Source organism: Lonchura striata, chromosome 12, assembly GCF_050655825.1.
Source record: "Lonchura striata isolate lonStrDom1 chromosome 12, ASM5065582v1, whole genome shotgun sequence".
Lineage (NCBI taxonomy): Eukaryota > Metazoa > Chordata > Aves > Passeriformes > Estrildidae > Lonchura > Lonchura striata.
Window position 1 is genome coordinate 5,061,815 of NC_140714.1, and position 107,034 is coordinate 5,168,848.

General features: G+C 42.7%; 1 protein-coding gene across 6 annotated transcripts; it reads left to right on the forward strand.

Annotated features, from left to right (window-relative positions):
* The first annotated feature begins 1,540 nt into the window (after window positions 1–1,540).
* TAFA4 (TAFA chemokine like family member 4) lies at window positions 1,541–72,726 on the forward strand. Of its 6 annotated transcripts, none has more exons than XM_085590319.1 (6): window positions 1,541–1,884; window positions 27,481–27,615; window positions 30,551–30,666; window positions 64,676–64,831; window positions 67,940–68,064; window positions 70,904–72,723. In XM_085590319.1, exons 2-6 carry the CDS (start codon window positions 27,536–27,538, stop codon window positions 70,913–70,915), a joined length of 489 nt encoding a protein of 162 aa, XP_085446445.1. In that variant the 5' UTR covers window positions 1,541–1,884; window positions 27,481–27,535; the 3' UTR covers window positions 70,916–72,723. The 6 variants fall into 6 exon arrangements, with proteins under 6 accessions (XP_085446445.1, XP_085446444.1, XP_085446443.1 ...); XM_085590318.1 differs by lacking the exon at window positions 1,541–1,884 and adding an exon at window positions 2,084–2,383 and having other exon boundaries at window positions 70,904–72,726; XM_085590317.1 differs by lacking the exon at window positions 1,541–1,884 and adding an exon at window positions 2,246–2,383 and having other exon boundaries at window positions 67,940–68,023; window positions 70,904–71,121.
* The last annotated feature ends 34,308 nt before the right edge of the window (window positions 72,727–107,034 follow it).

The window sequence follows — 107,034 nt, forward strand, 5'->3', positions numbered from 1 at the left end:
GAGAGGGAGGGGATGGAAGCTCGACTTGCCAGAGGGAATAGCTTTCTAGAGGGTAGTCATTTATTACTAATTGGGTAGTAATTAATAATCAGGTGTGGAGGCTCTGCATGCATGAAGCTTGTTCTGTATCACCAGCAAAATGTGGCTTTGGGTGGGATCAGACACTGTGGGACAAAACCTGGGAACCTGAGCTGTGGCAAGGTCAGGGGGACCCTCAGAACAAAACATAAAAGGGATGGACTAAAGCCTCTGTCCCTCTGCCTGGCTTCCTCCTATGCAAAACAGGAATTGATCAGGGATATGTTGAGGATTTAGAGATATCTGGGGGCCGCTTTGGAGACATTAAAACTAGTGAGCATAATATCTGCATTTCAAAGTACTCTTTAGACCTCTTAATTCGTTTTGACAGCAGCCCAGTGCTGGAAATGGGGCTGTCTCTGCTGTCTGGATGGGAAAACTGAGGCTAAGAGATGGGGAGGAATTATGAGCACAGGACAGCACCAGGCCAGAGAGAGCTTGAACTGCTGTCTCCTGTGGCTCAGCAGCCCAGTAAAAGCACCCACAGCTGGTAAACTGCTCCATCCACATATCAGGGGATTGTTGATCCTGCATAATCCCTGTCTGATTTCCTGACCAGCCTACTTTCAACAAACCCCAGACAGCAAGACGAGACCTTTCTTCCTGCTAATTTGTGTCTCCTGTCCTCTAAATCTTTCCATTTCCCATCAGTACATCCAGTTCCCTCCCTTTTACCCACATCTGCATCTCACATTTCTTTATGCAACCTTGGAGCACTTTCCTTCTGGCTTTTCTCTCTCCCCTTTTCTAGGCTCACTAGAGGTCTGGAGGGGTGTTAAGTGTCAGGAACAGTAGGCAAGAAGGTGACAGGTAAAGAAGCTCCTCAGGTAAGGAATGAGATGGAGAGATGTGGTCTCATGCTGTGGGCTTGTTCCCTCCAATTTTGACTATATTGCAAGTCCTGCTGATTAAAAGAGCATAGCTGAATTGTGCTAACATGAGATGAGGGAGAGCTAAGGCTGGGGATTTGGACCCTTTCTTTCAGGCTAAGTGAATTTTTCCAGGATATGAGAGTCTGCTTCTGGATTATTAATTTTCTGTGAACGGTGGTGTGGAAACTGCTGGGATTTTTACTGCTTTTCACACGTGGACTAGAGAACTTGCACAAAGACAACTCTAAAGGCAATTTTCCATTCCGCAACAGTAGCCAACAAGGGTTTTCCTGTGATAAAAGTAGCTTGTTCTGCTCCACAAGGCATTTTTTCAGTGATTCTTCCAATTAAAGGAATGTTTGTCCAGGAAGATGACGATTTGCATCACAACAGGATTTAGGTAATATAGCTGACATCAACCTACTGTTGCACTGAGCCCTGTGGTTACCTACGGTGAGACACTGCCCTCTCTCACAGAAATGAGACTCCATTCTGCACATATTTAAATGCCTGACAGCCCCCGAAGCATTTATTTGGACGTCACTGTTTAGGTGAGCAGCAGAGCTACTGAGAATCGAGGGCATAAAGTGGAGGGATAAAGGTTGCAGAGAGTCAGCGGCAGAGCAAGGAGCAGACTTCGTTTCGCCGTGGCTGCTGGAAAGGCAAAGTGACCCCGACTTTGTAGCCAGGGAAACACCAGCTTTCATTTTGAACAATTTAAGCCAAATTTGTGACGATGATGATTTATTGATTACCCGCAGGACTGTGGACATGCGGTGAGAGGAGTGGGGAGGTTACGGCCTGAGCCCCCGCTCCCTTCTCGAGTTGCAGGTGTTTCCGAAAGATGCTGCGAACTCCGGCCCAGCTGCGAGCTAGGAAACATCTCCTGCCTCTTCCCTCGGCTGAGCAGCGACCACTCGGATGCTGAGATAAGGTCAGGACTCCGTCAGGCCATTAAAAACCCGGGCTGAGCGAAGGCTCTGTCTCCGGAAGGCAGCGCGATCTTCCCCGGCGGCGGCAGCCCGGCTGCCCGGAGCGGAGGGAGGGAAGGAGGGAAGGAAGGAAGGAGGGAGGAGAGGAAAGGAAAGGAGGGAGGAGAGGGAAGGAGGGAGGAGAGGGCAGCTCGCCCGAGCATCTCTGGCTCTGCGCTCCCGGTGCGCGGTGGGGTCAGGGACCGCGGAGAGCCAAGGGAGGATGCTCCGCGGAGATGGGAGAGACGCCGAAGCCGTAACACCGTGCTTCCTCCCCGGGCTCTGAGGAGGAGGAGGAGGAGTGGGAGGGGAGTTCCAAAGCCACTTCGGGCGCTGCGCCGCTACGTGCGGGAGTCTGTGCGGAGCATCCTCCTGGCAGCCTGAACGCCGAGCGCTGTCCTCGCTCCCCCGTGGGTGATTCCCCTTCCCCGCACGCCGCTCCTGCCTCCGAGGCGCGGCCAGGTGAGCGGGAGCGGGGCTGGGGCACCGCGGGGCCGGGCTGGGCTCCCTCCGGCTGCCCGGGCTGGTGCGCGATGCCGGGAGGTGCCGGGCCGGGCTGGAGCTGAGGCTGCCCTCCGGGAGGTGCCGGGCCGGGCTGGAGCTGAGGCTGCCCTCCGGGAGGTGCCGGGCCGGGCTGGAGCTGGGCTTCCCCCCGGTTGCGCGTCCCAGGCGGGGGATGCGCGATGCGCGCCGGGGGGAGGCAGCTGGGAGAGAAGCATCGCTCCAGCTGCGAGGTAACTTGTGTTTCGGAGCGCAATCACCGCCCGTGCGGGGCTAACAGTGATGTTTCTGTTCCCCACGAGGCCCCGGGGCTGGCCGGCCGGGGGCAGAGGGATGCTCACAGCGGTACCCCCGTGCCGGCGGTGCCTGCGGTGTTTGTGCTCCCCAGAGCGTCTGCAGCGAGCGCCGGGGCTGGGCAGGCTGGGGAGAGCGGCTGCGAGAGCGGCAGCCCGGAGCACTCCGAGGATTGGTCCTGGAGTTCCATCTGTCTGCACTGGGGTGTGTGCGCGAAATTCATTTACTGCCCCCGTTCCTCCAGGGATGAGGGTCTAGCAAAGGGTCAGCCTTGCGCTTTAAATGTCACTCCTTTTTCCCCACTTCTTTTTCTTTTAAAAAGTGTTTATAATTTCAGCTACCGATTTTATAGCTCCTGAGATACTTTCATTTCCCAGAGCAGTTGGTTTCCCACCACTGGCACTTCCACATTTTTGAGTGGGAGGATTTACTTTCTTTAAAACAGAGCTCTAACAATACTCACTCCTTTCAGCGAGGCACGTGTCATCTCCTGACCCCAGCAACTTCACTCTGACAAAAGAAAAGCTGGAAATAATCACTTAAGAGATGCGACTTTGCCTGTTTCAACAAGTTGCTTTGTTCTCTGCTCGAGTAATTTCCTCCAAGGCGCGTGGTCATTGTCGTTAGCAGGGATGGGGTGATACGTGTGGTGTTAAAGCTGCAGTCACCGGGGATTAATGCACGGCCATGACATCACCGACAGCCAATGAGGGGATGGGTTTGGACACTCACTGACCCAAACTGGCTTCCAAACTGGTGATCCTGCCGTGCTCCTGGGGAATAACCCCAGTCTGTGCGAGGTTTCCTGGTGCCACTGTGTTTCTCAGCCTTATGTCCTCCTCTGAGATAATCAACAATTCAGTGAGCAGCCACACGTGTGTGGTTAGTCTGGTTGATTAAAGGTTTTACTTCTTGGGCAGAGATTATTGAAAATGGGCATATCAGTGCCCTGGTACAGAGAGAGCTGGTGTGGCTGAGGTGGCAGAGTGGAAACAGCCAAAGAGTTCCCAGCCCCTGTGGCAGGAGCGCTGCCTGGGCAGCGTGTTTGAGCACACGGTGCTTTCACCTCTAGTGAATTGCTTTCCTTTGCCTGATTGCTCGGAGAAGAGCAGCTCCCGGGGAGGTGGGCACAGACTCCGTGGGAGTGAGGAGGGACACCGTGCAGCCAGGGGGATGCTGCCGGGGCTGGTGAGGCAGGAAAGATGCTTGCCCTGCTGTGCCAGTGGCTCCTGCTGTGCTCTCACCCTCTCCTTGGTGCCTCACTGCTGCCAAGGTCCAGCAGGTCTGGAGCCCTTGGCCTGAGTTCCTGTCCCTTTGCCTTGGGGTTACTCAAAAACTCGGGGTAGCTTTTGGAGAATCACAACAGATGTTGCCTGGCATGGTCTGGCTCCTGAAATGCTCATTTTGGAGTTCAGGCTGTCTCTTCTGTCTAATGTTTCCTTAACCTTCATCATTTGCTGCAGACTCATCCAATTCCCCTGCAGGTCAGGCAGGGGCTTCCCCACAGGCTGTGCAAGACCCTTTTGTGACTATCACAAATATTTGCACTCAAATCACTTCTATTTCTGTTTGCTAGAATTCTCAATGCTAAACCATAAATTTTTGGGTCCAGACTTCACCCCTGAAGTCTTTTAATATTTTTGGTTGTGATTTGTATGTAGCTACACACACAGAGTCCCTTATCAGTGCCATTGCATCGATAGCCCTTTGCATTGAGGGACCCACACAGAATATTAGCAATATGACTGACATGCCTCAGAGCTCTGTGTAAGATCCTTATGCCTTCATTGCCAATAAGACGTGACAGGATACATCTAATGAATTACCTTTAAATTAGAAAGCAGTAAACAAGCCATTATTGGATTAGAGGAATATTAAAATTAGAAGAACGTAACTGTCTTTTGATATCCTGTGGCACATTTTTACCAGCTAGGAAATGACATGGGGAGCTGCAGAGAGAGAGAGGGTCTCTAGAGAGCTGTAATGATTTTCATCTGTGTGAAATAGATTTTTTAAAAATGCTATTACTTAGTGTCTTATGTTTAGATGATGGTGTAGCAGACTTTTTTCTTTTTTCCATTCTAGTTTCATATCGATGTTTGATATATTTGTCTGAGTGACTTCAGTGCTTGTGGAAGGTACAGGTTTGACATACTCTGATAACTAAAATCTCCCAATTATCGAAGAAAAACACAGGCAAAAGGAAACAAGAGTCTTGGTGATAGATTTTAGTCCAACACTAAAGAGCTTTCTGCCTTTCCAGGGTGCAGAGCTTGTCTGGGTTCCTGCCATTTATTCCATGGCCCTTTTCTTCAGCTGTTTAGAAGGCTGCTCTGGTGATTGGGGAATATTATTTAAATTGCATAAAAAAAATTCACCTTGACTTCTTTGAGTTTAATATAAATTGCATAAGAATCCATCAGTTTTGCTGGTCTCACAGCTCAGGTGCAGGTGTTAGCTGGTGCTGCCTTCCAGATGTGATGGCTCTGGATTGGGTCTGAATTGGAAACTGGTTGGTGGTACTTGGGAGCAGCCCCTGATCTCCCCATGCCAATCTTTTATTAATTGAAGGCCAGCACCTGCTGTTCTTTCACAGGGAAAGCTTCCCAATGAAGGACTGGGCTGCTTCACAGAGAGTGAAAAGGGCAGAATTTGGCCAGTACTACTCCAGTGTTAGGAAAAATTGTACATGGAGAAGTAAATACTTAATGGAAAGGAATTAGTTCTCAGCCTTGTGTAAAATAAAGTTTCTTATGACATCTTGAAATTATTGCAGTTTTGTAATTCTACCTACCTTGGTTGGCCATTGAAAAAACGAGATCTAAATCTAGAGCTAAACTTGAATTTGTGAGTGCAAAAATTTTTCTTTGGACTACCAATATTTTATATCTCTTTAAGACCAATCTTTTATTCTTTTAAAAGAATAAAAATATCAGTATGAATACGGAACAGCAAGATACCTTTGAGTCCTAGGCCTCATTCCAGTCTCTGGAGGAAAATCTCGAGCACAATGTTTTGTCCTGGATTTTGGAAGCACACTCAGAATAAAGATCCATCCTATACAAATACTTTTCATCCGAGGTATTGGATTTTCCTTGTCTCTCTCTCTCTCTCAGAGTTTATGGCCCTGGGACTCCTTTTCTCAAGGTCTAGTAGGACTCCTTCAGCATCTCTTTTCCCCTTTGAAGGTGTGATAAGCATCAGGCAGGCGCAGCTTTGAAGGCGGTGCCAGCCCTGCGGGTCGGAGATCACAGCGCGCTCCCGCCCGGGCTCCGCAGCATCCCCGGCGCTCCCAGGGACCGGCTCCTGCCACGCTCTGCCACCGAGGCCTCTTTGCTATTCTGAAGAGGCTTCTGAGGAGGAACAAAGGGCTGCAGGTTTCACCCCTTTTGCTGTACTTTATATCTGGACTTTCCTTTTGGAAAGGCTGTGAGCTGAAAGGCTGATTTGCTCAGACTTGGTATAACTGTGCCAGAGTAAAGCTCAAATGAGGGAAAGTAGCACCGGGTATCTCCGTGACTCCAAAGGTGACCCATTGTTTTTATTCCCTTTTCTGTGCTGTTTCAATTTCAGTTACACTTCACAGGGAACATCTGTGAATAAAAACCCTGGTGGGGTCAGGCCTTTCTCCTAAAAGGATATTTTTCTCCCTCCTTGCACAGCAGTTGTGCTAGATGTGCTGTGAGGTATAACAAGGGTAAATACATTAAGAGGCAGCAATCCCACCCTTGGTGTTACAGGATGGTAAAAGGTGGTTAAAGAATTTACTCCCCAACCCTCAGTGCAGAGCTTTTGCCCTTTTTTTTGTTCTCCAGCCTCTTGCCAAGCATGACTCAGTGATGTGCTACATCCTTTAAGCTGAGAACATGGAATCAGCTTGGACTTTCTGGTTCTGGAAGCAACAAACCTCTTCCTTATAGAGGAGAGAGCAGAACTCAGTGCTTTAGCTCTTAAAGCATTTGTAGGCTGTTTTTCTGAGCATGCAAGAGGCTGCTAACTGCTAAACCAGAATCATCTGAGTAATGCCTAGACATGGATAAACCAATTAAGAGGAGTTCTTTCAGCTTTTAAAAAAAATTTGCAAATTTCAGGTTCATATTTGCATAATTCAGGTTATTAATTCATGTGTTTGCATTTCCTAAACTGTGTGCCAAATTCCCATTTGGTACAAGTTTCAGAGTGTTGATCTCAGTGTAAAGGGGAAAAGGTGGAAATTGAGTTGTTGTAGGAAGCACTGCATGATTTTTCTTTTTAACAAAATTAAGTGAGCTTCTTTTTTTTTGCCATGTCAATTCCCTGTCACCTTAAGTATTCAGTGAGAAATCCTGAAATTCTTAATTGATAGGGTACCCAACCTCTCCTTTGTGCATCTCTGGGATTTATATATAATGTAAGCTAATAAAGCTTCCAGCATCCATTCTGTGCACATGTAATTGAGGAGTGAGAGTACCTCGATGTCCTTTGCTGTGTTATGTGGATTCCAGGGGGGAGGACAATGGTATTTTATGCTGTTGAGCACAAGCAGGAGCACCCCTGCATGAGGGAATCTGTTTGAAGGGCCAGGCTGTGGCTGCTTTAGTCTGGAGAGCAGTTACCCTCAGATTTTCCTGCTGCTTCCATTATTCACTGAGAGTTATGTGTGTTTATGATAGTCTGATCAGCAAACACAAGTGTGTTGCAGATGCAGATATATTGGGAAGTACAGTGGTTTACATTAATGGGAAGGATTTATCTTGTTGCAGTGTTGGATTTATGATGCCAAGCTGTGATATTTCCCTGTTTCAAAAATGTTATATTGCAGCAGGCTGATATCAGGGTGATAAAATAAATGTTTCTTTTTTAATTCAAGCCACTGTAAGATGCTAATAATGTTGGAGACAGGAAGAGAAATGCCACCTTTCAGAATTTAATGTAATGAATCCATATTAGAATTTCCTAGCAAAATTAACTTAGCTTGGAGTCCTAAATGAAACTTCTGGTTATGTTTAAACTATCAAATAGGTGTGGTTGAGTTCTTTAATGGAAGTATGGTTCTTTGACAGAAGTAAGGGGGTGAATGTGCCCTGCTTAAATTAGTCCTTGGAACTCTGTTCCCTGTAATTTACAAGGGCTTGTAGTGACAGGGAAAGGGGGATTGGCTTTAAAATGAAAGAGAACAGGTTTAGTTTGAATATTGAGAAGAAATTCTTCACAGTAAGTATAGTGAAGCCCTGGCACAGGGTGCCCAGAGAAGCTGTGGCTGTCCCATCCCTGGAAGTGTCCAAGACCAGGCTGGACAGGGCTTGGAGCACCCTGGGATAGTGGAAGGTGTCCCTGGCCATGCTGGGATGGGCTTTGGAACTCTAAGGTCCCTTTCAGCCCATACCATCCCATGATTCCAGGACAATTCTGAAAAGAAAATAGAGAAGCTCTGGTTGCTGGTGATGGTCTCTTCACTGGGCATTCAGGAGCCCATGTTCCTTGCTGGTTTCCTTCCCATTTCTTGGCAAATGCTCAGCAGACAGGGTTGCTAGGGAGGAAGGAGAGATCATCTCCTCCTCTTTGCTGTTATCTTCTCCTCTGGCCAGTGCCAGGATTTGTGATTGCCACAGACCCTGGCACTGGCCAGAGGAGAAAAAACAGAAAAGAGGAGAATATAAAAGGAAAGAGGAGGAAGAGTACAGCCAGGGCTGTACTCAGGATACCAATTTGCTTTACTCCTAGAAAAAGTAGCAGAGTGTGAAGGAAATCTTCATAGTCTTAATGACAGAAGTGTTGTGGCTGCCTTGCTCTGGGGCACTGCTTCCTCCCCAGGGAAAACTGGGATGCAGCAGGAATTGGCTCAGCTTGGATCCAGGCGGGTGCCAAAGCCTGGTCCTGGCTGCCTGGTGCTTGTGCTGAGCACTGCCAGGTCAGTGGCTCTGAAGCACCATGGGGAGAAGTCAAGTGCAATGAAAATTTCCCCAAACACAGACCTACAAAGAGGACCTGCACATAAACCAGGCCACTGAGTCTCAAAAAGGAAGAGTTATTTTGTGGAATACGGAGAGATTGTCGTGTGTGTGTGTATTCCTGTTACACTTCCCATTTAAACAGTGCCTCTGAACCCCTGAGTTAATCTCCATTGTTTGGAAGCACATCACAGAGTAATTGAAATTGGGTTATTTAACTGCAAAGTACTACTGGAATAAGTAGTACTTTGCCAGTCATGTGGTATATGGGCTTAACTGGGGCTGAAGGAGGAAAAAGCAAAATAATTGTTTTAGTATTGAACTGTCCCAGTATTTTTGGTGTGCTGCTGAAATTATTAATTCTATTTTTGTTTATTAATAGGTCTGTTTCTGTTCAGGGACTGAACTGAAACAACAAAACTTTGTTAGATCAAATATCTTTAAAAAACCTGCTGATTATATTAATTTAAGAGAGTAGCAGGTAAAAGGGACTATTCTTCCTTTTCTACACCAAGGTGGGACAACTTCTGGTAGAATGAGTGTGACCTTCCACCTGAGAAATGACACTTGGTTAAGTGTTAGAAATTAATTGGTATAGTGAGCTTATCCACACTCTTAAGAGCAGTTCCCTCCAGAACATTTCCTCCTTGCAAAGTTTCTAATGTATTTTTGTGACATGTATTTCAGTTTAAGGACAGAAGAATAGTTACAGAATCTGTAAACATTAAGAATAATTACTGTTTATAACTCTGAAAAAGGGGAAGCCAGTTTAATACAATTAGTGCAGCCAATTTAAATACAATTACTCACCCTCCAGTGTGGATCATTCACCTGTGAAATGCTCCAGGTGAGGTTTCACCCCAGGCTGAGGTGGGTGGGGGTTTTGGGTGGATGAACAGGGAGCTGCTCCCTCCCAATGTCTTTGCAGACAGCTCTAGGAATGAGAAGGGAATCAGATAATTCAAGCAAAACTCCTGGGTTTTGCATGGGTTAAACATCCTTTTTCTTGAACAAGTTCTTCAGCAATGGATGAACTATTGCTGCTAAATCTTGTTTGGAAATGCAGTGGAGACAGCTCTTTGCAATTAGCATATTTGGAATATACATAATTGTATTATGGTTAAAGATCTGATCTACCTTCTGTGCTTTCCTCATGTAAGAGGAAAAATAAAGCATGAATAAAGCCAAATTAGTCTTATTTTAAATGCTTTTTCCCCCCAACAGAAGAAACATCTTCTGTTATAGTTAATGAGCACTGTTGTCTTTTGTTTAAAGTCTTTGTTACAGAGGCTTAGAGCAAAAGGGCTTTAATAATAAAAAGGCCTTCTTCTCTGGAATATCTGTCTGATAATAGCCTGTATGATTTAAGAATAATGCTGTAAAATAATTGGCTTTCAAACGAATAATTTTCTATAACTAATTGGAGGGCAAGTGGAAAATCTGCATCCTCCAAATAAATGTATTGTGTCTCTTTAAATACCCAAACAATTTTTCCTCCTATTTTTCCACCCTCAAGACAAAAATAACTTCAAATCCCATTCAGGTTGTACTTAAATATGACCAAACTGATAATTACATTATTACAGAGAAGGGCAGGATAGCTGGAGGATATGTACAAGGTGCATTAGTACTGCAAATAGAAGCTGATTTACTTATTGATAGTAGAGACACGTTTTAGTCACTTTATAGAATTAACAATTGATCAGCTTGTTAGGTTCTAGTTCTTCATAAGCACAGCATGTTTATTCATTATTGTCATTACATGGTGCAGGCAGCCGAGGTCATGATTAGCAAGGCAAAATCTAAAAAAATTTAAACTTCATTAAATATAACTTCTGCAATGGGCAGTTTCTGAGCAATGCACCAATTCTCACTTCTCTGACATAAATATAACTTACACCTGCCCGGCTAATTTGCATGTCATTAACATTTTTCAGATCCATCTATTTGTTTTGCCAAATGCCAGCGATTCAGGCTTGTAAAATTGTAATAAGATGGGCAACATAAAAGCATTACTTTCAAATTGCCTTGGTCACTGTAAATATCCCCCAATCTGCAGCACTGGGACTGATAAACGAAGCTCGCTGCTGGAGGAGAATGGGAAGATGTTATTCCAATAAATATATCCATGATTGTTTGTTACTAAGGGTAAGTTATGTTTTGTAAATCAGCATTGACTTAGGCTTGAGAAAACCTGATAGCAAAAATTCCCACAGAGGCTTCTCCTGCTATATATGACTAATATATTAAAGAAGATAAATAGTCATTTTTAAAACTTGTTACACCGTAGCATTGAGCACAAGAGGAAACAATTTCACAAATCTGAAACTTAAGGTCACCTTGAAAAGAAAAGGACACTCTAGATGACTAGAAAAGGTCTGTTTCCTCCAGAAATTGAGATTCAAAGTTTACTCTTTTCAGTGTCTTTTATAAAGCTTTAGAATCCCAAGTATAAAACCAGAGTCTGTTTTGATGTGCAAATATTTCAAAACTGTGTAGTGGATAGGCACTTAGACATTCACATCTAACAAGTGCTACAGATGAGCTTCCAGTCTGAGTAATAAAGAAAATGCAGAATAATAATTGATAAATAATAGAAACCAAGAATATAAAGCTTTTTTGCTAGTGGTTTTTATAATACAATCCAGAACTAAGGCTGAGCTTTCTAAAACGTTTTGTTAGACTGTTTCAATAATTTTGTACCTTTTCCTTTTTAATTTATAAGCATTTTAAAAAAATCATGATGCCTTCTTTAGTCATACTGAACACTATTAAGCTTTTGGTTCATAAATCAGACTTTTAGGAGTATGAAAATGTGCTCAATAGCATTTTCTTAGGGTTTCCTAATAAAGTTAATGAATTTTTTTTTCTATTAGTCAGTCCTAGCAGAGATAATACTGCTCCCTTGTTTGAGCTGTAGCAAATCAGGACAACATTGATTTTCTTTAAGAGATGAATAATGAAAGACCTACATTCTTAAATATGTAGATAAAGATAAGTAACTTAATTAAAAAATTATCAGTGGAAGGTAGTAAGATGAATTAGCTGTTTTAATTTGTTGTATATGTCAATAAGCTGTACCATAACCCAGAGTTTTACATAAAATCCATTTATGATATCTTTCTCTCCAATTTTCAGTGTAATTTCATAGTGTCTTCGGCTGCTAATTCTTTTGGAAATCGCTCATGTCTCAGAAGGTTAAATTTTTGGAGCTATCTGCTCTAACTTCAGCTGTGTAGGTGTTGACTCTGCAGATGTTTCATGTCCAGAGCAGTGCAGCCTGATGGAAATAGCTCTGCCCTGATCAATAGTGATGTTTACAGCCTCAGTGCTCGGCGGTGAACTCGGCTTACGGAGCCTGATTGTTTTCCCAGTGACTGGCAAATTCTGCTCTTTGATCACATGTGCTATGAATATCCCAGCTGGCGAAATTCCAGGCTAGATTGCTTGCTATTTTTTGGCTAGCTTTACAAATTACACATGATGAGAAAAGGGACGGCTCGGGACCTCCGTCTCTCATCCAACGCTGCTTTTGATATCGAGGAGGCATCATCAGGGTGCCAGGGCAGAGGAGGAGCTGGGAGGAGGAGCTGCTCCATTAAGATGTGTAGCTGGTGTTATTAAAGGAGGAGACAAACATCCTGGTGCTGGAAGGGCTCCCCTGTGTCTCACACTCAGGGCTTTTTCCAGTCTCCTGTTAATGGATCAGGCACCCACACCAATCCCACCAGTGATTCTCTGGTGGAGTAATGCTGTGCATGGCTCTGCACCTGCAATAAAGCTTTCATAGCCCTCATGCTTCCATTCTAAGGGACTCATGAGTCCTGCTGGTTTTCAAGCCTGGCTCTCAAATCTCAGTGCAGCTACAAATGCAATATTTGACAAGCATGGCTGAGCTTCTGCCTCAGGCCCTTGGGTCACTGCCTTTCTGTGGCAAATGCATTGTCCAATGGCTGGGCTGGAGTTCAGTTATTCCTGTCTTTTTTAGACATCTCTGTTTGGTTTTTAGGGCAGGACAGAGATGCTGCACAAAGATCTGCAGATTTTGCCTTCTGCTAACTCAGGGCTGTCCTGTGTGAAGAGACTCAGCTGGGTGCTGAGAAAAAGGAGCAGCTTGCAGGTGGGCCATACCTGTAAAGGAAGGGGCTGGGGAGGCTTTGTAAGATCTCTGGGTAAAGAATTGCTTGGCAGACAGGGCATGATTTGAGCAGGATGCCTCTGTACAGCTCCCACAGGATGGTTTGACAGTAAAGTGCAATTAGGACAGCAAATTTTACTCTTTCTGTTCTACCCAGCAATGCCACACTAAAGTGCAAAGTGCTGGGGATGCTCTGGTGCTTCAGGCTTTACTTTGTTTTACCTTGTTTTATTAATTTAATCTCACTTCAGCTCTTGGTTAAGCATAATATTTGTGTCTCTGGGATGAGTAACAAACACTGTGGGTCTTGCTCTGTTAGGAGTAATGGATGGGAGTCAGTGTTTCTTGTCCAGAACAAGACTTTCAGAATCAAAGATGTAAATATGAGCCAAAGAAAATCAATAGTCTATATTCTTATTACAAGGCAGATCTTTCTTAGAGATAATTTAAAAATCCTAATAATATAAAAAATGTAAAAGTCATAAAAATTATTATTTTTTTTTTTAATTTACCCACTCACAGCACAGATTCCTGGTCCTATGTGCCAGGGGAGCAACCTCTGGATTTTCCCTTTTATTCATGGTTTTTGCTCAACACTGTTCAACACACAGCCAGGACCTGGCTGTGGCTCTGTGTTTTGGGACATGCACCTCAGGACGTGAGTGGCCAGGGGTTTCTGGTAGGTGAGATCTCCAGGGCATCCCAGATAACCTCCAGCTGTTTCCAGCTGTTGGAATGGAGCTTAAGCTGGGCTTGAGCTCAGAGACCTCTGCTGACTTCTCCTGAGAGAACAGGAGACTTCAGAAACCAACACTTTCCACTTAGGGTGACCGTCACAGGAACTTTCCATTATTGAATTAGAAATTTTTCATGTTCTTGAAGACTAAATGCTGAGACCTTCAGGTTAAAAAGTCAATAGATTATTTATGCTATGCTGCTTTTCTCAGGTGATAAATTGGATGGTGCTATTGCAAGCAGCGAAATAATTAAGAATTCTGGTACAATTGAGAAGTCAAATTAGAAAGGATAAAATCATGGCTTAAGAAACCAACTGTCTTTGGCTGGAGAGTGAAAATAATTTAAAATGATAAACCATACTCTCCACTGGCCATTTATTCTGGTTTATGCAGCAATATCTGCGTTCCAAGTGGGTTCTTCCGTCTTTCTGACACACAGCTGCTACAAGACACTTTATACTCACAAGTACTCCTCAAAATCATACAATCTGAATGAAGCTGAACAAATAAACACCCAAGTAGCTATTTTATTTGCCCAAAGCCATCAGCTTAGAAAAACAAAAAGGACCAGTAAGGTAAAAAAGGGTGGTTGCACTATCTGGAAAATGTCCTTTGGGTTTGGCTCACCAAACAATTTCTGTAAGCAGAAAAGTGAGTTTTTGCCATTGTCTGTCAATTTTAAGGGAGGATAGAGGTGGACAGGACTTCATCCATAGTTTGAAAATTATATATTAGACTAAATTGGCAGTACACAATTATGTGAGAACATGTGGGGTTTGCTTAGTGTAAGGCACATCTCTAAATTAAAAATATATATCTTCCTTTTTGGGTGTGGTGGTACCCTCTGCCCAGTGAAGGTTTGGCTGCCTGCAGCCTCTCTTGCTAATCTTAGCCAAAAAAATTTGTCATTTGCAAGGAGGGGTTTCAGTTGGTGAGGGGAAAATATAAATCCAGTAAGTACATTTTTCCATACTTTTCTTTAAATTAGTGTTGCTGTTTCTTATCTAATTAATGACCAGTACTGAAGCAGAAGACTTAAAGTCCTGCTCTGGTCCTGACATGTAGCACATTTTTAACTAAGCAGATTTTACTGTAAACCAGTCCTGTGACTGCCTTTGCTGCCTTGCCTGTAGCCAGGCCAGGGAAGTTCTGTGTGCAATAACCCTGGAATTTGAACCAATGGTGCAAACTCTCCATGGGCCTCTAAAAATGTATCCCACAGGGCAGGAAACTCAGGTGGGAACAGTTAAACTGAGAGAGCTCCACTTTTGTGTTCCAGTTCATCAATCTTTAAAGAGACACTAGTAGGTCAAGTGGGTACAACACTGATCAATGGACAAGAAGAATCCCTTTTTAAACTAATCACAATTCATCTCCAATGGGCAATAGAGAAAGTAAAATAAAAAGACACAGCCACTGGGGTCCTGGTGGGGGAGAACTTAATTAGCTGAGCACTCACACACTCTTTAGAGAGCTCTCCCTTAAAGTCCATAAGGGATTTGCAGTTCATTACATTTTTGGAGGGCAGGTTCCCTGCAATGTGACAGTGACAAAACCTGTCTGTCCCCCTTACTAAAGGCTCCTTGTTGTGTAACTGCCCCCCAGGAACACTGAGAATTGCCTGGCCATCACCTGAAAGGCAAATACCTGCTGGCCAGGAGAGCAGCAGCTGTCTCAGGACCCTGCAAAATGCTCTTGCTTGATTTTATTTGAGATACATTTGAGTTACAAGCAGTGTACTATTAAAACTCTGTGTGGTAGTAGTAAATGAGGCACATTGAGGGGACATTTTAATGGCATTTTTGGTAGGGAAAGCTTTTGGAAAGTTGTACACGAGCTGAAATGTCTATCCAGTTGCCCATCTGAAATCACAAAAAGTGGTATCTGAGATGTTTCATACTTGTTGCTAATTCCAATATAATTGAAATGTGGAGGTTGCTCTCTTTATTGTAGTTAAGTTTGAGTACTCTTTCCCCCAGGACAGAAATTCACAGACTATTTGCTCAAAAATGGAAAAAATGTGTGCTGTGGGAATCTGAAAGCCAGGGTTCTGTGAACAGTCAGAAATCAGAGAAATGGAAGACTCATGCAATCCATTTCCTTAAACAAAAATGTTCAGCAGAAATATCTGAGTGTCTGCCCAAGGTGACTGAAAATACTGCTTCTTATTCAGGTGCCAATATCCATAACCTCATACAAACTCAGGAAGCACAATCCAACTTCTGGCAAACAATATCTCATTGCTAAAAGAGAATTTAATGTACCACTATGTTAACCTTTTTTTTTTTTTTAATGTGAGTCTTGAGGTGTGGTTCCCCCCCCCCCCCCATAAAATCTCAGTTTCCTGGATGATAATAATTGGAGATTTTTCTTTTCTGTTTTCTAATTATTTTTAAGAGAGGTAATAGCTCTCTAGCAGTGAGTAGAAGCTGATTAAAAGCTGATTGTTGTCTACCCTGAAAATAAACAATCAACGATTTGTTACTTTCAACAGATCTCACATCTTTAAGGCAATCATAATTGCCTTCAAGAGAGGCAGGGGAAGCAAGGGGAATCTCATACTTCATTTCCAACCCTGAGCATTTCAAAGCATAATCAAAATTATACTACTTGCCCTTCCCCTTGCCCTTCCCGTCATGCACATGGTTACATGATCATGAAGAGGCTTTTCCAAGAATGAAGAAAAGAAAAATCCATTGCAGGCAGATTGGGAGCTGCAAGTCTGAAGTTCAGGCTTCTCTGAGCTTTGTGAAAAGGATTGTTATTAAAAAAAAAAAAAAGAAAAAAAAGAAAAAAAAAAGAAAAAAAGAGAGAGAGAAAAACCCCATGTAAAGAAGAAAGTTTCCAGCCTCAGCCATGAAGAGGACAGGGTGTTGCTCATTCAAAGCCTGGCTGGGGTCATCCTTCAGCAGAGGCACTGGCTGAGCATCGTGCAGGGTAACACATTTCCTCAGCTGAGCCAGGAGAGCTCTGACAATCCAGGTATCTGAGAAGGAAACACCATGTTAACACCTCTCACTGTTTCTGAAGAGCAAGTTTTAGCTTTTTGTGGCTGCTGCTCTCCTCTCCTGGCAGTGCAGCCACAGGAAGGTGTCTGGGAATTTTAGAGGTTTGTTCCTTTTCCACTGCAGCAGCACCCAGAGCTCTGTGTATCTTCCTCGAGCCTGTGAAGGGATGAAAACAGCATCCAGCAGATGATTAACCTGCCATGGGAGATCTTTTTCATCAATAGGTACCTCAGGGGGGTCTCTTCCCCTGCTTCCCAGCCCTTTTTTTGGGGATTCACACACGGGCTGCTGCCAAGCAGGAGAACTTCCTAGAGGAGGCAGGGAGAGGGGCTGTGAAACAAGAAGCACAGAGGGCTGAGATTCACAGGGAAGGAGGCATAAAGCACTGGGCAGGAAGAAGAAAGGATGGAGGAAATTCCCTCTGGAAGTGAGGAGCAAAATTTATGAAATTTTCTTGCATAAGGGAATGCAGTTCCTGGTGTTTCTTGAAATAAAATAGCTGGGGGTGTTGCTTTATGCACTCATATTGGGATTTTTCTGGTTACCAGCAGAAAGGCAGCAGCTGCTGGAGGGATGTAGAACCCATGCACAGTGTAGGTGCACTGGGTGTGATGGGCAGGTCTCCCATCCAGCATGAGTTACAAAACCATAGAAAAGCAAATACAGCTCTGAGGTAGGTTCTAAGTATGCTTTTGCTCAGTTAATGAGAACCCAGACTGAACAAGACTGGGTTCTCTTTTAAATGCAACTGTTTATTGACCCAAGTCCAAGTCTCCACACAATTGCCTCATTTTTGTCAGTCTGTGATGTGGCACTTTTTATTTCCCAAACTGGTGTGTCTGGAATTCTTCTGCTCACTAGAGCAATGTTTTTCCAGAGTAACTTGAGGAAGTTATTGATAAGCAAAAAATGTGTTCTAACACTGAGTAAGAAGCTGATCCAGATCAAGAATCTGGGTTAGAGCTGCCTGGTCTGTGCTTCCCTCACCTGTGCAGGTTTTATGCTTCATTATTGAGATTCTGTATGTTAGGGGCAGAATTTTAAACCACCCCAAGATGACTGTGTTGTTTTTGTTACCAAAATGGGAATACCAAAAATGCTCCCTTTCAATTTCCTAGCAGTTTTCCTGTGCTGCCCCACGCCTGCCAGGGAGCAGGGACAGCACAGCACAAGGTACTTTGCTCTTGGCTTGTGTAGTGGATAACACAGGTGCTAAAAAAATGTGTGTTCAGCCTGTAATTACACTTCTGGAAATTTAGTGCTGTATTTATGAAATGCTTTTCCTTAGAATCTTTAAATAATTAGCTAATGAGTCCCAAGTGAAACAATTATCCCATATACCCAGACAGTGGGGATTCTTCATCAGCCTGTGTTCATCCAGAGCTCATAAAACATGCTTGTGTTCTAAAAGCAAAGGTGGCTGTTCTGTGCTTTCCTCTTGGAGCATTTTGGGAATTGAAACAAAAGCAGGGACAGGTTACATTGGTGACACAGAAATGGACAGGGCCTGACACAGCTTAGGGAAGCACGAGTGGACATGCTGTGAGTGAGGTGTTTTTGGGAATAACAAGACAATAAAATATTCTAATGCAGTAGAACCAGAAAGAACCAAATTTGTTTGCATGAGGGCCCTAAGAACCACCAGAAAGATCTCTAAATACAACCCACCCTGACTCTGCCTGCATGAAAACCCAACATGTGCAGGAGGCATTTTGACTTTGTTTCTGCCAGGATTTTCCTCAGTAACCTCTGACTTGATTCAGGGTATAGAGGGGACACTGAACAGTGACTGACTACCTCACATTTATATCCCACTGGTTTTTTTTGCTCCAGGGCATAAAGGATATGTTGTCCTGTCACATACCCTGAGCAAACGTAATCCAACCCTGTGGATGGAGAGGGGAGCCTTCACCATCCCACAGGTGTTCATCCAATTTAAAGAAATCTCCAGCAACCAGGCTCCATGACATTTTGAGCAGTTTGTACCACTAGTTTCCCCCACTTAGATACAGAAAGTTCCTCTTCATGCACACAATTAATCCTTGCAGGACACTGAATTTATTTTAATGCTATTTGCAGTAGCTACAGAGAATCACTTTAAATCCTGCCCTTCTTTAAAGAAAGCCTCTTCAAGGGGAGAGTTGACATGTCTCCAGCAAACTCTTCTTTCTTGACTAAACAAACAGTTATTTTCACCTTTTCTTACCACTTACATTTGCTGCCTCTCTTAATTTTCATGTTATTTCCCTTGGGTTGCCTCTTGTTCTTAATTTGAACAGCCACCCTTAGGAATTACCTGCTTCTTGCATGTGAGCCACCACACACCCAGAGTAGGTCTGGGGCCTCCCAGAGGCACAAATTGACACGAGTTTTCCTCCTCCATCCCTTCCATCCGTTCCTCCCTCCTCTGAGTGACCAAAACAACCACCAGCTCACCTGGGTCCCTGGTGGGAGGAAAGGAATGTGAGTGACCTGCTTGACAGCAGGTCAGTTATCTTTGCCTTCCATGGGAGAAATTAAATTCCTCCATCAGCTCAGGGTATAGAAAACAGTGTTTTAAGTCTCAAGATACCCTGTGTAACAACTTTAATGCTTTGCTACCTGGCAGGCAAAGTTTACAGTAGGAGAAAATGTGTTTTTGCTGTGTCTGAAACATTCTGCTGGAGAGATTTCCTTCAAAGATATTTCTCTCCACTTTTTTTTTGGTGTGCAGCCTGCTTTAGATGGGAGCTGCTCTGCTTCTGGGAGGGCAGCTGGGAGTGGAGCAGGGCACTCTCTGCTCTGTGTCCTCTTTGAACATGGTTGGAGTAATTTCTGCTCTCCCTTGAACAGAGTGCCTGAAGCCTGCACACCTCTTAAGCAGGGCTTGCAAAGGGGGGTGGAGAAGATTTTGAGCTGCAGTGAGGAACTGAAAGAACCTGGATAATCACAAGGAAAAATTCTTTCTGATAAGGGTAATTGAAAGAGTTGAAATTCTGTGCTGTAATGAGACCTCCTGTGTTGGCTGTCCACATGTGCAACCTTTAAAATGAAACCTTGATGGTGATACCTCCCTTTTCTGGAGTTTGGCAGAATGGTCCTTAGTGGGGTGGTGATGAATAATAAATAATGCTGTATGGAGCAAAGGGTCTATTCTGTACACTTGACAGTCTGCACTTTGCTCTCTGAGCAGTCCTCTTGGTTTTGCTGGACTTTATCCTGGAGGAAAGATGAGAACTCTGTGTTGAGAGAGCAGAGGAAGCAACAGCTTTGATTTTAAACTCTTCCTTACTCTACCTGGACTTTGGGTTTTCTGGCAGTCAGCCCTCTGCTTCTTGCTCTCAGTCGTTTGCTTGAATTTATTTCCTGATCCTGTGCACTGCTCTTTCTGCTTCTCTGTGACCTGAGCTCTGCTGGCTCAAATTTGGAGGCCACAGACTCACATAAAATGAGTCCAGCTGAAAACCTTTCCTATAGATGATCCACCCAAGTCATTACTATGACTTTGGCACTATTAACTAATGAAATCTGTGGTGTCTGGGCTAGAAAATTCAGGCGATTTAGGCTTGCTTTGCAGGATATCCTCCCAGGGCATGCCCACAACAGACAAAAGGTTTGTTCTCATGTTTAAAGGAAGTGGTGAGGACAGATTTACCCTGGAGAAGTCCAAGTGCTGCTGAAGACAGACTTGGTCCCTCCAAACCCATGGCACAGAGGATGTCTGTGTGTGTGTGCATGGTCTGGCTGCTGGTGTGGTCGATGCCTCCTGTTATGTGGATATAACAGCAGCTCAGCTCTCCCTCCTCCAGAGGATGTGGGGTTTATTCCCTCTAGCTCTCATTGGCATTATTTTCTTTTCCTCCCCACCACCCCCAGTTCCTGCTAAGTGAGATTTTGAAATATTTCTGTGGAAAGGCCTGACTAGGGGTGACAGACTGAGCTGCTTCCAGCAGAGACTGATGTTGTAAATGAGATGTAATGGCATAAAAAAACAGTTCAAAAAATGCCCATGAACTGTGCAGGGAGTTTGCTGGGGTCTGAGAGTGCTGGGCACTGCTGCAGTGACCCTGTGGTTTTTGGATACCTGCTTGGATGATTTTTGTGTGGTTCAACTTCACTTTGCTCGATGTGGCCAGACTTGCATCCCTCAGAGATTCCTGTAGGGAAGCAGAAGAGCCGATGTCAGCTCTGGGAGTAAGGGGAAGAGGGAATAGGTCCAACAAAAGTTTTATTTTCTTGCACTGTGAGCTTAGTCTTCTGCTACCTTCTAGTCAGTACCTGAAGGGAGCCTACAGGAAAACTGGAGAGGGACTTTTTACAAGTTCATGAAGTGACAGGATGGCGGGGAATGAATTCAAACTAATAGAGAGTAGGTTTAGATTGGATAATAGGAAAAAATCCTTTACTGTGAGGGTGATGAGGCCCTGGCACAGGGTGCCCAGAGAAGCTGTGGCTGCCCCATCCCTGGAAGTGCTCAAGACCAGGTTGGATAGGGCTTGGAGCAACCTGGGATAGTGGAAGGTGTCCCTGGCCATGGCAGGGGGTGGAATAGGATGGGCTTTAAGGTCCCATCCAATGCAGAAAGGTCTGTGATTCTGTGATCCTGTGATCCTGTGACTGTTCTACTTGGGTAACTTTAAGTCCTCTCTCCGTTTGCCCAGTGCCTTCCTACCTGGTGTAACCCTTACTTGCTGTGAGTAAGGGTTGGCAGAGTCCAGGCCTCTGAAGGTCTGACACATCCCTGTGGGATGTGCCAGCTGAGAAAACAATGAGAACGTATCGGGAAGTATAAGCTGGAAGGTGCAGTGCTTAAGGTGAGGTTAATTAACTGTTGGAATAACTCGGCCGAGGTGGATTTACTGGCCCTCAAAGCCTTCAGATCAAGCCGCGGGTACGTGAGCCGATGTAGTGATTTCTGTTTGAGGGTTAGGGGACCGAATCCAGAATGTGGGACGCGTTATCTCCCGATGGGCGCCGGGAGGACACGGCGGTGCCCGTCAGGTGGCGGCCAGCGCGTCCTGCGCTGCCCACGCTGCGAGGGCAGCCCGCGCCTGCCACAGCGACGCCTCCGTGCGGTTAATGAGCCGCGCTAATTGCCCCGGACAGCTGCAGAGGAGGCGGCACGGAGAGCCGGGATCCCCCGGGCCGGGGCTCGGCCGGGCCAGGGAGCGGGGCTGGGGTACCGGGAGAGGGGATGGGGGTGCGGGGAGAGGGGATGGGGGTGCAGGGAGAGGGGATGGAGGTACCGGGAGAGGGGATGGGGGTGCGGGGAGAGGGGATGGGGGTGCGGGGAGAGGGGCTGGGGTACCGGGAGAGGGGATGGGGGTGCAGGGAAGGGGATGGCGGTGCAGGGAGAGGGGATGGGGTACCGGGAGAGGGGATGGGGTACCGGGAGAGGGGATGGGGGTGCGGGGAGAGGGGATGGGGTACCGGGAGAGGGGATGGGGGTGCGGGGAGCGGGGCTGGAATACCGGGAGAGGGGATGGGGGTGCGGGGAGAGGGGATGGGGGTGCAGGGAGAGGGGATGGGGTACCGGGAGAGGGGATGGGGGTGCAGGGAGAGGGGATGGGGTACCGGGAGAGGGGATGGGGGTGCAGGGAGAGGGGATGGGATACCGGGAGAGGGGATGGGGGTGCGGGGAGAGGGGATGGGGGTGCGGGGAGAGGGGATGGGGTACCGGGAGAGGGGATGGGGGTGCGGGGAGAGGAGATGGGGTACCGGGAGAGGGGATGGGGGTGCGGGGAGAGGGGATGGGGTACCGGGAGAGGGGATGGGGGTGCGGGGAGAGGGGATGGGGTACCGGGAGAGGGGATGGGGGTGCAGGGAGAGGGGATGGGATACCGGGAGAGGGGATGGGGGTGCAGGGAGAGGGGATGGGGGTGCAGGGAGCGGGGCTGCGGTACCGGGAAGGGAGCTGGGGTACCGGGAAGGGAGCTGGGGGTACGGGGAGAGGGGCTGGGGGTGCGGGGAGAGAGGGACTGGGAGTGAGGGGAGCGGGGCTGGGGGTACCGGGAGAGGGGATGGGGGTGCAGGGAGCGGGGCTGGGGTACCGGGAGAAGGGATGGGGGTGCGGGGAGAGGGGATGGGGTACCGGGAGCGGGGCTGGGGTACCGGGAGAGGGGATGGGGGTACCGGGAGCGGAGCTGGGGTACCGGGAGAGGGGATGGGGGTGCGGGGAGAGGGGATGGGGTACCGGGAGCGGGGCTGGGGGTGCAGGGAGCAGGGCTGAGGGTGCAGGGAGCGGGGCTGGGGTACCGGGAAGGGAGCTGGGGTACCGGGAAGGGAGCTGGGGGTACGGGGAGAGGGGCTGGGGGTGCGGGGAGAGGGGCTGGGGGTGCAGGGAGCGGGGCTGGGGGTGCGGGGAGAGAGGGACTGGGGGTGAGGGGAGCGGGGCTGGGGGTACCGGGAAGGGAGCTGGGGGTGCAGGGAGAGGGGCTGGGGGTGCGGGGAGCGGGGATGGGGGTGCAGGGAGCGGGATTGGGGGTGCAGGGAGCGGGGATGGGGGTGCACGGAGCGGGGCTGGGGGTGCAGGGAGCGGGGATGGGGGTGCACGGAGCGGGGCTGGGGGTGCAGGGAGCGGGGCTGGGGGAGATTCCCGAGTGCTGCCAGGAGCTGGGAATGGGCAGGAGCCGCACGGAGAGAGGCGCGGGGCCGCCAGGGGGCAGCACCGCCCCGATGGATCCTCGGGAAGCGCCGGGAGCGGCCCCGGCACCGGGACAGCGGCGACCTGTGTCGTGACAGGGACCGTGACCTGTGTCGTGACAGGGACAGCGACCTGTGTCGTGACAGGGACAGCAGTGACCTGTGTCGTGACAGGGACAGCGACCTGTGTCCTGATAGGGACAGTGACCTGTGTCCTGACAGGGACAGCGGCGACCTGTGTGCTGATAGGGACAGCAGTGACCTGTGTCGTGACAGTGACAGCGACCTGTGTCGTGACAGGGACAGCAGTGACCTGTGTCGTGACAGGGACAGCGACCTGTGTCGTGACAGGGACATCAGTGACCTGTGTGCTGATAGGGACAGCGACCTGTGTCCTGACAGGGACAGCAGTGACCTGTGTCCTGACAGGGACAGCGACCTGTGTCGTGACAGGGACAGCAGCGACCTGTGATCCAACAGATCATCTCCACCTGTATCATGACAGGGACAGTGACCTGTGTCCCGACAGAGACAGTGTCCTGCACCCCAACAAGATGCAGTTCATCACCAATCCCTGTCAAGATGCAAGACATCAGTGACCTGCATCTCGACAAGGACATCACTACCTGTATCGTGACAGGGACATCACCTGCACCCCTACAGGGCCATCAGCCACCTGTGTCGTGACAGGGACAGTGACCTGTGTCCTGACAGGAACAGTCACCTGTGGCCCCTGCACCCCAACAGGGACATCACTCACCTGCAGCCCTGGAACTGCACCCGGCCATGGGGCAGCATCAGCACACAACGAGGGATGGTCAGGGTTGGAAGGGGCCTTAAAACCCATCCCATTCCACCCCCTGTCATGGTCAGGGACACCTTCCACTATCCCAGGTTACTCCAAGTCCCATCCAACCTGGCCTTGGACACTTCCAGGGATGGGGCAGCCACAGCTTCCCTGGGCAGCTTTTCTAGGGTCTCTCCACCTCACAGGAAAAACTTTTATATAACATCTAATATAAATCTCTCTTTTCATTAAAAAATGTTCCTCCTTGTCCTTACAATACCTGCTTGTGTAAAATTTGCTCTTCCTCTTTTTTATATGCCCCCTCCAAGTACTGTCACTGAATACTTACCCTTTGTATAGTGATTTAGCCCCAAAATGGGTTCTGGGTTGGTCAGCCAGTGTGTAGGTGTTTGCTTTAACTCTCTCTTTGTCTCTAGCTCTCCTTAAATAGCAGCAGTTTTCAAATACACACAGTGACCAGATCTTTCCCTCCTCTTCTAAGAAATGTCACCTCTGTTTTCCCTTTGTCCTTTATTCTGTATGAGATAAGAGTTTGGCCAGGCTGACATTGGGGTTAAAGCCAGGCTGACAAATCCCCATGGCCCCCAAATTTCTTTCCTTCTCACCCCTTGCTTTACAGAAGAGGAGACTTTAAGAGATGCACAGTTGTATTTTAAGTGAGGAATTATTCAGAATGGAGAAATTAAGGCCTTTTAAATATTTAATGAAAGGAGGTTTTCTAAATTATTTAATAGCTTATTATAAAAGATGGCACAAAATGGTTTAGTAATTTATTCTTTGCAGAAAGTAGCCATAAAAAGCATTTTACAACATGTAAATATTGGTAGGAAATGTACCTAATTTAAAGTGTTATCTTATTCCATCTGTCAATGGAATTATACAGTGCCTACACAGTTTTCAAATAACGTTAGACTTTTATTGTTTCTGTTCTTGAAGCTCTTCCCTGGCACAGGGAAATGCTGTTTATACCGATTTTACTCAAGAGCAGGGGCACAGAGAGCCACAAAGACACGGATTGTGCTGGGACCAAGGCACAGCAGACCTGACCATTGCAATTCCCTCCAGATCCCAGAACCCACAAACTTCGTTTGCCCTAAATACTGAGCCAGGGAAGTGCTGTAGCCACTGGGGAACTCTGTGCAAAGCAGGAGTTGCTCGTGGCCAGTCCATGCATAAATGCTGAAAATGGGGCCCTTCCCCTCTCCCATTCCCCCTTTTCTGTATCCTTGCTGCAGATGGAGCTGGGGTTCAGCTGCTCACTGGCCAGAGCTTTGTATAAAAACAAACAGGCAGCTCTGTTTCCCAAAGTAATGTGTCACCCTGAGACAAGACAGGGGCCAGCAGCTAAACCCACAAAACACACACAAAGCATGCTTTTGCTATGAAAAGCCTGGAATTCCTTTTACAGTTATTAACCAGGTGAGCCTCTTGCTTCTGTTCTGATCTGTCTCCTCTATTGACATAAACCAGCTGAAGCTGGTTTCAGGAGTTTGCCTTAATCTCCCCTAATACAACTCTATTTTTAAAAGAAATATCACTGCCTGGAAGGCATCAGAAAGCCTGGAGATATGCAGGTGGACGTATCGTCTGTCACTTTCACTGCATCTACTTAATTAGAATGAGTTGGACTAATCAATACTCCCTTTGCCTTTTACCAGTGTTTAACATGTGTTTACACAACAGGTTACACTGATATTTGTATTTACCTGCAGACGCATCTGCACAGGGTTTTATTTTCCTCTCTAATAAAAATTATGGAACAGATAAGCACTAAAACCCAAGTTAGTGTATCGCAGTATTGATTTCTACAAGAGCGCTGTAAGAATGTATTTATCTACCTGTCCTATTATGAAATGGGTAAAAATGTACCACATAACCATTTCAGTCAGTCAATGCTATATTGAAAATCCTGTTTGTTTGCTTCTTCTTAATAGGTCTTTTGAGGCACACTGCTGTTTTATTTTTATTTTTTATTTTTATGTATATTTATGGAAGAAAGGATTAATGCAGGATGGTAGTGCTTTTTCTTAAGACAACTCTTTGCCTGCATTTTGTTTTGATAGCCACTGCTGATTTGATAGAAATGCTGATTTTGGCTCACCCTGGAATTCCACCTTGGAAAGCAAAGAGAGTAAAATGTGATTAATTACAGATTGCTGGCCTGGCCCCTCCTTAAGTCCAGCAATTACTGTATTTTCTCATGGCATTCTGAACAAAAAGGAGCTGTTAAGGCCAGGTTGGATGGGGCTTTGAGCAGCCTCATCCAGTGGAAGGTGTCCTTGCCCATGGTTTGGAACAAGATGGGCTTTAAGGTCCCTTCCAGCTTGTGATTGGAAGGTTCTGGGATTCTGTGAGTGTGTTGAGCCAGGAGTTTTCCTCTCCTGAGCTACTGAAAAGTGTCTGCCTCTGTGCTTTTATAACCCCAGACGTGCTCTGCCCTCCAGTGTGGTGCTGTAATTTTGTGTTTCTTAAAAGCAAATTTCTGATTGAGCAAAGGAGGAGAGCAATGAAAAGAGTGGTGGGTAAGATGAGAAAAGGTTGTTGTGATTGCTGTCTAGGTGAAGACCACATTATTATTACTCTCACAAATTGCTCTGTGCCATGTTTTCAGTAGCAGAAGGTCAAGTTGTGCCCAGGGATGGAAGTGAGAGAACAAATATAAACAGCAAAAGCAAAGAGGCCGGAGTGTCTATAAAATGGAGTGTTTGAGCTCCTTATTCTGCAGAGCATGTGTCAGAGCTGCTGTAAAAGTGTTTCCATGTGGAGATTTCAAAGTGTAACTCCTGGGTTACAGCACGAGCTGTAACCTGTGTGTTTCTCACAGAGAGACCAAGAAAACTAAGGTTAAATTCAGCTCTCCCCTGAAGAAAAAAAAAAAAAAAGAAAGAGAAAAAAAGAAAAAAGAAAAATAAGAGGTTCAGTCACCTGGGAAAGATTTGGACGACAAAAATCTGAAATGGTACACTGATTTTAGAATTTACCAGTGGGTGTAGGTGTAGGGGGCTGGGTGTGAGAGCTGATGCTGGAAGGGAGGAGAGGCAGCAGGGTCAGAGGGAGCAATAATGCAATAATGCATAATCCCAGACACACTGCTGTGGATCTGACCCTCTGCTGAAGCAGGCTCCAGGGCCTGGCCAAATCTTTATGAAGACAGTGACAGATTTTTCTCACTATCTTCAATAATCTCTGCTTCAAACCGTTGGAGGCTTCATGGAACCAGGTGGAAATGTGTTTGCACTGTGCTGCAGCCTCACAGCTTTCCCAGCAGCTGGTGGACAGAGGGAGGTGATGGTGAGACCCCAGTGAGCTGCAAACTCTGTCTTTGGTTAATGTAGGGATGCCTCAGAGCTGCCTCACCACAGCTCCTCTGTGCTCTCAGAGAGAAAAGAGAAATGCAGCTGCTGCCTTTTGCCCCGGATTGCACTGTAGATGGCACTGTGAAACTAAGATTTTGGTAACAAAGATGTGTTTTACAGCACCTTTGCAGACATTAATTGCAGTGTAATGTGGCTTTCTTTCTAGGTCCCCGAAGTGAAGGAAAATTCTGAGATGCAGAGAGGCTTATTTGCTGCTGCAAATGGGAATCTGGAATAACTATGAAAAACACACTGAAATAATTGTGTTTGACTGGAACAAAATTCTTGCAAAGTCCCCAAGGTAAGAGCACTTTTTATCTTTCAAATGACACTGAAGATTCTCTGTTCTGGTTAGCAACAATATCCACTTGAATCCAATAGAGAATGAAGGCTTGACATTTCTGAAAGCAGCAGCTCACTGGCGCTGAAGGGCTCGGCACCCCTTGCTGCATCTGTCTGCCAAATTTCATTTTTTTCTCTGCCTTTTCAAAGATCCTCTTGTATTTCTTTACATTAGCAGGCTGAAAACTTGTGTCCTGTCTACCTGCAAGGCAGACTAAAGTCTGCAGATGTGTCATTTGGATGGTACTGGATGCTTTTAGCAGCCTTTCAGTTTGGATATGATGGAGTGGATGCTTTGTAGTGATACACTTATTCCTGGAATTCAATGTTCTTACATAGAGGTGAGGTTATCCTGTTAACCTGCTGAGCCCTGGTTGCACATTCCTTGTTTAATGGCTCAAAAGAGTCAAACTGGGGAAAACTTTTGAAAAGAGGCCAGTACAAGACCATTTCCACTGAGACCAGTTTTGCTACTGCACTGGGAACGGTGGGAACACCTGGGTCCACTAAAGTGCTGAAGCAGCAGCTGATGAGCATATGATGCATAATTTGGGACCTGTCCATCATCACACCTGCCCCTTCCACCAGAAATGGCATGTTCAGAATGCCTGAGCTGGGGTCTTTAATTCCACAGGAAATCTGGAGGAAGGTCTCTGTGGTGATATGTCAGAGAGAGCTGGGGGTATCCACTGATACTTGGACCAGATCTGAGTGTTTGCATTTAGAGCAACAGAAGGATGGGATTGGAAGCTGAGTGGATGATGACATTCTATTCATGAGCTGTAACTTGTGTGTTTCTCATGGACAGGCCAAGAAAACAAAGGTTAAATTCTGCTCACTCCTAAAAAAAAACAACAAACAAACAAAAAAAAAACAGTCACCCAGGAAGGATTTGGATGACCAAAATCTGAAATGGCACACACTGATTTTAGAACTTACCAGATAGTTTTCTTAGGATAATACTGGGCCAACAGCAATAGTAACATTTATGCTGCTTTCACAGTGACTCAATCCCATTAGCTGCAGTGACATTATGTGGTTCAGCTGCATGCAAGAGGTGAATTTGGTTCAGCTGCTCTGAATTAGCCTGGGAGAGCTGCAGAAGAGGGGACTTACAGGTGGGTGAGGAGCAGTGATGTCTTTATCTTCTGGGCTTGGTTCACACACATGGAAGTCTCCCATACACAGCTGTAAAAGGCCATGAGGATGTTTGTTCCTGTATTCAGCATGGAAACATATTGGGGTCAGAACAGAGCATCTTCTTAAAGCCAGAAAAGGTACCCTCTTGCCAAATCAGTGCTTAAAGTGTGGCTTCTTTACATATAATTTTCATTCTCTGAAATATGGGAGTTGTTTTTTGTTTTTTTTTTTTTTGCAATATTAATGTAATTTAAAAAAAAAATTGTAGGCTGAAAGTGCTGGGGTTTGCACCACTGTATTTCTTTCTACAGTGTAAACCAGAATTTGTTGCCAAAATATATTCACATGCAGCAGGCTTCTGGTCTCTTAACTTTTGTTATTAATAAGTATATTTTTTATATGTTTGGGCTTTATCAGCATTTGCAATTAGAGAAAAAATGCTGTTCTGCAAAGTGTGAAAAGGGAAATTGTGTGAGCAATTTTAACTGAGCAAACATGGCCTCTGTTTTGGTTCATTGGTAGATTATCAAATTTAAGCAGCATCCAAGTGTGTCACCTGGTTGTGGCAGCCCTTGTGTTGCTTGAGATTTCTTTTTTTAAATTTGTCTCTTCAGCACTTGAATGTTGGATTAGCTGAATAGTCTTAATTTTTTTTAAGATATACAGATAAACTTTTTTAGAAAATACTTGCAAGACTCAGAACTGGAATCTGCAGGGGAAAAGCAGTTCCCGAAGGACATTTTGGTGCAAATAAAGTTGTGATAAACTTGCCCAAATCCCACCGTGCTGATTAACTGCAGACTAACATCACTGCCATGAAAACAGTATTTGGTTCAATTTATGCAAATCTATAAATTGCCTTTAATTAATTTGATGTATTCCTGCTTGCAGAATTTGCTGAAATTGTGGAACACAGTATCTAAGGGTTCAAGTACATAACGCCCATTTATGTATCATGCAAGCAATAAATCACCATAACTCAGTTTAAAAAGATGATTAGATTCCCTTTCTGTATGATGAATGGCATAACATAAGCTATTGAGGGATTTAATTGTAGATATTTGCAGAAAAATTATGGAAGATTTGGGATCTTAGTTCTAAGAATAACATGAATAAGAATAACAACACCTTCTTTAGAGCAAATGTTTTCTGAAATGCAGTTTCCAACACCCTGGCAGAGAAGTGAGTCCTTGCATGTTTGACTGAGATGCTGCTCCATGAGTGTTTTACCTTCAGTAAATTAACTGATCTCCAGGAAATCTCCCAAATATTGTGTATTTGGGAGACCCAACCAAGTCCTGTACATGGCTACAGGGGAGTTGGTAGTTTAGTAAATATGTCCTGAGAAGTGTTAAGTAAAAATGCCTCTTTTTCTTCAATCACTGGGGGAGATGCAGTTCCAAAAGCATAGTAGAAATCATAAATATGTATGTTTAAATTTGAATGTGGGTGGATCTTAATAAAAGACAAAAAAAACCCCATCCCTTAGATTCATAGAACTGTATTACACTCATAATGTGTTATTATAAACATGTATTTGTGGGCAATGTGATGTGTGCTAGACATTGCTTCTAATTATAAAATGTCCTTAACAAAGAATTGATCTCAACCAAGTAATAAATATGATTTTGTGAGTGTTTGCCTTGCAATAAGCCACATCAGTTATTCTTCAGCTTTTCCTTCCCCACATCGTTTTTATGTTATTCCCTGCTCGCATTGTTCTTTCACTCAACTGCTTCCTTTTCTGCCTCCAGGATGAGATTCTGTGCCAAATCAATGCTTCTGTCTGACTGGCTCTTTCTGGTCTATGTGTTAATGGTCTGCTGTAAATTGTTGTCCGCCTCTAGTCACCATCCCCGGGGGCACACAGGTAGGAGCTTTTAAACTCATTATGTGCTACTGAGACCAATTAATACCACTTGCAGCATGTTAGAGCCCACTTTCTAGCAATGGATAATTGATGAGGCTGTTGACAGCATGTTATAATCAGTGCAATAGGTTAAAAATACACCACCAACAAGGAAAAGAGTTATTGTAAATTTTCATGGCTTCTCTAGTTATTTGTGTACTGAAGCTTGCCAGGGGGTTTTTGGAGTGACTTGATGACTGCTAGGACTTTGGCATTTGTTTGTGTCATATTGCTTTATCCTTATCCAAAAACATGCTGAGATGTATCTTTATCTTCACCCTTTTAATCCTGTTGTTATCAACTGACTTTACAGCAGTATCATTTGCTCTGGTGGGCAATAAATCGAAGCCCTCAGACTCATGTTAGCCACTTCTTTCACTGACTGACACAAATTCTGACCTGTGCTGAGATCAGCCTCTGATATTCTCCTTTTCCTAACTGACATTTAAGAGGATGCACAATTGTAGTAGGGAAATACCTACCAGCCATGATGTGTTATCATATTATAAATGCCAGAAAAAGCTCAGAACAAGCTGGATTGAATTCCAGACTGGATTTTTGTAGCAACATCTCTGGTAGGATCATGTAGGCATCAGCTTGAAAGCAGCAAAAGATGTGCCAGTGCTAATGCCAAGGTATCTGTGCAAGTCCCAAATAGAATGGGATAGCTGTGCTAAGACTGTGCCACCTTTGATCCCACTAGAGAGAGAGATAAGGTGACAAAATACCCCCTGTCAGTGCTGCTTTTCAGGAGAGGCCAAAATCTGGCTGCAAACCCCACAATGGGTCTGTTCTCAGCATCATAGCTTCATGCTGGCCTGGGGATTTCTGTGAGTGCTACTCTCTGTGATGTGACCCTGTTCTTAAATCAGGTGTTACTCCCCAGATCCATATGCAATGTTCTTAGCTCTGAGCCAGACTCTTGTGGGTTCAGGTCAGGGCTGGGAAGTGAGGATGCATTTGGTAGAGGCTCCATCCTCCGGAAGAGACAAACTATTGATCTCTTTCCTGGCTGCTTCCAGTGGTTGTCTAGGCAGGAGCTGAAGGCTCCTCCTGTGCTCACCAAAATATCTTCAGACCTGGCAAGCAGGACTGACTGACCTGCACATAGCTGCTGTGTCTCTGAGAGCTACAAAACCTCCCCCTTGCCTTCCCCCATCACCTGCTCTGCTTCCCCTGGCTGTGCAGCACTCATGTTTGCTGTAAAATACAGCCAAGCTTATGGAGAGTAACTCCACAAACTCCACAACTGCACTGTGAGGCAAAAGCCTGAGGAGTGGCCCCAGTGAATGCAGTGGTGGAGGATGACCCCTATTGCTGCTTTGTTCTGGGAATTTGTTGTATCCCTTCCATGAGGAAGGGAGTCTGTGCACAATCACAAGTTAATAGCAGAACATTTCAGGGCTGATTTTACAGAAAAACCTGGACAAGAGCCTTCTGCAGCTTTTATTATTTGAGGAGTGGTCTTGTCAGAAGAAATGTTATTTTTGTCCTTTCAAGATGCACTTTGCCTGAGTACCTAAGGTAATACCTGTAGTAAGGCAGCAGTGACCTTGTGTTGTATGATGAGCACAGTGTATTCTGTAAATCATGACCATGTTTTTACATAGAATTTCAGAATGCTTAAGAGCATACCATAAATTGTCACCAGGAATTCTTTCCGCCCTACCAAAGAGGTACCACAAACACAGTCAACCTGCTTGACTTTAAGCCTTTTTGTGTGCTCTGATTTCTCTGATGAGCTAAAAGACAGTTCTGCTTCTCATCAATAGCTTGGTCCAACTGTGGAGATGTTTTTTTTAAATGGACACCCTTGAAGCTGGAGCCTTTATGTACATTTTATAGACTGTGGTTTTCTGTTCTGCCCCAAATGTGATTTTCCCTCTTTTGTACACTAAAGTGACCCCCATCCCACTTTGATTCCATGTGGTAGATGAAGCAGTGATCCCATTTTTGATTCTCCAGCTCTGTCCTCAAGGAGTCTGTTTCCCAGCCTCATCTTATCTTTGCTGCCTTACACGACACATAGATTTACCTTCTAATGGATAATCAAATCTCTGATGGAATCTATTATGTGAGCAAGGTGCTGCCTTGTTCATCAGGAAAACAAATAATTCAGGGCTTTTAGCAGAGCCTGTTTTGTGGAAAGCAAATAATTAGCCTCATTTATTTCATACAAATTAACATGTTCTTGGTAGCAATGGAGATAAAATTTTTGCAGTCAATAGGCAGCATTCCCATTTTTCAAAGTAAAACATCCTGAAGCACATTAGAGGATTGAATCCAAGCCTTGGGTTCAGCAAAAGCTTTGTCCCTTAGGTCCAGAGGAGCTGGTTTTTAAGAGCAGGTTGTGTCTGCTCCTGACAATCAGTGTGCTTCACGTGACGTACTTGGCATCATCACCACCTTTAAATAAATGTGTACTCACCACAGCTAAAAATCTTTATTAACTAAGAGCAGACAAGAGAATTTAAGATGAAAAGTGGGAAGCAACTTCTGCTTTTCAAAATACTGCCGTTTTAAAGGAGCCTAATCTGGGAAAAGACAATTATTGACCTAGGTCATGCTAGATGGTGCCTGAAAAAAATGTCATTTCTCAGCTGTCTGCCCTATTCAGGCAGGCACAGAGACTGGATCTTATGGACCCAACAGCCAATGCTGTTCCTGAAAAGTGGGAGAGAATGGCATTGAGAATTCCCTTTCACAATGGAGGCCTCTCCCCTGTAATGAAGTGTAAGACAGGCCTGGTTCTTTCTTTTGCTCTGTGAAATATTAATCACAAATATCCCCTGAAATACCTGTCAGAGGAGAGGTCAATCCTGCCTTGCTTTGGAGCAGTTTGGATCTTGAATCCAGCTTGGAGGCTGCAGCCTGTTTTTCATTGGAACAGTAATTGCCCTGACTGATAGAGGCAAAAGGCAGAGTTGGAATTTTCCTTCTCCTCACCATTAGATCATTGAAGATGCTGCTTGTGCAGGTTATTTTAGCAGCTTCCTTGTAGATCTGTGTGGAGAAGAAACATGAGAATATTAATCTGACTTTCTTGCTGTGAATGTCCTTTGAAGAGTTTTTCTGCCCTGACAATAACTAAGGGAAGTATAAGCACCAATTTTAATATATTTTTTTTTTTTTAATGGGCAGTATTTCAGGCTCTTGAGTACCTAATACCAATATAATGATCAATTCCATGCTGTGCTGGATGAAAGAACATACATTTAGCACCAGAAAGGGTTTGTTTCCACCTCACTGCTCAAAGTCACAAATGAAGAAGCATTGAAAAGACATTTTGTCAGGTCAGCTCATGTGAGGGCTGGCCCTGCAGACCCTGAGCTGGCACAGCCAGCTGAGCAGTCTCTGCTATGAATTACTGGTGCAGCCTGGCTTTTTTGAGACTCTTTTATATGATGATGCTCACCTGCAATGCTTCCAGCTTTGCTGAAGGGTCTAAATTTCTGGGCAGAATGTTCCACATTAACTGCAGTTTTCAACAACTTTAAGGACTTATTTTCTCTACTTTCAGGGCTTTATGGACAGATTCTGTTCCCACTGGAGTCAGAGGAAAACTTCTTTACTCACACAGGCCCCAGGATTTAATCTCCTTAAAGGAGAGCTGAAAAATGCAGCTTTATATTAGAAATATTGCTGCTTTCAAGAAAATAGGGAAAATCCATGCTGCTTGTTCTCCCTTTATTTTGGGGTTGGAGCATCATTTTTCCTGGCGGTGCTGTTGGGCAGCCGTGAGATGGATTCCTGTTTCCACCAGAGGGCCCTGCAAGGCTGTGGATGGGGCTCCAGCACTGCCTTCCTCCTGATTTAAATCCCAACTCTGCATTTTGCTAACTAGAATTATGAGTCCTTTGTATTTCCACGGGTCAGACATGGTTACTGCACAATAAGCTTTAGCCCTTTGTTCTATTTAACTCCTTTTATGTCTTAATGTTTTATTCAGTGTGCTATTTATGTGGTTTATTACCCAGCTTCTAAATATAGGGTAGCTACAATATACAACCCTGACTGTAATCTCTTCAAGTAATAAGGTAGGGAAGGCAATTCACTTGAGAAATAGGTTCCCTTTAAGACAAAAAGGAGCAGAATTCTCTGTGTGAAGTTTACTGGTGTACTTATTTTTGAGGAGAAAAAAGCATAAGAAATAATTATTTTCCTTTAATTTTTTTTTCCTTAAATAACAATGAGAGCTTTTGATATATATTACAGACTTTGACAATGACTTCAAATTAGATGCATAGCTATGTTACCAGTAAGTAACAATTCAGTGTTGATTTTTTTTTTTTTTAATAGGGTAAAATGTAGTTTCTGGTGTCGTTTTTCAAGAATGTATACTTTAATTGTGTGGAATGTGACTGCACATGAAAAGATTTGTGTATTTGTGGGAGCTGAGGGTTGGGAAGGGCAGAATTACAAACTAGTAAATGTGCAGGTTGATGTCTCAAACGTCATTGTTTTAAAAGGGGGTGTGGAAATTCTGTAACAAAAAGGAGAGAGTCTCATTTAACACATATGGTCAAGCACAGTTTGTCAAACTGTTGAGCAGGAGGCTGATGCCAAGCTCTTTCCTGCAGTGAAAACCACCAAAGTGACCTTATTTTAAAGCCATAGGGGAAAGCTTGTGAAAATATTGTCTTTATTTTATTCATTTTTCATTGACACCATATTTTTTTTTTTTACATGGCTGCCACCTGCTGTAAATGATAATCTTCATATTCCATTGACCAAAATTCTAACCAGGAAAGCTTTCTTTTCACTGTGTCTTTTCTTTTAAATCCACTTCTCCCAAACTTAGATCTGATAACAGAAAAAAAATATTACATTGCAAATGGATTGTCTTATGCCAGTGTGAGACAGAAACGGTTAGATAAGTGTAAATCCACAAATAGAATGGAAAAGATCTTGTCCATGGTGTTCACTTAGTGAAGTGATGCAACAAAAAGCTCTGTTCTGGGTTTCCATGGAGGTCAGCATGCTGAGTCCTTGGGAGGATGGATGCCAGAGTGATGAAGGCAAGAGATTGAGATGTAAAGGACTTGCATCGAGTTCCTTGCTCTGAAATGATTAAAAGACCTGCCTAAGATGAAGCCCTGACCCCACTGAAGTGGGAGTTTGATTCTTCTGTCATTTAGTTTCCAGCCCACTCCGGATGTGTCTCAGCAGAAAAGTTAAACTGCATAGTTATGATTTTATTAAAGCTTAGGCCAGTCACTCACAGAATTCACCACTGGCAAATCACTGCCATTTTGAAGGATGGAAACTGTTTTAGGGCTTGTTTTTCTATCGATCCCCATGTCTGTGCTCACTGGCTGGGCTGCATTGCCACAGCCTCCATGTCCATCGGTTGTGACAGCCCTGCAGAGCCTGCCCCGAACACAAAGTCCCATTTCAATCCATTTGTAAGGCCTTTCATCCCAAATGGGTGGCTGCACAGGCTTGAATAAATGTCAATGGAAATGGCTTGCAGTTTCTGGTGATTTAGACTGTTTGTTTTTGTCTGTGCTACCTGATGAAGGGTGGTTCAGAGGCTGCCTAGGGCGGGCTGACTCCCCATGGTGGCTTTCATTTGCCCACCTGGCTGTGGGTGGGTACAAAACATTCACCTTTGATTTAAGAGCAGGAAATCTGTTGGCATCCTCGGCTGTAGCATCCAACATGCCCCACCTGTGCCTGACCCACTCAGACTCCACAGAGCTGCCCCTCGACTTTATCCTTGAAAGTTTGTGGTGTTGATGTTCCTGCTTTCAAGGACATCTTTGAGCAAGCACTTCTTCTTGGAAACCAGAAAATGTTTAATTAACAATGGAAGAACCTGGAGATGGATTTTTTTTTTTTTTAAACTAACATTTAAGTGTTTTGTTGGCAGAGCACCTCGGGATTGCTGCTGGTAGCCCTTTGCTGCGGCTGTTTTTCAGTGTTTGGCAGCATTCTTGCATTCCTTCAGGAGAGTGACAACTGATAGCAGACAATGGATTCTAAATCAGGAGATTAAAGATGTCTTGTAGGCTTCAGCAGAGTAATCTCTCCTCATCACACTGGAGATGGAAGCTACACCTGACATTCATTATCTTCCAGGGTGGCAATCTTTAATAATACCTCCAGAAATGCCAGAAGTTATGAGTGAAAAATTATAGGATCAACAGTCCTGTTGCTTACTGATTGGCCTGCCTTTATTTATTTATTTCCTTTCTTTCCACCTATTTTTTTCTCCTTATGGATATCATACATACACCTTGCAGTCCATGAATGGTCACTAGTCTTCTGATTTATGTTGTTATTTTGAGAAATAATGACCAGGTAAGCGTGAGGCAAGATTTCTCTTAGCTTTATTTCCTGCTTGCATCCTCCTGATACCAGTTCTGTTTTATACCTGTGTTTCCTTTAAGTAGCATCTTAAGATGCAGTGAATATTTTGGAATAAGCAGATTACTTTTGATGTCTTTTTTTTTTTTTTTTTTTTTTTTTTTTTGCACAAACAGCCACAAATTAGCTGGGGTGGAATGGCAGCCTCTGTGTTTAGCAGACCTGGAGTGTGTTAACAGCTGTTTGTAGGGTGCTGCATCACATTGGCTGGTTTTGCCTGATGGCAAAAACAAAACTGTGATTGTAAAGCAAAAATCAAAATGTACCAAAGTAGTCTTTTGGGTTCATTTCATTTTCAGATTGGGTGTAAAACCTTAAAGTATCTTTTGTGCTGTGTATATCCCGTCTTCTACAGCTTCCTTTCTTTTCTCAGGACATTTCCTCCTCCATAAGAGGAAATAAGGCTGATGGAGACACTGAACTTCCTTGTTTGTGGTATCCCTGGATTATCTCTGAAAGGGACACAAAATCTCTCCTGACTTGCCATGTTGAGGATCTGCCCTTTTCAGAGGGCATCAAACAGGAAGATCTTAAGACTGTGTGTCAGCAGTGCCACTTGTTACTAAGTTCTCTCAGATTTGTCTTTAGAAAACATAATTGATTGAAAATATTAAAATCAAGTCAGAATATAACTTGAGAAAAGAGCATAGGGTGTCAGCTGGCTTAACTCACCCCAGCAACACGAGTGGCTGGCATGAATTGTGGCTGTGCTAATGATTTCTGTCCAGTGAGTCCTTTCAGCAGATGCTGGTGTTCTTCCAGATGGAAAAAATAATGCAAAACAAAACAAAAAAAAACCAACCTGAACTAAAACTAAGTCAACTGGAATTTCTCATCTGAAAGAGAGTTTGAATGGAGAAAGAGTTCCTTGCTGTTCTCTACGTGCGCTCTATTAGAGTTAGTACTGTTGTGTCACTGAGGAAAAAAATGTAGCTGATAATTTTATTTTCTGTGTTTCTAAATGCATATTGTCAAAAGAAAGTCTGCTCTGCAAGGATTGTCACTTTCTTGGTTGGGTGTCCAACTCTGTTGTCTGTTTTTAGGAATGGCTGCTGACAATAGAGTTTAATAATTTACTAGCATAGAGTTAATATTTCAGGCTCTGTTCCTCTTCCAAGGCTTCAGAAATATGAAGACAATATAATGGGTTTTATTATCAGACCTGTGTTCAATGTTGTTTGAATTATATAGAAAAAAGCAATAGTTTGATATTTCATTTAGAAATACTGTGACAGATGGGCTATTTTTCTCCCCTCACCACACAGTATTTTTAATATTTTATTTGGAAATACAAAAGACCCCACAACTTTGTGTTGACATTCTTTAGAAATTGAGTAAAATTGCTGCCCTCAGCAAAATGCAATTTACTGCAAGGGATGCCACAGTCCCCAAATGAGGAGCCAAGATAATTAGTGTGCAACTGACAAATAAGTCTGCTATGCTAATGTAATGAAACGTCCTTTTATCAGGCTGCATCACATGATATTTTGTGCCAAGCCAGAGAGAAAAGAGAGTTTACTCTGAAAACATGTCCTCTTCTGGGGCAACAAATCTAATCCAGCAGTGACTTGAAAGAATTTCCCTGACCCTTCCCTGGTATCAAGGGATTTGGATTGACTGAATTCTGGATCAAACCCAAAACCTGAGTAGGTTTTTTTGCAAAATCATTTCCATTTTCCTTTTAGCTGTAGCCAGAACAGCATCAAAGCAGCATTAAAAAGAACTATGGCTGCAGAAGGACCAGTTATTCAGGGAATAAAGGTGATTCAGCATTTTTTCTATTGTCTCTCCAAAAGCCAGAAGGGCTCTTGCCCCAAATTCTGCTGCCTAAATAAACAGTGATCTCTCCTCTGGCAGCCAAATCAAAGCAATATAAGGTGTTGGTCAGCAACGTGACCTGCTGTACAAAGGAAGTGTGATTATTCTCATTTAAGAGATGGGGGATGAAAGCCTTGTGTGCATGGTGAGCACTTCCATGCCTTGGGAGCCAACAGGTCTCAGGTGCAGAACTGAGCCAGGGGTCAGGTTTAGCTTATCCTGCCTGGGATTTGGTGGCTGGGCTGTGATTTTATGTGAACAATACACTTAAATACCATCACTGCAACCACCTGTCAGAGCTGGCAAGTGACTGGGGAGATCCTTCTCAAACTTATTTCCAGCATTTCTCAGTCCAGAGTCTGTCAGCTGAGCTGGTCAAAAGGCACTGCAAAGCAAGGACATTTATCCTTATTTACTAGGTTTTGCTCACTATATATTTTTGGTGGAATATGACATGACCTTTCAGTCTGAGATCTGTTAGATGATAAATATTATCAGCAGGGTCACTCCTTGACCAAGGGAAAACTGCCTGTTGTGCAATGATGAATTCAGTCTGAGGACAAGCAGAGGAAAGATGTCTGGTTAGTGGTAGCCTCAGCAGATGGTTGTACTGAGAGGAAATTGCTAATTGCCACTGCTCTTATATCAGCATGGTGATTAGGGACTGGTTTGCTGTGGGGATGGGGAGAGAAGAAATGGGGTCCTTGTGTCTCAGGTGAGTGGGTGAGATGTAAAGGACACAGGTTGTGTACCCACTGGCTGACCCTTGTTTCATGCAGAGTGAAGCACAGGTGACACCAAGGTTCCAGGAGCTCAGGGGCAACATGTACTGGCCTCCAGCAGAGAAGGGATCAGTGATGTTATAACACACTGTAAATAAAGCATTAAACAAAGTAATTCTGAATAGAAAAAGGAATCAGTATGAAAATCACAAGGATAAACACCGTGCTTCAGTAAGAGTGTGTAAAAATGGCATTCAATTGCAATGTGCTCTCTGGGGCAATGATAGTTATTTAGTCTTTTTTGTATAAATTTGATGACTTAAGCTATCTGCTTTGTGAATGGACTGCATGGTAGAGTGAACAGGATGTGAGTCTTCCATGGAGAAGAAAGGCAGAAATCCTTTTCAGTGGAAACAGGATCTCATGATGTCATTGAGCACTTGATAGGCCAATTGAAATTCAAAAATCACATTTAAATTTCTGAATGATGAAATGAGAGGGAGATTAATTGGTCTGCACGAATGATTACATGACCTCTTGGCTAGAATCAAATAACATATTTTGAGTTAAGCCTATGGTCCTGTATCCAAACAAGTGCTAAAATTCAAAATGTATTTGAGAAGGAACATGGTAGAAATGTGCAAAGCTGAGTTTATTCTCCATGTTAGATGCTGTGCAAGTCTTGTTTATAGGGATGTGTGAATTACCAGGGCTTTAATGCCCCAGTTAACTTTTTTAACAGGTAGATGGATTTATTGTGTTTTGGTATAGAGGTAAATCAAGGATATCTCTTTACTGACAGAACACAACTATCCTAAATGAGTCCTCCTGAAGTTATTTACTGGGAATGTCCTGGGCTGGGTGTGTCATTCAAAGCTGAATTGAACATATGACAGCAAATCAAAGCAGATACCCTTGCAGATTCTCTGTAAAAGCTGACTTGGTGCCTGGTGCAATGTACAGCCTGTAATCACAGGGCAGCCCTGGCTTTTGCCTGAGGCTCCAGTAGAGTGTTTTTTATAGCATTCAGGACTTTCTGGAGAGTGGAGGAGTTCTGGTTGTGCCCCTGCTTTTCAGGGAGGTTGACTGTACAGGGAGGACAACATGTCAGGCTTTCAAAGTGTTACAAAAACCCCAAAATAATCAAACCAGATGAAATGTGGATTATAATTCTCCCACTCTGCCAGTGGTGTAGTTGAATATCAGGTACTGCTAAGTGTTTATCAGTCACAGTTCACCTGTTTTCCCTCATACACCATAAAGCATCATCCCCTTCTTTGTTGACTGCTACACCACTGCTGCTCTTTGGGAGAATTCTGTGTAGTGGGATTTAAAGAGGATTTAAACTAAAAGTGATCACTTTATGTTTCTTGGAGCAAGTTGACAGGAAATATGAAGGTATGAAAAATACGGAGACTGACACTTGTTTCTCTCTCTCTCTCAGCAGCATTTCAGAGTCTCACAGAGCAGAGTACAGCTCAACTGCTGAGGAAAGCTTTGTCTTTTCCTTTCCTGGTCCCAAGTCAGCCAACCTTCCCCCCGCTTCCTTCTCTTTCTCCTAGGTTTGGAGGAGTTTGTGCCATTGATGTCTTGTTGTAGTCTCCTGTTAGCATCAGAAATTTATCTTCTTCATAAATTGCCCTGTAGACGGTACCCTAATAATTTGTGTTGGCTTTCAATTGTTGTCACTCTCTTTGCTTCATCATCCACAAGTAATGATGTTGATAATGAAAATGTTATGCTATCATTTACAAATTCTTAGCCTGTTATCTTTGAGGAGATGATAAGTAGATAGCAGAATATCAGAATCTCATTTTGCTCTACACATGTTCTCAGCTCCCAAGTACTGAAACGAGGCAGATACAAACTGTTAAAGTTGGATTCAACGAGATATTTAGATACCCATCACAGCAGATTAACAGCCAGTAGGATTTTTCAAGAGAGTTTATACAAGGTATGTGCTGAACCTCCATTTGAAATTCAATGAAATTCTAGACCTGAAGACTTGGAATTTGTGCTGGTGTAAGATAGATAAGACCCTGCACGTTACAAAGCTGTGCCACCATTCCTCTCTCAGCTCCAGCATCTTAAACCAGCTGAAGAGCTGCAGGGTCGAAGTGGATCGAGTCCATGGGGTGATTTCTCAGGCAGCACCAGGAGCAGTCTGGGCAGGAGGTGCCTCTTTTGTGCTCATGCAGAAGGAGCAGATGTGGCAGGCACATTCTTCTCTCTTGCAGGATTTTTCATAGAGGAGCACAGAGGAAAGAAAGAGAAAACTATTTCTATTTGTGCTCCTTGTTTTTCCTATGTGGAATGTGTTTGGGGAATGGTTTACCTGGGGTAATGGCTTGGTTGGATTCTGGTGAGGATTGTTTGAGCTGGTGGCCAATCCAACCCCCCTGGGGCTGGACTCTGGAGAAAGGGTCATGAGTTGTGCGTTAGATATGGTAGTTAGAAAAAAGTAGGTAATTAATATACTATTTAAAGGAGATATTAAAACTACATTTAATATTTCCTTTAAATAGTATATTAATGTATTATAGTATAATTATAATAAAGAAATCATTCAGCCTTCTGAACTGCAGTCAGACATCATCTCTTCCCATCAGGCTTGCCTGCATTTACAATAAGCCGACTCTTACAAAGGCTTCTTCTTCACGCCTGCCTTTATTTTACTTTCCCTGCAAACCTTAGCCTGGCTGGGCGTTGCCACGAGGTGCAGAAGGAGCATCCCTGTGCCCGTGGCTCGTTCTCCATCCTCTGCGGGGTCCCTGTGCCGAGCCCCGCTGGATGGCAGCAGCGCGACAGCCACAGGCTCTGCCCGAGCAGCGCCGCGCTCCCGCTGGGAACGTATCCTCCCAGATTCCCACGGGATTTTCTCCCTGCTTAATCTTTCATTTGCCCCTGTGTGTCCAGGAGAGGCACAGCTCTGTTTTCCGTTTGCTCAGTGGCCAAGCCCATGTGTTGCTATTCCAGGTTTTGCCAAACCAGGGGCAGGTGAGGCAGCGAGAAGGGGACACGTCCCTGGCGTGGCCACTCTGCAGCCAGGACCAGCCCAGCCCGCTGCTGCTCGAGCAGATCTGGACCTGAGAAGGGAAATTAAATTAAACCCGAGTGTTTTCTTTCCAAGTTTTATTACGCTGTATCAACAGCAATTAAAACAGGCAGGTATTTACTGCCTGATAGCTCTGACAAATAATTTAATTTTGCACTGCTTAAAAAATGATCCTCATCTTAGCAGGCTTTGTAATTAGGTTTGACCTTAAGCAGCCCCACGTTCCTCATGTTAGTATCCTCACGTTAGCAGCAGTATCTGAATTTTGGAGTCTATTTAAAATGTAAATTACGTTTCTTAAAATTTGTAACAGCATCTCGTATAGCATCAAGATGTTTAGCATTTATGTTATAAAGGTACATAATAACTAAATGTTTCATAACCAGCTGTCATGATTTTATGCTGAGTGCTCGGACCTGCAGTACTTTATATGTGTGCTAGTATTTAAATGAGATCCAGCTCAGCTCCAAGGCTAACAGTCTATTAGGATGAAATTGTGGCCAGTTCACCTCAGTGTCACTGCTGTATTTTTTAGCTATTCACATGTGGACTCTGTCCTGTGAGAGAAAATATCTTGCTGTCAGCTGCTATATTTACTAATTAGCCAAGAACAATTTAAAGCAATGCATTGACTCTCCACATTTAGTTTCAGGAGACCAGATGTTAAAAACTAAAAAGCTTTGTTTTGTTGATTGAAGTTCAGGCTCTACCTACATACCCAAAATATGACTATCATTTGAATTTTAATTTTTGTGGGGCTTTCTCATGTTGAAGAGAGACCCTTGATTGTACAAATCTCTATTTTAGATCACACCTACTTTCTTTGGAGGTGGTTTTAAGTTTAAGAGAAAATACTTGTGTTTACTAGGGTGTGAATATAGCATTAAGTGGTTGCAATAAGGATAGTGCTCTTTGTTGCAAGCAGGAAATATGAGATCAGAACAGACTATTTCCCTAGAATAGCAGTGCTATAAATGCTGAATTATTAACAGTAAATCCACAGTATTTCCTTTTGGATATGTAGAAGAGACAATCCCAGCCACAGGCCTTTATGGTGGTTTTAGGCAAGAATATGGAAACAATGAAGTGAAGAAAATTGCTATTTGGAAAAAAAAAAATGCAGGCTTGGAGCTGGTACAGACATGACCTCTGTTATAGCCCTTCATCTTGGAATGAAATAAGATTTTGGCAACTTGTTCACCTCCTTCTGAACTTGCTTGCAGATACAGTGACACAAAACTGTTTCAAACTTATCAACACCAGCACTGCCTGAATGCATTATCTGATGCTGCACTATGGAAATTGGGGCTGTTTGATTTACATGACTCTCCCAGCCGTTGGATTTATCTGGTTGGCTTAAAAGCCGAAAGGAAAAATTGCTTTGAAGGAGAATTTTTTAAAAGTAAAGAGATCCCTTAGTTTGGGTTAATTGTGCCATTCAGGGAAGATATTTCATTAGCATTATTAATCTAGGTCTGTGCCTGGCCCTGTGGGAGAGTACTGTGCATGCTCCAGGTGACAGAAGATGGAATATCCATGGAGAGGACAGAACAGCTCTAGCTGGCAGACACATAAAATAATCCATATGAAACTGGGAAGTTTTAGGGAACTTTGGAAATTGTAAGGGCACAGCTTAGAATTGCACTGGGATTTGGTCCTGTACATTCATCATGAAATGATACAGTTTAATCAAGAGATGGTTTATGCTCTTGTAATAGTGGTATAGACAGGCTGCTATGAACAGGTTAAGTTCATCCTGATGTTGGTATCTTGTTCCAAGTGTAGGGATTGGCTGCAGGTGATAAGAACAATACCTTGTTTCTGCTCCTAAGCAAGTGATTTCTTCTCTTTAGTTCCTTACATTTCAATTTGTTCTTATGATATTTGTCAATCCAACAATCCAGCATGTTCTGAATTAATTATGAAATGCTTCAGAGTAAATGGAACTGGGACTGCTGCAGAGGAGTTTTCTGTGGTTTGCTGAGTTTAGTGAGACTCTGCATTTCACTATGCCTTCCTAAAGGGGAACCATGTGCTCATCTTGAATTTCAAACACTTCTTAGCCCCGAAGGACTGAAAGTTCTAAAGGAGCAGGAGAGATGATATTTTGCAGTGCCTCCACCTGTCAGTGAGTCCCCAATAATTTTTGAGAGTGCTGGGCCAGCAGAGGTTGTGCAGTGCAGACTGTGACCCAAACACTGGGTCCATCCCTGCCAGCACAGCCTGTGCTGTTCTCAGGTGTGAGTGTCCAGCTCAAACTGGGTTTCTGTGCCATTAGACTTTGATTATTAGATACCATCCCTCCAAGATATCATGCATTAGATATCATCAGCAAATGCTGAACAGGAAAGGTCGTTGTTTTCAGTGTTCCCTTAAGACTCTTCTGAAAAATCCCATCTGAAAAGTCTCTTATTAGTCACATTTATTACATGAACAATGTCATTCCTCATCCTCAAGTGACAGGGAAGCACCAATAGTAGCTCACCTTTACTTTCTTTAATGTTGTTTTGTGTTAATGACAAAGTTATAAAATATGTTTAGTAGGATCCCATAGAAAACTGCAAGCTGAGAACAGAATAATGGAAAGCAGCTAGTTAGTCAGATCATATTACTGCAATGCTTTATGCTGCCAGGAAGGGCTTACACCAGGTTGCTTGCAGAGTTGCTGTTTTGAACCTTCTTGAAACCTGGAAGGTGTGTAATTTGAGAACTTTCATGGATTTCTTTATATAATAGTTCTAAGAAGCCTTGCCCCCAGTGACCTAATTATGTCACCTGCATACTGCACAACTTTGTACTCAAGCAAGACTGCCACGGGCATGTGAGCTTTTCACTGAAATTTTTAAAAAATTGGACTTCATCTTTTCTTCCCCCCTCTTCCAGTCCAAGCTGCTTGACTTTAACATTTTACCTTAGGTTGGATGCTCCACTGTTTTTTTTTTTTTTTTTTTTTTTTTTTTTTTCTCCTAGGGCTTTTGCTTATGTTTTTGTTGTGTGTGTTTTTGGGCTCCCCCTCCCTTTTTTTTTTTTCCCCAAAAGGCCATGAATGCGGCGATAGAACTAATTTGTATTTTTAATCTGTACCTTGTAATTAGAGCTAGAGTGGCTGGAGGGAGATGCCAAATGAGTAAGAACTTTTCCTTTAAAATCTCTCCAGGCACATAACCAAGTTTTGGGAGAGCTTTAAAGGAAAGCACTAATGAAATTCCTGCAGAAAAGGAAAAATAAGCCAACAAAATTAAGACTTAAGCGTGCTATTTTTATTCAGGACTGGGGTTAAAAAAGACTCTGGTACCCCCTGGGCTCACTCTCAGATATAACATTTGAATCACTAATTATTATATTCTTTTTGTGTGGATGAGTTTCTGCCCCATTGATTTCCCCAGTACTGAGATTTTTAGGTGATTGAAGATGATTTTGATGCTACTTGGAGGTTTTGCATCATTTTACCTCAGCTTTGTATGAAAACCAGGCTGTTTTTACTGTGAGATCAATAATCTCCATGAAGTTATGAAGTTTTGTTTTTCTAGAGGGCAAAGCTCCAAAGCACAACCCCCAACTTATTTAAATCTTGGAAACTGAATAGCTGTGGAATTGTGAAGGTTTAAAAATACAACACCTTTCACTCAAGAAGAGAAATGAATTAGAAACAAAACACAGTCATGGTTATAACCCCCAGGAAGGTGCTGGTGGTCAGAAGGGGTGGAGGTGGCAGAGCAGGTCTCTTGTGAAGCTGGAAGAGGTGGTTGCCATCCTTTTGGGCAGGATTCTGCCAGGAGCTCTCCCATGGCAGAGCAGCACAGGGCGTCGTGCATGGATCTGCTGATAGGATTGCTCTAGCACAGAGGATTCTTTGTTTCTAGGAAACACATATGCAAAATTTTCATTCTATATTCTCTGCTGAGGGCACGTGGCTCCATTAGCACAGAGAACTCCAATGCCTTCCTTCTGCCAGCTGATCCTCTAAGGGTCCCCTGACTTCTGCTCTCAGTGGCTTTTCTCCTTAGTCTGTAACAACCTTTACTGGAAAATACCAGTTTATAGAATCACAGTGAACATTTCTCTGAAGCAGAGACATTGCAGAGCTGAGCCATGTTGTTCACTGGCACGTTGTGCTGTGCATGGGATGGATGATTTTGCATTCCATGTGCAAGAAGGAACACAAGCCTTAGCTTGTGCTGGCATTCCCAAGGACAAATGAAAACAAACATCAAACAAGATTTCTTTTGATAAAGAAGAGACCCAGTTAAAATGAAACTCAGACCTTTTACTTATGCATGACTAGCTTTTAGTCTTTCTATAGAGGATATATCCAGGTGAATATGCTGGGTCTTAGCTGGCATTGTTTAAAACTGGATTATTCCCCCTCTTCCCTGGTGGGGGCCATGAATAGTTAAATTTCCCTCATCTCCTTCTTTTTGTATGCAAAGCTGGCTTCCTCTCCATAATATTTAGTAGCTATCCTCTATCACTTGAGTTTTCTAGGGTGGTTTGAGTTATTGATTTTCTGTAGCTTAGTGAAGGCAGCTTTCTCTCCTGTTGTAGCTGGAGGACCAGGCTGAAGATCCAAGTGAAGTATCATCCATAGTCTGAAGAAAGGACCACTAGCTATCAGGATGTGTGAACTGAAGAGTAAATGATGGGGATTTTTATATTTCTAAAACTGAATTTTGGAAATGAGCAATATCCCCTTTCATCCAGGGCGTTCTCAGCTATACCTCTAACTTAAGTATATTAGTTTTCCAAGTGATGTAAATAAAATTAATGGGCCTGACTTTGATTATGGGCTGTGTCTCCGTGCAGGCACAGCCCTGGTGCAAACACTCCCATCCTGGTGTTAGCAGGCAGCTGTAAACCTCTATTCCTTATGGCTCCCTTGTAGCTCTGTGCTCTGATGCAGCTCAGCATGCAGATTTTTGAGTAAGGAGAGGCAATAGTTTTCAACATAAACAAGTCCACTGGGTCACATTAACCTCCTTCAGTCTCTGTGTTAAATAATTAAAATAAACTAGGTAATGTTTAACTATACCTATTTAGAGGCTTTTCTGGAGGAGCTTATTAGTTCAATATTCTAACACAGTGTCTTAAACCTTCTTGAGCTCCAGGATCCCTTATTAAATATTTAGTGCATATTGCTGAAAAAGTCAAGATTTGCTTTATTTCTTTAGAAGAAATGTCTATTCTAAAAACTCACTCAGCCTTTAAAACACTGGCCATCTATAAATACCACTTTTCTCAAGTTGTCATTTTTGCCAGCATGGAGTATTTTTCATTTGTACCAATCTTAACAGCACCCCAAGAATTAATACTCGCAGGAGGCTCTGCAGTGCATCCTTGCTGTATTCTATAGAATCACCTCAAAGAGTTTTTAAGCAATTCATTTGACAGCAGCTCCTTTGGATAGAAAGAAGATGTGTGTCAGCTGCTGACTGTGCTTCGGAGATATCAATATTTCTCCTCTTCTGCTTCTAAAACTGTCAAAATGAAATTAGTTAATTGGTGGGTACTTGAGTGTAGTTGCTGTGGGATAGTAATTACTGGTGACAAGAGCTGCTGGATGTGCACTAATACAGTACAGCAAAACCTAAAATTTGGAAATGTAAGGCATTATCCTGCACTGCTATTATGACTAGTCATTTTGCCACAGTCTGACTTGCTAGAGATTCAAACCTTCAAGTTCAAGGACTTCTTGCCAGGAGAGAGAAGATTTTGCTTTGTGGAGAGCAGAGTTTTATAAGAATTGCCACATAGCTAAGCAACAGCAGCTTAGTGGATTAAAATAGAATCAGTGATATCTCCAGTCTCTGGGGTAATGAGTTCTAAGCAAGGCAAAGACCTCCAGGAAGGGATTTTGTTTCTGTGGAGTCTCTATCAGATGTTAGTGAATAATAAACAAATAACAAATTGTTTCACTGAGTCCATTCTCATTTTGGCTAATTGCCTGTCTTGGTTCAGTACTTCTGAAGACAAGAAAAAACCACATTGAATTTCCCTTTACACCCAGGCCTGATTGCTTACTGAAAGCAGCACAGATCCTGTTTTTTCTCTCTGCCTCTAGCTAGAAATGGTCACTCCCTGCTCCAGGATTGTGTCTCAGTACTTTAATTCATCACTTTCCAAGTTGTTGTGTGGTCTGAGGTGTCAGCTGAGAGAAAAGGGTCCCTGCTCAGCCCCCATGCAAGCAGCACCTTCCAGTGTGAAGGTATCTGAGGAAACCATGTAGAGATTCCTGCAAAAAAAAGCTCTTTTCCACTTCTAACAGACTCCCCATAAATGGTCTGTGTGCCATAAAACATAAACTACCAAATAATCCAGCCCTATAGAGATGCTTAAAATTGCTCAGAAGCTGACAAAGGCTGATGTGTTGGACTGGCAGCATGCTGGATCTCTGACACAGAATCTATTCATCCTGGAAATTCCCATCCACCTCTCCTATGGAACTCACCTGTGCTTCAAGCTGTGAATCATGATCAGTCACAGCTCTGCTCTCATAATGCTAGGAGGGAGAAGTGAGAGGTGGGAAACTCTTTTAAAGAGGGTAGTCCCAATTTTGACAAGGTGTTTCATGCACAAATATGTCTGTTGCTTCACTTGCAGTATTTTCAGGTTTAATGAAGTCTAGATTAACAAATTTTTCTTCTCTACTGACTGGAATTTTTTCTGAAATTTGATGGACATGTAAAAAGTTAACTAAAAAAATATCCTTATTGTTTGAACTGATAGGAATATTAGAAGAAATAGAAATCTGTTCTCTCTTACCTAACTTCAGTGCTTTTTGAATAACAATATATTGCTGAAGTTCCTGATGAAATGTCAATTATTTTAAATAAATAAAAGGAGAAATGAGTTATGATTTTCAAAAGACTGTACCTTGTAATCTTAGAGAGCAAAATGCATTCCTGAAGGAGAAATAATGCTGTTTTTTTTCTAGACCATTGCAAATAGATGTCAGGTTTGTTGCCAAATAACATGTCTGATTTCATGTCTAATAGTTAGTGGAATTTAATGAGTACAAACTGAAAAGTGGAATGGTTCTCAGTAGGAAGGGAGCTCAGTTCTTCTTTTGACACACCCTGCTGTTCAGTTGCTTGTAAAAGATACCCACAGGTGGCAATTCTGTGCTCTCAGTGCCTTGTCTGTGTGAAAGAATAAATGTGAAGCCAGGGCACACTGGGAACAAATCTACCCTGGCTCACAGGCTCAATAGGTTTCAAGAGGAGTGAAAAAGGGCAGCCTTTTAACTAAAGGAGAGTGTTGGTGTTCTGAGATTTTACTATTGATATTTCAGGTACTTGATATTTAAGGTAATTATACCTAAAACTTATGTAAGGAGTGAAATTTATACTAAGTTCAGTGGTTCAGGCCTTCAGGTGCCCCACTGCTGCAGTCAGTTTGGAAACTTGAAAACTTCTCCAAGTTCTTTTCTGGAAATCGTTTTCCAGCTGGCTCCAGCAGAGTGCTGTACTGTGTTTCTGTGGAAAGACAGCAGAGAAATCCTTGTGAGGACTGAAGGGGCTGTGAGAGAGATGGAGAGAGGCTGATTTACAAGGGCCCGTAGTGACAAGGGGGCATGGCTTCAAACTGAAAGAGAGCAGCTTTAGGTGGGATATTGGGAAGAAATTCTTGACTCTGGGGTGGCTGCCCACAGCAGCTGTGGCTGCCCCATCCCTGCAAGTGTCCAAGGCCAGACTGGATGGGGCTTGGAGCAACCTGGTCTAGAGAAAGGAGTCCCTGCCCATGGCAGGCAGGTTGGAACTGATTTTCCAGGTCCCTTCTAATCCAAGCCTATCTGTGATTTGATGATTTTATGATTATCACACTTTTCTTCACTGTCCCGTCCACCACCAGTGCAGAATGTTTGGCTCAGGAACTCTCTTGTGGATGTTCCCTTCCTTGGGGTTGTCCTGGTACCTGGGAGAATCACATCTTGCTGTGGTTCAGTTGTCCAGCTCCTGCCCCTAGGGTGTGTGAGAGTTAAGAGCCTCTGAGGAAGAGGTGATGCTGAAATGTGCAGTTTACTCACCCCATGTGAAACTGGGTATGCTGGTAGATGTGGTTTCTGGGGCTTCCCTGCTTTTTTAGGAAACTTGCATGGCAAATTTCCTTCAGGTAAAAGCAGGACACTCTAAGTGAAGTGTCATATCTTTTTAATATCTGAAGGTCTAATTCTGTCTGGTGCTGAGCCATGTAAACCAGTGCTTTGTATAACTTGGAGTTAGGATCACTCTACACATGGCCAGGTCAAATTATGAGCATGTTTAGTGTCAGCTCACCGATATGGCTTGCTGTGTAGTTTTGAATTGTGCTTAAAGATAAATCATCATTTTGCAGCCTCACAGAACATAGAGTGCTTGGAACAGGACAGTGAGAAACCTGTTCTCTTGTTTGTCAGTGAGCTCTTCTGGGGTTTTGCTGCTGAAGCTGGATCCCTTCTCAGCTAAGGCTACTTCCAAAGTGTACATATTTATGATAACCTCAGGCCATCCAGCACTGATTTCAGAATGAGTTAAAATATTCAGTCTAGATATATCCTGCCTTATCACAGCCACTGATTCACAGTGGAATGTGTCTTTTGCTGTATTTTCTTGTTTTAAACCCAATAAGCTTTTTATACTCATTTTAGAATCTTTTGAGTCTTCCATGTTTTTGTCTCTCTCTTAACCTTTGCCCAAAAATAAAGGGGAAATTTTACCTTAGATTCTGTACTGCCATTTTTGCATTCTCAGAAGCAATTTGTTTGAGACTGCAATTAAAATTATTACATGTTTCACCTGTAGTTCAGGACTAAAAAGTAAATGACTTTGTTAGAAGTATTTAAACAGAAATCTTGCAGGCACTTAATCACATATGAAATAACAAAAGACTTTTGAAAAGCTATTTCTATTTCTTTATTGTCATGTTGAATACCACCATGCCTGTTCCCTAACAATAATTTTTAAAAATATTTGTTAAGCAAAACTCATATTTTTATTAAATACAGAAATGCAGACATTTTTACATTACAGGACTCAGACTATTTCATTAAAGAAAAGTCATGGCTGTTCAAGTGGGTGAGTTATTTTCCTAGAAAGTTCTGTTTGCCAAGGTAGAATTAAACTGGGCTAGCCAACACTATCAGTGTGCTGACAATTGAGTTCTCTCCAGGTAAGTGGCAGTGCAGGAACCAACCTGTTAATTATATTGCTTAATCTCAGCTGGTCAGGTTTGCATGCTCTGAAGGTGGACAGTCGCTACAAAGAAAACCTTGTAATTTCTTGTGCTCGAAAGAGGCACTTGCATTTAAATAATTACGAGATGCAATCACATGAGATCAGGAAGCCTTGATGGATTGGTAATGAGATGCAGAGCCTTTCACCTCCAGGTTGTTCCTAAGGCAGATCTGCCTGCTGCTGCTGTTGGGAATGCCCTCAGCCAGGTGCCTGGTTTGCAGTGAGCTGGAGCTCTCAGGGCTGTCGATAAGTACAAATTCGCTGAGGAAAAATCTCCGTGCCTGTGGTTTTCTCTCTGACTGTCTCCTTCCCTCTTATCCGGATAGGAGACAGAATTTCTGCAGTTTTCTTGGATTGTGCTGGCTGAGGGAGATGAATGTGATTCTGGGCAGGCTCCTGCTGCTGGAGCTGCCTGCTGGGCAGTGATGATGCTGCTGGACACGAGGGCTCTGGCGTGGGCACTGCAAGGAGCCCAGCAGCAGGAGGCAGGACAGCAGCTCGTGTTTAAAGCAGAGCCTGCTAGAAGTTCACGTTTAAAGGCTCAAAGAACAGTGTGAGGGAGGCAGTCCAACCCCACACAGCATCCTGAGAAGCTTTGAAAATAACAGGAGTTGAGCAAGTGTGAATGGAAGGGAAGTCTTTTTCCATGGGCTATGCAGCAAGAGTGCTGTGCAGGGCTGTGTGGCACTAATGCAGCTCTCACTGCTGCTGGGATTCATTACAGATTAAACTGACCTTTTCTTGGCTTCTCAGGACCTTCAAGCAAGAGAAATGTGCCTTTATGGAGCTGCTGCTGCTCTGTGGGAACAGCCATTGCAAACAATGGCTGCTTCCCACCCTGTCCCTGCTGAGGCACTGAGCTGAAGGAAGTATCAAAAGGACACTGAATATAATCTCACAATGTGCATGGATTTTTCAAAGCTATCTGCTATTCTGACAATTTATATTGCAGGGCAATGTGTGTTTTGAGATCAAGAAAAACCAACCACCCTGGCAGAAACTGTTTTCTAGTGAGTTAAAGTCAACACAATTTTTAAGGGTAGAAAACCACCCCATAAACTGTGGGTTGAATTTTTTTTTTGAGAATACGATCAGAAGAAACCTGGTAATAGTTTCCCCTTTTTCATATGCTGACTTCAAGAGGAAAACCCAACTGCTTTATTTAGAGTACCATCCTTGTGGAAAGAGTGAAACTGATGATAACTGTGCCAGGTCACCTCTAAATTCCTCAGACAGGAGATGCTGCAGCATTGCTGTTAAAGTCAATGGCTCTTGGGGGAGCCTCACCAGCACTGCAGAAGGTAATGGCATGTCCTCCTGCCACCTATGGCTGCTCCATTATCCTTGAAAGCAGCCATGAAATTTGCACAGCTTTAACAGGAACATCTGCTTCTCTCCCTTGGTTGTTTCCTCCACATCTGCAGTGGTGGTGACAGGGCACGTGCTCTTCTTTATTCACCCTCGTTGCTCTGACCTTTCCTGTGGCTCATTGTTTATGCTCTGCCTCCTTAATGACTATTCTAATTCATCTCTGCATTTGCTGATAGTCTTATTAGGGCCAAGGGAAAATTCCCCAGGTGAGGAAGCCTGTTGTTTTCTGGTAAGAATGCAACTTTGTCAAATCTGACAAGCTGGCTGGGATACTTTCAAGGGACAATTTCACTACACTGTTTCTGCAATTTGCCCAGTTGTGACAAGTGTTCCTGCTAAAAAGAGTAATCCCTCTTTTCTGTAGTAAATGAAGAAAATCTTCTTTTCAGACTTAACTGCATAATTTGCTTTTTTCTCGCCAACATCTAGAAAAATATCCATGTGTCTTCCTGCTATTTAAACATCTAATTACTGTTATTTCAAATAGATTTCATTGCCAACATAAGAATGGGACATTTAAAAGCCCTTGGGAATTTGAGACCTCCCTTCAATTCTAACTCCTCTGAGTTTCTAATCCAAATCTGCTCTGTCAAGTGTCCTGGAGCTAAGCCAGTGTCTGTCTGGTTTCGTACAGGCGCAAGGAAATTCTATTATTGCATCTGCTGCATCACAAAAGAAATGTGCTCAGTTATTGGGGGCAAATTTCCATCTCATGGTCAAAAACCCTCTTCCTAATCCCATAATCTGCAAGAGTCAAGAGCTCTCTTAGTCTTTTGAGGGATGGTAGTGAGGATTGGATTTGATTCAAGAATCAAACTCTCAGATTTCTCAGAGTTGTGATCTCTTTCTGTTGAAGCTGTGACATGGTGTTGGGGAGGCTTTTGATGCTACTCTCCATTTGTTCCTGTGGTACATATTGCAGGATATAGTGACTTCTGTACCATTATAAAGTTACGTTTTAACTTTTCACTTCAAGCTCAATGGCTTAATTAAAATGGAAAATATACCTAATTGTTGTCAAGAACTGTCAATTTTAATAAGAATGGAAGAAGAGCTGAATTCATGGGTACTTGGAATAGGATGCATGGAACAAAAAAAATAATGTTTTAACTGATAGTTCTTTACTTTCTGAGAAGGGTCTGTTAACACTCTGTCTTTACTGATTTGAGCAGCCTTTTTGTAGTAATTCACATATTAAGCCTGGGTGAAATCTTTCTTGTTGCTAGTTGCCAAATGAAAAAAGCTAAATTTATGTTGAACTAGCTGTACACTCAATTCAAAATTAACTTTTTTTGCTGCATAAAATAATGGGGTTAATAGTATAAATGGCATGGAGGAAATAAGGTGAGAGATCAGGACAGTTTGTGTTGTGGCAGCACCCACTTGTGCATGCCTAGTTACTGAGCAGAGATCTCCATATTTGGCTCTTTGAACTGCACCCTTCTGGGGTTTTCTTGGGTTACAGCTTGCATTTGGAATGTTAAAATTTTAGTCTTACACCTTTATTCTTAGGTAAAGGAGATTAAAAAGTGAAAGTTGAGAGGCTCAAGACAGCTGCAGAATCTTGAAAAGCAAAAGTTTAATGGTGATGCTTTGACAGAGAGTCATCAGTATAAAATAGGAAATGTACAGAACCTGACAACTTCTGAATTCTGACCTTTAAATTATTTTTCTGTTATTAGCAGTGTAAAGGAGGATCAGGAGTTTAAATGTGGGCCTATGAGAAGCAGTTACCAGGTTAATTCTCACTTTATTTCATTGTGATTCTATTTTACTGTGTGTCTGTCACAGTGCAACATGAAGTGGTGGGCAGCCTGTAGTGGCTTTTTTTTTGCAATAAAACCCCCCATTGTTCAACAGTGCTGACTAAAAAAAATGTCTGTTGACATTCTGGAAACCTCACTTCTGGTTTGCACTTCTGGACCTAGCAGTTAAAACAACTTCAATTAACTGTTCAGCCAGGCTGGATAGAGTCTGTACATGCTGAAACCACTTAGAAATCCTCATGCCACTCAGACTTAAAAATGCATTTGTTCAATTTAGTTTTATGACCTGTTATTGCTTAACTGGCATCTGGATCTTATATTTGGCCTGCTGTGATGCTTTCCTTGTCTATTCCATCGGATAAACCCAAGGTAATCATTACAGATGTATAAAACCTGATATAAAATGAGACAAACTTTGAAAATAATTAATCAGTGGTGATCAAGACAGAGGGCTTTTCCCAGGGATTAAAGAGCAGCTGAGGAGCTAGTGGCCTGGTGCCCAGTGCATTAACTGGTCTGATTGCTTGTAACATTCCTCAGAACTCCATTTGCCCAATTTGCCTGTCACATGAAAACTTCATCCCACTTCTGCAGTGAAATCCATCATTCAAATTCAGTCTTATCTGCTGGTTCTGGTTTTTGCAGAAAACAGTTCTTCCACTGGCAACAAATGCTGCTCTATGATTTTAAGAAACACAGAGCAATTAGTGGAAAGAGGGATTCACAGCCTATCTTTTAAATTAAGAATGTCTAACAGGACAACCAGAAGTGTTTCATAAACCACACCATTTAGTGATAACAGTTATGTTTAGCTCTTCTGGAACAGTTTGCCAAATGAGGGTTAATTAATTAATAATTATTTATTTGCCTACCTCTAGCTAGTCCCATCAAAGTAATTTAAGGAGGGAAATGTACCTTTGATGTACCTTTGCATTATAAAAATAAACCCCAGAAAAGCAGAAGTTCTTTATGCCTTGTGAGATATGAGCTCTTTTGAGCAGTGAAATGGAGTACAGTACATGTTTCCTTGGTTGCTCTCCCCAGTTTTACTGATTCTATTTGGACATGAGAATGAAGATTCAATTTTCACTTGAAATAAAGAGAATGCTTTTTCCCCAAACATCTACTTTGTTTTCTGGCAGCTTCCATTTACTTAATCTGCAGAGCCTAATGACTTAGATGACAATTAGTGTTTCATATTCTCTAAACAAATATCATTCTTTTCTGATGAACGACCTTGAACTGGGTTAAAAATACCTCTGGTATTTAGAAGATTACAAATGTTTGTTTTACACAAGTAAGCCTGAAATGATCATTAGCTATTTCAGGTGCTGGAGGAATGCTCAGAAAGGCACAGGGCTTAATCCTCAAAATATATTTTGTTGCATGCCTGAGACAGACTTAAAAGGATTTTATTTTTTGTTTTTTCTTCCTTTTTTTAATTTCTTAAAAATTATGATACTGTTAAATGAACTTCTGTCATGCCATAGATGAGCAGCAATAAGCTGCTCTGAGACAACAAACACAGCCCTGAGACTGTGTGTGGAGAGCAACTGCAAATGGCAGAGAGCTCCTGGTGCCTGCAAGGGCTGTGTTAGTGACACCTTGGGCAGGATGGCTTCATTTTTGGTGTGGATGGGACTGCCTTTCTCAGTTTATGGTCCCAAATATGCAATTTTTGCTTTCCTATGGCAAGAACAACCCTTTTGTAAGAGGAAATCAGTTCCCACTTGAGGCAGAGAATTAAATTTTTGCTTACAAAGTGGTGAGTAACCATAAGCCTGGCCTGTATGGATGTGTGTGTACCTGCTTTCTTCAGGCAAGCAGAAACCTCTCCAGGGAACTGGTTTCATTCTCTTTCCCTTCTCTCATGATAAATTTGTGAAGAAAGGAACAAATGAGAGAAAAAGAGTGGTCTGTGTGTAATAGTGAGAGTGAATGTTAATGGGACACCTGGGAAATTCTTCTACATTAGAGAGCACAATGTTGCTCATTTGCTACAAGTTATGATTGAAAACCAAATCTTTCCTTTGCATTCTCTCCTCTGCCTCACCTAAAATAGCCCCACAGCAGGAAGCTGCTCATAGGAAATGATTAACACTGCTTTACTCCAAGATGCCTTATGAGGTTTTAAGTCTTGGATTTTATCTGTACAAGTGAAGTGTGTGCTTGAAGCAGATGAGTACTGGTGCCCAGCTGAAAGGCAGCAGTCCTCATTGACTTCAGAGAGCCCCCTGGCAGATAGAGACACTCATTTTTTAATTTGTTTTTGCTTCCAGGTCACCCTTCATCCACCTTCCCATTTGCAGCAGTTTTCCCTTCCTCCCCCCTGCATTTCCAGCACCTTCTCAGCTGTTTTGATTTATTGACCACTCAGATTTAATGCTTCATTCCTTGGAGAAGTCTCCGTGCTTTTGTCTGATCTAAGGTCACCTGTGCTACTTATTCCAGGGGACTTTAATCTCCATATGGATGTGACCTCTGACACTCAACACACTGTGTTACAAGATTCTCTCCAGCTGTGTCAGCAGCTTCCTCCACCTGCTCTGAAGGGTTATGATTTCATTAACTCTTTGGGTCTCATTACCAGGGTTTGAGGTCACTCACCTGTTTTCAGATATAGAGGTACACCCACTGTACCCCTGGTGTTTCTTTCTACTTAGTTGCTTGTTTTGAGAGTTCTTTGGATTTTTTTACCCCATGTGTTACTTCTCACCTGAAACAAGTTAAAGTGGTTCAGGGCTGCTTCCATGATTCCCTGAATCAAGATTAAAATCTTGATTGTGATTTTGCACGCACCACACTGCTGGTTTCCACAAGAGAAAAAGCACAAATGTCTTGATGAGACAAATCTGTAACTATATAAAAACTCTTTGGTTTGAAACCTGCACATTGTGGAAGCTCCATCCTCTATTCGTACATCTGTAAAATAGCTGTACCTTTGCTTGCTTTTTCCTTACAGATGTTAGCACTAGGAATCACAATCCTGCAGTGTGTTTGAGGATTCTGAGAGTAATGGTTAGCAAACAGGATTCTTTTTTCCCTTTTTTTTTTTGTTTGATTTTTTGGTGTGTTACATCTTTTCCTGCTATCATGAGCAGGTGATTATGGGAGAACATTTCTTGTCTATTTATTCCTAGAACAACTGAACTGGGCTTTTGGGGCAGTTCTGGACTATCTCTGAGCACTCCCTTACTGCCAATAAGTGAAAAGGTTGAACTTTCGAAGTGAAACTGGACTGATTTGTGTATTCAGAGACAATTTCTGAGAAAGTGTGTGCGTATATATTTATCTATACTGTATACCCTTGAAGGAGGAGAGCATCTATGATAGAACCTTGTGACAGGAGTGTGAAATTATTAAAAATTACAGTAACTGATGAAATGGTAGTAAAGAAAAAGCTCTGCTGATATTCTCAGCCTCTAACATGGTATTTAAATTTTACTTTCCAAGTGACTTTTAACTTCTTTTCTTGAGAAGAGTTGTCATCTTTATAAACAGTCCTTTTCCACTTTTACCCCTCAAAAAACCCCTCCCTGTGAGCCGGATTGATTCTTTTAAGTATGTTTGGCAAATAATATGAAAAATAGCAAGTGTTATGTCCTCTCATATTTGTCTTTTTCTAACAATATTTGCCTTCTGGTGTGTGTTTCCTGTGCTCATGTATTTGTAAGCAAAAGCCTGCATGAGATGAAGGCAGATGATAAACTGGCTCCATGCTTCTTAAAGTGCTTTCCTCTTCCAAACAGCATCAGTGCTGACTTCTAAACTCATTTGTTTCTCTTAATGTTGTCTGCAATATTTAGTTCCATAGCTGTTTATCCTCCTATTGACATCCATCCTCTTACCCTTTAAATAAATGATGCAATTGGTTTTGTGCAGACCAAGCTTGCTGCTTTTGAGGCTTTCTGAGGAATGTGCTGAGCTGGGCTCATCCTACTCCAGATTTGCTGCTCTCCACAGCATTGTAGCTCCTCTTCATCAGAGGTGGCAGATTATGAAACAGAGATGAAAACTCCCTTTAAATTTGTCTTTTCCTTATGTTTCTTAGCCAAGAAATTAGAAGAAAGAGGCGTTTGTTCAGGATTTCTGGTAGAGGGGTGCTGCCTGCATGTATATTGCATTGAGACAGCACTCCCTGGGAGTGATCAGAATTAGTCACAGAGCTGAAATGCATGTGGACAGAATTGGTTAGCAACCTTCTGAAAGCCTGCTTCTTTCTTTGATATGTTCCCTATGGTTTTGAAGTGCATCACTACCATGTTTGATATTTTATTAACAATAATTGTATTTCCCTCTTTTCTTTTGAGCATTTCGAAGTTTTAGAAGCATTAATTGGTATCTGCCCTCTGACTTCTATGGGGAAAATGAAAATAAAGTCTTGTCAAATATGTTTGTTGAAAAAAACATATTAAGAATAATACCGAGAGTATTAAGAATACCACTGAGAATAAACAGTTCAGTAGTGATTATTGAGTCATCTCTACTGACAACACTTGTGTTGGCTTGTAATGTCAAGTCCAATAACTTCCTGGTTTGTACTTTCTTGTTCTTCAGAGAAGTCTGTGTTCTTTGAAATCCTGGGGTGCTGCCTTGCAGCCCTACACAGAACATTCTTCTGGGATAAAAACCCTACAGATGACAAATAAATGGTCACAGAACCTTCATGTGGCCACTTCTTGAGGTCATTAAGAAGCATTCTAGATCTGGGCACCTGGGGGCTGCTGTTATCTGTAGGTATCTCATTATGGAAGGCAGCAAAATTCACAGCAGGGAGAATCCTGGGGGTTGCTTCCATCAGGGAGCCCTGTCCCATTGTGTCTGTGCCCTGTACTGGGAGACAGAGAAGGTGTCCCTAGTGAACCAAACAGCACTGGTGTTTCTGGGGAAGAAAAGCTGTAAAGAAGCTAAGATGTGGATAGCAACACACATGTTAAACTGCTGATAAGAGGGAACTCAGAGCTGTGTGGTTTTCAACACCCATCCCCTGTCCTGCCCCATGCCTGGCTGGCCCATGCTCTCCCTTCAGTTTGCAGAGGGTGCTCTGTGACAGAGACCTTGCTGTGGTGGTGCTGCTGATAAAATGTTTCTCCCTCTGGAGAGTTTTCTTATTTAAAAGGGAAGATGAAACCGAAATTCAACCCAAAATACCAACAACCCTGAAGTCACAGATCTGAATAAGTTCACAGGTGATGAGCTATGAATGTATGGGCTTTGCTCTCCACAGCTTTTCTCCCTCCCTCTCACTGCATTTCTCTCTGAAATGGCTTTCTTGATGTGTCCAGCATAGAACTCATTTACTGTGATCGTCACATTTTGAAAACTCTTCACTCCCTGCTCTTCTAATGACTTGGCTTCCAGAGAATCCATCAATTATATTTTAAAGCATTTCTTGAGCGTTTCTGTCGGTATAATGTCAGCTGCATGTTAAGTGTACTTTAAACCTGAGATGAAGGTTTATTTAGTGCAAGATGAATATTCAAACATGCAGGAGAGAATTCTTATATTCTTTCTTTTTTGCTGCTGTTGGGCCCCTGAATGCAGATACAACAGGTTTCAGTAGATCTAGGGAGGAATAGATTGAGTTAGGGTTGGTTAAGATTTTCTGTGAATTTTCTTAAATGTGAAAGTGTGTTTATCCTCTAGATTTCTGAACACTGGCAAAAACAGCACTGAAAGGCACCACTTTAACCCTCAGCATTTGTTCAGCACCTGCTCACAGATGTGTCTGAATATTAAGGAGAAATTCATATGGTGCTCAGCAGCATAAAAAGTGTCAGGATGTGTGTGAACAAGCAGGAGGAAATATCGATGTGAGCATGTAGGAGGGGAAAGACTATTACAAGGGCAATCCAATTAATGTAAATGATGCATGCAGATGTCTGTGGCTTTTTAGTGCCTCCACTGCTGTACTCCACGAGAGCTGTGCATTAGGGGTGAGGGAGGGGAGTGCTGCCTTCCCTTGTGTGGCAGTGGTGTTTTCAAACCTGGGATCCCACTCCTGCCAGGAGATGAAGAGGAGACACCTTCCCTCACCTGCTTGTGGAGCTGCCAGGCAGGAATGTGACAATAAAACAGCTCCTCAACCAAGGGCTGCTTTCATGAGGTATCTTAACCTCAGCTGCTGCAAACTGCACTGTGTCTGTTGACTCCTGGCACTTCAGGGCACCACTGTCACTGCTTTAAAAGTCAAACAAGATAATTGAAAGAGAGCCCCAGGTTTTTGGGGCTGTATGCTCAGGGCCAGCGTGTTTGTTTTCCTTTGGTATTGGCTTAACAGGACTGTTCACCTAAAGGAAGAAGGATTTGAGGTGGAAAACAGACATCCTTGCAGCTACATATTGATCCTTGGAGCTGGATCTTGGGCATCCTTACGATGTGCCTTCTGGAAAAAAAGGTTTCTTCTCTTATCCCAGAGTCTGGTGAATAGTGACTTTGCTTAAGGGCAAGGCCTGGCCACTTGGTTTTCAGATAAGATACATGACAAACACAAATATGTGGCCTGAGCAGCCCAAAATTTTTGCTTCTATTGCTTGCTTTATAAAATCTCATTCTCAAGAGACCAAGCATACTCTGACCTTGCTCTCCTGAAGAGAATAGAAACTTTGCTGTTGATTCCAGTGAATGCAAGACCACCACAGTGGGTACTGTAGGAAACCAATGTAAATTTTCTCCTGTTTACTTCAAAGAGTTTTGATTCAGGCTATAGCACTAAAAAAACAGATAATGAAATAAATTTTAAATTTATTTAATAAATAAATTAACAACCTCTCTTAAATAGTGATCTCATTTTAAAAAATCTTTTCTGTCAGAACTTGTGCCACTTGTGCTTTTCTCCAAACATTGTCATGTCAGATATTTTGAGGAACAATACTTTGGGATGAAGTAGCAAATTTGCTTTCTCTTTTGTGTGTTTGTTTTCCATATTGACTTACAGAGAAGCTGCTGTCCTTCTGACTAGTAGGTGTTTTCAATTTTTTTCCATGTTTATTATTATATGACTATTAGGTACTTGCATGAAAAGTCAGAGTCTGACAATAAAATTATTACAGTGTTTCTGTAAGATACTTTTATGTTATCTTCAGCATTTTTCCAATTTTCTGTAAAATACCTTATTTCTCTACTGTAGCACATTTTGCTTAAGTAGTGTAGCTCTGTCCTCAGGGGAAAAAAAAGGGAAAAAAAAACCAAAAATCTGTGTATATATTATTTCTTAAAAAGTTGAGTGCTCAAGTAGAACACCATATTTCCACTCAAAGATTGAATATGCATAGTTTCTTGTCCATTGAGGTTGTTATGAATACAAATTTGGCAACAAAATTCAGGCAGCCAAGTGTTTTCACAAGTATTTCAGCTGTGCTTGTAATACTTGTGAAACCAAAACATACACAGCAAGGAATAATGCCAAGCCAACTTTTTAAAAAAGTTATATGTATGTATTTAATACTTTTTGAAAAAAAAAGAACCCCTACCGAAACCTAAATTGCATTGCTAACTCTTTTTGAAAGTTAAGATTTCACACCTAATCAAGTAATAACATTTTCTGCACAAAAATTACAGTGATCTTTATCCCTCAGGAAAATTTCATTTGTAAAGGTGTGCCCAATGTTAGCTAGCAGAAGATATTGTAAAAAACCAAACCAACCCAAAATATCAAAAAAAACCCATCCAAACAGGGCAAACACGGAGTGGGAGGAAGGAGGATAATTCTCAGGTTTGTCACTTGGAGGATTGGCTGTTTGTGGAGAGTTCTCTGCCTTCCCCCTGCATTTTTTTATTCTCTGTGCCTTTGATATCAGCCACACCTACACCAATATCTGCCTGTCTCTATTCTCATACCTTGTGCTGCTTTGATGGTGACTGTTCTTGTTATTCTCAGAGTTGTCTCTCTGTCTGGCTCTCTTGTGAAATAACTCACCCTGCTCTGTAGTGCTGTTAATTTACAAGGTGCTTTACAAACACAGATAAGAGCCATCCAAGGCTCTACTCTAAATAAGACAAGACAAATGCAAGCTGAAGCACTTGAAGGTTGTTCAGGAAAGTGAGGACATGGAAATGACTTATGCAAGGAGCTGAGGGGCTGGTGAAGTGGAGTTTCTGAGAGAAGGTTTTGGCAGGATGGAGAGGAAGTTTGGCAGTGGAGGAAAATGATCAGCTGCAAGGAGCAGTGAGGTGAGGTGAGACACGAAGGCAAGAATAAAGAAGAGAAAGGGAGGGGAAAAATCAGCTTTTTTTTTTCTTTTTGGATAAAACTTGACTATCTATAACAGCTTTACAGCCTACCTTGTTCTCAGCCTGTCTGTGATGACAAACATAGCAAGCAGCGCTTACATGTTGATGTGTTAAAAAGTTTCCCGACTATTTAAGATGTCTCTCTTGTTTTAAATATTATCCTATCCACTGTGTCCATTTATGAAAGAAAATAATTAAATAAAGAATTAAATATAAAACCTGATGGATGTCAGGAAGGCAAAGGAAGATGGGTGTGCTCTGTCTTTTTGCCTTCATCATCTAACTGATTACTCCAAGCTGCTCTGGCTTTGTAAGGATGAGGGCAGATAGATTGGAAAACTGACTTACAAAAAAGTAATTTCACAAGAGAGAATAGTATATAAACTCAGGGAATGAGCCAGATCCTGTTGGAACCCTGGTTGCTGAAAATTTTAGGCTTTCTGTGCTGACAGACACTGACTCCCAAGAGAACACTGCATTTGTCCTGAGGCCGTGGAGAAGGCTTCCAAAATTGAATGATGGAACTTGGATTATGGGTGTGTGGCTTGAATAGAAGTGTGTAACATTGCATGGTAGAAAACTTAAAGCTTTAGAATATAGTAATAGATATAAAGCAAGATGGATGTTTTATGGGGGAGGATCCTTCTTCATCTTCTTCTCCATGGGTTTGGGTGGTTTTGTGTAATTGGATAAAAAGTCCACATTGAAAGCCACGGGTGGTTGGTTATTGGGTTAAAAGTAAAAATAATTTAGGTGTCATTTCTTAATTGGACAGTTTATCCTTAAAAGGCCTGTAGGTAGAGAGAGATGGGGCTCCATTTTGTAGTTTGTTAGTGAAGTGCTGTAGAACTCATGGCTCGTGAGACTGTGATAGATAAGAACTAATAAACATCTGAGTCCAAATAAGAAATACCATTTCACGATTTAAGCCTGACCTTGCAGAAAAGAAGCAAAAGAATTGGCAAGATCCTACAAGACTCTTTGCTTCCCTGCATTCCTGGGATTTAAGCTGGTACTGAGGAGATTCAGTATCTTGTAGGGCTGATGCAGTTGAGGCAGAACGGGAATGATATGACTCCACTTCAGAAGGCTGAGAGAGTAAAACTCTGATTTATTTCAAAATGCATTGCTCTTTATACAGAGCTTCATGCAGATCAACTCCATTGGTCCTGAAGTGAAAAGAATTCACACCACTGGTGCACAGTGCATGACACACAGTGGTAGAACTTAACTATGAACAATGTGAACAACAAGAGAGATAAAGAGCTTCATTTACATTCTTTTCAGCACCTTCTCAGGCTTCTGCCTGGTTAGAAACTTTCCATTTCTCTCTTTAACTGAATCTGAGACTGACATAGGGCTGCCCAACCTGGCTCCTTAAGGCACTGATGTGTTTTTCTCTCCATCCCTTCCCTCTGGAATTGTCAGGCCAGCACCAAGTGAAGCAAGGGACGTGTGAAGTGGTGGCCGTGCACCGGTGCTGCAACAAGAACCGGATCGAGGAGCGCTCCCAGACCGTGAAGTGCTCCTGCTTCCCGGGGCAGGTGGCCGGGACCACGCGGGCTCAGCCCTCGTGCGTGGAAGGTGAGAGCCTCTGCTCACTCCAGCCTCCTTAGCACTGTTTGAAAGGTTTAGTTTAGTCTCCTTGATGTCTGACTTCCCACTGCCTCAAAAAGCGTAATCCATCCTTTTTGTTAATTTCGGAAACATCTCTGCGAGTTGATGATAATGAGCCTGTGCATAAATCTTGGTGTAATTAATCCTCTTAATATATGTACTGGTCCATTTCATGCCTGTGCCAATAAAACTTCTTAATTTTTTCCACACAAGAATTGAAGCTAGTTTGAAAGCAGCATGAGCCAAAAAATTCGAGCTTATGATATTAACTCTTCCAGATGTCTTAAGACTTAGTAGCTTGGCTAAAAATTCACTGGATAATAAATGCAGCCCTAAGACTGGGCATGCAGGTGCTGGGACACCTGACATGGAGAGCTTTTCTCTAGATCAATATTTCACCATTTAATGTGCCTATTTTTTGTAAACATTGATGCTCTTGTTAAGCTAGTAAATCTACTCAAATACAGACTTTTTCTTAATCTTAAAGTTAACAAAATCCCTCATTTCATTAATTCATAAGCAAGATCCTGTTTTTATTCTTTTGCAAATGAAATTGCAACTGGTTCACTTAAACATAAAACAAAAAGCTTCAAAGTCTAATTTTAATCTAATATTCAGAAATATGTAGTGTCAGATGTAAAACTCAAAATACGTGTGAATCTGTTTTTTGATTTTTTAAAAACCTATTATGAAGCTGTCAAAACAGATATTTTAAAAAAGTAGATTTAGAAAGAAATTTAGATGCCTACTTTTTTTATGCTTTGTAATTGAGTAATACAGTAATGTTTAACAGTGCATTTTCTTAGGGAAAAAGTGTCAGAAGTCAGAAGTGTCTTCTGCATTTTTAGGTGACACATCAAATAACAGAAATATTTTACATATAACAGATAATAGAAGACAGGCCTTATTTTAAACTCACATAAAGACTGCAAAGGTAACACTGTCATTCTATGGCAGAAATATATAAACACTGCAGAAATTTGATTCAGCCAACAGTTGCTGAAGGAATTTAACAGCTTTTTTGTATTCAAGTGTAGTTGCAATTAAGTGCAGCAAAATATTATGAATGTAAGATTTTGACTTTTCAAGTGGAAGCTTTTGATTCCCCCTCACTCCTTAGGGTAATGCTTTAGCAGGCTTTACTTATTTTTGCAAGCATCTGGGACTACAGTGAGTTGCTGCAGCACAGAAACTGAAACTCTCTCCTCAGCCTCAGGATTTGATGTGTTTTCTCCCACTCTGTACATACCCTTCAGTAGACTCCTACACTGTGAAAGCAAGAAACTGCTTGAGTCTTCAATTTGCATGCTACAGAGTGATACAGATATTTAGGGTCTTTTCCCAGCACCTTTGTCCTGAATACAGGCTTGTTTAATTTGCCTATATTTTGCCCTGGGTTTAAAGAGAAGGATACACCCAAAACATAAGAAAAAAATTTTTTAAAAATTGTATATTTTATAAAGCAATTGGCTTGTAGCTGTTTTTTTTTTTTTTCATTGAATTACAGACCTTATCCAGTAGTGGTGACTGGGACAGCAATTCTCTCTGCTGTTGATCACTGCTGTGATTGGTACCTGGTTTTTTTACCTCAAATCACCCTGCCCTGTTTGCCCCAGCAGACCTGTGGCTTGCCAGTCCTCATTCCCACTCCTCCAGGAAGGATCATGGTGCCTCCATCCATCCCACACTCCCTTGTTTTGTGTTTTTCTCTGTGCCCCAGGCTCTGTTGGCTGCTGCCATCTTCTCTGGGTGATTTTCACTCCACCTTTTCTGGCCTTATCAGAAATGATCTCTCACCTCCCAGGAAGCACAGTCAGGTTTCACCCATTTTTTGTCCACCATCTGATGCCCACATCCAGTCAGTATCAATGCAAGACCCAGATGACTGGTGGAAGTTCATGCATTTATTTTGCAATGTTGTAAGACTGAAAGATTAGTTTATAAAAGCCAAAGCAGTGTTCCAGAAGTGTATTTTTTGTAACATTTTTCAGTAAAAATGTAATTGAATGAACCTTTCAGCAATATCCTGATGTCAGCTTGCCTGCTTGACACCCCAATTTAAAGGTTGCAGAAGAACAAATGTCTTGAAATTAAAAATAAAAAAAGTGCTTTACAAGAAGTAGACTCCATTATTTTTGTTCATCTCTTCTGAATGTCTTATCTTTTAAGGGATGTGATTCAATAGTTTGTGCACATAGCAGTATAATGCAGACTAGCTGAATCAACATCTTAAGCCTTATTTTATTTTGAAATCCAATATAGATTATGTAGGATTGTGTACTGATATATTTCGTAATAATTTTCTGGGTTTTGATGAGTGCCATGAACAATGCAAAACTGAGAAATGCATGCAGGTGTTTGTGCTGTTGTTAACAGCAGGTTTATAAAGTCATGACTACATTTCTAAAAATAATAGGCATGATCTTAATAGAAACTGGCTTAAGGGTAGAAAGTTAATGCATTTGCCCAGTTAAGGCGTACAACTGTAGCCTTCCAAAACATACTGCAAAAGAGGCAGTGTGACTGCAAGTGGATTTTAGTCAATATTCTAGTGCTTGCCAGAGGTTTCCATTCTTACCTGCAGTATTTGCTGACACACCTCTTGGGTTTACATCTCTGTGCAATTCTATTTTTTCACCCAGTGAAGGAAGAAACTGGCATTTCTCTGTCCAGTCTCCCATATGCATCTGTGGATTAAACAAGAAGCCAAAGCTTCATTCCCCCTTTCAGCAGGTATTTGACAAACATGCAAATGAAGGAGAGAAGTAATTTTTGTAGTCAGTGGAGATGGAAAGGCACTTCCAGAGGTCAGTTCAAATGTTGGAGTCAGTCTCTGCTGGTACTTGCCTCTTTACCATTTGGAATATGGCATTTACCCTTCTGAGGGCTGGTGAAGTGTTTAGTCACTTTTTTATCTCAAACACACTCCATGTAATTCACTGTTAAACCAGTAATTGTTGATTTTACCTTTTGGAATCAACTAATTGAACATGGCATAGAAAATCTCCCTGCAAAAAAAACCACAAGGGTGATAAAAAAATATACTGTTTCTCTTTCCTGCTTCTTTTTTTCTAGCTTCCATTGTCCTGCAGAAGTGGTGGTGTCACATGAACCCCTGTTTGGATGGAGAGGATTGTAAAGTACTACCAGACTATTCAGGTTGGTCTTGCAGCAGTGGAAATAAAGTCAAAACCACAAAGGCAAGTACAGAGATCATCTATATTTAAAGGTGCCAGTCTGCTGATTGCTCTTATTGCATTGTGTCTGGGGAGTGTGAACACCAGTCTTGGCCTTCTCAAGGTTTTGGAAAGCTGTGATTAATTCGTTGCTCTCAGATAGGAAATATTAGGTCAGAACTGCCCCTTCACTCCTGCAGTCAAACTGAAAATGGTCCTGATTCTGTCTGTAGTGAACCAAAGAAACTGTTTCATTGTGCTCAGGGATAATTATGTTCCAGAACCAATTCTTCGATTTGCAGACTGAGTACAGGGATCCAACATCTTTACCACTGTCACATAAACTTTTACCTTTTGAAAGTACCAGTCTGGCTTGGGAGTTGTTGGGAACCTGCAGTGATGACACTGTGCCACACTGAGCACCACTGGAAATTAGGCTGGTTCAGAATATTTCTAATTACAGACCACCCTGTAGCTGGACTGATATTTTTTTTTCAAACCAAACCTTTGCTATGTCATCTTATTTCTTAATTAATGGAGAGAAAATATTGTGTCCTCTGTCTGCTTGGCAATTTAAAAAGGGTTCAGTGCATTGAAGTTCAACAAGTCACAGCAAACTGCCTGTCTAAATACATCATAAACCAGGAGTCTTTAGCAGGCAGTGGCAAGGAGAGACATATGCTCAGCTTTTCCCTTTACAGCCTCTTCTAGCTGGGAAAGAATGTTGTTCATTAGGTTACAGTCTGAGTTAATAAGCAATACTGTCACCAAATGTTGTTTAGTGAAGGCTGCTCTGAGGAGTGAAAACTGCACTAATTTCTGGATGGATGAGAGGAAATTGGATGTTTTGGGCAGCTGTGGTGTGGTACTGCTGATCTATAGACATTGCACAGTGGCACAGAGGAAGTGGCATCCCTGCTCATGGCAGAGGGGCTGGAAGTAGAAGACCTTAAAGAACCTTTTCAACCCAAACCTTTCTATGATTGTATAGCCAATGAATTTATCAAGTGCCAAAGATGTAGTCGGTAGCATGCCTGGGTCCTGCTGATCTCCTGTGGTGGACACTACCCCTGGAATTTGGCCTGCAAACTCTGGAATCAATGTGGATAACTGGCACTCAGTTATTGCAAGATAAAGATTACCCTCAGCCTTTCAGTTTCTTCCCAGAGCTGATTTTTAACTACTCATTTGTAGATAAGGAGTGGCATTGTAGCATCACACTGAAGGGTGAGACTGGTGAACAGGGGCTCTAGATATTGTACAAGGCAACTTCATCTCTGGCCAAACCAGAAGAGAGATGACAGTCTATACCAAAAGGACCTCATTGGAGAAGAGTGAATCAGGTTAATTATCCTTTGAGTGAGGGTTAATTATCCTTGATGCCTTTGGCACCGCTCAAGGGGTGGGGGGCAGAACAAAGACTTTTATGTTGGCACTGATGTCTGAATTGTCAGATCCTCATTCATGCAGCTGCCTCTTCCTTTCTCTGGACAGCTGTAAGGAAACTAGAATGGAAAGGCAAGTTCCCTCATCACAGGGAAAAGGGAAGTATGGCATAACATACATTTTTATTTTGAAAATGAACCAAAGAATTGTCTTAGATCAATAAAAAAAATATTTCTTAGGTATGTTATTAAAATTTTACAAAAAGAGGACTATTTGAACTGTCAGACCCATAGCCCAGACTGTTCAGCCACCTGTGAGCCTCAGCAATGGGAAGCTCAAATCACAGCAAAACCCTTGGGAACAATTACAGAAGTGTATTCATCCATGAATTTTTTCCAATTTAATAGTTGCCTTATGTCTAAAACACAATGGTTGAGATCCATTCCATACTCATTTTTTTTCTGTGTTATGCACCAAAGGTGATCTCATTACAATTTAAATTTGTAATCAATTTTTAAAGCTTTTTAAGACCCTGGGATCAGTGCTATGTGGGACAGTGGCTTCCACAGGTTAATTATACACTGAAGGAGGAAATGTTATTTAATCAACTTTAAGTCCTCTATCTTTTCATTCCATGAAAATAAGAAAAAATAGTGTAACTAAAATATTTGAAGCAGAGGAGACTGCTGACACTACTCAGTGTTTAGATGAATAGTTAGTGTCTGAGTGGGACAGTTAAAATGTGCAAAGCTGAGGAATTTGCATCTTCCATCAGTTCCCTCAGGGAAGGAAATAAAAACTTCTCTGTGCTGAGTGTCTGTTTAGTTTTGTGACACATGTAGACACTGCAGAGCAGAGCTGACAAAGCTTTCCTCCTTCCAGCTGCCTGTTCTCATCCATTTCCAGGACAGGAAATCCAGCAGGACCCTCCTCACTGTGCAGCCAGAGCTGCTGGGTTTGTGCCCTGGGTGTGCATCAAGGCTTGAACACATCCCTGCAGCCCCTCCAGGGTCCTGGGCGAGTTCTGCTGGCTGGGGGGGATTTCTGCTGCAAGGACAATTTATTCCCCCATGTGCTGCCTGGTCCCTGATTCCCTCCCACAGGATGAACCCCTGGGAATGGGCAGCAGTTTGCATGAATGGTCCTTTGGGATGTAAATCCTACACTTGTGCTGGAGGCATCGGTGTTGGGAATGGCATGAAGCAAAGTAAAAGAGGAGATGGCCAGGAGATGTTGGAGGCAAATTTAATGGTGAACTGCCATTTCTTTCTCTGCAAATCCCACCCCATGCTATCAAATAATATGTAATTAATATTTCTATAGAGATTCTGCCTCTCTGTGTGGTTTAAAGGTGTGGCTGGGGCAAGTTTATTCATTGTCTATTTGTGTGCACAGTTCTTTTGCAGTAACAATGCACCTGATATCATCCTTTTCTTGGTCAATTCTATATTAGTAACTCTTTCCTCTTCTTTTATAGGTAACACGGTAGCAAAGGCTGAACCTGAGGGTCACTCCCAGAACTATGGCACGTGGGACTGTTCCTTGGCTGTTACACAGAGACCCATTTTTGTCATGCTATGATTGACTTCATCCTTTGAACTTGCAAAGGAGTTGGGAAAAAGGACAGCACTTCTCCTTTCAGCTGTGGCTGCAGTTCCTCAGCCTGGATTTTGCTGCTCAGTGGTACATTGTAATTTCACAAGAAAACACAAGGAGATTTGGTTCTACCTGAAATGCACCTTGGATTCCCGAGGATCTGAGACCTGTCTTGTGGAAGAACACACCTGAGCTTCTTGTGGTGCACCAAGGATAAGACTTTCCTAATGACACAAAGATATGTAAAATTGTTTTAAATGAGTTTAGGTCATGAATGTAACTTAGGGGATCATAGAAAGAAAATGCTGACATTAGAACTGGTACAGATGATCTCTAAGGTATTTTCAACCTATATGATTCTAAGGATTTGTCTGAGGTGTTTCTTGCATACAGTACAACATAAAAATACAAAGCTGATCCAAATGAACTGATGGGATCGTGTTAGTAAATTATGTCTTAGTGTATTTTCAACTGTAATTTAGTACCTATCAAGGTGGTATGAAGGTGAAAAGATGGAACTTTTATAGAATTAGTAGCAATTATTGTAGGGCAAACTTTGGTTGTAGCTGTGCAATTGGATTTATTTCCTTAGATATTTCTAGGTAGTTTAACCTTTACATTCATAAGTGATGGCAGGAAAGCATGAGGAAGAGATAAAATTTGAAAGCAGGCATAGTTTTTCTTGTCCTAAAATAAATCCATTCTCTAGGGGAATAGCAAAGTATACATATTCCTTGCCTCTTTGAATCTAGATATGGAAAAGAATTTAGCCATTAGCTAGAAATATTCATTGAGATGCCTCAGAAAAAGGAGAGCAGGCTTGTACTGCATAAGGAAGGCTTACTGGAAGGGGAGTAATTTGTTTAGATTTTCATTGCTTTGGTTATATCCTAATAGGTAACAGACTTAAAATTCATAAGCAAAATTCTAGATAAAAGTGAATTTTCAGTTTCAATTAGTTCTTGTTTAGAATGATTATAATAATTAAATGTCCAGTTCCTTGACAGACTGAATTTCCAAGTAGTTACATTTTGAGACACATAATTGTTCCCTATTATTGTAGATGCATTCATGCTCTTTTTCTTATTTGCCTGTTAGAATTTTTTGTCATCAGTCTTCATAAATAGAATAAAGGGTAGAGGTGAAGCTGTAGCCAGTCTGTTCCCCCTGACATTGCAGCAGGCTGAAGTGCAGTGGTGCAGTTGAACTCCTGCTGACCCAGAGACAAAAGTCATTCTTATGCTTTCTGTAAATATTGGAGTAGCAATGCACATCCAATTTTTATATAGACTGAAAGGTGGAAATAAAAAAGCTGTCTAGTACTAATGTAAGTCATTGTGCATAAGGTCTCTAGTGTATGGGAAAGATCCCATGAGCAGTGGGAAGCTGTTCAGGGTCATTATTATTAACTTCTGATTTGCTGGAGTGAGTGGGAGCATTCAGCCAGTTAATTCCACCAGAGTCAGGGGTCGAAATATCTGACCTTGTGTTTTTTGGTTTTGATTTCCTTGGTTTAGGTCACTCTCAATTTTGTATGTGATTACAGCTGGGATCATAGTGGTCATTGTACTCAGTGATAAGCAAACGAGATTTTCTGCTCTGTGCTTGGACAGCTGAACAGTTAATAGACTCTGCTTGCCCTAATGAGCTCTACATTCCCAATATTTTTTGATTTTCTGATTAAATTTCAAAATTACCTTTACTATTTCTATTGTTTTTCTGCATATATATTCATGGTGTCATCAGGGAAAATCCTTTTTATTTGCTATTTATACAGTGTTGACCCATAACTGGAATTTATTTATCTATTTTGTTAAGTGTTCTATGGTGACGCTTAGTTAAAACCATTGCTGAGATGTTCTAGGTGGGAAAAAAAGAGTTTTAAAGAAAAGTTTTCTATTTTTGAAGCTAAATACAAAAAAAAACCTAAGTTACTTTCCAGTGTTCATACATTGGATTTGTGGTGGAATTGAGAACAAAACCAGAACTTCACTAATTCAGTCCTACCCCAAAGGGGTGCAGGATGTCACATGCCCTGAAATAACCCCCTGGAAGGTTCTTTTGCTGTCACTGAGGAAGGGGATAAGCTATAATGTAAATTTGGTAGCATGGGATGATGGAATATGGCCCAAATGAATGACTTGCCTTCCTAGAAGCCCAGGCCATGACAGAGATTTTATATTCCTAAGGAAGCTTTGTTCCAGAGGCTCTTGGGTTGATTTACAGCCTTTTCTGACTCGTTGCTCAGATGCTGTGATGTGTGCCTGCCTCTTTTTGGAGCATTGCTGCTGCTTCCAATGCTGTTGTCTGGCATCTGACACCAGCTCTGCCCTTCTGCTGAGGGACAGCAGAATTCAAGTCTGTGCCAGCTGCTCTGTCAGTGGAAGAGATCTGTACCTCAGATCCTTGGTGTGTTCTCTCTGGAACAGTTTGTGTTTAACTATTGAGTCTAGAAGAGCAGATTTTGTAAGCAGCAATCCTCACCATCTCTTTGCAGCCCCTGTTGAGCTTCTGGAGGCTAAATCCTGTGGGTCATCACACCCAGGGTTGTGTTTGGACAGGGACTCTCCTGTCCTGGTTCAGAGAATCATCCTCCTGCTCTAAAAGTAGAAGTGTCTTTTCATAAATTTTCAAACAGAGGTGATTGCAGACACTCACTTCTCTGATGATATATTAATATCCAAGCTGAACTGATTCATAAACCTATCTCTTATTTCTTACCTGTGTTCTTTTTGTCCCTCATCAGGATGACCCCGATGCTTTTCCTTTCATCCAGGTGACATTTGAGTAGGAATAAAACTGTGGCTTGGCCATGTCCCCTTTTCTCCCCTCTGCCTGTCTTTGTAGCCCCCTTGCAGATTTGGTGAATATTTTTGAACACAGATTGCCAGAATTACGTGCTCTATTTAGCATCTGCCTTTGCTGGTTTTTGGGAGTGTTGAACACTACCAGGACTGACTGGTGAGGAGCTCCATCCTGTCTCACTTGGAGCAGGAAGAGCCACTGTTCACTCCTCAGCCATTCCTTACCACCATCCTTGTCTTGTCCAGCTAGATAAGGAAATATCTATGGTATCAAAATAAATGCTTGAATATATTGATTAAACTAGATATATGGCCTTTTTTTATCTAGAAATTAAATTATCATAATATAACCCCCTTCAAGGTTTCTCTTGCATCCTACAACTCCGTTAAATTTATGATAGATTTTTTCCATTTTCCATTTACCTCTAAGTCTTATCTTCAAGGATTTTTGTTCAAATCTGGATCTAAAGAGAGTGGATGAATTTTTTACACTTGCTGTAAATTTTCTCAAGGGTTAGCTTATAACAAACCTACAACAATAGAAAATGGCTTTGAAGACTTACTGTTTGCTTGCAGACTGAAAAGACCCTGAGGTAAGAGAACAGTTAAGACTTCTGTCATAACAATAGTGCTTCTATAGCTATCAAGATAGAGACGATCCTGTAACAAATATTTGGGATAAATTAGTACCTCTAACCTGCAGTAATGCCATTTAAAGAACTGCTTTTTGCAGCACGGTGTCTCTCAGCAGTGCACTGGGGTAATGATTCTGGACAAACTCAGAATGGATGTGCTCACCTTGGAATTTGGAATATATTGGTTATGTTCAGGAGGGTGGTTAAGGCTGCAGGGATTCTCGCTGTCTAGAAATGAGAATCCTACACCTGAAAATATGAAGTATGTACTGTTTTTCACTTCAGTTACTTTAGAGCTTATTTGAGAAACTAGAATCTCATTTTCAAGAACAGGATTAACTAAACAATGAAAAAAACTTGGTGTTTTTCCCCAAATGATGACTTTGCCTTGATGAATAAGCAGCATATTTCTAAATAATTTGCCTTTATGTCTTTTGCTGCTAAAGTTACTTAAGAAAAACAAACAAAAAAGTGCCCAGCCAGAGTTAACAGCTTGTATTTTAGAATCTAGAATTCTGCTGTGTGAATATGTCTCAGTTACCAGATTTTTCTAATTTGGATGAAATTTCACAAATGGGGGTTAGAATAACAGCATGTGTCAACCTTCAGGAGACCTTTTGCATTTTATAAAGTACCATTGCTTTATTATGGTTATGAGGACAAAGTCACCCACCAGGAGAAATTGAGTAAAAACACTTCAGGGGCCATTCTGCCCTGCTCTGTGTGAGTGTGACATTCCCATTAATACAGAGAAATCACATGCACTCAAAAGAAGAGCAGTTTTGGTGGCACATTTTATTGGTAGCATATTGTTATTACAATCATTTATGCAAAATGACAGTCAGTGAAATGTTGCCAGAAAAATCATTATAGGCTGCTCTGAATGGGAAGGCTCAAGCCTGTGAAAAGGCACTGTTGAATTTTTCCAGCCCAAGATGGGTCTTGGAAATGTATATATATTTCTGGTCCTTTGAGATGTAATGACTTGTAAAAGGTGTAAAAGACATGAGGGAGATTTAAGTGGAAAATCAGCTCTGTTTTCACTCTCCTGTCCCATTCCATAACAGAGAACATAATGTTTGCACCTTCAGTCTTTGTACCCTTTTCTAGGACTGAAACTCAGAGATTTATAAATCTCTTCTAGCCAATGGAAGTTTTCTATTTTGGAAGGTATTTAAGAGCATGGTCAGAGTGGTCAAGCAGTGATCTTACCAGAACACTGGGCTTTAGCTGAAATGCAGGTACCCTATTTCCTTGTGGTTATAAAGGGAGGTACCTCAAGCTGCTGTGAAGGTTGCAGCCTTTAAAGCCCTCTTAACTCTCTCACTTGTCTGTCTCAGCCATAACCTGCATTGCATCTGCCTCATGGGGTTATTTAGGGACACTGGATAATCCAGCACTAGCAGTAACTTCTTAATTTTGGGGTGTTAAAATACCCCAAAATATTCACGTCTTTGTGAATGAAATTTTGCAAAACTGACCCCACTTACATGATTGGTGTTGATGCGCTGAAGTCCTCCAGCAGAGAAATAGGAGCACAAACGTTGTGTTTGCTCACTGGAGCTGTGCTTCCCTTGATCACAATCCATGCTGCCATGGGTTTGCATGGGTTGGTACAGGAATTTACACAAATTTGTATAAATTGTAATAATTCAGCACCCCTTCTGCTCTTTGGTGTTCTCTCTGGGTGAAGGTTTGGAGCTCCCATTTGTGACTCTTGGCTGTTGAATCCTGATTTGTGCTCTTTGCAGTTCAAGGTTGTGGGTGGATGTATTTTTTTTCCATTTTTTTAAAAAAACTTTGAATCACCAGAGAGGTTTTTCTCAGAAATGCCTTCCAGTCAGGAAACTTCTTACTGGGTCTTCTGAGTAGAGGGAATGGTTGGCTCAGACATGAAAAGAAATTTATGAGGGGCAAAGGCTCATCCAATACCACAAATGCTCTCAGTGAGCCAGAAGAGTGGCAGTGTGACATGGGTAAATAACTTTACCTCAAGACACTTCATGTTATGGATACAAAACATTATTCAAGACATTTTGAGGACTGTTAACCTGTGGCCTTCATATGGCTGAGACCTTAGAGAGCCACAATAAATTGCAAAATAATTTTCATGCAACTTAAAGGAACATCTACGAGGCCATCCATGAGCCACTGTGAGAAGGAGATGAACATTACAGCAGTGGAAAAACAGCCTAAAAGGCAACACAAAATTAGGTACAGAATCTATTTATCTGCTGTACAGTACTATGCAGATCCACCCAAGATCGTCGTGCGCTGGGTGATTTTCAAGTTTGCAGAATCATGATGATTTTTTTTCTTTACCACATTTTTCGATAAATATTCCCATCGCTTAAAATTCACTAGAACAAGTGATTTGCAAGCAAAATTGTCAGCTGTTTGCTTACCCTTTAAATTAAGTAGCTCACAAAGTAATCTACTACAGTGGTAAAATCAATGTAAAATGCATTACTCTAACTCCCAACAAAATAAAATCGGTGCTTTGTAAAACAGCCCTGCTATTCACAGGACTAAACTCTGCTGTCACTAGGATTCCTGTGGAACTCCTGGAGCTGATGAGTTCACACGGGCCCAGATGAATGCACAATGATGTTCTCTATCTGCCTTTTGAAGATGTGCCTGCAAGTCAGCAGGAGGCATTAGCAAATCCGGGAGGAATATTGCAGGAAGAGCAGAGGAATGTACTGCTGCTTTCAACAACTTTTACAGGGCCTTTGGAAAGTCATGGGAAAGCTGCTTCATCCTGCAGTAGCCCATGGCTTGCACAGCCTGAGGATTAGGCTCTGCCCCTGCAGGGAGCACAAGTGCCTGCCCATGGTTAGCAGCGAGCTCAGGGCTTCTTGCCTCTGGTTAATGTGCATTTTTTACCCAGGGATGGTGCAAGATGTGATGTGGCTGTGCTGAGTTCTAAGCATGTATTCCAGGCCTTGTAAAGAAGAGGCCATGGGGGTGCTCACACCCTCTGATGGATCAGGGTGTGTGTGAAAGGATTGGGCTTTGCCCCCGCATGGTTTTGTGTCCAGAGACATTCTGTTCATGTGCTAAGAGTCCAATCTGACAGCAGGAAAACACAAACAATTGCAGATGGGTTGTGAATTCCTGCAGCAAGGGCTAGAAAAACGTTTTTTTTGTCACTTAAAGCAAAGCAGACAAGGTAGCACATCCCACAGGACACTAATGAGCCACCTGATAACTCCAAGTGCACACCTGACCTCTTGACACGGGAAGCGAGGATGACAGATGTACTGTCAAAATACAAATCTATCAACTTCATCATGTAAATCTACCCACAGATGCTTTACAGTAGAGATCTGAGGGCAAACAAACATTTTAACTTACAGAGTAACCTTGTAAACAGGAACTTTTTACAAAAGACTCCAGTTAATAATTTATGAATTGTAACAGTGTCATGAGAAAAGGATACTGAGCAGTGATTTTTGGCATTGAATGACAACAAAGCCAATTCTCCAGTTTCCACAATAATGATGCACTCACTGTTCTAGTGTTGGGGTGTATTGATATTCATATTGCAATTGCATACAATCCTGTCTCTCATCTTTTATATTATTCATTTGGTGCTTTCCATCTCTTTCCCAAATGTGTTGAGTTGTTCCCTTAAACACACAGATTTCTATTCTGCAGATTTCTGTTCAGTCACTTCAGGATGCTGAGTTATGCTCTTTAATTAGGTCTGTAAAGAATTTGGTGCTTAGATCAGGAATTAATTTTGTTTTCTTGTTTATAAGTAATTTATTGTGACCTCTTGAAATGATAGCATTCGCCCTATGTGAAGACAGTTAATTTTCCAAGATGTGACAAGCACAGTTTTTAATTAGATTAGGGGTAATCATGTCAAAAAAGGAACTTTCTTTTATGAAGCACAGGGATATTTGCATCCTTTCAGCAAAACCTTTTTTTTCCCATGAATGAAAATTAAGCCTAGCAACGAACAGATCTGGAGTGTTGAAGTTCATGAAAGAAGAATTTTTTTGAGCTGTTTATAATTCAGTATTCTTCTTACAGAGCTGCATTTATGGTACATATTTATTTATGATTAATGTATCAATATTTTAGTTTCTATTTTAAAGAGGCTTTATCCAAATATCTGTAAGCATTTTTGCAGAGAAACCTTTAAAATATGGATTGGGTATAGCTCTAAATGTTGTGTTGTTTTTCCCCTGGTACCCTTGAAGAGTGATGGCACAAATCCAGCCCCTTTTGGATGCCCTCTCTTTGGGGAAAGACCCCGATGGATGGGGAAGGCTGGCTAGGCTATGAGGGGAGGTTTTTCTGTGTTGTTTTGACATGAATTAATGAATGGAAACTTGGTTTATCCACTGGGTTCACAGCATGCAAAAGGTGTGGGGTTTTCAACCATGGGGGACCTAAAGCCCCCATAAGCACCTTTGAAGATATTTTACTTTATAGTTCTGATGAGGCTATTTGAGTCTGCCAAATCAAATCAGATTTTGCTCCTCCTTTAGAGAGAGGTGCTTCTGTAGATCAGTGGTTTAATGGGCTGATGGCAGTTTCAGAGATGTTACAGTTTTCTGAATTGCTGTAGGTGCACTGATGGGTGAGACCCTATAGGCCTATTCTGGGCCATTAATGCTCACCACATCAAGAATATTTCAACAGAGTTATGTTCCTGGATCATTGATCTGCTGATCCATAGGTGTGCAGAATTATGTTCTGTCAGACAAGCTGAAAGAGGCAGGAATGTTTTCTGTATTCTCCAACAATATTTATTTTTTCTTTATGGAAGACCCAATTATTGAGCCTACCAATTGTGTTTTACCTGCTGGATAGGTATATATATATATATATATATATATATATATATATATATATATATATATATATACTATTCATATATATATATACTATTCATATATATATATACTATTCATATATATATTAATAAATAGCCTGTGGAATTATGATCTATTTCCTTTCTTAATGTTTTTTCCCACTGCACATTATGTTCTGGAGTATGATTCCTTGTATCCTCAGATCTAGGACAAATCAATATTTGATGACTGATGAAGTCACTAATTTAATTTTTTTTATAATTTTTTTTTTCATCTATCAAACTCATAAATGTCCTGTTCTGCACCTATGGGGTTTAGCTCTCAGCTGATTTCAGGGAGTGGCCAAGCAGGAGGCTGGGAGAGAGTGTCACCAGCTTGAGAGGAATGCTGGATTTGGTGCTGCTCCTGGCCAGAATCCTGCCATGGAGACTGTGTTTGAGACCCAGCTGCAGGCTGTGACACACAGGCAGTGCCAAGCTGGTTGAATAAATGCAGATAGGCTGGTTAATGCAGTGGATATCCTGGTGTGCACCTTTATCCATAGAAATCCTGCATGAGTGATGGAGCCCAAAGGTTTTCCATCAGTGTTGGAAAGCAATTCTGTCCCTCTCTGCTCTATGCTTGTGACAGTGAGAGCTAAGAGCTGTTCCCATCCTGTCCCCAGGGCACAGGTCCAAGGGAGAAGCCAGACTGGTGTTTCCCTAGTGTGGATTCCTGCAGCCCAACTGCCTACAAGCCAGTCTGCTGTATAGCAAGCAGGTAATGTGAGATGTAAGAGCTTTGCCAACTTGTCTATCAAATATTGACTGTGTGCAGCTACTGTGAGGCTTTACAGGCAGTGGGAAATTTGGCTGCGTGGTAAAAGCTGCTGCTATGCTCATTCAGCCCGAGATGTAGATCTAAATTTTCCTCATTTCTGTTCTCCTCTTCCATCCACTCCTTATATCCAAACTGTGCATAAACACACATTCAAAAGGCAATGGAGAGATAGTCATTAAAGCCTCCTGCATGGACAGAATTAGATGAGAGTCATTTATCCTTTCAAAACAGCACAATTTGTTCTTCAGGAACATTTACAGTATTGTGCAGCCGGGGAAACTCTCCATAAGAGCATTTGGTTCTTGCAGACAGGTGCTGCAAAATGGTTTCCTGTAAAGGGCTAAAGGTTTGCCAACTGCTCTGTAGCTGCAACCAGCTGCCATCCTGACACAGCAGAGCCACCCGAGAGGTGTGGGAGGCTGGTGGCTCACTGGTACCCTCTCAGCAGTCTGGGAGGGAGCTCAGTAGCTCACAACAAGCCACTGTGGAACCCCCTGGAAAGGTTTCCTTTCATGCTGCTGGCAAGGCTGCTCCACTCGGAGGCTGCAGCATGCGTGGCACAGCAGAAGTTGCATTGTCACTTTTGCTGTTGGCCCTGCTGGGATTGGATTTGCATTGGTGGTGGATGAAAGCATGACTGGCATGTAACAGAGCCAGTGTCATGAGGGAGACAGTGGAGATTTTCCAGTGGCAGAGGAATCAGTTGCTGGCTTTCCTCCCTCTCCAGCACTGGTTTAGCCAGTTGGGTGCTGCAAAGGAACAAGGAGAATCCCATTTATCAGTATTTTGCTTATATGTGTGGCAGGGAGGGATTGAATGCACAATGCTGTGCTGCCATCAGGTTGCAGGAAGGGAGAGAATGTTAGATGAGGAACAGTGGAATGTAAACACTATTTTTTAACCCATTTCTAATTTTTTCTAAATTGTCTTAATATTTAGAGGTAGAATCATAGAATAACCTGAGTTGGAAGGACCCACAAGGATCATCAAAGTCCAACTCCTGGCCCTGTACAGGATAGCCCCAGAAATCACACCATGGGCCCGAGAGTGTTGTCCAAATACTTCTTGAATCTTCTTCAGTCTTGTAGGTTAGTGTTAACTGAAGGTGAAATGTAATATTTTATTATATATTATGAGTGAAAACCCTTTCATTTTCACATGTTTACTAAATAAAATGTTGGATTTGCAGAGGTATTCCTTTATAATTAAAAGTATTACTAAAAATCTGAAATGAATTTAGTCAGCTTTATAAGCCAATAAGAACATTTCTTACTTTATATTTGGTTTCTGCAACTCAAGCAGACTGTCTTCCGTGGCCCTGGAGATGTCTCTGCAAATCTTAATAAATCCTCAAACTTCAGTTAATGTCTTATGTGTATTAGTCACATGTGAGTTTAATCGCCATTATGAGAGCCTATCCTGGGTCATGGAGCCATTTCCCTTGGAAATAATTACCCTCAGTTGCAGCATAATGTGTTAATAGAATTGCTTTAAAGCAGGAGAGCAGCCCCATTAGCACTTGTCAGTGTTCCGTGTATTTTCAGGATGTCTCTCACTTCTTTTGTGAGCCATTAGAAGCACAGGGCTGGGATGCAGTAAATAGTCTGGTGCACGCTGGCAGCTGTGAGCGATGAACTGACAAGTGATTTATCCAAAAGGAGACATCTAAAACTCCAAAGGGGGCTGTTTCTGAGAGAGCTTGGTCCACCTTGGCAGCCCTGGTGAAGTGATCTGTGTAACTGCTGGTGCCTGGCTCTGCTCAGGGTGTCAGAGCTGCTGAACCAGGCAGTGCAGCTGCACATGCCAGCACTGCTCTACACTGAGCTTTTCTTAGTTCAGATCACCTCAAAACCAGAAAATGGAAAGGAAGTGTGAGCAGGAGGCATCTCAAACACACAGGGGAGTGTACAGGGGCTGCCTCTGCCTGCCCCAGTAATCCTGGAGCTGCCTGAGCCAGGTGGAGCTGCTGCAGCTGCTTGGAGTGAGGATGTCTGTCCCAAACCTGCATCAAATGGCCAGAGGTGTGTCCTGGGCAGCTCTGGGCTGAACTCCTTCATATGGAGAAAGTGATTGACCCCATGTCCTACACCCTGTGGAAAACAGAAGAAATGAGCAGTGCAAGAGGTGTAAGAAAAGGGGAGTTGGCAGCTCATTTGGCTGCATGATGGTTTTGTTCAGAAACAGCATTTATTTTCCATGGCATCTGCAATCTTCCTTCAAAAAACTCTCTGTTCATTACATTAAATTAGAAGCAAATGTAGAAAATATGTGACTATGGTTCAGTATATATTTTCATTGCTTTGCTTTTGCAATTAACTTGTTGGCATAAAAGTCATTATCTGATGACATTTGGGAACAAAAAACCAATATTGTCTGGGGCAGAGGAATCATACCCATCTTTGCAGCAGCCGTTAAGACAAGCACTTCTCTGGTTTTGTGCAAACAACCTGATCACTTTTTTGGCAATTTAAATCAGCTGATATCATCACCATGCTCCAAACTCCATCCCAATGCCAAAGGTTGATAAGTAATAAATGTTCAAGTCAAAGCTGAACTAATGCAGGCCTCCCAGAGCTTTGGAAAGCTCACAATATTTCAGCCACAGCAGGTGCATTCTGTAATCCTTTATTAAAAACTCCTGCCACACATCCCCCCAACATGTGGTGGGGTCTTACGCAGATTAAATCTGACATGCTATGAAGTCACTACAACATTTTCCTTACTCCTAATTAAAGGAAAGAAAGCCAAGAAGAGAATGAAATACTCCTAAAGAGAAATGTGAGCCAGGTGGGTAGAAATGATTGTTGTGTGTGGCAATCACTGGGCTACAGGTTCGCAAGATGGGGAAGGTGCTTGACCTGGTGTTCTTCCTGTATGTGTGCTTAAATTAAATCATAGGCTTTCTGTGAGAGGTAACTGACTTTGTTTAATTAAAAGCCTCTCTCCTGTTCTACCTGGACTTCTAATTCCAGGGTGATGTGTAGGCACACGGTGCTTTGTCTTCTCAGGGTAATTAGACTTAGTAATGCAGCTGTCCTGTTTACAGTGTAAATCCCCCTAATGATAAATGGAGTAGACTTTTGGAGAAACCCTGATGATACTTCAGACAGGGAGAGAGGATGATCTTTGCAAATAACTGGTGGGTAGAAAGTAAATCATTATCTGCTAATAAGCTCTGATTGCTGGGTTTTTTATACTGTGGAAGATTAGAGAACTTGACTTTGCTTTATTTTAGTCCTGGCTGTGGAGCTGAAGCACGAACAGGAGTAACTGGTTTGTATATGGGTGAGATTCTGACCTTGTGTCTTGAGAATCTCTTTGAGAGTTCACACTATGGCAGAAGCTCTTCTGTGGCACTGGTGAGAAAAAAATGTGACAAAAAGGCTTTAGAAATAGATAGTCTGTAGTAATAGGGGGGCAGATTCTGTGTTGTGAAGCACCCAGTGACCTCAACCAGGTGAAAGGATCTGCTTAAACACTCTATGGCCAAATAACAGAAGACCTCTATGTCCCAAAAACCCCCCAGCATCAGGAGAGAGAGCTGATTAAGGGTGGAATGAGGACGTGCTTTTACCCTTGTTTGCAGGTATGCTCCAGAGGAGAGCAGTGTGTGCCAACTGCAGTCCCTGACTTCTGCTGAGACAGAGCTGGGGACCAGGAGGGGAGGTCACTTCAGATGTCACATTTCAGAGACCAGAGAGTGCTCAGCAGGGAAGAGATGAGGAACATATGGTGTGGGGGGAGGAGGTGACAGCGGCAGTGAAGATCAAGAAATATAATGAGAAGCAAACTTTTTGTGGGGTGTTGCCTTTGGGAATGCGGTGTCAGGGGGCAGGAACTGGTGAGAGCGGGGCTGTTTGTGCAGAGGGGATTCAAATAGGGTAAAGACAGGAGCTGTGAACAGGGGTGAGCCTTGGGAGGGAAATTGCCTTCTGTCAGGCATGTTCTTCCCATGGCGTATATCAGCCTGGAGGCCTCAGGAGTTGTGGTATGAATTGGAGGAGCATCTTAAAGATGGATGTTCTGTGTCCATTGGTTGCTTTCTAGAGGAATAAAACTGGGCCCTCTGGTTATTATCTAGGTCTGGTTGTGATTTAGGTATTTTTCTGGTACAGATAGATGTATGAATACAGCCCTAGGAGGAGGAAATGACCCTGGGAAGAGATGTGCCACCAGCCATCGTGCCTGAGGCTCACTCACTGGGACCTCGGGGGCAGCTCTGGGAGGAAGCAGCTGGTGAGGATTTCCTTCATTTGGACTGAATCCCATTTCTCCTTGTATATATTCTCCTTATATATTTCTCTATTATATTTCAGCTCCATGGGATGAGTTGGGTGGCACTACCTTTGCTTGTTTTGTCACGCTGTCATTGCAACTGGTGTGGCCTTGCACAAAATAATTCTCTCTGCAATGCCTGATGCTGATCCCAGGTGTGCTCAGCCCACCAAAGAGAACTTGAGGAGTTAATCATCACCATGTGCACTGACCATGCTCAAGAACTTCCAGACATCTGAATACCTGCTACAATTTGTCATAGAGTTCTTGTGGCTGTTATGACACCGTGGGAATTGTTTCCTAACTGCTGAGGAATTCACAATTCGAAAAATGGTGTTATCTCAAATTTAGACAGCAACCCAAAATCTCAACTATTCTTATTCATCAGCTGAGGGAATTTAAAGGAAGGAACAGGCCTAGTTGAAAAAACCTGTTTCAGTAAATTGCAATTACTGCAGTTTGGGTTCAGACTTTTTAAAATGTAAATTAAGTATTTGCTGATCATTATAAATTTCAAAGGAAGAAAGGTCTATGTGAAATTCAGTCTGTTTCAAGTAAAAAGTATATTAAAAAGTAGTTTAGGTTACAGAGTTTTTTCTCCCCAGCTAACAAATTTTTGAACATTCTTCATTTGCAATGTTTTGAATTAGGTGAAATGGCATTTTCTGATGTTTCCTCAAAAAATTCCCAAATTGTTTTAATGATCTAACCAACAACACTCTTCTGTGGCTTTTTGCCAATATGTTGGTTTATGTATAATTATACTGGAATTACATTAAAAGTTTATTTCATAATGAAAATAACCTCGAGAGAAATGAAAATGGATATAGAGTTGCAAATGTAGCACTCTGCAAAAAGTGAAATTTGCTCTGCAAGGAAATCTGTGCTCCATTTTCAGGTCTGAGGTGGTAATAAATTGAACACAGAATGTTTCACAGACAGTGTCAGATATAAAATATATTAATCTTGTCAGAGAGTGTACTAACTCTCCCAGATTTATGATCAGGTGCACTTAAGTGCTGTTTCTCTCATTAATCTTGATTTACAAACAGTAGCCTTCGGAGCAAGGGGTCAGAAGAGACAAGAGACTCATGGCTGTGTTGCTTGGATAACTCACCTTCCCCTGCTGCCCTGTGCCTTTCAATGACACCCTTCCATCTTTAATTACTGAAAGGTCTTTAATCTTGTCTGAGTAAGGGCAGAATATGATGAATGTGAGGGGTTGCCTGTGCTACTCTGGGTTTGTTTTTTAACAAGAGATGTCATGGATGTTGGTGGGAACAGCAAGATAATCACATCTACCACTAGCAGGACTTGATGCTGAGAAAGCTCAGGAGGAGAGGGATGCACTGGGAAGGGGTAGGAAACAGCAGGAGAATTATTGAGTGAAAACAGCCATGTAGAATAAATACAGTTCCTGAAGAATCTGCGTTTTAAAGTCTGCTTGACACACATAAAGTGTATAAAATCCTGTCCATCTGCAAAAGAATCTCCCTTTGTAATTCTTAAAATTATGGAGAGGGGGAAAACCAAGCTTTCACAGGAAATAAACTGGTAATTCCACTAGGTGATACTGGAGACAAATCAGCCTGCCTGCAGGCTGGTGTGCTAAGTAGGATAACATCACCCTGGATTCTTGTTAAGGTGGTAACCTGGAGGAGTAAATAACAAACCTCCCAAATCTACTTGTAATTCGTAATCGGAATGGAAGAAAAGAATTCATCTGATGAAGCTGCAAAACTGCCAGATGTGAGAAGGTAGGTGTACACCAATGGAAATAATTTCTAACTTCCTCTCTGGTATGGTCTATCATACAAAAAAATGTCAAGGATGTGTTGAAGCATTCAGCACCTTCTTTCCTGCTCTTGCTTTCCTGTACTTTCTCTGTGGGTATTAACCTGCTGGAGCATCTGTATGTTATGGGCAAGGTCAGTGGTAGTGTGGATTAAAGGACTTTGTAATTCTTCCAAATGGGAGTAGAAACTCATAACATTTGATATGATGAGGGCTTTTGGAAGTGTTTTACCATGAAACAGTTATCTGAGTTGTGAATTTTGGTCAGGAAGTAAATTCACCTTAAAGAAATATGCCTGAAGTATACCAGAGTCAGGACTTGCCTGATACCGCCTAGAAAAATATTCCACAGCTATTGATAAAACCCACCTTATTTTCTTCACAGCTCCCCTAGATGCTTTGTTCTGAGCTTTAAGAGCTCTCAAAGGCTCACAGATGCCATGGGGGTTTGTGGATGAGAATTCAAACTTTGATGTGGTTGGAACTTGAGACACTAATTGGTTTGAAAAATAGAACCAGGGCCTTAAGCTGGCATCAGATACTGGCTGTGAGCCATGGGAGAGACTTGAGCACAAACCAGATATGCCCTTGGCAACATAAGCCATGAAATAAGCAGTTGTTCCCCATTCCCAACCAGCTGGAGCTGGTGTACAGTTTCCACACTGAGTTTCAAAACACATTGAGTTATTATAATCCAGCCCAGAGGTGACAAATTCATGGATTACTGATGCCACCTAAGCAGCCAGACTTTGCAAGGTGTCAGACCCAAGGCACAGCCCTGACAAATATGAGCAGCATGCTTTTCCACAGAGGGGCAGATGATGTTTCCACGAGCTGTAAAAAGAAATCCTTCCCCTCATCCTGCATTTTGGCTGTGCTTGGATTCACTCACTTCAGCCTCCTTGGATGCAGCTCAAGCCATCTGCTCCTCTCCAAGAGCTGTGCTCCTGGGGGTGCTCTGGGGTGCTGTGAGTATCAGTGCTGGGGTCTGTGGAGAATGAGGACACTGTCCACTGCAGGCTGCTGGTAACCAAGCCTGCAGCACCTTCTTCATCTCTCCCAACCACCCTTCCTAGTAAAAGAGAGGAAGAAGGGTTACATGGATGTTCCAGGATGGGAGAACAGAGCCTGCCTCCATGCTTAGGTTTGCTGGGCACCGGTGACAGCAGCTGTGTTGGGGTTGAACTGTCCACTTCTGGTGTTATTGTTATGAACAGTTGCTTCAGTTTTTGTAGCAAAGGCTGCAGACTAATGTAGGAGTGGAAGGGAGGTGGTGACAACAAGAGCTGTGTGTCAGCAGAGCCCTCTGTGCTGTTTCAGGGGCTGCATCCCTGTTCTGTGCAGGATGTTGGCCAAAGTGAGACAGCTGGCTGGGAGCAGGGAGGTGTCAAGAGGAGAACACATGTCAGAATCTTCAAGGTCAAGGATCAGCTTTTGAAAAGGTTGAAGAAATTATTTATCATTGAAAGAAAGACTTTGAAGACTTGATTTTTTGAATATTTATTTTGAATCCTGGCCCTTTTTTTGGAAAAAAAATGAACTTTGCTGGAGCACAGAAACACAGACATCAGTTTGGTTGTAGGTGAAAGTTTATTTTCCAGGGAGAGCCATATGTACTTGATTAATAAGCTGACACTTCTCCATGACTTTTTGTTTTGCTGGCTTACAGATTCATGGAGTGACCTTCTTGGTAGGGATAAAGAGAATAGGCAGAGTGAGGGCATCTAAATAGGGGAAGAAAATACGTAATGATTTTTTTTTTTTTCTGACTGGTTTATTCACTTAGGACAAGTTGAGGCTTTGAAAGGCAAACCAGTTTCAGTTGTTCTAAGCCATGCTGGTGTGTAGTTTAACCTCTGATCTCTACTCTCATTAGTTGGTAATAATTCCAACAGAGTCTGAAATTACTAGTTCTTCCAAAATGGAAGTTTCAGATTTTTTTATTGAAAATATGGTCCAAAATATGTTCACCCCATAAGAAAATCCAGATAATAACATGATAGCTGAACATCATAGAAAGTTTCCATGTGGTAGTAGGCAGCTGATCTATAATTTTGTTGAAAGAGTCAGAAGTCTTTCTTTTTGGAGGAGAACATGCTGTTGATCATCTTATTTTCTTGCTGTATGGGTTTTCTTCATGTGTTTATTTTTAATTCTGATCATTCAATGCAGGAATACTTTCTGCATCTGAAGCTGAGGAACAGTTAACCCCTCCTCTTCATTCATCTGGTATGTACTAAAATATATCCCAGAGTGTGGAATGTGTCCTAGACTTTTTGATGAGAAGGAGCAAAGTTGAGAGAGGTGTCTTTTCAAGAGTCTATAGCATCGAGCCACGTCTCAGTGAGGCAGTCATGACTGAATGCAGCAGCCAAATTGAAATCCTGCCTAGTCTGACTTGGTTTATTGGCATCTGATCTTGCAGTCACCTGACAGTGTCAGGCTTCCCCAATTTCTGCTCTGTTTAATGGTGTGGCAGAATGAGCAACTATCCTCAGAACTGATTCAACAAATGATGAAGTTGGAAGAAATATTTTATGCAATTTGAGGAGGTTTAGGGCACTGCTATCACAGCAACTTCATCCTGGTGGTTTCTATTTCCTGAGCCCTAGTGGGATTGCCTTCTCTCTGCTCTTGGATGCTGTGCAAGATTTGCATTTCTTTTTCAACTGGTTTAACAAATTAAAGTATAGGTCAAAGAATTTTATGATCTTGTAAGGTGACAGGGTCAAGTGCTCAAAGCCCTTCCTCCCACAAATGTCACCAAGGCCAGAGCTGTGGGTGGAAGGAGATGGCCATCTGTGGCTAGGAAAACCAATTATTCAGCAAAGCCCCAATGTTTGCTAAATTAGCAAGAGTTGGTAGTAACTGCAAATGCACCATGCTCAGAGCTTAGATCTACCAGTGCTTCTCTGTGTATTGCACAAGTGTCACTCAGAGTGAGAAGCAATAGCAGGTTTCCAAGTTAAAAATTCAATGTTTCTCTAAAATATGTAATGCATAAATTAACACATATAATGAAAAGCTGAATTATTTTTATCCCTTAGAACTGCTGCTCAGAATGTTTCTTTGTTTTGTCAGATTGGAAAGACATCAAATTGTTTTATTCATTATTTCTCCCCATAGGTTACTTTCCAACTTTGTGTGTTTTGTGCTGTATAGTTTGGAACCTTTTCAGATTGAAAAGTACAGACAAAGAGACTCTCAGTTTATTTTGACAGTGTCTTGTGTATTTTATGCACCAAACCATCAAACAAACACCATGCCTTGACATCCCCTCAAATATAATGATCTTTGAATTGATTCACTCCATGGACCTAAAATTGATATGAAAACCTGTGCAAGGATTAAACTATGTGAATAATTTAAAAATGGTGTCTAAATACAAGTGCAGCAGGGTTCACCCCTGGAAACTCTCAAAAGAACTTAGAGAAGACCTTTCATGAATAGTTTAAGGAGATATGGTTCTCTGTTGGGATTGGGGGAACAGGCTGGTAACCTTTTCTGTCCCCTTGTGGATCTGTCTTCCATAATTATCTATTTCACTGCTTTAAACTTATTTCCAAATAAGGAAGGATTGCTTTTAGATGGAAAGCTTAGTAACACCACAGCTTACTTGGTCAGAGAAGCATGAAGACAGGATAAAGGAGAATATGTCTAGTGCCAGAGGTTTCCCAGGAGTTTCAGTCAGATCTGGATTAGGCTCAGCTTGGAGAGGGATCAGCAGGACACGTGGCTGAGCTGGATTTATGGGTGTAGTTATCTAAGAGTAGCTTCTGCCTCTCAAGGTCAGCCCACCCGAAGTGCATGTACACAGCGATGTTAGAGAGGAATAAGCCATAAAACCATAAAGTTGTACAGCAGACTGAGGAGATGTCAAGTGGATTATTACTTTGACAGACTCGGGAGACCAAAGCACAGGTGCAGCCTAAGAGCAGCTGATAAAGTAAGTGCTGACTGCTAATGAGAGCTCCCAAAGCTGCAACTGCTCATGCTCCATGCCTTGGGTTGGAACTGCTCCTTCCAAGGGTAAGGATAAGCTAAAACACTCCTGAATGGTGGATAACCCTCCTAATCCAAACACAGCTTGCTCTCTCCGTCCTTAAGGAGCTGTGTGGTTTTCACCAGAGCTGTGTAATCCCTGGTAGGAGCAAGCATTCTTTTGGAAGTTTTGAAAGGGCTGAGGAGAGCATCCTCTATTACAGCAGCCTTGGTGGGCTTCAACCAACAGTAATGGAAAACCTGTGTTCCTGTGGGCAGAGAGAGGACTGGGGGGAGAAAAAGGTGCTGTGGTTTTTTGGTTTGTTTGTTTCTATCAATAGGGATAAAGGAGTTGGTGTGTTTTATGTGCACCACCATCCTGGCACCTGTGTGCCACAGGAAGGTAGTGTCTGATGAGCCTTTTCCTGCACACTCTTTTCCTACCTCCCTTTGTAGAAGCTGGTTAAATTTGTCAAATAAAAAACCAAGACACTGAGAGATGGTTTTTCTGTCTTTGGTTGTTCCTAGGTATAGGTTTTACCAGTAGTAACTGTACCATGTACCTCACTGACTAATTTGATGGAATGAGCTTTGTAAAAACAGATTAAACTATTTTCCATTCACCTCAGGAAGGGATAATTAGGTGGGAACAGAACAGACAGGAACAAGTCACAAGTACGGTGCTATCAGACACTGCCTTTGATCATCGTGTTACTCCCAGGCTTGCAGTCACAAATTAGGGTGTTCTATTTGCAGTGGATGGAGTTTCAAGCACGTTACGCTCAAAGCTGCATTTTTCCTTGATTTCCTCTTCAAATACCTTTTTTCATGAAGAAAATTTCAGGCTACTCTGGACTCAGAGAAACTGTGCTATCTCTGAAAGGTGTTCACAGGGGAAAAGGCAGCTTTCCCAGTCTCCAGGAACATAAAGTTTGCCTTCGCTGAGTTTGAACTAAAAAGTAGGCTCTCATTTGTGCTTCTTTGAGGTGCTTTCTCAGAACCAAAATTAATTATTTAATCCTCTGTTCTTTGAGCCCTGTCTCTGCTCTATATACTAAGTTTCCTCTCTACGTGGCTGTGACTCTGAAGGCTGTGTGACTTGTGAAAGTCTAATAAAATAAATGTAGCATTCAGCAAATCCACTCAGTGGCCAGGGCTGTGAGGGGTGAGATACAGCTGGGAGTCCTGGAACTGAACTGGACAGACTTACAGACTTGTCTTGTGTGTTTTGCTCTGCATCCTCTCCAAGTCCTCAATTAGTGGGATAAGGAAAACCTTCATTTCTGTCCTTTAGGTGTGTCTTTATGTTTGTCCTCAGGGGAAGGTCTTGATGACAAATGCAGTGAGTCCAATAAAGGAATGAAAAATAATCAACTTCCTTTTGTCCTGTGAGTTAGGAGCAAGGTGAAGGAGAGACTCAGGGGCTTCTTCATCCTATTACTTTTGAAAGTGTGAAGTCTGTTAAACTTTGTTAAGTCTGATTCTGCCAGATTTGGTAGACAGATCCTCTGTAATTGAGTCTCTTGAAAGTAAATGTGATGCCTTGGTTCCCTGGTGAGGGCCCTGGAGGGAAATGGAGCCAATGGAAGGCCCTTGAGAAAAACACAGGGTGGAAGTCCCCACAGCCTTTGAGAGTCCCCAAATTTTCTTTTCAAGCATTTATTGGAAGGCTCAAATAAATGCTTGAAAAGAAAAATTTAAAAGGAATCAAAGGCAGGGAGACCTTCAAGTATTAGGAGAGATGGAGGAGAACACCTGTAATGCTTTGTCAGTCTAGCATATGGAAAATTTCCTTCTGGGACCAGTGTGGGGAAGGCTGGGTTTGAAGTATAGGGCTCAGCTCAAGCTGTTGGCATTTCTCCCTCAGTGCTGGGCGAGTGTGATGATGTCCTGTGTCAGTGGCAGGTAGCTCAGCCAAAAGGATGACTTTCATGTTTCCTCCAGAAAAATACTGACCTATGTGCCCCAAGCACAGGTCATTTCTACTGCCAGTTCTCACCTTAGGAGTGAAGACTCTCCAAAATATTAATTTGGCTTGAAATGGGGAATATTTTCTGTCCAAACACCTGGGCTCTGTCTTTATAGAAATTAAATCCAGGCACTTAGGCCTTAGCAACATAAAAAACATCCCCTCTAGGTAGAGGTGTGATAGAGTCCTTCATGGAATTTGTCATTTCGCATTATTGCCGGGAATAAAAAGGAGACAGATTGCATTGAAGCCATGGGGAGATGCTGAGGAAAGCGGTTTGTGCTGTGGGAAAGTGAGATATTTGTGGTGGCAGTGACGGGGGTGTGAGGGGCGCGGCAGCCGCAGGGCTCCGCTGGGCCGGGCGTCCCCGGCGCGGCCGCAAGGAGCAGCAGGGCGGCTCTTCCTCCCTGGAGCTTTCCCTGGGAATTCCAGCCTCAGGTCCTCAGCTCTCTGCTGGGTGACACAGAAAGCTCCAGGTGCCCACTGGACACGGGGGTTTTCAGGAGTCCCACACTTTCCTGTGCCTCGCCTGGCTTGGCCACCTTCAAGCCAGCATTTCCTTGGCTGGCCAAATCCCTGGATAGGAAGAAGGCCTAAGGCAGCAGGTTGGGTTTGTGTCATTTTCCATTCTTTTTTGCCTCATTCCCATGACAGAGATTGCATTAGAAACTGAGAGGCTTATAAATTCTGAGTTACAGCTGTAGGCAGTTCATGAAGAGGAAATTGGGACTGGGGAGGGTTTGAAATTTACATATATGCCACACCCACTGCCATTTAATTTGCACTTTGTTTGCATATATCATGGTTAAATAATACCCATGTAGTACTTTTAAGGGGTAAGGACTGTATCAGTTTGTTTACGATTTATATAATTTTTGCTTTAAGTGTAATTTTATAGTGTAGTTTGGAGAGCATACAGTATGAACTTAAATTTAATTTCACAAAAATGATCAAATGACACTTGTCAGCCATAAATATAGAGTTCTCTTTGAAAATAATGTTGTTTTCATAAAGATCTTAGATTTACAGCACTGCAGTCTGCTGGTTAACAGCTGAAAAAACGTGGTCCAATACAGAGGGAGTTTTCCCACACACTGCCCTGATCTGGGTGGGAACTCAGGACTCGTGCCTGTCCATTGGTGTGTGATTCCTCCAACTTTAGGGCCTGTGAGTTTGGATAGTGTTTTAAAGCCAGTTCCTTCCTTGTTTGCATTACATGAATGATTTTCCAGGATGAGAGCAGCAGCAGAGTGACAGTGTCAGTCCTTCCCAGGATGGCAAATGGCTGTAACATAATTATTAGATAATTGTGACTAGTGTCTCATGTGGGAAGAGAGAGACTGAAGTTATCTCAAGATGCTTTTCATATTTTTTTTACCATGAGCTTGTCACAAATTCAAATGTATGAAGTAAAACCACCTGACGCTCTTTGCTTTGTGCCTTTCCCAATGGCACAGGAATTGCAACATTCTATTTAAAATTTGTTTTCCCTTTTAATTTTGCAACTGCTCTTCAGCTGAAAGACCAGTTCTGCAGGGCTATTTCTGCAATTCTAAGAAGCAGAAATGTGCCATGCTCCTGTCATTGCTTTTCCCTTGACCAGGAGGACTTGGAAATTCCTTTAATCCCATCCCAGGGAAAACATCCTTCCTCAGAGATCTGGTCCCATATGTTTCTCTGCATTTTTAGCCACCTGGTCATCTTTCAGCTGTAAGTACATCTCTGGTCATGTATTAAAACCCTTGGACTACCATGCCCTGCCACCTCCTCGTCTGCACACCCTCATGAATCTCACTCTGTAACCACCCTCTCTGCTTCTTTTCATTAAAGGCAGCTCTTCCCTGGCAGCCCACCCATAAATCCTCTCTGAGGCAGAGAATATTTCTCTGTGGCAGCACAGAGATCTTGTTGTTCCTTTTGGTGGCAGTGTCCTCTACCCTGCAGTGCTCCAGCCCCATGCAGCAGCCCCTGCCCCTCGCTGTGTGTTGGGCTGCCCACAGGCTGCCTGCAGGGCTCAAGTTTGCCTTGAACGATCTCTCAGCTAAGAAATAACAACGTGTCACTCTGGCAACCTGAGCTTAAATTGGTTTGAGTCTGTAAGGAATGCTCTTGGTTTCTCTCTAGCCTCCCTGCAGGGGCAATAATTCAGTTCTGAGTGTGCAGCCTATTATTACTGTGGGCTTTTGACACATGGATGTGAAACCTCCTCTTAACCTGGCTGAGCCTTGCCAGCATGATGGACACCAGGAAGGTCTATTCTGTTCTGATCAGCACCAATGTGCTTGAGAGCAGCACCTGAGTGCTCCAGCAGGGCCTCAGGAGCCAGACAGGGATCTCACCCACATTCCATTTTATCCCTAACCTCGGGCACTTGCACAAACTTTATCTGCAGGGGAGACTGGAGATGTGCTGTTACACAAGGTGCAGACAATGGATTTAGCAAAATGGACCAAGTGTGGGTTTGTGTACTTGAGATCCAAGCATTTTTCTTAGAACTTTAAATACTTCCTGTTGTTTAATAGCATCCAAAAGCAATTTGAATTTCTTCTGCTTCTTGATCTTTCTCAGAGTCTTCCAGCTTTGCTGCTTTGTTTCTGTGCTCGCGTGTGGCATCCAAACCAGCGTTCTTGCTGCTTCTCTTTGTCCAGGTTGCTCAGATGGCCTCCAGCCCCTCTGCAAATTACAGATGGGTGTCAGTCTCCTGTCTTGCTTTGTCTTGATGGGAAAGCATGCTCATGTGAGCTCAGAACAAATCCTTTAAGTCTATCTTCTGTGTTTGCACTTGAATGACTCTTTTAAAATTCAAGATGTGAACTATCAAAGCTGTGGAAGAATACAGGCATGTGTTTGCTTGGTGGGCTGCTAAATAGGATTTCTGAGTAAAGCCTCAGTGATATAGGAGCACCTTTAAAGATCTGAGCCCTTGGAAATAACGGTGTGGAATGTACTGAACAGAGAGGCACAGCGCTGAAGGCATCACCTGTGCCTTTCCACCCTGTCATCTGCTGGCTGTGGTATTTCCAAGCTTGCTCAGGTGTTGCTACAACCTTAAAATCCCCTTGTTTACCTGCAAGTGTCCTTGGTGCCATCAGCAGCTGCCTGGCCTGATGTGCTCCTGAGCCCACAGCGATGGAGTGGAGCGGCTGTGTGCCTCCATCTGTCTTTCCACATGGCTGAGGCTGGGGCTGCATGTGCAGGGCAGCGAGGGAGGCTCAGAGCAGCCTGAAAGGCAGCCAGGCTCTCAGTTCTGCTGAGCAACAGGAGCCACGAGCACCAGCCCTTCCACAGCCTGAATGAGATGGAGCAAGACACCAGGTCAAGGAGAGACATGTGCAGCAGAGGGGGATGTAGGAAAGAAATCCATAAATATTCAATGAAGGAAGAGGGAAAACACACTCTGATTACAACTCTGGCTCTAATGCATGCAAATGTAACAGTTTCCACCCCTACTAAGGAATCATGTATTACATACATTACATGATGTAGTACTGTGTAGCAACACAGTTTATGACTCCTAGGAGAAGAAAATCATAATTCACTGCCATTAATAAAAATAATAGTGCTTCCACCCAGAGGAGCTTTCCTTGGAAAGCCTGCACAGATTCTATCTAACCTAATTTAGGCAATGTCATGAGTTGGAACAGATCGCTATCAAGTCTGTCATGCTTGTCATAACATGGCACTTGAATCTAAGACATCCCTTCCCAGGAGAAATCCCTGTGAAGGAACTGTATTATTTAATGGAGTTTAAGATTTCTTTTAAGTTTTAGAGCTTGTTTGTTTAAAAATGGTTCCAGTAAAACTCAACCTTTAGCCAGGTTTCATTTAAAGAGAAATGAGTTTGCACATCCATGATTATAAGGCTGCTATTCCTCAAAGTTGTAATTAACTGGGGGTGCAAAGGGGAAGCTGCTGAAGAGGAGCAGAGCACACACCACGTGCTTTGCAGCTGGCATTTATTTTCTTAGGGACAAGGTTTCCTGGAGCCTGTGAATGGGCACCAGCATTTATGGGAAGAGACATTCCCTGGTGACAGCCACCTGTCTCTGTCACACCTTCCCTCATCCCTCCCCCATTTTATGCAAGCTGCTAATTAGCTTTCAGTTTTTAGTGTGTAACGAGGCAGAAAACCTAAGAAGGAAATGAGACTGTGGTCTCACCCCCCAAAAATCCGTGGAGTCAAACAGCATCTTAATGAGTTTAAACCCTTGGATGGTCACAGGCTCACGACTGCTCATTTAATTTCTGATCTCAGGCAGCAGCAGTGGCTGTTGGGAGGTGTGGAAGCTCCCACTGGCTGCTCCAGTGCTGCTCCCACTGCCAGGTTTTCCCATCCCCATTTGTCCCCACGTTCCTGAGTGCCTGGCGGGTGCCAAGGGAGGTGGATTGCTCCTTCATTAGCAGCACGTGTGGGCTGTCTTCATTTAGGGAGGCTGCTCAGGAACCTCCTGTTTGCAGGAACTTTGGCAGCTTGTCACAGAGTGTCAAGATCTGCTCGTCTCCCCAGATAGCAGAGTTTATGCATAATGCAATAAACAGAGACGGGCAGAATTGCGTCCCCTGCATTTAGCAGATTTCAGGCTGTGTGAGAGAGGAGTTAAACTAATGCCTTCCTATCAACCTTTCAAAGCATTTAATCATCTTTATTTTGTGTGTTTACTTTCTTCAGTCCCCTCATATTTATTTGCTTATTTATAGAAAATCTTTTGGGTTTTACGTCTCTCTGTTAAAAATGAGTCCATGTCTTTTTTCTTTTTGGATGCTTTAGGAGATGTTGGGGAATACTTGAGAAAGAAATATATTGGGAGAGGCATGAGAAAGGTGTTTAAGGAGCTGAAAGCATAGGGAAAAAGAATAATTCTTTTCTCCCTTGCTGCCCTCCCTCTTCTCAAACTTCTGTGACCAGGCCACATGGTGGCCTTTGGAAACTTTGGTGTCTGATGCTGAAGCTGTGTTCAAAGCAAAGCCTGCCCAGTCCTGTGTGAGGTACAGGGCTGATCAAACCTCACTGAAGTCAATGAAAAGGCTTTCACTGAAGGCAGTGGGCTTTGGCTCAGATGCTAAAAGCATTATCATCACTCTCTGGCTGATCCTCTTGATACCAGTTCTCTCATCAAACCCTCTGACAGAAAAGGAAAGAAAATCCAGTCCCTGCTGGTTAAACCAGCAGCTAAACACAGAGCTTTGACAGATCTAAACCACTCCTTTGGCGAAATCAAAGTTTTTCAGCACAGAGGTACAAAAACACAAGTGTTAGAAGCTACGCCAATCTTCAAAGCATCCGTGCCCCCCAAACTATTAAGGTGCAGCTTTTCCAGGGCCAGGAGAGCAGAAAATGCTGCAGGGTATTGCCTTGCATCCTGCCCAGCCTGTGGGCATGGGGCTCTTCCTTGAGAACTGTGGCAGGGGTGTGGGGATGTGCCAAGATCCCAGGAACAGGGCTGTGCATGTGGGGGAGGCTGGAAGATGGGGCAAAGGAGGGAGGCAGTGAGGGATATCAGCTTGGGAGAGGGGGGGACTGAGATCTAGTGAGCCAGACCCAGGAAAGAGGCAGGGAAACAGCTCAGAGCCCAAAGGGAAGAGGCGTTTAATGACTATTCAAGACAAAATAATTACATGATTAATCAGGACTGGCCTTATTTCTAGTCCTGGGATCTTGGTATTAAATGAAAGTGTAGCAGAGGGAACTTGAATCCTGACTTTTGTTCCTGTTCTTACTGCAAAGGCTCAGTTCACAGGTTCAGTCACCAACAGTCAGGTGGGGGATGGAAGGGACACAAACCCTGGCTACACATTTTTATGCAGCTTCTAACTCAAACAAGGAGACAGAGCTAAAAGACCCTCCTGAATCAATCACATATCTCCTTCCAGCCAGCAACAGTAACAGGCTTTGGGTGTTAGATGGCTGGGGTGAGCGGATTAATCACTTGCTTTTTATTATCAGCTGGGTTTCATCTAGAAATAAATCCTGTCTGATCTCTGTGAACATGACACAAGATTATTCCAGCAAGTGCAGAGGTTGGGATTTGTGCATTGAAACTGGTGGTGAGCAGGGCTGTGGAGGGAGAAGGTTGGGAGAGGATCTGTGCCAGGAGGGCTGCACTGGGTCATGGTTTTGGGAGCAGAGAGAGAGGATTGCAAAGGTGCCCCATGCTCCTGACCTGCAGAATCCAGCACACAACAAATCCCTGGGACAAATTGCCCCCAAAATCTTATGAGAAGCAGCTGAGCAAGCTAGGAATGTTAATCCTGGAGAAAAGCAGACTCAGGGAGGACCTTCTTACTCCCAAAAAGAAGGTTGTAGCAGGGTGTAGCAAGTTTCTTCTCCCAGGAACAAGTAATAGGATTAGAAGAAATGGCCTCCAGTTGTGGCAGAGAAGATTAAGATTAGATATTAGGAAGCATTTCTTCATTGAAATGGTGGAGAGTGTGGTAAGGTTTGTGGAAAACTGGACTGAGAGAGCAAGGTGGAAAGAAGTGTGGGAGAGGATTCTGTCTGAGGGGGAGGCAGTTGTATCCAACCACTCTATCAGAATTGTGCCACGAGGCTCAATTTTCAAGATTCTTCTCATGGGAAATTCTGCATGGTGTTTTAATTAGCAATAGAATGACATTTAAAGAAGCTTCAGGTTTCTTACTCCTTGCTCATGCTTTACTTATCCATTAGATACACACCTCACAGCCTTTTGTTCTTGGTCTACATTTGCACTTTCTATTTGTCTTTAGCTTCATTTTGTTTTTCATTTTTTTTTCCTTCTTGAAAGAAAGAAATAAGGAGCAAAATTTAAAATTATCTGGTTAAAGAAATAGACTTGGGTTTTTCAGCTAATTTTTGTATTACCCTTTCCCCATGTTTGTATGGCAGTGGTGCATAGTTCTGGGGGTTAAGCCTTGTGACTCCCAGCAGAGCTTTTTGAGATCCTGCAGTGATGGCAGACCTAGTCCATGCTGGTGCTGTGGCTTTTCACAGGGCTTTGGCCACTGCTGAGAACAAGCAGCAGGGCTTGGTGTGCTAAACCCATCCTGGACTTGTACGAAAAGATTTGCTTCCCAACTGGTAGAACCACTGAGATGAGAAACAGCCCTTAGACTGCAAACCAGGCTTTTAATTTACTTTTAATCCCTTATCACCAAATCAATATGAAACAAAAATGTTTAATAACACAATCATTTTTACTGAATTAAAAAAGGATGTTTCTTCATTGGAACATTTGTCCTTTCCACAGCAAGTTGCTCTCTGGTTTGTCTTTTGGTATGCCATGTGATTCTGCTCCATGGTGTTTGTGGCTGTCACATCCTCAGAACCCTCCTGTGCAGAGCTGGGGGGAGGCTGGGGCTGCTCTGCCCCTCTGCCATCCCCCAGCCCCTGCAGCAGGAGCTGAGAAAAGGCAGGAGGAGGAACACAGCTCAGAATGAAGTGGAAGAGGAGAGAATCGTGTCATGGGGGCAGGAAGAGGGCAAGATAAAAACAGGGATGAAAAATGAATGGGTGACTCAGCCCAGCTTTGGTGGCACTGGTGGCAGTGGGTGAACCTGTGCAGGTCATGTAAGCATCCAGCTGGCCTTGCTTCTGCACCAAGGAAGCACCAGGGGCTTGGCAAAATGAGTGCAATGATACAAGCAAATAAAACTCACTTACTTTTTCCCATAGTTTTGATCCTCATTTTGGCAAAACCTCAATCTTTCCCTGACTTGTCCAGTGAACCTGATTAAGATGACATGGCAGGATTTTTTTCCTTTCCAGCTGGAGAAATATAATTTTTTCTCTGTCCAAATGGAATGGGTGATTTTCTTGTCAGTGTTTAAATTAGTCTTCTTGGGAACATACTCTGAGATGGTGATGTCTACATTACAGAATAGAGACAGCTCTTGCCTTGACAAAAAGAAAGAAAGATGGTGGTTAATGGTATAAAAAGTATGTTCAAAAGACATTATAATAAAACCCTACAGACAGAGAGCTCTCTGACTGTGTCTTTCCTTAGGGTCTCAGCTGTGAGTTCCTCAGGGACTCTCAATCCAGATTAGACTAAACCCCTAGGGACATTATATATATATATATGTATGTATTTCTCTGTGTGTATATATGTAAATACCACATAAGCCTGTAAAAATCTGTAAGAATCTCCCTATTGACTTCAAAGGCATTTAAATCCATGGTAGTAATGCAACTATATATTTGTAGCTGATTTGAGGATTTACGGACTCTCTCTCTGAACAACTTATGAAGGCTGTTTGAGATTACAGCATTACTCCAGGTAGCTCTATTAAATTACAAATGCTGTTCTGATTGCACTCCCAGTCTGCCTGTGCTGCTGCCTTTTTATTTCTGCCTTGGACTCGAAGTCCCAGATGTAGTGATGCTGGATTAATAATGGATCACGCTGCCACTGGAGCAAGGCTTGTTTTACTGCCCAAAGGAGGCACAGGGTTGGGAAGTGAGAGGTCACTGGGAGGGCAGGGAGTTAAAAAGTCAGGTGTAGTGTGGCTTTGCCACCTGCCCAAGGGAGTGGAAGGGAACTCAGGGTCCTGAGCATCTTTTCCAGCAGCAAAGTGGTGAGTCAGTGTTGTGGTGGAGGGGGAAGAACCAGGAGATTCAGGACCATTACATTTTAATGGTGCAACATAGAATCATGGGGAGGTTTTAAAGACCATCCTGTCCCACCCCCTGCCACAGGCAGGGACACCTTCCACTATCCCAGGTTACCCCAAGCCCCATCCAACCTGGCTTTGGACCCTTCTAGTGATCCGGGGGCAGCCACAGCTTCTCTGAGCAATCTGTGCTCCCACTGTGAATAATTTCTTCCCAATATCTAACCTAAACCTGTTCTCTTTCAGTTTAAAGCCATTCCCCCTTGTGGGGATAACAGGGCATTGAACAGTGTCTGAAAACTGTGCCAGTCCTGTGCTGGTACAAGTCCATGACAGGTAGTGGCATCTCACATGTCCCTTTGTCAGATTGGGGCACAGCAGCAGCAGCACAGAAATGAACTCTCCCTCTGTTTGCACATGGCTGAGGTGGACACGTGTTCCTCTTGCAAACCATCACTTTTTTTATGCCAGAGAGCTCTCCAATATTAATGGTTTTGCCTGAGCATCTGTAAAATGAGCTCCACAGGATGAAAAGCTTGTAAGTAAATACAGGGACTGCTGGTCTATGCTGTCACTGCCCTGGTGTGCTGGTTTGCTGAAGAAGGTTTCCTTCTCTATCTTCCTGAGCTTAGTTTTAAATAGCTTTTATAAAACAGAGCAACCTCTTGAGCCTTAGGTAATTTTACCATTTTAGATATTGAAGTATTGCTGAATGCTATTAAGAAAATGCAGACCAAAGAATACAAAACAAACCAGTAATGTCCTAAACCTAAAGGTCAAATTTCTCCAGGGATTTCACCTGGTTCTAGTGAGTGGTACTGAAAGACAAGACAGGTTTTCTGTGGGAAAGTCCTGTCACTGAATGGGTAACATATGTGTTAATCTGAGCCATATAGGACTCACAGGTTGCACCCAAATCACTAGGTTGGCTGTTGTTTCCTGCAGGAGATTTTTCCATTCAACTGAGCTCAAAATTTTTTTTTCTGTTAGCTGATTTATGCCTTTCAACATGAGCTGTATCAAAATCAGCGTTTAGTACTGTATATTTACTTTGGTTTGCATGCAATTTGCAAATGATATACTGTACTTTTATACAGTTAATGTGTTCATTTTAGTGTATAATGCATGCATGAACTTTCTGAATTTTGAGCTGAAAATATGATAAGTGGGTTATATTATGCAGTGAAGGAGTTGTTATATGAAAACACTTCCATATCATCAATTATGTACCAGCTTAATACAAAATGGTATTAATACATGAATCAGTGAAGGAAGTTGTATAATAAGATTCTCATGAGAACATAAGGCTGATATTTATTAAAGATGTAAGTTCCATGTTAAGAAGGAACACTTTGTTTTTTTCATTTATTTGATAAGCAGCTCTGCTGCTCAGAAAGGAACAAATTCATTGTATATTCACAAGCAACTCTCACATGTGTTTCTCATATTTCTCACTGAGTTCAGAAGTTTGATAAGCAACATAGATATAATAAAATCCAACTGCTGGTTTATAGTCCATAAGTATTGCTTTCATTTGACCAAAAAGAAACTCAGTGGCTTTGGAAATGACTTCTCAGACGGATGGAAGTGCTGAGTGGGATCCCATCCTGGTGAGTGGAATTTTCAGTGGGACCCCTCCTGTGCTGATGCAGTGTGGTCCAAGCAGCTTCAATGTTATTTTTGCTTGGTTGTTTTTCAACATATTTCACCTGGATCCCAAACTGCAAATGTCCCTTTACCTCCCAAGTGTATTTCAGAGCAGGCTGCACACCCAGAGAGCCCTGACCTGTTAAAGTCAGCAGAGGAACACCTGGAGGTAAGAGTGCTCTTGAAGAGTGTGACATGTCTGGGTTGGGTGTTCAGCTGCAATGTTTTGTGTAGAAATGGTTGCAGCTTCTTATTTATTGGCATGGAATGGAATGGAATGGAATGGAGTGGAATGGAGTGGAATGGAGTGGAATGGAGTGGAATGGAAGGAGTTCACTATTGAAGGACCCTACAATGTTCATCTTGTCAACTGCAGAGAGACCTAGTGTAAAACCCAGCACTTGTGGAGAGCAGGGCATGAGCCTTGTCCTGGGAACAACACCTGGCTGGTCATGGTGGCTCCCCTACCAGGCAGGTATTATGGAATATTGGACAAAGGCACACATCAAAACAGTTGTTAAAGCTGGAGGAAGATGGGGGCTCAATTCTACATATTTAGTAATTTGTATTACTCCAAGGCACAGGCTTTCCCTTAAAACCCCATAATGGGTGGGCATCAGAGCCTGAGCTGCTTTAAGAGTGATCAGGAGCCAAGAGCTGACTCTGCCACTGGTGTCAGTAGTTCCCATTCATCTCACTTTTAGCAATATTTGGAGCCAGAATTAAGATGCCTCGAGATGAATGGGAGTCACTCTGTACTGCCTTTGTTCTTATTTGATTAAAATCCAATAGTTTTCGAGTACTACATTTGATGAGAGGGTGCTTATTATTGTTTTTAACAAACATTTAGATGCTCTGGTGATTTAAAGGCTGGCACAACCCCTTCATCTGTCTGCAGCTCCCAAGTGACTTATTTTCCCCCATTCATTGTAATGTGCTACAGGCACCTGGATGCCAAGAAGAACCACAGATATTTTGGAAGGGAACTCTACACTGCTGGAGGAGCTGAGGAAAGCAATCCTGTAAGGGAACAGTGTGAAATGCTGCACAGACAGCCGTGGCAAGAGAGCAAAGCTTTGGAAACCACAGCACTGGAATAATTATGGGGAACTCCAGGTACCAGCACATTGCAGAGATTTTGTAGCACAGATTCAATCTAGAGGGAGTCATTTACTGAATAATAGAAAATAGAAAGAAAAGCTTATACAATACCTAAAACAGGGTCATAGTAGAGATTGACAACTGTATGATGAAAGGGAGAGGGAGAGAAGTCAGTCTGTGTGTGAGAGAAAGAAGAGTGGTGATCAATAGTAACAACTGCACCCTGTTTGTTGTAAAAAGTAATGGGATATACAGGAAAACATAAGCAAGGTGATGAAAGCATGGACAAGGTGATAAAAGAGCCCATGAAAGTCAGAGGGAATTTGTCTTCAAATTTTCCAGGCATTTGGTAAGAGTGACTCTGCAGAGAACTGCAGAGTAGCAGTCTGGCAGTTTGTTTGCTTAATATGGCACTGAAATGAAAGAATAATTCCATTAAAAAACAAACCAACAAAATCCCTGGTCCTCTCAGAAACCTTAGATGTAATTGTTGTGGGGCAGCTGACACAGAAATCAGGCCAGAGCTATTTTGCAGAGTTATAAAGCAAGAAATATTACTGCATAATTATTTATTTCCTTCCCCTCCCTTGGCAGTTCCAGCCCCCAAAATGAGGACTACTTCAGTGTGCACATGAATCAGGAGAATATGCTGCTCCAGTGGTGGCCCAAAGGGCACCAGTGGGCAGCTGGAGACACTGGAGTATGTCCAGAACCAGTGCTGAGCTGCCCAGCCCCATTCTGGAGCAACCTGGCCTATGGGAAGGTTAAGGGTTGGACTGAGATGAGCTTTAAGGTCTCTTCCAACCAAAACCACCCCATGAATTTGTGATTTCCCAGCCATGTTGAAGCTGGAGGCAGGGACTGGTCCCAACAGTGTCACCAGAGCAAATGTTACTGAAAATACCATCCTCCATGCAGCCCTTGAATCAGGCATGAGGGGCGGCCAAATTGTAGGAAATCTCAGTTCTTCCCATAAGTTTGCATCCAATTTCTTGTCCCCAGCATGCCACGGTGTGATGGATAAGCATCCAAACCTCAGACAAACCTGAAGCAAGGGAGCACTCCTACCACTAATGAAGACACATTGTCACTGGGCTTGCTTCAAAGACCATTAAAGTTTCCGAGTGGTTCCAGTGGGGACCAGAACAACCCTTTTCCTGAAGAAATAGGGGCATATATTAACCTTAATTGGGAACAGGCTCCACGAGGATTTTCCCTCTGAGGAAAAGGAGCATTTTGCAGATATAATTGTTTTGGAGGGAGTAATTATTCTGTGGATGCTTCCTGAGGTGAATGATGGCTCTAGTTATGTTTTCCCCCCTGAAACTGGAAGAGCTGTAAGAGTCTTGTCAAAGACCAGTGGCATTACCTGGCAAGCTGGGCTGCTGCTCCAACACAGACACACACACCACTAGGAGGAACATTTGTACAGTTTGGCTGAATATTCCTCTATTATTCTTTACCCTGCAGCACAACACAGTTTGCAGCAATTGATTGACTTAGCTGGACAGTGAGATAAAAAACTACAAATAAGACTGTGTGGGAGCTGTTCTGTGATTAGAGGTAAAACAGCCCCAGCCAGAGCTATGTTTTGCCTGGGGTCAGATCAACAGAACACAGATCCTGGGGTTTCGAAGTGTTAATTTTCTCTCAATTTCAGGAAGGCTGGAAATCATCACCCTAAAAAGTGATGGGACATGAGGATTAGTGGGAGCCAGAGGGTAATCACTTTTTCCTCCTGATCAGGGAGATGATGTGCAGCAGGGAGAGGCTGACTAAGGGAAGAAAAAGGAATATAAATCAAATCAGAGATGGGACAGACAGAGTCAGGCAAAACACAGTAGGGAGGAAGATCCCCAGAAAGAGTTATCTTCTGCATATTGCTCTGCTGTCAAGTCCTAATTACAGTTTCAAGCAAAGTGTGTGCAATCCTAAAGGTGCCTCCCCATCTCTTGGTGGGGAAAGCTGCCCTGGGAGATTGCCCAAACAAGGAGTGAGTCAGGGCTGATCAGCACAACCCACCCCTCCTGAAAGGGTTACTGTGAGATGTGGTGGAGGCAAAAGACACTTGAAGTGAGATAACTTAATGTAATTTTTTATATAATTTGGAGGAAAGTTTTCTTTCATCATTTCCCACTTTTCTGCCTCAGCTTTCCTCTTTGTCTTACCAGCTCTTGGTAAGACAGAGATGTTTGGATAGAAGAGAGAGCTGCTGTTGAGAAACTGTGGTTTCAGCACTGCAATAAAGCAGTCTTACCCCAATGAATTTTAAAGGCTATTTTGGCTGCCTTGAGAAATGCTGATTTATGACTTGAATGCATCAGGTTTTTTGCAATTAGCAGGACACTGTCTAGAAGTTATAGACCATCTTAGAAAGAAATAGGCAATTGTCTTTTTTCCAAGCTATTTTTATGAAACATATTCCTTCTTTCAAGCAGCAAGTTAAATACTCTTCATTAATAAAGTGGCTTCCACATTCAGATGAAGAAAATTTTGCTAAATTTTTCTTTAGAGTTGACATTATCACCAAGTATTGCTCTCTGCAAGAAGTTAAAGCTGTGTTCAGGTTGGTTGATTTGTTGGTACCATGCATAATATCCCCTTGGGCAATTCCATAAGCCTCATCCTGAAACCTTGTGAAACTCAGCTGCATTACATGCTAATACAGCAATTTTAAAAATAGTGTGTCAAATATTCCATTTCTATAGATGTGAGAGACTGTCTGTACCACATGGCATTATCAGATACGAGAGCAGACAATGAGGTTGGCTTGAATGCCACACAATTCATTATGCAAAATAATTTTCATTTGAAGACATTCAGACCTGTCATATTTCTTTTCATGAAACCCTGATTTTTTAAAATTAAAAAAGCTTAGTAAGAATAGAATTTCAGTAATGAATTGGATAACATATTCAAGCAGATATAAATTAAAATTTTAATTATAAGGAACAGTTTTTCTTTAATTTTTCACAAGATGTTAAATTTTTAATAAGTTATTTCTAGGGAAAAAAAAAAAGGTTTTCTGAGAAGAGAACTTTGTGAAGTTTAGAGAAGGACTGTGTACAAAACCTGAATTGTGATAAAGAAAACATACTTAGGAGATCTTGATGATCTAAGGGACATAATTTCCCACCAAACACCACAGCCTCTGTGCTCTGAGAGCCACATGAGAGAAACAGAACCTGCCTAAATGAGACACAAAACTTCACCTTGTGTGAGCCAGCAAGGACAGTTGCACCAACCTACATGATTTCATTCCTGAAAACAGGTTGGAAATCTGTGCTCAAAAATTCAAGTTGTTAAGATATTTTCCATTCCACTTTGGGATGGGGAGGATGGAAAAAAGCTTTTCATTTTCCCAAGGACAGAAATTCTGAATCTAAATAAGCACATTTGGCTGAATGGCATAAAAAGAGAGCATCAAGGCAACAGCACCCACTTGATAAATTTTCAGCAACTGCACATCCATGAGAGCCATACAGCTCTGAATGAGGCTCTGCTCTTGTTACAGGCAAGTGCTCCTGAATTTGCTGTTAAAGTGCTCCTGTTAGTGCTTGGTGCTGGCA

What these genes read in the sequence shown, in the direction of transcription:
- TAFA4 (XM_085590317.1), top strand. Translation starts at nt 27,536, where the DNA reads ATGGGAATCTGGAATAACTATGAAAAACACACTGAAATAATTGTGTTT. An exon ending in CCATCCCCGGGGGCACACAG is followed by an intron (nt 30,667 to 64,675) that starts GTAGGAGCTTTT and finishes TGGAATTGTCAG; the next exon opens with GCCAGCACCAAGTGAAGCAA. An exon ending in TCAGCCCTCGTGCGTGGAAG is followed by an intron (nt 64,832 to 67,939) that starts GTGAGAGCCTCT and finishes CTTTTTTTCTAG; the next exon opens with CTTCCATTGTCCTGCAGAAG.